Source organism: Apium graveolens, chromosome 2 (assembly GCF_009905375.1).
Source record: "Apium graveolens cultivar Ventura chromosome 2, ASM990537v1, whole genome shotgun sequence".
Lineage (NCBI taxonomy): Eukaryota > Viridiplantae > Streptophyta > Magnoliopsida > Apiales > Apiaceae > Apium > Apium graveolens.
The window spans coordinates 267,430,362-267,574,540 of NC_133648.1; the positions used below are offsets into that span (position 1 = coordinate 267,430,362).

The following is a 144,179-nucleotide window of genomic DNA, read 5'->3' on the forward strand; positions in this document are numbered from 1 at the left end:
CAGTTCTTCAAAATACTTCAGTGGAATGACATTTTCCCTTATATGATAAACCCTACCATCTGTCATGAAGTACAACAAGATGTGTTCTTTCAAGTAGGTATGGTAAACCATCTGTACAGATTCTAGTTGATTCAATCTTTCAGGAGTTGCTCCAATACCTGGTTCACTTAAGGAAGTTGGATCATTGGTTGTGTTCTGTATTCTTCTTTCATCAGCACTACCCAATCCAGATTTATCTCTTACTTCCTTTTCAGTAACCACTCTTGCTTCAGAACCACTTGTAGCAGTATTTAAAGGTTGAGTTTGTTTGGCTTTGGTGATTCCTGGTAGGAGTATCTTTGAAGGTTTAACATGAGCAATGTCAGAGGTTTCCTTTGATTTATCTTCTGATATCAAGTTAACTTAAGCTATGTCAGAGGTTACTTGCTTCTTTGAGATATCAGAACTAACCACATCTTTACTCTGAACAACTTGAGCCATGTCAGAGGTTGTCTTATAAATTTTTCTTGAAGTCAGAGCAAGATCAACATCTTCAATAGTAATTTCTTCATTCACAAGAGGCACATAAACCTTGATAGGTTCACCAACTTTCTCTTTGCCCTTGGCCTTGGATCTATCTGCAATTGTGATTTAGCCTTGGTTGCTTCAGGATTTGTTCTTTCCTTTATCACAATGCCTTTGGTCTTTGGAAGTTTCTTTTTACCAACAGAAGCTTCAGATTTAGATTTGACCTTTTCTGACTTAAGTCTAGCTTCTTCTTCCATCAGACTCTCAAAGTCCATTCCTGGATTCTCCTTAAGAAATAACTGTCTTGATAATTCTTCATCAAGATCCAAAAGTTCATCAGAACTTATCCTTTTACTAGTACCAGAAGTAATTCTTTTTCCAGCATCAGAACTTGTCCTGTGACTTGTAATTTCAGTCCTTCTTGATGAGAGACTTCTACCTTGACCATGACCTCCACCCATTCCAGAGTTTTCCTGGTCATCGTTGTCATCATCCTTCCCCTTCAGTGTCTGATCAATTTTGCATTTGGACTTAATTACTTTCTCCCCCTTTTTGGCAATAGCAGGTAAGAGAAGAGAGACAAGCAATTTCACTGAAGCTTGGATTTCATCGAGTTGAGATTGCTGAGAAGCTTGATTTTTCAAAATATCATTAATCTAAGACTGTTGCTTCTCTTGGGTCTTCTCAATGTAAGCAACTCTATCAAAGGTAGGTTGAAAGAATTTTTTCTTTTCAATTTTCTTAACTGTTTCTTGCTTGAGCAATTCTTCCTGAATTTTATGTAACTCTGCATGAGTTGTTGAATGGAGACCTTGCAGATGTCTAGTACTCAATGCAGTGACTCGAAGCTGTGTCTTGAAATCTTCATTATTTAACATTTCATCAGCTTTTGCCAAGTGCTCAGCAAGAGTCTTATCAGATGGAACAAAGGTAACTGAGTTCCATTCCTTAGTCCACTCCTGTCCTCTAGGAGTTTCACTCCAAGGAACTGGTGCTGCTCTTGTCACAAACTTCTCAACTAGTTCAGATTTGTGAACAGTGTGTGTAGGTGCATGTCCTGAAGGACCAGCTTCATCAGCACCTGCATTAATAGCAGCATCACCAGTAGTATCAGCATTAGAAGCATCAGAACTAACAGAATCAGCATCTTCTGATAAAACAACAGTATGAGAAGCAATTGAGGCTTCAGCATTATCCTCTAAGTGCTGATCTGGTTCCAAGTTCTGATCAACAGTCATATCCTGATGCTTACCTATATTCTGATCATCAACATCTAGATGTAGAGAAGGTGTTGTAGACAATTCTGGAGTTTGAGTAGCATCAGGAAAAGGTGTTGATGATGGAGTAATTGTTGTTGGAGCTTCTAAGTAAAGAACCTCAGGCACAACCAGGTTATGAATATCAACTTCAGCACTTGTGCCTGGGTCTACAGGAGATACAATTTCATGTACAGGAGATACAGATGGTGTGGTGGTCTTATCTGTAGCATCTTCGTTGGTTGGGGACAATTGAGAGGGAGATGCAGTAGCTTCAGCATTTTCTGGTTCTTTTGAGATCAGAGATTCCTGATCTCCTTCCTTAGCTGCTGCTTCCTCATCATCTGAAGCTGGCCTTTTTGCTCTCTATTTCTTGTATCTTTGCTTTGGGAGGTTCAGCAAAAGTCATTCTTCTAAGCCTTTTGAGAAGCTTAGATCCCCCAATTCTAGAATCCTTCTGAGAAGGGACCTTCTCAGCTTCTTTGATAACAGGTTCTGATGCAAAAACCTGTTGCTCACTATCAGACTCATCTCACAGAACAATCCTCCTTCTCTTCTGTGGTGTCTGAGGAACAGTCTTTGTCCACTTGGGCTTGGAAGATGAAGGCTTCACAGTAGGTGTTGAGGATGAAGGTTGAGCTGTCTGTGAAGGTGTGAGATATGATTTGAGATATGTTCTGAGGGAAGGCTGAGTTATAGATGTATGAGTGGTATGTTCTGAAGGTTGCTATGGTGTTTGGGATGTGGTGGTGGGTTGTACATCAGGATAAACTGATCTATAGGTTTCAGGATCAGCATTTACCAAGATCTGTTTTACAGACTGAGGAATCTGTAAAGGTTTAACCACCGTTTTCTTAAGGTCAGCATTTACCAAGTCATTAAAGGCTCGTTTTGCAAGTTTAAAAGGTGGATATAAGTCAGTAGTAGGTTGGGGTTCATCAGCACAATAAAAATTATATATAAGCTGACAGAATCTAGCAAAGTAGATAACATTCCTATCCTCTGTCATCCTATCCCCAATGAAACCTATCACCACACTTGCAAAATCAAAATGAGTTTGGTTAATAATAGCATACCCGATGTGCTGACTCATTACAGGAATGGCATCAAAGTTGGAACACTTATTCCCGAAGGCTTTAGTGATGCAGTCGAAGAAAAAGCTCCATTCCTTTCTGATATGTGCCCGTTTTAACTGTCCAAGCTTAGCCAAACTCCTTTCATACCCCAAACTGTCCATTAACTCTTGTAGAGCTGATTCCTCCGGTGTCGAAAAAATACAGCCTTCGGGTAAATGTAAGGCCTTGCGAATTGTACCAAGAGTTACCACATGTTCAGAATCATCCACTTCAAAAACAATACTAGGAGTACCAGTTGCACCACCATTATCAAAATGCCCAGTCCGCCAAAACGTCAGAACTTGTTGGCTTGAAAAGACTGAAGGCTGGGTCAATGCATACCCAATTTCACTGTGTGCAAGAAAAGATCTTGCACAAAATGCAACTCAGACGGAGCTTCATCATGATTGAGAATTGCAGCATAGTTATTTGGAACGAACTTAGCTCCATCAATGATCAAATCCTTAGGTGCCTTGAGAAAAGTTGAAAATTGAGAGTGCCTGTAAGGTGTTTGATAAAATGTCTGTATGAAAAACAACTTCAGGAGATGAGAGATAGTAAAAGTGAAGAAAGAGAGATAAAGTGTAAAAGTAAATAAAAGATTGTATAATCTTCTCTCTCTCTCTTACTTATACATGGTTAAAAAAACATAACCGTTGGACACCTGTCAGACATGCAGTAATAATGAATAGTTATTGGGCACGGGAAAATAGTAATTACTACTTAGCACATGCAGTTTTTCAAGGAAAAAACCGTTCCACCTACCATGTAGTTGACCATGTTTGTGTTGATATGAAGGAAAGGAGAGTGAGTAGTGAGAAAAGAAATGATGTGTAGGCTGGAGTGAAGTGTTGGTTTATATAGGCGATAGAATGCCAGGAGACGCAAGGAAATTTAATGCTGATAGGTAGAAATAATTCTACCTCGTCTCCCTAGACTGGGAAGAGGAAAAACAGTCATTGGAAGTGTAAAACGAGGTTTAATGCGCACAAGAAACAAGTAAAAATTACTGTGCATGTACGTGTGCCACTATCCCTAATTATATAGACTGTTAATATTCTACCCATATATATTCTGATTTAAAATGAGACTGTTTCATATTTTAACCACAAATAAGTCAAGTAAAGGATCAGAATTTAATATCAGAACTTAGACTTATATCAGAACTTAACAGTCATCAGAACATGATTTCTTAACTCGAAAAATGAATGCCTATCTCCGTAATTCTTCACCCAAATTCTGATATTGATTCTTCAGAACTTAATCATCAGTATGTTCAACAGAACCTGTCCTCAGAATTTATGCAATCTGACACATAAACTGTTCATCTACAATAACATGAATCACCACAGTAATTTTCATCATTCATATGGAGTGTTAGTGTGTGAATTAAGCTAAATATCAGATAAAGAGTAAAGTCTGATTCACTTCAGTACATCTTAGAAATAAGGCATAACTAAAACTTTACTTAAAATCTGTCATTATTCTGAAGCCTACTATTGAATGAGTTCATGCATGAGTTCACCTCAACTATCTTGTGCTAATTCTGTGCATCTTTTTAAATTCCATTTTGCAGTGGCTTCTCAGTGTAAGTGAGTCACGACTGCTTATCAGAATTTATGCTTTTATCAGAGTATTTCTCCAGTAATCATAGAGTGTGCAAAGTCACCAAGATAAATATTTTGCTTTTCTATGCATATTACTTAATACCAGCAATGCACTTGGGTCATCCTTTCCACATTTTTACTCTAGACCTCAAAGGAGTACCTGATTTTTATTTCTTTTTCTTTTCCTTTTTCTTTTAATGAGTGAGGTTTATCAGCACTTAGTACATCCATCAGATTTACTAACATCAGAACTTAATAGATGAGAAGCATTATTCTAGATTTTGACTTAGTAATAAGATAGACAAAGTAAACATGACTAAGCTCATTATCAGAATTTGCTTGTGTCAACAGATTTCCACATAAATAATTACTTCTAACATGGGATCTCTAGTATATTAAAGACTACTAGGTTAGCATCTAGCACAGTTATCCTCATAGGATCGAATAGTCATAAAAATAGTCAAATCACTATCAGAGTTTAGAAATTCACATCAGACAACAATCAGTACTTAAGCAATTTTCAATTAAGTACAGAATACACAAAGAGAGTAATTTCTGTAAATACTGATAAGAAAGTCTGATGCATCATAACAAAAACTAAGCAGATTTAGAGAAAGAACCTGAAACCATTCCAAGTTCATTTACCAATCTTGTAAAAGTAGCTTCACACAGTGGTTTTGTGAAGATATCTTCTAGTTGTTGATCTGTTGGAACAAAATGCAATTTCACTGTACCTTCATCCACATGTTCCCTTATGAAGTGGTACCTAATGCTGATGTGCTTTGTCATTGAGTGTTGAATTGGATTTCTTGTCATAGCAATAGCACTTTGATTATCACAGTAAATAGGGATTTTAAAATATGTTAACCCATAATCCAGTAACTGATTCTTCATCCAAAGAATCTGTGCACAACAGCTTCCTGCAGCAATGTATTCTGCTTCTGCAGTTGATGTGGAAATTGACTTTTGTTTCTTGCTAAACCAAGAAACCAATCTGCCTCCAAGAAATTGGTAGCTTCCACTTGTGCTTTTCCTGTCAATTTTGCAACCTGTAAAATCTGCATCTGAGTAACCTATTAGTTTAAAATCTGATTCTCTGGGATACCACAATCCCATATCAGCTCTTCCCTTAAGATATTTGAATATTCTTTTCACAGCTGTTAGGTGAGGTTCTCTTGGATCTGCTTGAAATCTTGCACAAAGACAGGTAGCATACATGATATCAGGTCTACTAGCAGTTAGACAGAGTAGAGAGATAATCATACCTCTGTAATCAGTAATACCTACTGATTTACCAGTATCCTTATCTAGTTTTGTTGCAGTGGCCATGGGAGTTGATGCACTTGAACAATCTTGCATTCCAAATTTTTTCAGCAAATTTCTGGTGTACTTGGTTTGACAAATAAAAGTGCATTCTTCATTCTGCTTGACTTGAAGGCCCAGAAAAAAACTAAGTTCCCCCATCATACTCATTTGATATCTTGACTGCATCAGTTTGGCAAACTTCTTGCAAAGTTTGTCATTTGTAGAACCAAAGATGATATCATCAACATATATCTGAACCAGAAGTAAGTCCTTTCCATGGTTGAGGTAGAACAGTGTTTTGTCTATAGTTCCTCTGTTAAATCCACTTTCCAGAAGAAACTGAGCTAAAGTCTCATACCATGCTCTTGGAGCTTACTTAAGGCCATAGAATGCTTTATCAAGCCTGTAGACTTAATCTGGATATTTGGAATCTACAAAGCCTGGAGGTTGTTCAACATATACTTCCTCCTCCAATTCTCCATTGAGAAAAGCATTTTTCACATCCATTTGAAAGACAACAAACTTTTTGTGAGCAGCATAAGCCAAAAATATCCTTATGGCTTCCAATCTAGCAACTGGTGCAAATGTTTCATCATAGTCAATTCCCTCCTGTTGAGAATATCCTTTTGCAACCAACCTTACCTTATTTCTTGTAATTATGCCATTACTATCAGTTTTGTTTCTGAATACCCACTTTGTACCAACAACAAATCTGTTCTTTGGTCTTGGCACTAGGGTCCAGACTTTGTTTCTTTCAAATTCATTTAACTCTTCCTGCATTGCTTGCACTCAATCAGCATCTTGAAGAGCTTCTTCCACTTTCTTTGGTTCAGTCTGAGAAAGAAAAGAATTGTGAAGACATTCACTTGAAGTAGCAGTTCTAGTTCTGACACCTGCATCAGGATTTCCAATTATTAAGTCAGGTGTATGTGATTTAGTCCACTTCCTTGTAGAAGGAAGGTTTTCTCTAGAACTAGATGCTCCCCCATAATCCGTGCTATCTTCATCAACATTTTCTGATGCTCCCCCTGAAACTATGCTCTCTGAGTTGGATTCTTCAGAATTTAAGTTTTCAGAAATATCAGAACTTGGCTTATCAAAACTTGACGAATCAGAACTTGAAGAGCCAGATGTATGTTCTGATGCTTCTTGAGATGTGGTTGTATCTTGAGTACGATCCCCCTGCATAGGTGCATCTTCCTTTAGCGTAGTCACCACAGTTTCAATAACATCAGAGTTTAATCCATCAGAGTTTGCATTATCAGGATTTAGACTGTCAGGATTTTCAGTATCAGAATTTAAGTCTTCATTTTCAAATCTCAGCTGATCATGATCAATAAAATCTTCAAGTCCAGTAATCTTCTTATCATCAAAAGAGACATTGATAGATTCCATGACCACTCTTGTTCTCAAGTTATAGACTCTGAAGGCTTTTGTGGAAAGTGGATATCCAACAAAGATTCCTTCATCAGCTTTTAGATCAAATTTGGATAGCTGTTCAGGATGAGTCTTAACAATAAAACACTTGCTCCAAATACGTGAAAATACTTCAGATTTGGCTTCTTTTTCTTCACCATCTCATATGGTGTCTTTCCATGCTTGTTAATTAGTGTTGCATTCTAAGTAAAACAAGCAGTCTGCACAGCTTCAGCCCAAAAATAGGTTGGAAGCTTTGCTTCATCAAGCATTGTACGTGCAGCTTCAATGAGAGTTCTGTTCTTTCTTTCAACAACTCCATTTTGCTGTGGAGTTCCAGGAGCAGAAAATTCCTGCTTGATTCCATGGTTTTTGCAGAACTCTTCCATTATCAAATTCTTGAACTCAGTACCATTATCACTTCTTATTATTTTCACAGAATCTTTGACCAATTTATCCAGTTGCCTGACATGATCAATCAAGATAGATGCAGTTTCACTTTTTGTGTGCAAGAAATACACCCATGTGTATCTGGTGAACTCATCCACTATGACCATAGCATATTTCTTCTTTGCAATAGACATGACATTTACTGGACCAAATAGATCAACATGCAGTAGGTGATAAGGCTCAAGAATTGATGATTCAGTCTTGCTCTTGAATAAAGATTTCCTTTGTTTAGCCTTCTCACAAGAATCACAAAGGCCATCAGGAGCAAATACTGACTTTGGCAGTCCTCTCACAAGATCTTTCTTGACTAGTTCATTTATATTGTTGAAATTTAAATGAGAGAGTTTCTTGTGCCAATTCCAACTTTCTTCAATTGATGCTCTACTCATCAGACAGATTGCAGAACCATCAGTACTTGTTGAAAGCTTGGCTTCATAAATGTTACCATGCCTGTATCCTTGCAGAACAACTTTGCCTGTAGATTTACTTACAACTTCACAGTGTTCCTCAAAGAAACCCACATGATAACCTCTGTCGCAAATTTAACTGAAACTCAGCAGATTGTGTTTAAGTCCTGAGACCAGAGCTACTTCCTTAATGATGACATTCCGAAGATTGATATTGCCATATCCCAATGTTTTTCCAATGTTGCCATCTCCATAAGAAACACTTGGGTCAGCCTTCTCCACAAAGTCTGATAGCAGGGCTTTATTTCCAGTCATATGTCCTGAACATCCACTGTCAAGAACTAGGATGTTTTTCCAGTTGCCCTGCAATCACAAAGACCACTAATGATTAGTTTTAAGGACCCAGACTTGCTTGGATCCTTTGGCCTTATTAAGTTTGTTAACATTTGCAGCGGATTTTGCATCAGAGTTTATGTTAACATTTTTCTTATCAGAATTTACACTATCAGACTTTGAATCAGAACTTACACTAGAAGGAACAATGCTAACTTTCTTTAAAGAAGGTTTTATTTGATAATAATCATAGTACAGACTATGATATTCCTTAAAAGTATAAATGGAATGCCATAAACTACCATAATGAAAACAAGGATTTTGTGGCTTATATCTAACAGACTGACTCTTAACTCCTGACTTTGAGGGTAAGGAGTTTATATTCTTATTCTTCCTGCAAAAAGAAGCCAGATGGTTAGAACTTCCACAGTTATGACATGTTTTTCTAGGAGCATCAGGAACAGACTTATAATCATTGCTTTTATTCACACCTTCCTTTCCATTCCTATTTCTCCTAGGTAATTTTACCTTGTTTGCATTTTTAACATCTTTCAGCTTATGCTTAAGCTGCTTCTTTCTCATTAAGCCTACGTTTACTTCAGTTGTCTTTTCCTGTTTTAGTTTGTCAGAAGTTAATTCCTTTTTAACTTCTGATTTCTCAGTATCAGACTTTACAGCTACAAACTTAACAGGTTTTAACTTTGGCTTTTGTTTAACAGCTATAGGCTTAATATCTACAGTTCCTTTATCATTTTTATCATCTCCATAACCTAAGCCCTCTTTCCAGTTTTCACTACTTAACAGATTCTGAGTTGTTCTGCCAGAGTTAGTCCAAGTCCTGATAATCTCTCTTTCCTTTTCTAACTCAGCTTTTAGAGATTCATTCATTTTAAGCACTTCATCCCTAACATAGAAAGCATCATCTCTATCTTTCTGAGTTTGATGAAACATGACTAACTCTTTTTCTAAGTAATCATTCCTCTTTTTACAAGCAAGATTTTCAGAAGTTAATCTTTCACATGTTAAAGTTTGATCTCTATAGCTAATGAACATGGTTTTAAGATATCTTCTCAACTCATTAATATCATCAGTATGAAAGGCATAAGTAGTTTGAGGTACCTTTAATTCAGCAGCTTCAGAACTGCTTTCAGCACTTGCCTTATCAGCATTTGCCATCAAGGAATAATTCTCCTCACTTTCAGAATCTGAGGTGTCTGTCCAGCTTTTGTTCTTTGTGACAAGAGCCTTGCCTTTGTCACTCTTCACTTTCTTGCAATTAGGAGATATGTGGCTTTTCTCACCACAGTTGTAGCATTTGACATTTACATAATCTCCTCTGTCAGACTTTCCTCCTTTCCCTTCAGATTTTCTGAAATTCTTCTTATCAGAACTTGTACCTCTCCTGGAAAACTTCTTTCACTTCCTGAACTTCCTGTATGCAATCTTCGTGATTCATTTCACCATAAGAGCACACAGCTTCATCATCTCTTCATCAGCATCCGTCTCAGGCAAGCTTTCAGATTCTGAGTCATCATCACTTTCAGAACTTGATGACTCAGTATCAGACTTTGTGAAGAGAGCTTTACCCTTGCCTTTCCTTGAGGTAGCTGACTTGGGGGATTCTTCTTCAGCCTTAAGAGAAACTGTCCTTGACTTTCCTCCTTTCCTCTTGCTTCTTTGTTCCATCTCAAGTTCATGAGTCTTGAGCATCCCATAAATTTCATCAAGAGTTCTTTCATCAAGATTATAGTTGTCTCTTATTGTTGTTGCCTTCAAATCCCAGCTTTCAGGAAGAGCCAACAAGAATTTAAGGTTTGAATCTTCAAGATTATACTCCTTATCAACCAGTGACAAATCATTCAAGAGTTTGACAAATCTATCATATAAATCAGTCAGTGACTCATTAGCCTTTGAGTCAAAGTGTTCATACTCTTGAGTGAGTATTGTCTTCCTGTTCTTCATAATCGTATCAGTTCCCTGACATCTTATTTCCAAGGCATCCCATATCTCCTTTGCAGTCTTGCAGTTTATTACCCTGTTTGACATTACATTATCAATGGCACTATGCAGTAAGTGTCGTACCTTAGCATCCTTAGCAATTGATGCGATATCTTCAGCAGTGTAGTCACTCTTTTCCTTTGGTACTGACTTTGTTGCTTCACCTGCAACTGCAATAACGAGCTTAGTTGGTTTGTGAGGCCCTTCCTTGATTCTATCAAGATATTCTGGATCTGTAGCTTCCAGAAACATGGTCATCCTCACCTTCCATATGGGATATTCAGATGGCTTCAGAATGGGAACTCTAATAGGCTCATATCGGCTATGTATTTGTGTCTTTGGAGGTTCTTCCGTTTTGGTGGGCTTAGTTGGAGTTTCTACTTCCGACATTTTTTTGGATCTTAAACTGTTTGTGTGTTCACAGATAGGCTCTGATACAACTTGTTAGGTCACACACACTGTAGAGGGGGGTGAATACAGTGTATAGTACAATCAAATCAAACTTTAATAACTCAAGTAATAGAAAACAAACTTTATTCAAAACAATAAACTCTGTTACAGTGTGGAACTGTCCTCTCTCAGTGATGAACAAATATCACGAGAGTTGCTAGGGTTACAATAAATAATCTTCTCGATAATGATAACACTTATAGTGTAAACCCTATATCTATGTTTATATACTACACAGTTATAAGATAATCGCTAATTGATATGGAATATAATTCTGCTTCCTAAAATATATCAATCAGATATCTTTTCTTCCAAGTATTCTATTCTTCATAGAATTCCTTCTTTATGCATATCTCTTCTTATGTTTGTCTCGATCTTCTCTTCCTGTAAATCAGCTGCCTTCCTTATCAGAACGTTTCCTTTAAATCCTGATATTATCTTCCAATAAATATCTCCTGAACCTTAAGTACTGATGACTTAAGTTCTGACTTCAGTATAAGTGCTGATTTCAGTTAAGTACTGATTTGTCCTGTTTAAACAAGATCTGAAAACTAAACATAAATCATATTAGTCATGACATTATCAAATATATCTAACATATATTAAACCCTGTACAGCTCAAACAGTTTTTCAAAAGCCCGTATTTCAAACAAAATCATTGACCTTATTTTGCGAAAAACAACCTATACTATATCCTTATTCTGAACCCCTAGACGTTTTACAAATTTACCTTTTTTGCGAAAAACAACTTTTCCGGACCCCTTTGGGTACCAAAAATCCCACGAAAACACATTTTTATTTTTTTATGATCATGAAAATATCATACATCATTTTTCTTTGTATTTTTGTAATATTCATAATTTTTGAGAATTTTTTAGCATTTATTTTATATTTATTGGATATTTAAAAATTCATTATTAATACCCAAAAATTATAAAAATTAGGGCCAAATATTTTTATTAGGAGTTTAATTAGCCCCTTAATTTTCTTTAGAGGTATTATTTTCATAAATATAATTAGTGCTGGTGAAGAACAATCAGAGAATTCAACTGCAGATTTCATAGTGATTCTGTTACCCGTTTTGATCATGTGAGTAACCAAAACGATCCTCTTGATCTCTACTTTCTATTCATACCATTAATTTTGTGTTTTGTTAATTTGATTTTCAATCCGATTTTTAGGGTTATACTCGAAATTAGAGGTTCATGATTTAGGAATCGTTTGATGTTTTGGTTGATTCAGATAGCTTTATCTCGAGTTTATGAGTGATTTCATATAGTTATTTTGATCGTATAACCCCGGGAAAGTAGTTCCCGAGTTCTTGAGTTTTTAGCAATTTTGAATTCGTTTTTCTGTGATTTTGGTGATGTGTCGATTGTTGTTGGGTATTGAGATTTATTGTAGAACTCATTAGCTTTAATTCCGTGTACAAATCATTGAGTATGGTTAACGATTTCGGGGAGAAGCGTTTTCCGATGAAGCTCATCGGAAAAGCTTCGGGTTTCGCCTGAGAAGGGGGAGGGGCGACAGCGGGACGGCGGTGGTGCGGTAGGAGTGTTGCTGCAGTCGTATGGGATCAAAAGTTACCAAAATCAGGAGGAGAGGATGGTCTGAGAGCTCGAAACGGGCTCGCCGTTGAATCACCGGAAATGGCTGCCGATAACGGCCGCCAGTGTCGGAGTATTCGTCAGATTCTTGGCAGCCTGGCATTGTTCTTGATCGACCCGAGGTCGACCCGGTTTCGACCCAGGAAACCACCCAGGTTTGATCCCCCAACCCCCAATTCTTGTCTCTGTTTTGTGTTTCTGAATTTTAGTTAATTATTTATATTTTATAAAAAAAATAAAAATCAGTTTTTAATAATTCTAAAAATTAAATAAAAATCAGTTTTAAATTCTGAAAAAAATTATTTATAATTTTAGAATTATTTTAATAAATTAAAAATTAGAAATTTAATTAATTATTTAATCATTTATTTAATTATTTATTAGTTATTTAATTAATTAATAATTAGGTAATTAATTAATAAATAAAGATTAAAAATAATCGAATAATATGAATAATAATTCGTTAATTACTTAATTATTGCGAATAACTCGTATTTATACGAGTAGTGTTGCGATAAGTTAGAATTAGTATTCGAGCGATAATTAATTCATTCGAAGAGTGTTGTAATGATTATTCTTATCAAATAATTAAATACAAATAATTAATTAATTAATCGTAAAAGTTATAATCATAATAATAATAGTTCGATAATTATACGAGAAATGCGAGTAGCTGGTATTTATACGAGTAGTTATTCGTTGAGATAGATCATGGTGCGAATAATAATTATTTATCCGATAAATAGCTATAAGTTAATTGTATCGATTGATTATTTGTAAATAATCGATCTAATCGAGTAAGTAATAATAATTTATAAATAATTGTAATAAATTGTAATTAATCCTAATAATTAGGGATTAATTATTTTAAAATACAATAATTATTAAATAATTATTTAAAAATATAATTAAGGATTATTTAATTATAATTAATTATTATAATTAATTATTAATTAATTAAATCTTGTTTAATTCGTAGTAATTAAACCGTTAGTCTGTTTTGAGCGAAACGAAGACCTCTAGACTCAGAAAACGAAACGAATCCAATAAAAATAATTGTAAATCATAATTTCTTCTGGAAGAGAGTCGTATTGTGTTAATTAATTGTTCATATGCCCCAATAGGGTTAGAATTGAGCCAAATAAATTCTAAAAAATTATAATAAAATCAAATAGGGTTAGTTAATACATGTATGAGTCTAGTATCGATTCTAAAAATATTTATAAGCCCTAAAATCCATCATGTGCTTTATGTGCTATGTGCCTTACGTGATTATATGAACTTTATGTGCTAGATAATTATATGTATATATATGCGAGTCAGTTAGAAACGCATGGGTAGATTGATAGGGTTAAGTGGTATCAATTCGAGATACGCGTATGTAGTAATTTATCTAACTGAATATCTTTCTATGATTGATTCGGTATCAGCAAGGCAGATCAAGCAGGAGACCGAAGGCGGTGAATTGAACCAGGTTAAGTACGCGTAAGGCAAGTTTTTCCCCTATTCTAAATTCAGAATAGTGAATTATACCCCATTTTCTATATCATTTACACTTTGATAAGTCTTGTTCATATACACTGTTACGCAATTATTGATTCTTGTTTCTATTTTATTTCGATTCTTGATTTCTCCCAATTTATTGAATCCCCTATTCATATTCCAATACTTTTACCCTTGTTATATATACTCCGATATATCCTGATGTTGGGATACATCAAAAGCATTGGGATTGTTCCGGATGCTAAACTTTGGACTGGATGGTTACGATACGGGTTGGGTTCTACCCAGACCTTTAATTAATAGGCTATAGTTGCCTAAGTACTCCTTATGTTGGTTGGGTCTATGCAGTTGGGTATAGATCTGCACTGTATCCTGACTGATCAGCAGGTTATAGTGCATATGTTGGTTCTTGTTTCCAGTCTTGTTCATTTGGTGGCAAATTATTATTCTATACAGAAATAGATGGTTGTTCAAACAAGCAGCTTATCGATTCATTTATTCTTCTCTTTTTATACTATATATTGTTGTAGGCTTGTTGAGCAATTTTGGCTCATCCTCTTTTATTGTTATTCCTATTTTTTTACAGTTAAGGTAGAGAATGAAACCCATCAGAACCCGCATAGTCAAGAAGCGAGTCAAGAAGCGGGACCCTCTTATACCAAGAGTATTCATCCCTATCCTAAAAGAGAGCTTTGAGTTACCAGATTAGGTGTAACAGGATAAGTAGTAATGTTGGTTTGAATAAAAGTTATGTGGTGAGAATGTAGATAGAATAAAGTTTTGTAATAAAGAGAGTTATTGAGATAGATTATTTTTAAACTGGTTTGTAATAAAGTTAGTATGTCGTTCTTGTTTTCAACTCTTAACCTTAAAAGATCCTGAGTAGCAGTAGTTCGGGGTAAATATTATATTTATATTCCACTTGTGCAGGTTTAGTTTGTAGTTAATGTTAATAATGCCCCAAATCTATACCCCGAATTTGGAGGGTGTTATAGTTGGCATCAGAGCATAGGTTTTGACCCTTGAAAAGAAGAACATTAGGGTTAAGATTCGATAGGAAGATCATATTGGATAGAAGTAAGAATGTTACAATTGTTTGTTTATGTGATTAGAAGTTATGAGATCTAGGATTGTGATTTGATTGTTCTTGTGTTATTATTGTTATGTATATTAGATGGCTTCTTCGTCGTCATCTACGGAGCGGACTGAGTCAGACCCAGTAGCAACACCAGTACTAGCCCCAGCATCAGTGCAGATTTTTCCTCCATTACCACCACCTCCATTATTTCCACCTGGACCAGCACAAGAGATACCCCCTCCACCAGAGGTACCAGACTTTATTGATTATTTCCCTTATTTTGAGCCGGAGATACCTGACTTTCCACCTTTGGATTTTCTGATATTTGATGTTCCTGATATGGTTGACATTCCACAGTGGGAGGACTTAGAGCCACAGGTTCCTGTGCCATAGTTTGAGATTCCAGAGATTCCACAGATGGAGCCAGAGTTAGAGCCACCTGTATATGCACCCATAGAGCAGCCTATTTTGTTTCCTGCACCGCTAGCTGTTTATGCCCCTGTGCCCAGAGTATACCAGTTCCCGCAGCCAGAGTTTATGGACGAGGTAGTGGTGGATCAGCCATTACCATTGCCTTCTCGAGGTTCCCGTATAGATCTTCGCGAGTATCGCACAGTTTCATATCAGCGGTACCAGTCAGATAGAGAGAGGAGAGGGTTAGATGGCAGGATCAGTGTAGAGAGATCCTTGGGTTGTTTGAGACACAGGAGGACGGTCTAGTTCAAGAACTTCACCCAGATCACATCTTGAGAGAGACTACGCCAGATTTACATGGATGGTTCTCAGGAGCTTACTGACTTGAGGCACCAGGACATTAGTATAGAGACAACGACGTTGGCTAGAGTTAATCAAGGATTACGACCTTTCAATCAATTATCATCCAGGCAAGGCCAATGTAGTAGCAGACGCGTTAAGTCGAAAGGAACGATTGAATCTGTTAACATCTTCAGAGGACTTAATCAAGGAATTCGATAAATTGGAGATTGAAGTTCGTGTTCCAGAAGATTCTACTGAAATGATTTACGCCATGACCTTTCAGCCAGAATTGTTGGAGAAGATAAGAAGGTGTCAAGAAGAAGTAATGGATCAGGAAATCGACAATTTGATAGGAGAAGAGATTACCAGTCAGAAGGATGCCAAAGGAATTTTTTGAGTTGCTTCGAGGATCTGGATACCTAACGTACCGGAACTAAAAGCGGAAATTTTACAAGACGCTCATAGTTTAAGATATTCGATTCATCCCGGAAGCACAAAGATGTACAGAGACCTAAAGGAAAACTTTTGGTGGCCAAATATGAAGAAAGAAATAGCGGAATGGGTCAGCAAATGTTATACGTGCTAAAGAGTCAAAGCTGAACATCAACGCCCGAGCGGACTATTACAACCACTAGATATTCCAGAATGGAAATGGGAGCATTTAGCTATGGATTTTGTAGTGGGACTTCCAAGGACGAAAGTAAATCATGATGCAATTTGGGTTATCATTGATCGATTAACGAAGTCAGCACATTTCCTTCCGATCAACGAAAGGTTTTAACTGAATAAGTTAGTGCACTTATATCTCAAGGAAATTGTAATGCGTCATGGAGTACCCGTATCTATTGTATCAAATCAAGATTCCTGTTTCAATTCAAGATTTTGGAGACAATTCCAAGAATGTCTAGGAACCAAGTTGAACATGAGTACTGCTTATCATCCACAAACGGACGGGCAAAGTGAAAGAACTATTCAGACAATTGAAGATATGTTACGAGTGTGTGCAATAGACTTTGAAGGCAATTGGGATGAACACTTACCGCTAGTGGAATTTTTTTACAATAACAGCTATCAAGCAAGTATTGGGATGCCACCTTATGAAGCTTTATATGGGAGAAAATGCAGATCACCTACATGTTGGGATGAAGTTTGAGAACGCAAGATTCTAGGTCCAGAACTGATTCAGCAGACCAAGGAAAAAGTAGAACTTATCCGAAAGTGACTTGAAGCAGCGCAGAATCGACAGCGTAAATATGCAGATCAATCCATAAAAGATGTGGACTATCAAGAAGGGGAACATGTATTTCTCAAGGTATCACCATGGAAGGGACTAACCAGGTTTGGCAACAAAGGCAAACTGAAACCTCGCTACGTTGGACCATTTAAAATTTTGAGAAAGTCGAAAAGGTTGCGTACGAGTTAGCTTTACCACCCCATATGCCGCATATTCATAACATATTTCATGTATCTATGCTTAAGAAGTACAATCCTGATACAAGGCATGTAATAGAATAAGAGCCAATAGAACTTCAGGCAGATTTGTTGTATGTAGAGCAGCCGGTAAGAATTCTAGATCGGCAAGAGAAGGTATTAAGGAATAAGTCTGTACCATTAGTGAGAGTTTTGTGGAGAAACCCAGTGGTTGAGGAATTAACTTGGGAGCTCGAGAGTGATATGTTAGAAAAGTATCCTCAATTATTTACATAGTGTGATTCTGAGGAAAAAATCCTGTTAAGGGGGGGAGAATGTAACTACCGAGAAATTACGCTTGTATTATATTATAATAAAGATAAATTATGTGTATTATTATGTGATTAAATGTGTGAAGTTGTAAAACCCTAATTGCTATGTGCTACGTGTTGTATGTTTTGATCTGAAGGTGTTTTGGATATTTATTGAGTGTTTTATCGTAAGTTATATATTTTATATTAAACCCCGTACAGCTCAAATAGTGTTTTAAAAGCCCGTATTTCAAACAAAATCATTGGCCCTATTTTGCCAAAAACAACCTATACCATATCGATATTCTGAACCACTAGACGTTTTACAAATTTACCTTTTTCGCGAAAAACGATTTTTCCGGACCCCTTTGGGTACCAAAAACCCCACAAAAATCATATTTTTATTTTTTTATGATCATGAAAATATCATACATCATTTTTTTTTTATAATATTCATAATTTTTGAGAATTTTAGCATTTATTTTGTATTTATTGGATATTTAAAAATTCATTATTAATACCCAAAAATTATATAGATTGGGGCCAAATATTTTTATTAGGACTGTAATTAGCCCCTTAATTTTATTTAGGGGTATTATTTTCATAAATATAAATAGCTCATTTATGGTTAATTAATTAGTTAATTATAACTAAAAATCAGAAAATCAAGAAATAATTAGTGTTGGTGAAGAACAATTAGAGAATTCAACTACAGATTTCATAGTGATTCTGTTACCCGTTTTGATCATGTGAGTAACCAAAACGATCCTCTTGATCTCTACTTTCTATTCAAACCAGTTTTTTGTTGATTTAATTTTCAATCCGATTTTTAGGGTTTATACTCGAAATTAGGGGTTCATGATTTAGGAATCGTTTGATGTTTTGGTTGATTCAGATAGCTTTATCTCGAGTTTAGGACTGATTTCATATATTTATTTTGATCGTATAACCCCGAGAAAGTAGTTCCCGAGTTCTTGAGTTTTTAGCAATTTTGAATTCGTTTTTCTGTGATTTTGGTGATGTTTCGATTGTTGTTGGGTATTGAGATTTATTGTAGAACTCAATAGCTTTAATTCCGTGTTCAAATCATTGAGTATGGTTAACAATTTCGGGGAGAAGCGTTTTCCGATGAAGCTCATCGGAAAAGCTTCGGGTTTCACCTGAGAAGGGGGAGGGGCGACAGCGGGACATCAGTGGTGCGGTAGGAGTGTTGCTGCAGTCGTGTGGGATCGAACAGTACCAAAATCGAGAGGAGAGGTTGGTCTGAGAGCTCGAAATGGGCTCGCCATCGAATCGCCGAAAACGGCCGCCGGTGTCGGAGTATTCGTCGGATTCTGGGCAGCCTGGCATTGTTCTTGATCGACCCGAGGTCGTCCCGGTTTCGACCCGGGGAACGACCCGGGTTTGATCCCCCAACCCCCAATTCTTGTCTCTGTTTTGTGTTTCTAAATTTTAGTTAAATATTTATGTTATGGATAAGAAATCAAGGTTATTACTTGCTGTATTTAATACTAAGATTCGGGAGCTCAAGGCCTTTAATGGCTGCTCTCGTGTTTCGTGACTCAATCTGCCCTTACGAGATGCCTACGTATCTCTGTGAATTAGAGAATCAAGCCAAAAAACGTAGTTCTGATTTGTGGGGTGAGGCCCCTTATATAGATGTGGGAGTCCTTGAATTGGACTTGGTATAGGAGACTTGGTGGACAAGCCTCTGAATTAGGATAGACTTAGGAGTCCTAGGAAGTAGGAAGCTGATCCCTTATCCTTTTAGGTCCCCTTGAGGCTAATCTATAAGGATTTATATCCTTATCGGGACTCTTCTCAATAGCTGATTTTTCCCTTATTAATTAATTACGAAATTAATTAATAATCAGGGCTTTTGGGCCTTTTTTATTCCACCAGGCCTGATCTGGTCCATCAGGCTTAACCTTTCTGGTCTGAATATTATACATCTTATTATTGGGTCCAGCAGCCCATTATTAATAAAATCAGGACTTATTTATCCCTATCATTTGCCCCCCAACTTTTGGGAAACATTGATTAGGTTTCACAGAAGTTAAATCTATTCGTTCCCTTACAGGGTTTCGTTTTTCCGTAAAGTGTGGAGCGACCTACACATTTACAGTGAATTTTCCTTTTATTCAGGAATTACCTTAATTTCCAGGAATTTTTCCCTTATTTCCGGGATTTTTCCCCAATTTTCTGGGATTTTTCCCTAATTTTCTAGGATTTTCCCTTAACTTCTGGGATTTATCCGTAATTTTCTGGATTTATCCGCAATTTTCTGGATTTATCCGCAATTTTCTGGATTTATCCGTAATTTTCTGGATTTATCCGCAATTTTCTGGATTTATCCGTAATTTCCTGGATTTATCCGTAATTTTCTGGATTTATCCGCAATTTTCTGGATTTATCCGTAATTTCTGGTTTAAAATGCATACAAAATTGATTAGGATGCAGAAGAAATTGATCAGGATTCAGCCAAATCGATCAGAATTCCTGCTCGATTTCGATCAGGATCCTGATCGAATTAACTCAGGATCTTACACTCTGGTCGACAGGATTCCTGATCGATTTCGATCAGGGCTCTGATCAAATTGATCTTCAAAGTGACACCCTAGTCGACTGTTACACGTGCTTAATCGATCAGGATTCCTGATCGATTTCGATCAGGACTCTGATCGAATTAAGTGATTTTCTATCATTCTGATCGAATGGAATATCGATCAGGATTTTCTTCTGTGTCGATCAGGACTCTGATCGATCTTAGGGGATTTCTTCCCTCCTGTTCGAATAATATATCGACCAGGATTCTCTTTGGTATCGATCAGGACTCTGATCGATCTTAGGGGATTTCTTCCCTTCTGTTCGAATAATATATCGACCAGGATTCTCTTTCGTATCGATCAGGACTCTGATCGATCTTAGGGGATTTCTTCCCTTCTGTTCGAATAATATATCGACCAGGATTCTCTTTTGTATCGATCAGGACTCTGATCGGATTTAGGGGATTTCTTCCCTTCTGTTCGAATAATATATCGACCAGGATTCTCTTTTGTATCGATCAGGACTCTGATCGATCTTAGGGGATTTCTTCCCTTCTGTTCGAATAATATATCGACCAGGATTCTCTTTGGTATCGATCAGGACTCTGATCGATCTTAGGGGATTTCTTCCCTTCTGTTCGAATAATATATCGACCAGGATTCTCTTTTGTATCGATCAGGACTCCGATCGATCCAGTTTAAAACTCTGGTCGATTTTTGACCATTCATTTTCCATATGAGCTTCTAGATTATTCCTGATATTTCTAGTAGACGGGCTTTTAGGTTGGGCCTGGCTAAATGGGCCTAGAAACGCCTCGTATTCCGAGCTTTTCGCCTATATAAGTGTAGTGTGAAGTGAGAATCCTCACTTCACTTCTCATTTCTCATTTTCTTCTACAAACTTCTCTAGAGCTCTCCCTTTGAGTAGGGGATTTCCGGCGAGCACACAGCCACCGTAGCTCCACCATTCTCAAGTATTTCTGGGTTTCAAGCTTTTAAACGAAGTATATCAATGGCGGACCGCGACTTGGCTCGTTTGCAGAAGATGAATGTCTCTAAGAGAGGTACAAACATTCAAATTCAATCTCCATATACTTCTCTCATTGACATGATTAACTCGAGAGGTGATGAATATCCTTCTCTATCTGAGTTAGATTCGTATAATCATGGTAACACTTTTCATGAGTTAGATGGTAGAATAGAGTCTATGAACACCCTGTACAGACTTCCACCCCACCTTAGGATCACTCCAGCCGCCCCTGGGGATAGGACTTGTAATTGGGAGGGGGATACCCTGTTCATTTATCGAGGAGCCCTGACCGCAGGTCTTAGGTTCCCATTCCACGAATTTATTCCTCGTTTATTAGCCGATGTACAAATCAACCCTTGTCAACTCCCTCCCAACGCCTGGAGGAATATTATCTGTTTTATGGTCCTTTGTCTCAGGAATAACTTCCCTCTTTCCGTAGCTGTCTTTAGGAAAGTTTTCCAATTCTATAATAGCTCCATGAGTCAACCGGGATGGGTTTTAATTCGCCAACGACCCAAAGTTCCCCATATCTTTGATAGTAACTCTATAGTCGAGAACAACCCTAAATGGAGGGATGAGTTTGTGAGGCTGACCTGGGCTGGGGGTGATTGGGCCACACTCTTCCGTAGGCCATTTTGCAAGGTATCAGATGGTAGTCCTGGTAGTATCAGATTGACTGATGAGGAGGAGGTGGCCTACCAGGCCTTAATTTCAGATGATGGGAAAACGGATACCTGGACCCTTTTAGAGGAGTTTTCCTTGAAGAAAGTTGGTCTCTCCCAGGCCAGTGATAAGGGTAAATTTATACCTGCGTAATTATTTTTCCTTCTCTTTAATCGCACTTTTTCTTTTTTTTTTTTTTTTGGATTTTAATGTTCCTTCTACTTTTCCTTTCAGCTTGCGAGGCCATCAATAATGTTAACAGGCCTAAGGAGGGGGAGTCAGGCCGTCAGAAAAGGGCCAAGCTAAACAGGGACCCTAGGAGCAAACCTGACGGTCCTTCTTTTCTTAAGCCCCACGTCCCGGTGGTCGAGCTGGGGGATGATGTGGATCCTCCACTTAAGGCACATTCCTTCAGGCCTAACTGGGGCTTCAGGAGGAGCGATACGGTGGTTGGATCCACCAAACACGCTAAAGATTGGTCTTATCACTCGTCACTCCCCATGACTTTACTAACATTGTTACGGGGAGTGATATTGAGACTATTGAGCTTCTGGGTTCTCAAGCCCAAGCTGCGGTAATTTTCTTTCTCTCCTTCTTTGAATCCCAACTTTCTTGTATTCCAACGAACTTGTGCTAACTCATACATATTTCTTTGCAGAGTAATACCTACTTCCAGGCGGCCCTCCATCAGGCTAGGTCCTGGAAGGGTAACTCAGATGGGTTTGAGAAAGAGATGAAGAAATGGGAGGAGAGAGCCAAGGTCCTGGAGAAGAAGCTGGACACGAAGAAAGAGGAGCTGGCTCAGGCTCATTCCGAGCTGGTGAAACTTAGGAGCGATAAGGATAAGCTCATCGATGACTACATGGATTCTGACAAGTTTAAGAATCTCATGGAGATTCATGATGAGGGTCTTTATTCCCTACAGTTTACTCAGGGATGGGACGCGGCCGTGAAGGCGGTTTCTGAGAAGTACCCGGGCTTAGTCGACCCTAAGGACTTTATAAGTCCTGAGCAGGCTGAGTCGGAGGACAGCATAGATGCCCTCTTTAACTCCCCTCAGCCAGATGATCGCATCTTGGATCCTAACACTGCTTCTCCTCCCGCTTCTCCTGCGAAGGACGCTGAAGGCGCTGATAAGGAGAAAGAGAATGAAGGCTCCCACATGGAGGAGTAGTTTTTCTATTCTGTAATTTGATCCTTAATTTATGTCTGGACTTTTGTTTGTATCAGATCTTATTACCCTCCGGGGTTATTTTATATGCTTCTTTCCTTATTCGCATTTTTCTCCTTTATCTTTCTGATACTTTAATATGCATTCAAGCTTGAACTAATTGGCCACACCAGTGTTATCACAACTCAAACATCCATAGGTTGAAATAATTTCGATTTCTTCAGTTTGAAGTCTGGTTTTTCAAAACCTTACATAGCATGGGTTCGACCCTAATCAATAATAACTAGACAATGTAAATTCTACTGGAATATAAAATCCTATGCAAGCAAAGCTTCCAGGTGCTTTTAAGCCTACTTGTCACAATGACAAGTGAGAATCGTACTTCGCCTATCTTACACGTAGTAAACCTTCAGGTTTTGTGCGTGCCAGGTCCTCGGGACTTCAAAACCATCCATAGTCTCGAGCTTGTAGGTTCCTCTACCTTGAACACTCTTGACTCTGTACGGCCCTTCCCAATTTGGGGCAAGCTTCCCTTTTTGTCCTACACCAGATGCTTCTATCTTCCTCAAGACTAGATCGCCTTGTTTAAAAAACCTTTCTTTAACCCTTAAGTTGTAGTAGAATGAAGCTTTTTTCTGATATTCTACTATCTTTGCATGTGCTTTATCTCGCACTTCATCAATTAAATCCAGGGCTAATCTCTGCCCTTCCTCATTTTCTTTCTCATCGAAAGCCTGAATCCTTGGAGAGGAATGTGATATCTCCACAGGAACTACTGCTTCCGCCCCATATGCCAACATGAAAGGAGTTGCATCTGTCGTGACTCTACAGGTAGTCCTATAAGCCCATAATATGGGAAGTATCTCATCTACCCAATTATTTCTCGACTTTTCGATCCTCTTCTTTAGTCCACCCAGGATTATCCGATTTGCTACTTCCGCTTGCCCATTGGCTTGCGGGTGAGCCACAGAGGTGAATCGTAACTCAATTTCATTTTCTTCACAATACTTCTTGAATTCCTCATTGTTGAATTGCGTTCCATTGTCAGTGACGAGGATACGGGGAATTCCATATCGGCACATAATGTTTTCCCACAGGAATTGTGCAACCTGCTTAGTTGTGATTTTGGCCAAAGGTTTGGCTTCGATCCACTTGGTGAAATAATCAATGGCTACAATCAGAAACTTCCTTTGTGCTGTGGCCATAGGAAAAGGCCCTAGAATATCCATCCCCCACATAGCAAAGGGAATAGGTGAGTTGATAGAGGTCAGCATCTCGGGGGGTTGTCTGGCGACTGGTGCATGCTTCTGACAACGATCACACTTCTTTACATATTCTTTGGCATCAGCCATCATTTCTGGCCAATAGAAGCCTAAACGAGTTATCTTATGAGCCAAGGCCCTGCCCCCCAAGTGTTGCCCACAAATGCCTTCATGCACTTCCTCAAGAGCCAAGCGTGCCTCATCGGGCCTGAGACACCTCAAGTAAGGAACCACGAAAGATCTTTTATATAGAATCCCATCTATCAAAGAGTACCTTAGTGCTCGAACAGTTAACTTCCGTGCCTCAATTGTATTGCTTGGCAACCAACCGGTCTGAATGTGAGCCTTGATGGGATCAATCCATGACGTCCCCAAGCCTACGGGAGCCACAAGCTTAACATCTATGCTTCGTGTCTTCAAAACACGGAAGTACACACTTCCTGAACTTTCTTCAATCTCAGATGAAGCAAACTTTGATAGCGCATCTGCTTTAGCATTTTCTTCCCTTGGAATGTGTTCAACATGGCATTCATTAAATTGGGTCATCACAGCCCTTACTAGGCGAACATACTTTGCCATTGTATCATCCCTTGCTTCAAATTCTCCCTTTACCTGGGATATGATCAACTTCGAGTCTCCACGGACCTTTAAGTTTTTGACTCTAAGTGTCCCAGCTAGACCAAGGCCAGCAATCAGGGCTTCATACTCTGCCTCATTGTTTGTGGTTGGGAAGTCTAGCTTCATGGCATACTCAATTAAGAATCCATCAGGGCTTTGCAAAACCAACCCTGCTCCACTGGAATTTGTTTTTGATGCTCCATCAAAATAGAGAACCCAATATTCTTTCTCCTTGTCCCCATTGTCGACTCCTTTGTCTTGAGGTGTGGTATCTTCCTGCCCCCCGACTTCTTGGTTGGGTATGGTACATTCCACCACGAAGTCAGCTAGTGCCTGGGCTTTTATGGCCATACGTGGCTTATACTTGAGATCGAACTCTCCCAACTCTATTGCCCACTTAATTAGTCTCCCACTTGCCTTGGGACTGTGAATGATATTTCTCAGTGGCTGATTTGTTAGCACTTCAATTTGGTGAGCTTGAAAATAAGGACGCAGCTTTCTTGAAGCCATCACCAAGGCTAAAGCGAATTTCTCAATGGCTGAATAATTCAACTCAGCACCATGCAAAATTTTGCTGACATAGTATACGGGTTTCTGGACTTTCAGTTCCTCCTTAACCAACACCGCGCTCAAGGCGCTTTCTGAAACAGCCAAGTACAAGAATAAAACTTCACCCAAAACTGGCTTGGCCAACAACGGGGCCTGGCCCATATACTTCTTTAACTCTTCAAATGCCTTCTGATTTTCCTCACTCCATACAAAGTCTTTAATGTTCTTTAATGACTTGAAGAATGACAAGCACTTGTCTCCTGACATGGAGATGAATCGTCCTAGCGCAGCAACCCTTCCTGTGAGTTTCTGAACATCCTTGACAGTTTTTGGGGGTTCCATGTCCAGGATTGCCTTTATTTTATCGGGGTTAGCCTCAATTCCCCTCTTTGAGACCATCAATCCCAAGAATTTTCCAGATCCTACTCCGAAAGCACACTTCGTGGGATTCAACATCATCTTGTGGTACCTCAGGACCTCAAAAGCTTCCCTCAAATGGGTTATATGATCAGTCTTTACTAGACTCTTGACTAGCATGTCATCAACATAGACTTCCATAGTCTTCCCAATAAGATCCTTAAAAATTTTATTCACCAACCTTTGATAGGTGGCTCCTGCATTCTTGAGACCAAACGCCATAACAAGATAACAATAAACACCAAAGTCAGTGATAAATGATACCTTTGGAATGTCATTCTTATGCATTTTGATCTGGTTGTATCCGCTAAACCCATCCATGAAACTCAGCATCTCATGTCCAGCGGTGGCATCAATCAAAGTATCAATTCTAGGCAGCGGAAAACAGTCTTTGGGGCATGCATCATTCAGATCGGTGAAGTCTATACACATCCTCCACTTTCCATTAGCCTTCTTCACCATTACAGGGTTTGCTAACCACTCCGGAAATTGAATCTCCTCAATGAAACCAGCCTCTAAGAGCTTTTCCACTTCCTGCTTTATAGCCTCTTGTCTTTCCGGGGCAAAATTTCTTTTCTTTTGTTTCACTGTCTTCCGACTTGGATCCACGTTTAGCTTGTGAGTAATTAACTCCGGGTCTATGCCTGGCATATCAGCTGCTGACCATGCAAACACATCACTATTTTCTTGCAAAAATTTCACTAACTTCCCTCTTTGGGGCTCCTCTAATGTGGCTCCAATGAAAGTCATCCTCTCAGGATTCTTGGGATCTAAAGGAACCGAAACCAATTCTTCTGCTGGCCTTCCTCTATTCTCATCATTTTCTCGAACATCCATATCTTCAATAGGGAGAACCTGCCCCCCGACTCCATCTGCCCTCAAAGAGGCCACATAACAGCTTCTAGCCATTTTTTGATCTCCTCTCTCTTCTCCAATCCCGTTTCGGGTGGGAAACTTCATGACTGAATGGTAGGAAGAGGGGACTGCCTTGAAGGCATGTATCCCTGTTCTCCCCATGATAGCATTATAAGTTGAACTAGCCTTTACCACTACGAAATCCAGCATCTGCGTTGCTTGCCTTGGCTCCGTACCTATGGTGGTTGGCAACTTGATTATCCCTTCCACAGGACATTCTACTCCAGCAAATCCATATATCGGCATGTCAGTTGGTGTTAACTGGGAGTCGTTATACCCCATCCTTAGAAAGGTGTCGTGGAACAAGATATCCACAGAAGCACCATTATCCACAAGGACCCTCTTAACCGGGCTATTTCCTATTATTGGTGTTATGACCAGCGGGTCGTCATGGGGAAACTTCACACCCTCTAGGTCGGAATCATCAAAAGCCAATGTTACTTCTGTCCTGGCCCTCTTCGGGGCTTCTCCAACAATATGCATAACCTCTCTAGTATATGCCTTTCTGGAATTTTTGGACAATCCAGCAGCAGTTGGACCTCCAAAGATCGTGTTTATCACAGGCCCTTGAGGTCTCGGCCCTCCATAAATGGTGTTTATAACTGGTCCTCTAGGTTGGGGATTCCGCCCCTGATCATCTTGGTCCCTCCTACGATCTTCAAAGTTCTTCCTTCCATTATTATTTATGTCCCCTCCATCTCCAGTATACTTATTCAATCTTCCTTTTCGAATCAAAAACTCAATTTCATCTTTCAATTGCCTACACTCATCGGTGTCATGGCCAACATCTTTGTGAAACCTGCAATACTTGCCCCTATCTAGCTTGGCGGGATCAGCCTTCAAGGGCTTAGGCCAGCGAATATCTCTGTCTTTCTCAATCTCCATCAAAATCTGACTTCTGGGAGCATTCAGCTTAGCGTATTCAGTGAACTTTTGCCCAGGTCCTCCCTTCTTGGGGGTTGAATCAGGGTTTTGTTCGGTTCTAGGATATTTGTCCTTAGCGATATACTCCAAATCAGTTTTTCGTTTCTTGCCTCCAGTGGGCTCATTACTTACTACGGTCTTCCTCATACTTTCTTCAACCTTGATATACTTCCCTGCCCTCTCTTGGAGCTGCAACATGCTCTCAGGGGGTCGTTTGGCCAAAGACATCTTAAAAAACTCATCCCTAGTTCCTTGTTGCAATGCTATCATGGCTACCTTATCATCAAGATCTGGGACTTTTAAAGCCTCCTTTGTAAAACGATTCAGGTAATCTCTTAAGGATTCCTTAGCTCCTTGCACAAGACTCATAAGAGATGCTGAACTTTTCTCATGGACTCTTCCACTGATGAATTGCTTAATAAAAGCCTGACTTAGTTCTCTGAATGATCCAATAGAATTTGGGGGTAGGCGACTATACCATCTTTGAGCCATACCCGACAGGGTTTGAGGGAAGGCCCGACATTTTATAGCATCATTCACGGGTTGCAGCAGCAGTGCATTAGAGAATGTCCTAACATGATTAGCGGGGTCTCCCGTGCCATCATAGGCTTTGATAGTGGGCATCTTGAATTTTCTCGAGATATGGGCATTCATTATCTCTTCTGTGAAGGGTGGAGTTGGATCATCAGGATCTCCAAGGGGAAGGAGATTGCTTGGATCAGTTCTTGGGACAGCAGCCCTTCTTCTTACCGGACCATCCAGGTCTATGATAGGAGGAGGATTTCTCCCCCTAGGAGGTATGTGGGATCTGGTGGCTTGGTGAGCCTCCAAATCACGTCTCAGCCTTTGGATTTCAGCCTCATGAGCCCTGATCTTTTCCTGCACTTCTTGGGGATTCGCCCCTGGGGTGCTTTGGGGGCGTTGCCTTCCATCGGCCATTGGCTCTTTTCCAGGACGCCTCCTTCTCGGGGCCACTTCATCATCCGAAGATTCGGAGTCTCTCTCAGTGTATGGACCAGAAAATTCCCGATCCTCAGGGATAGGATCCAAACCTCGTATATAGGGGGGCGACCGCCCTCGTGCTTCGCTTCGCCCAGCATATCCACTTCCTCCAACCTCAGGGTGAAGGGGCATCCCATAAGGGGGGTTAGTAGTAACAATAGTTGAATATTCATACCCGACGGGTCGAGAATTCACAGGTATATGTATTTGTTGAACTTGAGGATTCGTACCTTGAATAATCGGGGGAGTTGTCCCTTGTGGCTGAGGATGAGTTGCCCCTGTCTGGGCTTCCCCCTGAGTAGATGCATAAGTTGAATGGGGAGGAACCTCCACGGTTGATGAAATCACCTGGGTTGTCCCTGATGGTGTTCCCTCCTCCAGAGTGCTGGTTGTTCTCCGTGTTCTCGCCATGGTTGTTGTTGCGTTTTTCCCACAGACGGCGCCAAATGTTATGGATAAGAAATCAAGGTTATTACTTGCTGTATTTAATACTAAGATTCGGGAGCTCAAGGCCTTTAATGGTTGCTCTCGTGTTTCGTGACTCAATCTGCCCTTACGAGATGCCTACGTATCTCTGTGAATTAGAGAATCAAGCCAAAAAACGTAGTTCTGATTTGTGGGGTGAGGCCCCTTATATAGATGTGGGAGTCCTTGAATTGGACTTGGTATAGGAGACTTGGTGGACAAGCCTCTGAATTAGGATAGACTTAGGAGTCCTAGGAAGTAGGAAGCTGATCCCTTATCCTTTTAGGTCCCCTTGAGGCTAATCTATAAGGATTTATATCCTTATCGGGACTCTTCTCAATAGCTGATTTTTCCCTTATTAATTAATTACGAAATTAATTAATAATCAGGGCTTTTGGGCCTTTTTTATTCCACCAGGCCTGATCTGGTCCATCAGGCTTAACCTTTCTGGTCTGAATATTATACATCTTATTATTGGGTCCAGCAGCCCATTATTAATAAAATCAGGACTTATTTATCCCTATCAATTTATATTTTATAAAAAAATCAAAATCAGTTTTTAATAATTCTAAAAATTAAATAAAAATCAGTTTTAAATTCTGAAAAATATTATTAATAATTTTGGAATTATTTTAATAAATTAGAAATTAGAAATTAGTTATTTCATTAATTATTTAATCATTTATCTAATTATTTATTAGTTATTTAATTAATTAATAATTAGGTAATTAATTAATAAATAAGGATTAAAAATAATTTAATAATATGAATAATAATTCGTTAATTAGTTGATAATTGCGAATAACTCGTATTTATACGAGTAGTGTTTCGATAAGTTAGAATTAGTATTCGAGCGATAATTAATTCATTCGAAGAGTGTCGTAATAATTATTCGTATCGAATAAATAAATACAAATAATTAATTAATTAATTAATTGTATAAGTTATAATCATAAAAATAATAGTTCGATAATTATACGAGGAATGCGAGTAGCTCGTATTTATATGAGTAGTTAATCGTTGAGTTAGATTATGGTGCGAATAATAATTATTTATTCGATAAATAGCTATAAGTTATTGTATCCATTGATTATTTGTAAATAATCGATTTAATCGAGTAAGTAATAATAATTTATAAATAATTGTAATTAATCCTAATAATTAGGGATTAATTATTTTAAAATACAATAATTATTAAATAATTATTTAAAAATATAATTAAGGATTATTTAATTATAATTAATTTTTTATAATTAATTATTAATTAATTAAATATTGTTTAATTCGTAGTAATTAAATCGTTAGTCCGTTTTGAGCGAAACGAAGACCTCTAGACTCAAAAAAATGAAACGAATCCAATAAAAATAATTGTAAATCATAATTTCTTCCGGAAGAGAGTTGTATTGTGTTAGTTAATTGTTCATATGCCCTAATAGGGGTAGAATAAAATCAAATAGGGTTAGTTAATACAGGTATGAGTCTAGTATCGATTCTAAAAATATTTATAAGCCCAAAAATCCATTATGTGCTTTATGTGCTATGTGCCTTACATGATTATGTGAACCTTATGTGCTAGATAATTATATGTGTATATATGCGAGTGAGTTAGAAACGCATGGGTAGATTGATAGGGTTACGTGGTATCAATTCGAGATACACGTATGTAGTAAGTTATCTAAACGATTATCTTTCTATGATTGATTCAGTATCAGCAAGGCAGATCAAGCAGGAGACCGAAGGCGGTGAGTTGAACCAGGTTAAGTACGCACAAGGCAAGTTTTATACCCCATTTTCCATATCAATTACACTTTGATAATTCTTGTTCATATACACTGTTACCCAATTATTGATTCTTGTTTCTATTTCATTTCAATTCTTGATTTCTCCCAATTTATTGAATCCCCTATTCATATTTGAATACTTTTACCCTTGTTATATATACTCCGATATATCTTGATATTGGGATACAGCAAAAGCATTCCGATTGTTCCGGATGCTAAACTTTGGACTGAATGGTTACGATACGGGATGGGTTCTACCCAGACCTTTAATTAATAGGCTATAGTTGCCTAAGTACTCCTTATGTTGGTTGGGTCTATGCAGTTGGGTATAGATCCGCACTGTATCCTGACTGATCAGCAAGTTATAGTGCATATGTTGGTTCTTGTTTCCAGTCTTATTCATTTGGCACTCGCCAGTATTGGCAAATTATTATTCTATAGAAACAGATGGTTGTTCAAACCAGCAGCGTATCGATTCATTTATTCTTCTCTCTTTATACTATATATATTGTTGCAGGCTTGTTGAGCAATTTTAGCTCATCCCCTTTTATTGTTATTCCTATTGGTTTACAGTTAAGGTAAAGAATGAAACCCATCATAACCCGCATAGTCAAGAAGCGAGTCAAGCAGCGGGACCCTCTTATACCAAGAGTGTTCATCCCTTTCCCAAAAGAGAGCTTTGAGTTACTAGATCAGGTGTAACAGGATAAGTAGTAATGTTGGTTTGAATAAAAGTTGTGTGGTGAGAATGTAGATAGAATAAAGTTTTGTAATAAAGAGAGTTCTTGAGATAGATTGTTTTTAAACTGGTTTGTAATAAAGTTAATGTATCATTCTTGTTTTTAACTCTTAACCTTAAAAGATCCTGAGTAGCAGTAGTTCGGGGTAAATATTATATTTATATTCTTCTTGTGCAGGTTTAGTTTGTAGTTAATGTTAATAATGCCCCAAATCTATACCCCGGATTTGGAGGGTGTTATATTAAAGATGAGATATGGTTTCTTTCTGAACTATTGTCCAGTCTTATTACCCTAGGATGAGAAGAGTCTTCATTATAGAATAGACAATTCTCTTTCAGTATTACCTCAAGCTTAGCAGAATCCCTCTTCATAGGAATTTCACTTCCATCATCTTCAACAATACATGGAATGAGTTCTGTAAATCTTGAACCAGAAATTCTTGCTTTATCTCTGATGGTCTTCAGTATGAAGTTTGACCATCTCCTGGTAATATTAAACTTTACCTCTAAAAGGTAATGAAAGAATTGAAGTTCTTTCAGAGTTTTGTTCAGTACATCTGATTCTGACATCTGATATGTCCTTCCATCTTCAAGAACTAGAATCAAATTTTCTTTGATGGTGTGCTTATCATGAGCATCCAGTACCACTTGAACAGAGATAACCTTGTTAAGGTATTTCTGAGTAACATCTTCAAGAGGTTTTTCAGTTAGTATAAATGGATCTCTTGTAGCAACTTCAAATTCTGTTTTAATTTTAGCTTCATCAGAACTTAGTCCAGCCCTGTCTCTTGGTTCTCTAGAATTTAACCCAATAGACATGAAAGTAGACAGCAGTTGGCTTTGCTTTGGATCTGATGGTTTAACATTTTTCCACAGAACTTTTTTTTATTAGCTACTTCCATTTTGTCTAATTCAACTTGAGCACTATCAGAAGTTGACTTCTTGACTTTATCAGAACTTGTTGCTTTTACTTTTGTTTGTTGTTCTTTACTTTGAACAACTTGAGCTTTGTCAGAGGTTGTCTTTGATTCTTTAGAAATCTTCTTTTTTTCAGAGTTTGAACATCTTCTTCAGTTAGAGTATCATCATCATGAATTATAGTTTGATAGACAGGATCTATCACAACTGAAGGTATTTCCCTCTTTTGAAACTTTGTTGGTTCTTAAACCTTTTCCTTTCCTTTCCATTTAAGATCAATATCAGATTGTGATCTTGTTTTGTGCTTTGATGCCTGAGAAATTGTCTTCTCTTTGATCACAATGCCTTTCTCCTTAGGCCTTGGAGGTTTCTTTGCAACAGAAGCTTTTGACTTTAGATTTGTCTTTTCAGCTTTAAATCTAGTTTCTTCCTCCTTAAGATTATCTAAATCCATTCCTGGATTATGATTCAGAAACAATCTTCTAGCAATTTCTTCATCAAGTGTCTGAATCTTGGGATCCTTGTAGTAGACAGTAGTCTGCTTTCCCTTGAGCTTCAGAGTTTGCATAAACTTTTGAGAATCTTGACTTCCACCTTGTATCAGAACATCAGGCTTTGTCAGACTTTGCTCATCAGAACTTGATCTCAGATTTTGAATATCAGTACTTGCTATCAGATTTTCAGTTTGAGCAGCTTCAGAACTTGTCTTCTTTTGAGTAAAAGATTTGTTTGCATTAGAGTTTAGTTTCACTTTGCTGCTTTGTTTACTCTGAGCTTGACCTTTACCCTGACTAGGGTTTCCCTGGTCATCAGTTTCATCATCTGTCTTCTTCAGTATTTGATCATCTGAGCATTTGGACTTAACTATCTTCTCCCCCTTTTTGGCATCATCAGATAGTAGGAGTGAGAGAAGAAGTTCTACTGAAGTTTGAATTTCATTCAATTGAGCCTGTTGAGAAGCTTGATTTTCCGGAACCTCGGTAATTTGGGCCTGTTGCTTCTCTTGAGTTTTCTCAATTGCTTCTACTTTCTCAGAAATAGGTCTGATAAACCTTTTTTTATCAAGCTTGGCTTCCATATCTAGATTTTCAGCCTTTTCCAAAAGTTGGTCAACCTTTTCTTGAGTTGAACAGTGTAGACCTTGAAGATGCTTGTAGAGAGAGCAGTGATCTTGAGCTGTGTCTTGAAATCAGAATTTGACAATAACTCATCAGGTTTTGACATATGCTCTATCAGAATGTTAGAGCTTGGAATGAAATCAGAATCATTCCACTTCTTGATCCACTCAACTCCCCTGCGAGTATCCTCCCAAGGTATAGGTGCATCCTGCTCAATAAACCTCTTTACCAGTGCTTTCTTTCCCAGAATGGGAACTGGAGTCTCAACAGAAACATTATCTTCAGAACTTGAAGAAGATTCATTGTGTTCTGACAGAACAACAATGTGTGAGGCAACTGGAGATTCAGGAATAACCTCATCTATAGTAGGAATTTCAGCATGCTTTGGAGAAACAGGTGGAGTTGTATCTCAACATTTAAGATTGGAGATTGAACTGGAGATTACTGAGCTTCTGTAGGAGCTTCCAAATAAAGAACAGTTGGAATGTGCAGCCTAATGATATCAATTTCAGGACTTAATCCTGAATCTTCAACTGTAATATCTTCATGAAGAGGAGAGACTGGAGGTGTAACCACTGTATCAGAAATAGTGTCTTGGTCTTTAGCTGGAGGCGGCAGAAATTCAATTATAATTGGATCTTTTGAGATCAGAGATTCCTGATCTCCTTCCTTAGCTTCAGTTGTATCTTCAAATGGAGATTTAGCATTATACTTATTTGCCCTCATTTTCTTCAATCTCCTTGCCAATGAAGGAGTTGCTATTGCAGCATCAGATTTTACAGATTTCCTCTTCAAAGTATGAGAACTTTCAACTGCAGTTTCTTTCTGAGAAGTAACATTCTCAGCTTCAGTTGTCACAGGTTCTGAAGCATGAACCTGTGAAATGTAACTTAGGATATGTCGATTCAAATTCAACATTTATTTGTCAAATCAGCATAAATTAATAGTAACCACAATTTTAATCAAAACATTCATCAAGAAATACAGTTTAAGTGGATGAAGTAAAGATTAATAGGTTTCAATGATAACATTCACATTCACATTAGACGAGTTAAACAAAGACTAAATCTTGCAATCAAAAGAAATTTCATTAAAATAACCAAAGAGTACATTCATGAAATTTATAGATTACATGCAAAAGATTACAAGATATTCCTAGTCTAAGATAGTGAACATCAACAGCCTTAGTCTAAGAAGGAAAGCAATCGATTAGTTCCTCCTAATGCTGATAAAAAGCACTGCAAGACGGATGATCCGTTCTCGCTAAAGAAGAGCCTCTCTCCGTTCTTCTTCCAAGCGATTAAGATGGAGTTGATAGTCCATCTGGAAGAACAAGAGATTCGTCTGAACCTCTTGTGGAACCATGTTCCATATCTCAGCAGGAATGGCAGAGATGTGCCATTCGTGTTCCCAGCCACCAGAACCGAACTCTACGTTGAAGGTTCATAGTTCATGAACATGCTTACAAGAACCATTTTTATGAAGGAAGAAAATGGTGAAAATTAAAAGAGAGAGAGAATGATTTTGTGTGAGAAAAGAAGATGATTTGTCTGAGATGAGATGTTGGTTAAATAACCAAAGGAATATCAAGGGACTAGAGGACTGATTAATAGTTATGTGTAAAATTAATGATGCCTCGTCTCCCTAGACCGAAGTGTAATAATAACAGTCAGTAAAAAAAATGAAAGCAGGAGTTAATGGGCACGAGAAATGAGTAATAATTACTGTGCACATGCAATTTTTCAAGACAAACACATTTACCACTAACCCAAATGATTATGACTGTTTCAGTTTTTACCACAAATAAGTCAAGTAAAGAATAATGCCACGTAAGCATCAGAGATTCCATTAGGATTTAATATCAGAACTTGACTATTATCAGTTTTTAACAGTCAACAGAACATGGCTTATCAACTCAAAAGTGAATATCTTTTTCTGTGATTCTTCATACAAATACTGACTTGATTCTTCAGAGTTTAAACTTGTCCTCAGAATTTATGCAAATGACACTTAACTGTTTGTCAAAAATAACTTAATCACCACAGTAATTTTCATCATTCATATGGAGTGATAGTGTGTGCATTAGCAAAATATCAGATAAAGATTAAAGTCTGATAAACTTCAGTACATCTTAGATATAAGGCATAACTAAGAAAAATGCTTAAAATTTGTCATCAATCATGATGTCTACTACAGAACAAATTTATGCAAGAGTCCACCTCAACTGTTTGTGCTCATTTTATGCATCTTTTGAAATTCCTTTTTACAGTGGCTTCTCAGTGTAAGTGAGTCACGACTGCTTATCAGAATTTATGCTGTTATCAGAGTATTTCTCCAGTAATCAGAGAATGTGAAAAGTCACCAAGAAAAAATTATTTTCTTTTCTAATGCATATTACGTAATACCAGCAATGCACTTGGGTCTTCCCTTCCACATTATTTTCTCTAGATCTCAATGGGGTATCTGATTTTTTTTATTTTTTTCTTTTCTTTTCTTCAGATAAGTGAGGCTTATCAGCATTTAGGTTCATCCTTAAGATTTACTGACATCAGAATTTGACAGATAAGAAGCAAGAATCTAGTTTGTGACTTAGTAATAAGATACACAAAGTAAACTTGACTAAGCTCAAAATCAGAATTTGCTTGTGTTAATGAGTTTCCACATAAATAACTAATTCAAACATGGGATTTCTAGTATGTTAAAGACTACTATGTCAGCATCTAGCACATGTATCCTTATTGGATTGAATAGTCACACAACATTCAAATCACTATCAGAGTACAAAGATCCATATCAGATAACAATCAGCATTTAATGAATTTCAATTTAAGAACAAATTACATAAAGATAAGAGAATATGTAAACACTGATCATAAAGTCTGATGCATGAGAACAAAAACTAAGCAGAATTAGAGAAAGAACCTGAAACTATTCCAAGTTCATTTACCAGTCTTGTGAAAGTAGCTTCACATAGTGGTTTTGTGAAGATATCTGCTAGTTGTTGATCTGTTGAAACAAAATGCAATTCCACTGTACCTTCCATAGCATATTTCTTCTTTGCAATAGACATGACATTGACTAGACCAAATAGATCAACATGCAGTAGGTGATAAGGCTCAAGAATTGAGGATTCAGTTTTGCTCTTGAATGAAGATTTTTTTTGTTTTGCCTTTTGACATGAATCACAAAGGCCATCAGGAGCAAATACTGATTTTGGCAATCCTATCACAAGATCTTTCTTTATAAGCTCATTTATGTTGTTGAAATTTAAATGAAAGAGTCTTTTATGCCAATTCCAGCTTTCTTCAATTGATGCTCTACTCAACAGACAGATTGCAGAACCATCAGTACTTGTTGAAAGTCTGGCTTTATAAATGTTATCATGCCTATTACCTTTTAGAACTACTTTGATTGTAGAATTGCTTACAACTTCACAGTGTTCTTCAAAGAAGTCCACATGATAACCTCTGTCACAGATTTGACTCACACTTAGCAGATTATGTTTAAGTCCTGAGACAAGAGCTACTGTTTCAATAATGACATTTCCAAGATTGATATTGCCATATCCCAGAGTTTTTCCCATGTTGCCATCTCCATAAGAAACTCCTGGGCCAGCTTTCTTCACAAAGTCTGATAACAGGGCTTTATTTCCAGTCATATGTCCTGAACATCCACTGTCCAGCACTAGGATATCTTTCATGTTGCCCTACAATCACAAAGACCACTAATGATTAGTTTGAAGGACCCAGACCTGCTTGGATCCTTTGGTCTTTTTAAGTTTGTTAGCATTTGCAGCGGATTTAATATCAGAGTTTATGCTAACATGTTGTTCATTAGAACCTATATCAGACTTTGCATCAGACTTTACACTAGAAGGAATTAAAGTAACTTTCTTCAAAGAAGGTTTTATTTGATAATAATCATAGTACAAACTATGATATTCCTAACAAGTATAAATGGAATGCCATAACTACCACAATGAAAACAAGGATTTTGTGGCTTAAACCTAACAGACTGACTCTTAATTCCTGACTTAGGAGGTAAAGAGTTTATATTCTTATTCTTCCTGTAAAAAGAAGCAAGATGGTTAGAGTTTCTACAGTTATAAAATTTCTTTCTAGGAGCATTAGGAACAGGCATATAATTATTGCTTTTATTCATACCTTCCTTATCATTCCTATTTTTCCTAGCTGCCTTTACCTTGTTGACATTACTGATTTCTTTCAGCTTATGCTTAAGCTGCTTCTTTGTCATTAAGCCTATGTTAACTTCAGCTGGTTTATCCTGTTCTAATTTGTCAGAAATTGACTTTTCCTTAACTTCTGCTACAGACTCTTTCATCTTTTCAGAATCAGACTTCACAATTTTAGCTACAAACTTAACAGGATTCACCTTTGGCTTAGTAGTTTGTTTAACAACAATTGGCTTAATTTGTTCAGTTCCTTTTTCACTTTTATCATCTCCATAACCTAAGCCCTTTTTCCAGTTTCCACTACTTAATAAATTCTGAGTTGTTCTGCCAGAGTTAGTCCAAGTCCTGATAATATCTCTTTCTTTTTCAAACTCAATTTTTAGAGATTCATTCAATTTTAGCACTTCATCTCTAACATAAAAAGCACCATCTCTATCTTTCTCAGTTTGGTGGAACATGACTAACTCTTTTTCTAAACAGTCATTCCTTTTCTTATAAGCAAGATTTTCAGAAGTTAATCTTTCATATGTTAAAGTTTAATATCTGTAACCAATAAACATGGTTTTAAGATATAATCTCAACTCAGTAATATCATCAGTATGAAAAGTATAAGTTGTTTGAGGTACCTTCAATTCAGCAGTTTCAGGGTTGCCTTCAGCATTTACCATCAAGGCATAATTTACCTCATCTTCAAAATATGAAGAGTCAGTCCAGCTTTTCTTCTTTGTGACAAGTGCCATGCCTTTATCACTCTTTCCTTTCTTGCACTCAGGAGATATGTGGCCTCTTTTACCACAATTGTAGCATTTGATATTTGAGTTATGTCCTCTGTCAGACTTTGCACTTTTACCTTCAGACTTTCTGAACCCTTTCTTATCATCACTTACACCTTTCCTGGAAAACTTTTTTCCCTTTCTGAATTTCTTGTAGGCTATCTTTGTGATACCCTTCACCATAAGAGCACACAATTTCATCATCTCTGTATCAGCATCCAGTTCAGGTTAGCTTTCAGTTTCTGAATCATCATCATCAGAATATGATGACTCTGAATCAGACTTTATGATGCCCTTCTTTGAGACAACAACTTTAGGAGATTCCTCCTCAGCCTTAAGAGCAACCATCCTTGACTTTCTTCCATGTCTCTTGCTTATTTGATCCATCTTAAGTTCATAAGTCTTGAGCATACCATAAATTTCATTAAGAATAGTTTCATCAAGAGCATAGTTGTCTCTTATGGTAGTATGTAATAACCCCCAAAATTTTGAACTTTTTGTAACCCTTATGAATAGTGCTTTTGCTGAATGAGAAAACTTTTCATGCCACACTATGTAGGGGTTCTGTTATGGATATTCTGAGATTTTATTAGTACTCTATATGGTATATAAGTGTATGTAAAGATCGTCAGAATCCAATTTCCGAACACATTGATTTTTCCCGAAAATCCAGTAGATATGGAAAGAATTGAGTATAAGGTAACAGGATAAAAAGGATTTAAATTAAAAGATGATAAGAGAGGATCATAAAAGGATTATAATGTATTGAGAAAGGTTAAGGAAACCCAAGTAATAATATCCCGGGTATGATCCCTCAAACGAGAAACGAGAACGAAAGTTAAGCGAACCGTATAACAGATCAGTGGTCATTAGGCAAACAATTAGGAAGTTAATCAAGGAGGTTAGGGATGATGAGGTCATCCAACCAATAAGAAGAGGGAAAGTAAGGGATGATGACATCACAAAGTGACATAAGCATGACATAAGGGGAAGAAGGTGTGGTTGATTTAAAACCACACAAAGTTCAAGGTTAGAAAGGTAATTAACCAAAAACAAAACAAAAACAACCAAGCTAGCCAAAACAAATCACAAACACAAAAATCTCTCTTTCTTCCAAGCTTGCTCTTGGCTTTTCCCCATTTTCAAGAAGAACAATTTCAAAATTCAAGTTCCAAGCATCCTTAATTGGTAAGATAATTATCTAGTACTCCTTATGCATAGATATAGCTATTCCATGAGTTTAAGCTTCAAATTCCTTCACAATCTCTTCCAATAATTCAAGGAAGAAGATGGTGAATAGTAACTTTCAAAAAAATAACTTTAGTTTTCTTGAATTTTATGAAAGTTTAAGGTTATACAAGCAAGGATCAAGGTTCTTTAGGCATTCAAAGCTCTTGTGTTGTGTTAAGAAGCTTCAAGAAGGTATAAACTCCAAACCCTAGCTTTATTTTTGAGTATTTAAGAATGGTTATGATTGATATAGTATATGTGAAGCATGAAGCTTGTTTGTTTAGAGTTTGGGTTGGAGTGGTAGTGAAATGAATGTTGAATCTTGTTGATTTGTTAAAGGAATTAAGTATAGTTTAAATTCATGATGAAGAATAACATAAATTAGAAGAACTTGAGGTGTTGGGACTGTTTTAGTGTGTTTTGGATGGATGTTGGTTGTATGAATGAATTGGGATTGATTGGTGGTTGAATTGGAATGATGTAAAATTGGGAAATCGCGTAAACATAGCCGTCGTAATGTCCAATTTACTTTAGACTGCTTTTGTTCATAACATCAGAACCCTTGAACTCACTGGTAGGTTTTGACCATTGCCATGTTTAGATAGTTCATGTTACGAGCTTCGTTTTGATATGTAGTTCGTTTGATTCCGATGTACGGGTTAGGAGAAACGGCCGTTTTAAGTAACAACGTTTCGCGAACGAATCATTACCCCTCGCCTTATGTTGAAACCTTGGTTAAGGACTTTAAATGACTAATTGGGGTATGAATCAATTATGTAAAGTGGATTAGGCAGTTGGTAAAGTACTCGCGAAAGAATCGCCTTAAAACCCTTAATGGTTAATTTATTAAAAATGGTGGAGCCGAGGGTACTCGAGCGACTTAAGTAAATCGTTAAGCGCGAAAGCGAACGTTAGGACTCTAAATGGTTAAAGTCTAGTTTCTTAAGCGACCGGGGTTTAATTCCGACTTATGTTGTTGTTCATAAGTTATCGGACCCACTCTAAGCTTAAGTCTATCCGGGAGCACTTAGGCAAGTTTTCTACCCGTTATACTGTTGTTGTGATGTAAATATATCTATATGCATTATCTTGTGATAAGTGCATGATTGTTATTAGCAAATTTTGTGATATATTGGAGCATGTGATATGGTATATATGCATGCCTGTTTCATATTCTTGATTTATATATCTGTTGGTTCAAATGCTTATAGTTGCATAATACCTATGCTAGAAATAAGCAGTAGTTGCGTATACCCTTAGTATAGGGGACCCAAGGTGAACATATTTCCAAACCGAGAGTCGATGTTCCCGAGTATATTATATATATATATATTTTTATACATATATGGCTATATTTTTCAAAACTATTAATCGAATAAGGTTTATTCGATAACTTTAACTTTATTTTATTTAATGAATATTATTACGAATATTCTTTCAAGGACTTATGACTATTTTAATTTTATTTAATGAATATTATTACGAATATTCATTCGAGGGCTTATGACTCCTTTTATTTTATATAATGAATATTATTACGAATATTCATTCGAGGGCTTATGACTCCTTTTATTTTATTTAATGAATATTATTTGAATATTCATTCGAGGGCTTATGACTCCTTTATATTATTTATTGAATATTATTTGAATATTCATTCGAGGGCTTATGACTCAGTTTATATTATTTAATGAATATTATTTGAATATTCATTTGAGGATCTATGACTCCGATTATTTGTTGAAATATATTCTTTATTTTATTAAAGAATAAGGCGTCGATAATCAAACTTATCTTTGATTATTCAAATAAAGATAGTACTTTCGGATAAGTATATCTTTGGTTATTTAATACTCATTTCAAGTATAAGTTTTAAAACTTCTACTTCAATTATTTTTATAAATATTATTCTTTATGGGGATATTATTTCAATAATAATATTCAGATATTTTCTAATATATTGGGACTGATTTATTTCATTAAATCAGCCTTACTCCAAACACTCTTTAAAGTATTTTCGAGTCTTCAAAATGATTTTTAAAAGTTAGAGCGGATCCCAAAACTCATTTTTTTATATTTAAGATCTTCCTTTTAAAGGGGATTTAAATACTCGTTCAAAACTTGAGGGATCCGGCTCAGTGGTGTATTTTACATTCGCAACGAGGTTGCTGTTTTGAGAAAACATCTTGGTTACTTGCCCATCGTTCGGGAAGTAAGTTCATCTATTTGAGTCGGCATAAGCAACATGGGCTCAGTGGGCGTCGATGAAAGTGTAAGTGGCTCAGTGGGAGTCCATCAAATGCGTAAGTGGCTGAGTGGCAGTCCAGCATAAGGTCCTATTGCGGCCAGGGTGATGACCAGTGGGAATTCGTCCATCTACTAGTAGAAAATGTTACTTATTGGTATCTTTGCTGATCAGCAAGATATCAGGTTTATGCCAAGGTTTTCTCCTTTCCAAATTCATTGGATATTGCAACTCTGTTTATAATTTTCATAACAGAGGTTTTCAAGGAGTGTATGAAATGTATATATATAGGTGTATATATATATCGGGACTTAATGAAGTATCTCGTAACTTCATTATTTATAATGATATTCAAAGATTGAATCTATTCGAATCTTGTCTTGTAGTCTCATCTATGTGATGAACTTTTGAACTAATTCATAACTTGAACGGTGGTAGTTCAAGTAGTATTCGGAAAAGATATAAGTATATTGGAGTATCTTGTAACTTCATCTTTTAACTTATATCTAGTAAATGATTATCTTATGCATGTCAAAGATTTTCAGAAAAATGTTGAGACAAGGTTAGATATATGAGATCACCTTGCAACGATAGTTTTATACATTTATAAACTGGAACTCTGTGTATATTATGCATGGAAGAGGACTTCCAAGATTTTGAAAAGCATATATGTATATATACTGAATATTTTGCGACTACATCGCATTAAGATATCAAACTTGGTTCATTTCTTTTGACCAAAACTTTTATGAGTACTATGAGAAGGCTCATATATTGTTAATCATTATACATATTATTTTGGTGGGCTTGCTGCTCACCCTTGCTTTCTTCTTTCATCACACAACAACAGATAGAAAAGATGAACAGGACCAAGCTCCCGATTCGCAAGCGGTTAGAAAGCGTTCCGCAGTCTTCTGGAAGCGTTGATGCCGCCGTAGCTGAGGTAGGAGCTACCAATAGGCTATGTTTTCAACTATTGATGAACCAGACTTATGTATAATATGAATTGTAATAATGGCAAAGAAATATAAATTTATTCAGAAACCCTTTTAAGGTGTAGGAATCATTTGAGATTCTAAATGATGGACGAATCACAAAAGACTATTTTTGTCACTTACCCTCCTAAGAGAAGGGCCACCACTGGTGAAAGACCAAGAAAGGCACGGAGCCAGAGGTTAGAATAAACTGATTAAAGTTCAGTCAATTGTTTTCGGGAAAGTAATTCCCAAGGTTATGGAGATAGTGTAAAAGCTTTAGAGTCAGAACAAAGGCGGACGAGTATGATGAAATATGAAGCTAAGTTGTAAAAGTTGTCAAGATTCGTTCTGATGACAAGAATCCCAGAACGATGTGATGCTTGAAGTCAATGATTAGCGGGTTCATGAAATAATGATAAGAGAAAGGAAAATAAAAAGAAACTGAAGTGGAAAGGAATATAAAGGCAATAGAGTTTGAGGAATGATAAGGGAGTTGGGTATGAGGAAACACTAAAGACTCGTAGCAATAGAAATAGAAAAGTATGTAATCGTCAGGATGAGGGTGATTCACCATGAGTTAAAGTTGATGATTGAAGGAATAAGAGATACATATATTTTATCCCCTGTAAGTTGGGAGGATTTGAGGAAACCTTGAGATAGTTCGAAGGATAAATATTGAGACGCGGATAGACTGAGGAGACAAGGAAGTAAGAAATTAGGAAAATTGGATGAAGGAAGTGACCTTCAAGAATGTGAAGTGTAAGACCGGTAGCTTGATACCCAGGAAGGGAGACGCCGGGTATGAGAGATATCCCAATATTGAGATGATTGTTGAGATAAACAACAAAAGTAAATACGGAATTATTAAGAAGAAGTTCACGTTGAACACGACCAATATCTTCCAGAACATCCTTGTTATCGTTACCAAATCAAGCAAGAAAAGTAGATAACCGTAGTTATCTTTTGGAGGCCATATTGATTAACCTCATTTTGAATACAGATGTTATTGTGAAATTAGGCATATACTATCGAGGTGGGAATGATTGAATAAGACACCCTTATCAGGGATATATGACTTGATTTATCCATGGAAGGATGCATGTACCTTTTTAAAGGTGGAATTAAGGATAGAACATCGGTAATTTAAAATGAATCATAGGGGAATGCATGAAGGTTGACATTTCACCCTTAATAGGGACAGTATGAGTTTTGACAGTATGAATTGGAAAGGATTAAAGTAACAACAACCTTTAAGGATCAGTGGAGAAAATTTTTCAGAAGTGTATAGACAATGGTTCTAGTATTAGTAAATGATATTTTGGTATGCCCTGTGCCTAGGGTGTACCTGATGAAGGATTTAAGGATAACCTTAGAGGTTTTACAAGGAGAAAGGTAATATTCAAAGTTCTCAAGAATAGAAATTTTGATGAAGGAAATATGGCGTAATTATAATAATGCCCGGTGGGTACGTGTTAAACCACGAGAAAGTATGGATCGAACCAGTAAAGGTCGAAATTGTTCAGGGCAATTAGGGCCTAAGATAAAAGATGTTCTAAGTGTGATTGAGAGTCAGTCGTGACAGTGATTAACCTCTAAAGACTGAGGCAATAACTTATGGAAAAATGGTGATAATTTTTTTTTTATTTTTACTCATCAGATTTTAAGGAAAACATCTTCACCCAAGCAGTGATGGGAAATGAGGTAGAAAATTAGTGAAAGTGGTTAAGATGACATTGATTGTAAAGAAATTTTACTATCAGGAAAGGCCAAAGAGGTGGCCGACACTTTAAATATAAGAGGATAATTATAGGCGCTCGTGCGAGAGGAATACAGTGATGATGGTTGAAGCCGGGAAGGTTGTATTACGGTTCGGAAGATTGACATTCCTTCTGATGACAGTGCAATACTCAACCGTAATAGTAGTTGGGTAAAGGTTTAATTCGTGTAATCGCCATGAGCGGGCTATCTATCTTAGAAGGTACTATCTTGAGATAAGCCAGGACCATGTTTCAAGAAGGACTAAACGAACCTTTGAGTTAAGTCTTCTATTGAAGGCATATGATTAAGAATGGTATTAACCTGCTATCGTTACTTTGATTGAAACTCTTCTGCAATTTTATCTGCTTCATGTCATATATGTATGTCATGATCAGGAGTGTTCTTCATGAATTATGAATGGTGATTATGTTACCTCCTTAGAAGGATTTGATATGACATGTATGGACTCCGTATGGTTAGATATTAAGATTTCATGTAATGTGAATGACGACAGTAGGTCAGTAGTGGACCATAGTAATGCAGCAATGATTCTGCGAGTAATGAGCTGATTACAACCGTGAGAGTTGTATTGGAATGGATGTTGAGATTGAGTACCACTAATCGGGTCGTGGTAGTGTATAAGTTATCATTGATAGACTAATTAACTAGAGTATCTACCTATTGAATATTTATTCTCTCTTATGAAAAGAGAGTCGTACTACTATACGAGGAAGGTTGCGGTGCAAGCATAGAATTCTAGTAACGATGATGTATAAAATGAGATCCCAGATTCGATTTTCGATGTCGAGGGAGTTTCAAAGGTGATCGTGTATAAGCTCAAGGAAGAGCATGGGTCCATAGAATGATGGACGGAATAGCAAAAATATTTAGGCATGTGAAATGCGATGCGATAATACTTGATGTTGATATATATACGTATATGATTTGTTCTCCTATGACAAACCTCTAGAGTTCAGAGGTAGATTCCAAGCCAGATATTTTGTGGCAGTATATTTTATATATATACAATTCTCTTCAGTTCGTTCTTTTCTCTCCTTTTCATTTCATATAAGCTGAGAAGAACAACCCTTCCAGAAGGGGAGGTATTGCCGAATGACTATCTATCTGTGTGATAGAAGCCTAGTAGGATACCATCTATTGTTTAATTGCTTGTCAAGTACTAAAGGCTGGCCACCTTCTGTACTAACTATGCGATATAACAAGTGTTCATGATCATAGTGATCTCTCAATAAATTCTGAGTTGTTCTGCTAGAGTTAGTCCAAGTCCTGATAATATCTCTTTCTTTTTCAAACTCAATTTTTAGAGATTCATTCAATTTTAGCACTTCATCTCTAACATAAAAAGCATCATCTCTATCTTTCTCAGTTTGGTGGAACATGACTAACTCTTTTTCTAAACAGTCATTCCTTTTTTTATAAGCAAGATTTTCAGAAGTTAATCTTTCATATGTTGAAGTTTGATCTCTGTAACCAATAAACATGGTTTTAAGATATAATCTCAACTCAGTAATATCATCAGTATGAAAAGCATAAGTTGTTTGAGGTACCTTCAATTCAGCAGTTTCAGGGTTGCCTTCAGCATTTGCCATCAAGGCATAATTCACCTCATCTTCAAAATCTGAAGAGTCAGTCCAGCTTTTCTTCTTTGTGACAAGTGCCATGCCTTTATCACTCTTTCCTTTCTTGCACTCAGGAGATATGTGGCCTCTTTTACCACAATTGTAGCATTTGATATTTGAGTTATGTCCTCTGTCAGACTTTGCACTTTTGCCTTCAGACTTTCTGAACCCTTTCTTATCATCACTTACACCTTTCCTGGAAAGCTTCTTTCCCTTTCTGAATTTGTTGTAGGCTATCTTTGTGATACCCATCACCATAAGAGCACACAATTTCATCATCTCTGTATCAGCATCCAGTTCAGGTTAGCTGTCAGTTTCTGAATCATCATCATCAGAATATGATGACTCTGAATCAGAATTTATGATGAGAGCCTTTTCTTTACCCTTCTTTGAGACAACAGCTTTAGGAGATTCCTCTTCAGCCTTAAGAATAACTATCCTTGACTTTCTTCCATGTCTCTTGCTTATTTGATCCATCTTAAGTTCATAAGTCTTGAGCATACCATAAATTTCATCAAGAATTGTTTCATCAAGAGCAGTTTCATCAAGAGCATAGTTGTCTCTTATGGTAGTATGTAATAACTCCCAAAATTTTGAACTTTTTGTAACCCTTATGAATAGTGCTTTTGCTGAATGAAAAAACTTTTCATGCCGCACTATGTAGGGGTTCTGTTATGGATATTCTGAGATTTTATTAGTACTCTATATGGTATATAAGTGTACGTAAAGATCGTCAGAATCCAATTTCCGAACACTTTGATTTTTCCCGGAAATTCACTGGATAAGGAAAGAATTGAGTATAAGGTAACAGGATAAAAAGGATTTAAATTAAAGGATTATAAGAGAGGATCATAAAAGGATTATAATGTATTGAGAAAGGTTAAGGAAACCCAAGTAATAAGATCCCGGGTATGATCCCTCAAACGAGAAACGAGAACGAAAGTTAAGCAAACCGTATAACAGATCAGCGGTCATTAGGCAAACAATTAGGAAGTTAATCAAGGAGGTTAGGGATGATGAGGTCATCCAACCAATAAGAAGAGGGCAAGTAAGGGATGATGACATCACAAAGTGACATAAGCATGACATAAGGGGAAGGAGGTGTGGTTGATTTAAAACCACACAAAGTTCAAGGTTAGAAAGGTAATTAACCAAAAACAAAACAAAAACAACCAAGCTAGCCAAAACAAATCAGAAACACAAAAATCTCTCTTTCTTCCAAGCTTGCTCTCGGCTTTTCCCCATTTTCAAGAAGAAGAATTTCAAAATTCAAGTTTCAAGCTTCCTTAATTGGTAAGATAATTATCTAGTACTCCTTATGCATAGATATAGCTATTCCATGAGTTTAAGCTTCAAATTCCTTCACAATCTCTTCCAATAATTCAAGGAAGAAGATGGTGAATAGTAACTTTCAAAAAAATAACTTTAGTTTTCTTGAATTTTATGAAAGTTTAAGGTTATACAAGCAAGGATCAAGGTTCTTTAGGCATTCAAAGCTCTTGTGTTGTGTTAAGAAGCTTCAAGAAGGTATAAACTCCAAACCCTAGCTTTAGTTTTGAGTATTTAGGAATGGTTATGATTGATATAGTATATGTGAAGCATGAAGCTTGTTTTTTTAGAGTTTGGGTTGGAGTGGTAGTGAAATGAATGTTGAATCTTGTTGATTTGTTAAAGGAATTAAGTATAGTTTAAATTCATGATGAAGAATAACATAAATTAGAAGAACTTGAGGTGTTAAGACTGCTTTAGTGTGTTTTGGATGGATGTTGGTTGTATGAATGAATTGGGATTGATTGGTGGTTGAATTGGAATGATATAAAATTGGGAAATCGCGTAAACATAGCCGTCGTAATGTCCAATTTACTTTAGACTGCTTTTGTTCATAACATCAGAACCCTTGGACTCACTGTTAGGTTTTGACCATTGCCATGTTTAGATAGTTCATGTTACGAGCTTCATTTTGATATGTAGTTCGTTTGATTCCGATGTACGGGTTAGGAGAAACGGCTGTTTTAAGTAACGACGTTTCGCGAACGAATCATTACCCCTCGCCTTACGTTGAAACCTTGGTTAAGGACTTTAAATGACTAATTGGGGTATGAATCAATTATTTAAAGTGGATTAGGCAGCTGGTAAGGTACTCGCGAAAGAATCGCCTTAAAACCCTTAATGGTTAATTTATTTAAAATGGTGGAGCCGAGGGTACTCGAGCGACTTAAGTAAATCGTTAAGCGTGAAAGCGAACGTTAGGACTCTAAATGGTTAAAGTCTAGTTTCTTAAGCGACCGGGGTTTAATTCCGACTTATGTTGTTGTTCATAGGTTATCGGACCCACTCTAAGCTTAAGTCTATCCGGGAGCACTCAGGAAAGTTTTCTACCCGTTATACTGTTGTTGTGATGTAAATATATCTATATGCATTATCTTGTGATAAGTGCATGATTGTTATTAGCAAATTTTGCGATATATTGGAGCATGTGATATGGTATATATGCATGCCTGTTTCATATTCTTGATTTATATATCTGTTGGTTCAAATGCTTATAGTTGCATAATACCTATGCTAGAAATAAGCAGTAGTTGTGTATATCCTTAGTATAGGGGACCCAGGGTTAACATATTTCTAAACCGGGAGTCGATGTTCCCGAGTATATTATATATATATATATATATTTATTTATTTATATATATATGATTATAGTTTTCAAAACTATTAATCGAATAAGGTTTATTCGATAACTTTAACTTTATTTTATTTAATGAATATTATTACGAATATTCATTCGAGGACTTATTACTCCTTTTATTTTATTTAATGAATATTATTACGAATATTCATTCGAGGGCTTATGACTCCTTTTATTTTATTTACTGAATATTATTACGAATATTCATTCGAGGGCTTATGACTCCTTTTATTTTATTTAATGAATATTATTTGAATATTCATTCGAGGGCTTATGACTCCTTTATATTATTTATTGAATATTATTTGAATATTCATTCGAGGGCTTATGACTCAGTTTATATTATTTAATGAATATTATTTGAATATTCATTTGAGGATCTATGACTCCGATTATTTGTTGAAATATATTCTTTATTTTATTAAAGAATAAGGCGTCCATAATCAAACTTATCTTTGATTATTCAAATAAAGATAGTACTTTCGGATAAGTATATCTTTGGTTATTTAATACTCATTTCAAGTATAAGTTTTAAAACTTCTACTTCAATTATTTTTATAAAGATTATTCTTTATGGGGATATTATTTAAATAATAATATTCAGATATTTTCTAATATATTGGGACTGATTTATTTCATTAAATCAGCAATACTCCAAACACTCTTTAAAGTGTTTTCGAGTCTTCAAAATGATTTTTAAAAGTTAGAGCGGATCCCAAAACTCATTTTTTATATTTAAGATCTTCCTTTTAAAGGGGATTTAAATACTCGTTCAAAACTTGAGGGATCCGGCTCAGTTGTGTATTTTACATTCGCAACGAGGTTGCTGTTTTGAGAAAACATCTTGATTACTTGCCCATCGTTCGGTAAGTAAGTTCATCTATTTGAGTCGGCATAAGCAACATGGGCTCAGTGGGCGTCAATGAAAGTGTAAGTGTCTCAGTGGGAGTCCATCAAATGCGTAAGTGGCTGAGTGGCAGTCCAGCATAAGGTCCTATTGCGGCCAGGGTGATGACCAGTGGGGAATTCGTCCATCTACTAGTAGAAAAGGTTACTTATTGGTATCTTTGCCTGATCAGCAAGATATCAGGTTTATGCCAAGGTTTTCTCCTTTCCAAATTCATTGGATGTTGCAACTCTGTTTATAATTTTCATAACAGAGGTTTTCAAGGAGTGTATGAAATATAGATATATAGGTGTATATATATATCGGGACTTAATGAAGTATCTCGTAACTTCATTATTAATAATGATATTCAAAGATTGAATCTATTCAAATCTTGTCTTGTAGTCTCATCTATGTGATGAACTTTTGAACTAATTTATAACTTGAACGGTGGTAGTTCAAGTAGTATTCGGAAAAGATATAAGTATATTGGAGTATCTTGTAACTTCATCTTTTAACTTATATCTAGTAAATGATTATCTTATGCATGTCAAAGATTTTCAGAAAAATGTTGAGACAAGGTTAGATATATGAGATCACCTTGCAACGATAGTTTTATACAGTTATAAACTGGAACTCTGTGTATATTATGCATGAAAGAGGACTTCCAAGATTTTGAAAAGTATATATGTATATATTCTGAATATTTTGCGACTACATCGCATTAAGATATCAAACTTGGTTCATTTATTTTGACCAAAACTTTCATGAGTACTATGAGAAGGCTCATATATTATTAATCATTATACATATTATTTTGGTGGGCTTGCTGCTCACCCTTGCTTTCTTCTTTCATCACACAACAACAGATAGAAAAGATAAACAGGACCAAGCTCCCGATTCGCAAGCGGTTAGAAAGCGTTCCGCAGTCTTCTGGAAGCGTTGATGCCGCCGTAGCTGAGGTAGGAGCTTCCAATAGGCTAGGTTTTCAACTATTGATGAACCAGACTTATGTATAATATGAATTGTAGTAATGGCAAAGAAATGTAAATTTATTCAGAAACCTTTTTAAGGTGTATTAGCATATAATTGTGGAATAAAACGACTTATGATTATTTTTGGATATTCATCTCTGAGACTATAACTTGTGGTGTGTGTGTTTATGGTGGGGTCACAGTACAGAATAGTTGATTATTTATTAAGATTGGGTGTTATTAAGGGAAATGGAACTCGTGACAACCCGGATCCCCGACCCCGGATTTGGGGGTGTTACATAGTAGACTTCAAATCCCAATTTTCAGGAAGAGCTAATAGGAATTTCATATTTGAATCTTCAAGATCATATTCCTTGTCCACTAGTGACAGATCATTCAAGAGTTTGACAAACCTGTCATATAATTCAGTTAATGACTCACCAGCTTTTGAGTCAAAGTGCTCATACTCTTGAGTGAGTATAGTCCTCCAGTTCTTTTTGATTGCATCAGTTCCCTGGTATCTTGTCTCCAAAGCATACCATATCTCTTTTTCAGTCTTGCAATTAATTACCCTGTTTGACATGGCATTATCAATGGCACTATGCAGCAAATGCCTTACCCTGGCATCCTTGGCAATAGATGAGATGTCTTCAGCTGTGTAATCACCTTTCTCCTTTGGTATAGACTTTGTTGGTTGATCTGCAACTGCAACAGAGAGCTTGGTTGGCTTATATAGTCCTTCATTAATCCTATCAAGGTATTCCGGATCTGTAACTTCCAGAAATATAGCCATCTTCACTTTCCATATGGGATACCCAGAAGGTCTCAGTATGGGAACCCTAATAGTCTCATATCGACTGTGGATTTGAGTGTTTTTAGTTTCTTCAGTATTGGTGGGCTTGGTTGAAGTTTCTGCTTCTTCAGACATGATTGTTTGGATCTTTACTGTATGTGTGTTAACAGATAAGCTCTGATACCAATTGTTAGGTCACGCAACACTGTAGAAGGGGGTTGAATACAGTGTTATTACAATCAAATTGATCTTGAACACAAGTAACAGTAAACAGATATATTCAATATAATAAATTCTGTTACAATGGAACTATTTTCTCTTAGTGATTCTCTTAGTGATGAACAAATATCACTAAGAGCTGCTAGGTTACAATGAATAATGTATCTCGATAATGATAACACATATAGTGTAAACCTATGTCTGTGTTTATATACTACACAGTTACAAGATAACTTCTAATTGATATGGAATATAATTCTGTCTCCTAAAATATATCAATCAGATATCTTATACAAGTCTTCCCGTCTTCTAATTCTTTCCATGCATATCTTCTTTTGTTTTAGTATCGATCTTCTATTGTAAATCAGCTTCCTTTCTTAACTATAAGTCCTCCCGTACTTAAGTTCTGATATGACCTTAAGTTCTGATATGAAGTTCTGACTTCCAGTAAGTACTGATTCTAATAAGTCCTGATATTTCCTGTTTGTTAAGATCTGAAAACTAAAAATGAAACATATTAGACATGACATTTCAAATATATCTAACATGATACTCTCAGATCAGACTATGCAGGTTATTTTCTGAAGGGTGAAGCGAATTATTGGTGGGAATCCACTCGTGCCTTGGAAGGAGAAGGTCCTGTTCCATGGGCCAGGTTTACAGAATTGCTTTTGGAAAATTATTTTCCGGATTGTTTTTAAAACCAGTTAGAGGTGGAGTTTATGGAATTGAAGCCAGGATGAAAAGATTGTGGCCGAGTACGAGGCCAAGTTTATGGAATTGGCCTGGTTGGTACCCGTGTATGTGAGTACTGAAGCTTAGAAAGTGAAAAGGTTCCAGCAGGGATTGAAGCCATAAATCCGTAGTGGGGTTGTAGCCTTGCAGCTCAAGTCATATCCCTATTTAATTCAGGCCTCCCTAGTAATCGAAAGTAATCAAAAATTGGCTGCAGCAACAACAATTTCTGCAACAACAATTTCTGCAACAGCAGCAGCAGCAACAACAACAACAGTTCATACAGTAGTAGCAACAAAAAATTCAACAGCAACAGCTGCAACTTCAGTAGCAACCTCAGCAAAGAGAAGTGAATCAAACTGTGAGTTTTAAATATTTTCAGCCGGTAAAGCCCCTAGAGTTTAAGGGCGAGGTGGACCCAGTTGCTGCCAGAACTTGGCTAAAGGAAATGGAGAAAACTTTCACCCTCATGCAAGTAAGTGATACTCTCAGATCAGACTATGCAAGTTATTTTCTGAAGGGTGAAGCGAATTATTGGTGGGAATCCACTCATGCCTTGGAAGGAGAAGGTCCTGTTCCATGGACCAGGTTTACATAATTGTTTTTGGAAAAGTATTTTCTGGATTATTTACAAAACTAGTTAGAGGTGGAGTTTTTGGAATTAAAGTGGATGAAAAGAGTGTGGCCGAGTACGAGGCCAAGTTTATGGAATTGGCCCGGTTGGTACCAGTGTATGTGAGTATTGAAGTTCAGAAAGCAAAAAGGTTCCAACAGGGATTGAAGCCAGAAATCCGTAGTGGGGTTGTAGCCTTGCATCTCAAGACATACCCCCCTGTGGTTCAGGCCGCCCTAGTAATCGAAAGTGATCAGAAATTGGCTACCAAGGAAAAGGGTGATAAGAAGAGGAAGTCTGAAGGTATTACTGGTGAAACAAATCTAGGAGGGTCTAGTCAGAGGTTTCAGAAGCGGTTTGGCCAAAACAGGAATAAAATATTCAAAAGACAGAATTTTCCTCAGGCTAGGCCTACTAACACTTCAGTTGCCTCCACTCCAACCCAGACAACAAACCCAACAGTAGTATAGGAAATGTGGAAAGAGGAATACTGGCTCATGTAAAAGGGATGTTCAGTGTTTAAAATGTCATCAAAAGGGTCATTATGCATCAGAATGCAATTTAGAGAAACCCGCAGTTACTTGATACAACTGTGGAAAAGTGGGACATCTTGCTCGGAATTGTAAGATAGCTATTCAAGGTACTGCCTCAAGGACCGGCATCCAGCACTGCCAAAGCCAGAACTTTCAAGATGATTAAAAGGTCCAATGCTCAGGACTCGGATATAGTGGCAGGTACGCTCTCTCTCAATTATGTACCTGTTAAAGTTTTGTTTGATTCAGGAGCATCTAAGTCTTTTATATCAAAAGATTGTGTGGTTAAAATGGATTTAATGTTAGAAGACTTGGCTGAACCTTTGACTATAGAAGTAGCCAATCAGGATAGAGTTTCAGTGAGTCAGTTTTGCCCTAAGTGTCAATTGAAAATCCACGGGCATTCTTTTTCGGCTGACCTAATACCCTTCAAGCTAGGAGAGTTCGACGTTATTTTAGGAATGGATTGGTTGTCCCAGTATAAGGCAAATATTGACTGTAAAAAGAAGAAGATTATGATTATTACCAAGGATAACATTAAGGTGACTTATCAAGGACAAAGGCAAGAAAAAAAATTCCTCTAGATATTATAGGCAAAGAAATTGTTAAGGCAAGGATGCGAGGCTTACTTAGCACATGTGGTGGACGTTGAGAAAGAAGTACCTAATCTGGACGAGATTCCAATAGTACGAGAATTTCTAGACATTTTTCCAGATGAGTTTCCCGGATTGCCACCAGATCGTGAGATCGAGTTTTCTATTGATGTAGTTCCCGGAGCAGAACCAGTTTCAAAGGCTCCATATCGCATGGCTCCAGTAAAAATGAAAGAACTCGCCAAACAACTTTAGGAATTATTGGATAAATGTATGATCAGGCCAAGTGTGTCCCTGTGGGCTGTACCAGTGCTATTTTTGGAAAAGAAGGATGGAAGTATGAGGTTGTGTATTGATTACCAGGAGTTAAATAAGTTGACCATTAAGAATAAGAATCCCCTACCAAGAATAGACGACTTGTTTGACCAGCTTAAATGAGCGTGCTATTTCTCGAAGATTGACTTGAGATCGGGCTACCATCAGTTGAAGATTAAGCCAGAAGACATATCAAAGACTACATTCAGAACCAGATATGGACATTATGAGTTCTTAGTGATGTCGTTTGGACTGACCAATGCACCAGCTGCTTTCATGGATTTGATGAACCGGGTGTATAAAGAGTACTTGGATAAGTTTGTGATCGTATTTATTGATGACATCCTCATCTATTCAAAGACTGGAGAAGATCATGTTGACCATTTGAGGATTGCCCTGCAAAGGCTAAGAGAGAAGTAGTTCTATGCTAAGTTTTCAAAGTGCGAATTTTGGATAGGTGAAGTCCAATTCTTAGGTCATGTAGTAGGAAATGATGGAATTAAGGTGGATCCTGTAAAGATTAAGGCTGTATCCAGGTGGGAACAACCAAAGTCCCCGATGAAAGTTAGAAGTTTTCTTGGATTAGCAGGTTATTATCGAAGATTTTTGAAGGACTTTGCTAAGATTGCGAATCCATTAACTAAGATGACCAAGAAGAACGAGAAGTTTATATGGACAGAGAAATGTGAGGAAAGTTTCTAAGAATTGAATAGGAGATTAGTAACAGCTCCAGTGCTAGCATTGCCAGATGAGACAGGAAATTGTGTAATGTACAGTGATGCATCTTTGAAAGGTTTGGGTTGCATGTTGATGCAACATGATAAAGTTATTGCCTACGTCTCTAGACAGTTAAAACCTTATGAACAAAAGTATCCAGTGCATGATTTGGAGTTAGCAGCGATCGTGTTCGCGTTGAAGCTGTGGAGACATTACTTGTAAGGACAAAAATGCAAAATTTACTCAAAATATAAAAGCTTAAATATATATTCACCCAGAAGGATCTAAACATGAGACAACGGAGATGGCTAGAACTGATTAAGGATTATGATTGTTCCATTAACTACCACCCAGGAAAAGCAAATGTAGTGGCAGATGCCCTGAGTAGGAAAGAACGATTGAATGCGATCAGAGTTTCCGAGGAACTCACAAAAGAGTTGGAAAATATGGAAATGGAAGTTCGAGTGCCAGAGGAAAATAATGAACAATTGTATGAGATCACTTTTCATTCGGAATTGATGGACAAGATTAAGAAGTGTCAGGAAGAAATAATGAATCAAGAACTAGATAGCTTGATTGGAGAAAAAACTTTGTACTCAAAAGAATAACAAAGGAATGTTTAGGTTTTCCTCAAGTATATGAATCCCTAATGTGACTGAAGTAAAGAATGAGATTTTGCGGGAAGCTCATAATTCTAAGTTTTCCATTCACCCGGGAAGCACTAAGATGTATCAAGATTTGAAGAAGAACTTCTGGTGGCCAGGAATGAAAAAGGAAATAGCCAATTGGGTTAGCAAATGTCATGTATGCCAGAGGGTAAAAATAGAACATCAAAGACCAAGTGGATTTTTATAACCTTTGTACATTCCACAGTGGAAATGGGAAGAAATCGCGATGGATTTTGTAGTAGGATTACCAAAGATGAAGTCGAGCCATGATGCTATTTGGGTAATTATTGATAGATTTACGAAGTCTGCACATTTCCTCCTGATCAATAAAAAGTATTCCTTGGACAGGCTACTCAAGTTGTATTTGGATGAAATTGTGACCAAACATGAAGTCCCTGTTTCAATTGTGTCTGATCGAGATCCATGATTTAATTCAAGATTTTGAACGAAATTCCAGGAATGTTTAGGAAAAAAATTGAAAATGAGTACCTCCTACCATCCCCGGACAGATGGACAAAGTAAAAGAACCATTCAGACAATAGAATATATGTTAAGTGTTTGTGCTTTGGATTTTAAAGGAAATTCGGATGAATACTTGCCGTTTATAGAATTTTCCTACAGTAACAGTTATCATGCCAGTATAGGGATGCCTCCCTACAAAGCTTTGTATGGATGTAAGTGTAGGACCCCACTCTATTAGGATGAAGTAGGAAAAAAGAAGTTATTAGGCCCTGAGTTGGTTCAACAGACCAAGGATGCACTTATATTGATTCAAAAGATATTGGAAGCAGCTCAAGATGGACAGAAAGAGAATGCAGACCTCCATCAAAAGGACATGGATATGGAAATAGGGTTGTTGGTATTGTTAAGAGTGTCGCCCTAGAAAGGATTGGTTAGATTTGGCCAAAAAAGCAAATTGAGTCCTAGATATATCAGACCGTTTGAAGTATTGAGAAAAGTTGGTAAAGTGGCCTACGAGTTAGCCCTGCCGCTGCAATTGTAGCATATCCGTAACATGTTCAACGTATTTATGTTAAAGCGTTATATCCTTGATTCAAATCAAGTTATTGAGTATGAACCAGTCGATCTTCAACCAGATTTGTCCTACGTGGAACGTCAGATCCAAATCCTAGATCGTAAAGAGCGAGTCCTTAGAAATAATTCTATTCCCATAGACAAAGTACTGTGGAGGTATCCTCGAGTGGAAGAGTCCACTTGAGAGTTAGAGTCAGATATGCTTGATATAACGACTCGCGTATTTTCGTATTATTTAAATGTGTGTTTATGAAATTATTAAATAACTAAATTATTTGTATAGCTTCTGTTAGCTATATGTTGTTTTATTATTATCTATGGGTGATTTGTGGTGTACAGGGTTGTTCTCGTAATTAACTATTGAGTTGTATTGCATTTGTTTTACTTTTAAAAGTGGGTTTAATGCAAATTTGTTGGTATAAATATTTAAAATGTCTCTAAAATTGTTTTTATGGTTTTATAATTACAAAAATTATTTTTGGGATTTTATAAAATTTAGAAATCGATATTTCATCAATTATTCAGCCCTGCATGATTTTAAGATTGTATTTATTTGTAAAATCCGTATTTAATTCCATAATTCTTTAAAAATTATGAAACTCATATTTATTGAAGTTTAGAAAATTCTGAGAATTTTAAAATTATTTTGGGAATTTTTGGGATTAATTTTACCCACGCGTTGATTCGTTTAATTGTTAAAAGCGGGTATAAATTGTGTTTCAGAAATTGCTTTAAAATCATGAAAATTACGTTTTTACTTACTTCGGGATATTTCTAACATTTTAAGAATATTTTGATAATTTTCTGAGACTATTTTTGTGCAACTTGGTTCGTTAAAATGCGAGTGCGGGACAAAAAAAACCAAGCTTGTAATAGATTTGATTGATTTAGTTTTGAAATTGTTTAACAAATCAACTTGGTTGAGACAGATGATTTGAAAATGAAATAGCATGCTAAGATTTAATTCTTGTATTTATACATAGCACATGACTGATATTGTTGTTTTATTTCAGAGCATGCTAGTTTTGAATATCCAGTTTAATTATGAATGTTTATCTCACTTTTGTAAATAAGCTATGATTCCTGTTCCTATCACTTTTTTATCATAAATTGCTTTGCTTGTTATTCATATAGTGGTACTACTGAGCAATTGATTGCTCGTCCTTGCTAAATGTTTATATATGTATTGCAGATGCCTAGGAGATTCTTCCACGGTAGTCAGGGCAGAGTTCCAGTGCTTTCCGTGTCAGGCTCCTCTGAGGTAGTTGTGTTGGACCAAAAATGGTCTGTTGAGTTGCTATACTAAGATAGTATTGTTCAGATTGTTTGGAGTAAATTAGTTTTGTAATAGATATAACCTAAGTCATACTAAAACCTGGAAAATATCTTGGTAAAGGGGTCATGGTTACGTATAATTAATGATTTGGATTATGTTATTTTTATTATTATTGTTGTTGATGACGTCAACTCCTAATCCCGGGGTTGAGGCCGTCATAGTTGGTATCAGAGCTACAGGTTTGAGACCCTGATTTAGGTTAGGAATAGAGTCATAAGAGTCTAGGAAGGTTTATATGAAGTTGTGAGTCAACAACTTAATCAAATGAGCCAGTCTATGAGTTCGGTCAAGGGTTCCAGAGGTGCAACCCTGACACCTGTTGAGGATTGGCTGGAACTGCCTAACTTTTAATATGTCTCCCTCGTATATATGTATCATTGGAAATGCCGATAGAGGTTTAGATCTCCCTCTAGAGGAAATGAGTCTGATCGGGAGAGTTCTGTGTTTGAGTGGGCCTTTGATGTGTTAGCTGAAGAGACGCCAACGTTATTCCTAAATATCGCATATTCTCAAGAAATATTTTTGGACCGAGTATGTGACCTCGGTGAGTTCGGATAGTATGATAATAGTCGGTGGCTGCTATGACAGCCAAGTTTCGTAAAGTATGGGGATCAGTACCGCTGTATAATCCAGAACCTTTCACGCCTTTCTTGAAATGCATTGTATTTCCAAAGTAATTGTTTACCTTTCTTATAATTTGCTTGTTCTCCTGTACGGAAGTCAAAGCCGAAGTAAGCAACTTAGGATTCTGTTGATCCCGTTATGAATTAGATTTTCTTTCTCCCTACTTCTGAATTTCCATTTAAACATTGTTTCTTTCCTCGGTGATTCTTTCGGTTGATTGGGGAAAACAATGCATATGATTTGACTATTTGTTTGTGTGACAAAGAGTCTGGTGGGACGCCACCGAGTTAGGTGTTGTGAACTGTGCAGTACTAAGATTGGCCATCTTATGTACTTGTATGGTTGCTCTTAGTCATACCTATATCTTTTTCACTATTCTTTCTTATTCGATTTCCTTGATTTTGAAATTTTGTTTGGTATTCCATGATAATAAATTCCTCCAGTGACCTCTGTGATTAGACAGTCTTGATTATTGGGAGAAAATGAAAGTTGACTGTCAGGAAGAATGAAAGTCCTATATCAGGATATTACTTAAAAATAATGCTAACCGCGAGAGTTCAGGACCTAATGATGGAGTTATAGCCTCAGGAAGTTAGTCACTTGCTGTTGTAATAAGGAGCCACGCAATGGTGATTAGTTTCTTTATATTACAGCTTTTCTGTATTGTTGTTGATTTTGATACTCTCATTGCTGCTATTGTTGCTAGTGCTGCTAATCTAGATATCTTTTGTAAATGGACCCCGATATTAAAGACATGGGTACTGTGATTGGGCAGCATTTTCCTGATACAGGTGCATCGTTTAAACGGTGATATCTTTTGTCAAATATTTTTGTTATGTTTTGAATAAATTCATTTATGTATTTCAGGAAAATGCCACCCAAGAAAGCTACCCAGTCTAAAGAAAATAGTAGTAATTTTGTAGAGGGTCCAGCTATAAATGAAATTCTAGACTTGTTGCGCCAGCAGCAGCATCAACAGTTGCAGCTAATCCAACAGGTTCAATAGCAGTAACTACTATTGTAGCAGCAACAACAGGGAATGAACCAAAGTGCAAATTTCAAATCCTTCCAGAATGTTAACCTTCCTGAGTTTAAAGGTGAACCAAATCCAGTAGCTGCTGGAGCATGATTAAAAGAGATGGAGAAAGCTTTCAATCTTGTCCAAGTAAGTGAGAATCGTAAGACTGATTATGCAAGTTACTTCTTAAAGGATGAAGCGAATTACTGGTGGGAGTCAACCAGCGCATTAGAAGAGGAAGGCCCTGTTCCATGGGCTAGGTTTACCGAATTGTTTTTGGAAAAGTATTTTCCTGACTATGTGCGGAGTCAAATGGAGATTGAGTTTCTAGAATTGAAGCAAGGCGATAGAAATGTAGCTAAGTATGAGGCTAAGTTCACAAAGTTGGCTAGGTTTGTACCAGATTATATACACTCTGAAGCTCAGAAGGCAAGAAGGTTTCAACAAGGATTGAAGCCCGAGATTCACAGCGGAGTTGTGGCATTGCAACTCAAGATATATCCTTTCGTAGTTCAGGCCGCCTTGGTAATCGAATTTGATCAGAAGTTAGCTGCTAGAGAAAAAGAAGATAAGAAGTGAAAGATAGATGATGTGGAAGGAGCATCAGGTCAAGAAGGATCTAGTCAGAAGTTTCAGAAAAAGGTTGGGAGGAATAAGAATAAAGAATTTAAAGGGCAAAGTTTTTCTTTAAACATGATTGGTAACACCTCAGTCAGCTCCAACCAAGCCAGATCGGTCAAGTTACTTAAAATGGAGTGTAAGCAATATGGTAAAAGCATGGTGGAGTGTGTAAGGCAAATACTGAATGTTTCAGGTGTGGACAGAAAAGACACTACGCGTCAGAATATAAGGTGGAAAATCCAGGAGTCACCTGTTACAACTGTGGCAAGGTGGGGCATGTTGCCAAGAACTATAGAAGTGCTTCCCGAGATAACATGGGAGGTTGTGCATTAAAGGGTCAGACATCCAGTACACCGAAGGCTAAGACTTGTAATATGATTAAAAGTTCAGCTGCTCAAGACCCTGATAAGGAACCAGGGTAATATTTGATTACCAGAAGAAGCAAATAATAATATCTACGGACGCTAATATTAGGATAAGTATCCAAGGGCATAAGCAAGAAGATAAGGTGTAACTAGCGCATGTAAGAGATATTAAGAAGGAAGCACCTAAGTTGGAAGAAATCCAGATAACAAGTGAAGTCCCAAGGGTTTTACCGGATGACTTACCAGGATTATGTCAAAGCATGAGATATAATCTCATTGGCTACTGTACAGAGTCGAGCTGATGTCAAAAGCCCGTATCGTATGATCCAGTAGGAATCAAATAATTAGTTAAGGATAATCTAAAGATTGTGGGCTGGTGGAATAATGAGACAAGGTATATTCAATGTTGTGCACTAATGTGGTTTATAGAAAATAAGAATAGGTATATGAAGTTATGTGTTGACTATCGAAAGTTTAAAAAGTTGATAAACAGGAATAAATAACCCCAGATGAAATTGATTATTTATAGGACTCAATTAAAAGAGCGTGTTGGTTCTTGAAGGGTGACCCGGAGCAGGTTATAGTTAGTTAAAGGTTAGGCCAGAACTCATACTAAAGACCTTGTTTAGAATAAAATATAGATATTACAAGTTTTTGGTGATGTTATTTGAATTAATAGGTGTACCAGTCATCTCTAAGGATTTAAAGAACATGGTGTATAAGGAGTACTGGAATAAGCAAACTGTATTTATTGATAACACTTTCAGCTATTTAAGGATTCAGAAAATTTGTGTGGAACGGACAAGGATTTCCCCACGAAGATTAGATGGGAGGTAATTATATGTCAAGTTTTCAAGTATGAATTTTAGATGAGATTAATAAAGAATTTCGATTACTCCAGTAACCACCACCTAAATAAAGCCGGTGTAGTAACAAATGTCTTGCACAGAAGGAAAGGGTTGAATGTGATTAAGATCACTAAGGAGTTAATAAAAGAATGGGAAAAGAGTTGAAGCAGCTCGGGATAGACAAAGAAAGAAGGCGGACTTGCATTGAAAGAGTTGGATATAGAAATAAGATCAGTAGTGTTGACAAAAGTTTCATCTTGAAAGAGATATGGCTAAGATTTAATAGAGGGGGCAAGTTGAGTCCTAAATTTAGTGAACCGCTCGAGGTAGTGATAAATATAGGTAAAGTTGCCCATGAATTTTTGCCGTCGCAGTTGCAGCAAATTTATAAGGTATTCCACGTGTCAATGTTAAAGTGATAGGTTTCTGATTCAAACCTAGTCGTTGATTCTTATCCAAATTTGCTATGCATAAAGTGATTGATCCAAATCCTAGATCGTTGAGAGCGAGTCCTTAGGAATGACTTTATGTCTATAGTGAGTATGCTTTAAATAAACGCTCGAGTGGAAGACTTGGGAGTTAGAATCAGTTATGCTTGACAATTATCCTCACTTGTTTAGTTAATTCAGATTCTGACATAATCTTTTTAAGGGGGAATGATATAACGACTCGCGTATTTTCGTATTATTTAAATGATTTTATGATTGCATTTATTTGTAAAATCCGTATTTAATTCCAGAATTCTTCAAAAATTATGAAACTCATATTTATTGAAGTTTGGAATATTCTGAGAATTTTAAAATTATTTTGGGAATTTTTGGGATTAAATATTACTCGCGCGTTTATTCATTTAATTGTTAAAAGCGGGTATAAATTGTGTTTCAGAAATTGCTTTAAAATCATGAAAATTACATTTTTACTTACTTCGGGATATTTCTAACATTTTAAGAATATTTTGATAATTTTCTGAGACTATTTTTGTGCAACTTGGTTCGTTAAAATGCGAGTGCGGGACAAAAAAAACCAAGCTTGTAATAGATTTGATTAATTTAGTTTTGAAATTGTTTAACAAATCAACTTGGTTGAGACAGATGATTTGAAAATGAAATAGCATGCTAAGATTTAATTCTGGTATTTATACATAGCACATGACTGATATTGTTGTTTTATTTCAGAGCATGCTAGTTTTGAATATCCAGTTTAATTATGAATGTTTATCTCGCTTTTGTAAACAAGCTATGATTCCTGTTCCTATCATTTTTTTATCATAAATTGCTTTGCTTGTTATTCATATAGTGGTACTGCTGAGCAATTGATTGCTCGTCCTTGTAGAATGTTTATATATGTATTGCAGATGCCTAGGAGATTCTTCCACGGTAGTCAGGGCAGAGTTCCAGTGCTTTCCGTGTCAGGCTCCTCTGAGGTAGTTGTGTTGGACCAAAAATGGTCTGTTGAGTTGCTATACTAAGATAGTATTGTTCAGATTATTTGGAGTAAATTAGTTTTGTAATAGATATAACCTAAGTCATACTTAAACCTGGAAAATATCTTGGTAAAGGGGTCATGGTTACGTATAATTAATGATTTGGATTATGTTATTTTTATTATTATTGTTGTTGGTGACTTCAACTCCTAATCCCGGGGTTGAGGCCGTCATAGTTGGTATCAGAGCTACAGGTTTGAGACCCTGATTTAGGTTAGGAATAGAGTCATAAGAGTCTAGGAAGGTTTATATGAAGTTGTGAGTCAACAACTTAATCAAATGAGCCAGTCTATGAGTTCGGTCAAGGGTTCCAGAGGTGCAACCCTGACACCTGTTGAGGATTGGCTGGAACTGCCTAACATTTAATATGTCTCCCTCATATATATGTATCGTTGGAAATGCCGATAGAGGTTTAGATCTCCCTCTTGAGAAAATGAGTCTGATCGGGAGAGTTCTGTGTTTGAGTGGACCTTTGATGTGTTAGCTGAAGAGACGCCAACGTTATTCCTAAATATCGCATATTCTCTGTCAAGAAATATTTTTGGACCGAGTATGTGACCTCGGTGAGTTCGGATAGTATGATAATAGTCGGTGGCTGCTATGACAGCCAAGTTTCGTAAAGTATGGGGATCAGTACCGCTGTATAATCCAGAACCTTTCACGCCTTTCTTGAAATGCATTGTATTTCCAAAGTAATTGTTTACCTTTCATATAATTTGCTTGTTCTCCTGTACGGAAGTCAAAGCCGAAGTAAGCAACTTAGGATTCTGTTGATCCCGTTATGAATTAGATTTTCTTTCTCCCTACTTCTGAATTTCCATTTAAACATTGTTTCTTTCCTCGGTGATTCTTTCGGTTGATTGGGGAAAACAATGCATATGATTTGACTATTTGTTTGTGTGACAAAGAGTCTGGTGGGACGCCACCGAGTTAGGTGTTGTGAACTGTGCAGTACTAAGACTGGCCATCTTATGTACTTGTATGGTTGCTCTCAGTCATACCTATATCTTTTTCACTATTCTTTCTTATTCGATTTCCTTGATTTTGAAATTTTGTTTAGTATTCCATGATAATAAATTCCTTCAGTGACCTCTGTGATTAGACAGTCTTGATTATTGGGAGAAAATGAAAGTTGACTGTCAGGAAGAATGAAAGTCCTATATCAGGATATTACTTAAAAATAATGATAACCGCGAGAGTTCAGGACCTAATGATGGAGTTATAGCCTCAGGAAGTTAGTCACTTGCTATTGTAATAAGGAGCCACGCAATGGTGATTAGTTTCTTTATATTACAGCTTTTCTGTATTGTTGTTGATTTTGATACTCTCATTGCTGCTATTGTTGCTAGTGCTGCTAATCTAGATATCTTTTGTAAATGGACCCCGATATTAAAGACATGGGTACTGTGATTGGGCAGTATTTTCCTGATACAGGTGCATCGTTTAAACGGTGATATCTTTTGTCAAATATTTTTGTTATGTTTTAAATAAATTCATTTATGTATTTCAGGGAAATGCCACCCAAGAAAGCTACCCAGTCTAAAGAAAATAGTAGTAATTTTGTAGAGGGTCCAGCTATAAATGAAATTCTAGACTTTTTGCGCCAGCAGCAGCATCAACAGTTGCAGCTAATCCAACAGGTTCAATAGCAGTAACTACTATTACAGCAGCAACAACAAGGAATGAACCAAAGTGCAAATTTCAAATCCTTCCAGAATGTTAACCTTCCTGAGTTTAAAGGTGAACCAAATCCAGTAGCTGCTGGAGCATGATTAAAAGAGATGGAGAAAGCTTTCAATCTTGTCCAAGTAAGTGAGAATCGTAAGACTGATTATGCAAGTTACTTCTTAAAGGATGAAGCGAATTACTGGTGGGAGTCAACCAGAGCATTAGAAGGGGAAGGCCCTGTTCCATGGGCTAGGTTTACCGAATTGTTTTTGGAAAAGTATTTTCCTGACTGTGTGCGGAGTTAAATGGAGATTGAGTTTCTAGAATTGAAGCAAGGCGATAGAAGTGTAGCTGAGTATGAGGCTAAGTTCACAAAGTTGGCTAGGTTTGTACCAGATTATATACACTCTGAAGCTCAGAAGGCAAGAAGGTTTCAACAAGGATTGAAGCCCGAGATTCACAGCGGAGTTGTGGCATTGCAACTCAAGATATATCCTTTCGTAGTTCAGGCCGCCTTGGTAATCGAATTTGATCAGAAGTTAGCTGCTAGAGAAAAAGAAGATAAGAAGCGAAAGATAGATGATGTGGAAGGAGCATCAGGTCAAGAAGGATCTAGTCAGAAGTCTCAGAAAAAGGTTGGGAGGAATAAGAATAAAGAATTTAAAGGGCAAAGTTTTTCTTTAAACATGATTGGTAACACCTCAGTCAGCTCCAACCAAGCCAGATCGGTCAAGTTACTTAAAATGGAGTATAAGCAATATGGTAAAAGCATGGTGGAGTGTGTAAGGCAAATACTGAATGTTTCAGGTGTGGACAGAAAAGACACTACGCGTCAGAATATAAGGTGGAAAATCCAGGAGTCACCTGTTACAACTGTGGCAAGGTGGGGCATGTTGCCAAGAACTATAGAAGTGCTTCCCGAGATAACATGGGAGGTTGTGCATTAAAGGGTCAGACATCCAGTACACCGAAGGCTAAGACTTGTAATATGATTAAAAGTTCAGCTGCCCAAGACGCTGATAAGGAACCAGGGTAATAATTGATTACCAGAAGAAGCAAATAATAATATCTACGGACGCTAATATTAGGATAAGTATCCAAGGGCATAAGCAAGACGATAAGGTGTAACTAGCGCATGTAAGAGATATTAAGAAGGAAGCACCTAAGTTGGAAGAAATCCAGATAACAAGTGAAGTCCCAAGGGTTTTACCGGATGACTTACCAGGATTACGTCAAAGCATGAGATATAATCTCATTGGCTACTGTACAGAGTCGAGCTGATGTCAAAAGCCCGTATCGTATGATCCAGTAGGAATCAAATAATTAGTTAAGGATAATCTAAGATTGTGGGCTGGTGGAATAATGAGACAAGGTATATTCAATATTGTGCACTAATGTGGTTTATAGAAAATAAGAATAGGTATATGAAGTTATGTGTTGACTATCGAAAGTTTAAAAAGTTGATAAACATGAATAAATAACCCCAGATGAAATTGATTATTTATAGGACTCAATTAAAAGAGCGTGTTGGTTCTTGAAGGGTGACCCAGAGCAGGTTACAGTTAGTTAAAGGTTAGCCCTGAAGTCATACTAAAGACCTTGTTTAGAATAAAATATAGATATTACAAGTTTTTGGTGATGTTATTTGAATTAATAGGTGTACCAGTCATCTCTAAGGATTTAAAGAACATGGTATATAAGGAGTACTGGAATAAGCAAACTGTATTTATTGATAACACCCTCAGCTATTTAAGGATTCAGAAAATTTGTGTGGAACGGACAAGGATTTCCCCACGAAGATTAGATGGGAGGTAATTATATGTCAAGTTTTCAAGTATGAATTTTAGATGAGATTAATAAAGAATTTCGATTACTCCAGTAACCACCACCTAAATAAAGCTGGTGTAGTAACAAATGTCTTGCACAGAAGGAAAGGGTTGAATGTGATTAAGATCACTAAGGAGTTAATAAAAGAATGGGAAAAGAGTTGAAGCAGCTCGGGATAGACAAAGAAAGAAGGCGGACTTGCATTGAAAGAGTTGGATATAGAAATAGGATCAGTAGTGTAGACAAAAGTTTCATCTTGAAAGAGATATGGCTAAGATTGAATAGAGGGGGCAAGTTGAGTCCTAAATTTAGTGAACCGCTCGAGGTAGTGATAAATATAGGTAAAGTTGCCCATGAGTTTTTGCCGTCGCAGTTGCAGCAAATTTATAAGGTATTCTACGTGTCAATGTTAAAGTGATAGGTTTCTGATTCAAACCGAGTCGTTGATTAGGAGCCAATGGGCTCTTATCCAAATTTGCTCTGCGTAAAGTGATTGATCCAAATCCTAGATCGTTGAGAGCGAGTCCTTAGGAATGAGTTTATGTCTATAGTGAGTATGCTTTAAACAAACGCTCGAGTGGAAGACTCGGGAGTTAGAATCAGTTATGCTTGACAATTATCCTCACTTGTTTAGTTAATACAGATTCTGAGGACATAATCTTTTTAAGGGGGAATGATATAACGACTCGCGTATTTTCGTATTATTTAAATGATTTTATGATTGCATTTATTTGTAAAATCCGTATTTAATTCTAGAATTCTTCAAAAATTATGAAACTCATATTTATTGAAGTTTGGAATATTCTGAGAATTTTAAAATTATTTTGGGAATTTTTGGGATTAAATATTACTCGCGCGTTTATTCATTTAATTGTTAAAAGTGGGTATAAATTGTGTTTCATAAATTGCTTTAAAATCATAAAAATTATGTTTTTACTTACTTCGGGATATTTCTAACATTTTAAGAATATTTTGATAATTTTACGAGACTATTTTTGTGCAACTTGGTTCGTTAAAATGCGAGTGCGGGACAAAAAAAACGAGCTTGTAATTACAGAAATGGACACGTGGCACGCCATAAACTTAGTGTGGAAATACTTTGAGACGTGTTGACTGCTGATTGGTAAAAAATAATAAAATAATAATAATAATAATAATAAATAAATACATTTATACAATCCCCCTTGTTTCACAGTTCTTCCCCTCGATCCCCTTAATCTATCATTTCGGTTCTTCATTTTTCTTTCCCAGATCTCTCTCTCTCTCTCTATTCTTCCACACAATCTCTCCCCATATCCCTATTGTCATACTCCCGTTTTCCCCTTTTTCCCGGCATTTTTCCATTTCTTTCTTCCTTCTGCGGTGGCGTGGTTACCGGCGATTGTCCGGCCGCCGTACTCCGCTTGTTGTCGGACTCCCTGTTTTTGCTCGTGTTCTGTGACCGTGGTATTGGGTGCGTATGTGCGTAAGTGTGTGTTTGTATGTATGTGAGTTCTGTGTGTGCTATGCACGTATGCGTGTGTGTGATTGTGTGTGCTCATGTGTATGTTTAGTGTGTGTGTGTATCTTGGTTGTGTTGCTGTTATTCGAACTGTGTAGTGTTTGGGTTGTAGTTTCGGTTGAATTCCGGCTATTTTCTTTCTTGGCTGTATGCGTGTTTTTGCTAAGCATTTTTGGATTAATTTCTGCAACAATTTTGATTTTTTTTCCGTTTTATGAAATAGTTTATTATGCCGAAAGTTCCGTTTTAAAAATTCATCGGTGGAATTCGTGACGGGAACCTGAATTAAGCGGGCGCCTCCGAATTTTGCCGCCGTCGACGATGACTATTAACCAGTCGACGGTGGACTGTGATGACGCGATTCTGAGTCCTACTATAAAAAAATAACAATCAGTTCATAAAATTATTATTCGGTATAACGATTAGTTATTTTAAATTAAAGTCGGGCATAATTTGGATTGCCTGATTGCTGGATTGTTGAGACGTCGATTAAGTTTCGTCGGGTAGGCCGGTAAATAGAGGAGGTGCTGCTCGAGTTTTGGGAAAATTAAATTCGAAAATATGGGGACACATCCTATATTATCGGGATTACGAGTCGAACGTACCTACGTATATAATTATAAACAAAACATTTGATAAATATTCGACAACCCTATTTTCTGAAATGACAGTGTTTGTATTTTTCGAATATGATCATCAGACTGAGTTCCAATTTTGTGTGAACCCTAGTTGTTTCGTGTATTATGATAATATGTACAAATATGAGTCGGAAGGTATTATCATATGGGTAGGTTTGTTATTGAGGATATGTCAAGCATACCCAGATGTCTAACATAAAGTATTTCAACCCTGTAGGTTCTAGCCGGGAAACCGAAAGTTGACGTCGAACCAAAAATAGCCTAGTGATTAGTTGACAAGCTCAGCAAGGTTCCAAGTGAAGGACCTGAGTGTCAAAGTCGGATCCAGGATATTCTGATAGTAAGGCGATAAAGCCGAGCATTCAAGTCAGTACAGGGTCAATCAGTAATAGTTGTAAAGCTCTGCAAGGCAAGTACCCCCGACCATTCTTTTATGGTTCAGTACATATGAATAGCTAATGTTTAATCTCGTAATGGAACATAAACGTTTTAAGTTATGTATCCCCTGTATTTGGAAATGTTGTTTAAAAATATGTTTTGGGGAAAGTAACTTCTGAAAGCACCTATCTCTAAATGTGATTAAAATGAAAAGAAGTTTTGAATAGTGTGCTGTGACAAAATGATTTTAAAAAGAGGTAGGTGATAGTGATTTTGGAAACTGGATAAAGAGAAAGTTTTGATCCATCTATGTCATGGAATGATTTGATCCACCTATGTCATGGAATGTTTTGATCCACCTATGTCATGGAACTTTGGAAGAGGCAAAAAGGGAATTCAATTGATCTATTGGAATTGAGTAGGTGTAAGTGGCTAGTTCGGTTGGGCACTCTCTTTAACCAATTAGTCCAGCGTTGGGGGAAAGACCTAGCTAGTCTTTTCCTAAGTTCCGGAACACATTCTTTATTCTGGATGGCCGTTAGTCGCTGTCCGGTGAGGGTAGACTGATCAACTATTTTCACCCGTTGAACGTCCAATAGATTTGATTGATTTAGTTTTGAAATTGTTTAACAAATCAACTTGGTTGAGACAGATGATTTGAAAATGAAATAGCATGCTACGATTTCATTCTGGTATTTATACACAGCACATGACTGATATTGTTGTTTTATTTCAGAGCATGCTAGTTTTGAATATCCAGTTTATGAATGTTTATCTCGCTTTTGTAAACAAGCTATGATTCCTGTTCCTATCACTATTTTATCATAAATTTCTTTGCTTATTATTCATATATGTATTGCAGATGCCTAGGAGATTCTTCCGCGGTAGTCAGGACATAGTTCCGGTGCTTTCCGTGTCAGGCTCCTCTGAGGTAGTTGTGTTGGACCAAATATGGTCAGTTGAGTTTCTGTACTAAGATAGTATTATTCAGATTGTTTGGAGTAAGTTAGTTTTGTAATAGATATAACCTAAGTCATACTTAAACCTGGAAAAGGTCTTGGTAAAGGGGTTGTGGTTATGTATAATTAATGATTTGGATTATGTTATGTTTATTATTATTATTGTTTGTGATGTTAACTCCTGACCCCGGGGTTGAGGCCGTCACACTTGACAAATATCCTCATTTATTTAGTTAGATCAGATTCTGAGGACATAATTTTTTAAGGGGGGAAGGATATAACGACTCGTACATTTTTTTATTATTTAAATGGATAATTATTAAATAAATAAATAAATAAAATATGTGTGTGGGTCCTGTCAGCTGGATATTCCTTTGTGATGAGTCATAAGTGATTTTTGGTTTTCAAGATTCATTTGAGTAATTATTTGTGAAATGTGTTATTTTGTTCTTATATTTAAAGGTGATTTTATTCAAGATTTATTTTTCATAAATACTTGGATTATCTCTAAAATAATTTTTATTGCTTTATAATTTCATTTATTATTTTTAGGAGTTTATAAATTTAGAAATCAATATTTTATTGATTATTTATCTTTAAATGGTTTTCTGATTTTATTTAATTGTAAAACTAATATTTAATTCCAAAATTTTTTAAAAAAAATTATGAAATTCATATTTTATTAGGTTTAGAATATTTCGAGATTTATAAAATTTATTCGGAGATTTTTGGGATTAAATTCACCCGCACGATTATTCGTTAAATCTGGTATAAGTCGCGTTTCATAAATGATTTAAAAATTTAAAGAATTTTATATTACTAGCTTGAAACTATTTCGGGATTTTTAAAACTACTTTTGTGGATTTTCAGATTTTTTTTCGTAAACTATACGTTAAATCGTTATACGCCGGTACAAATTTAGTTTTTCAGAGTAAATAAACATAGAACTAATCCCTTCCTTATCCTATCTCCTATGTTGCTCTCTCTTCTCTCGATCTTACCGTCTCTCTCATCCCTGTATCTCTCTCTCGTTAATTCTCTCCGCGATTCTCCCTCTCAATCGGTTGTTTCAGTCTTTCTCCCTCTGTGTGCATACAATCGTATGTATACGTATCGGTTGTGAAGTTATTGTTATTGTTGTTATTTTGATCCTTGGTTACCTGATCTTTTATGATTGTCCGGTTGCCGATCGGGCCTTTTCCGGTGTGGTGACCAGAGCTCTGTCCCGCGCATACGCACGTGTGTTCTGCGTTTGGGTGCCTTTTTAACTATTCTGTGAAAAATTCCTATTTTATTAATTTATTTTATTAATTTTCTGCAAAAATTAATTGATGGCAATTCGTGAAATAAAATGATTTTTGTGCGGGAATTGTTAGTTAATTGGTGAAATACGCGTTAGAAACCCGAAATTAATCGGGTATCCGTGAATTTTATTGCCGTCGGCGATGGGCTTCGGCGAGCCGACGGTGGACTATGATGATACGATCTGAGTCCTACGATTTAAAATATAAAATACGAATTAAAAATATAAAACATAAATAATAATTAATAACTGTATTTAAGTGGTTTTTGAGAATTTGTGGATTGATATTGTTGGTTGAATCGGTGGATGGGGCTTGTAAATTGGATGTTTGGTGATTGTGTTGTTGATTTGACGTCGAGTTGTTCGACGGGTTAGTCCGATAAATAAAGGAGGTGCAGCCCGATTTCCGAGAAATCAAATTACGGAAATATGGGAGCGTATCCAATAATTATCGGGACACCAAGCGAATATATATATATAAATACTTTATACAAAACCTGTTTATATATTTTGATGAAATGTTTTGTCAAACCAATAACCCTAATTTCGTAAAAGGACAAATATACATATTTTTTAAAAATGGACACCGAACCGACTTTCGAAGACATGAACCCTAATTGATACGTGTATTATAATATTGAGTTTGTTACGAGTCGGGTTTGTTAACGTATGGGTAGACTGTTAGCGAGGATAGTCAAGCTTATTCGGACGTCTAATTTAGGGTATTTCAGTTCTGTAGGTTCCAATAGAAATCCCAAGCATCCCGGTTGGTGCCAAAGCTAGCTAGTAATAGTTGTTAAAGCGCATCGAGGCAAGTACCCCTGACCATATCTTTATGGTTCAGTAATATATGAATAATTGTTGATTTAAATTTACGTACAGGAACAGAATGGTTTAAGTTACGTATTCCCTGTGTTCAAATTATTTTGTTAACTTGTGTTTTGGGGGAAAAATAACTTCTGAAAGTACCTATCTCTAAACTTTGAATAAAATGAAAATGTTTTGGAAAGTGTGTTGTGATAGAATTGTGTTTAAAAGAGACAGGTAAGTGGTTTGGAAAACTGGATAAAAGTTGATCAGATAATTGGATGAGCATGCGCAAGGGCCCGTAACGGCCAGGAAGATAGTGTAAGAGGCGAAGTGGTTGCACACAATATTATAACCACCAGCCCAGCGTGACAGAGACCTAGCTAGTCTCTGAGTTCCGGAACAAGTTTCATGGGATGGCCAAGAGAGTCATCCTTTGGAGATAGCCTGATCATCTGTCTCATCAGGGATCATCTAATACTTTTATATTTGAGCGAGATTTTATGGTTCCCGTAACGGAATAAATGGTTTTGGGTCCCTATAACGGGACAAATGGTTTTATGGTTCCTGTAATGGAACGGAAGATTTGAAAATGAAAGTAGCATGCTAAAATTGAACTCTGGTACTTACATAACACAATTAATGAGATGTTTTATAGAGCATGCTAGCTAGTGATATCCAGTTTTCATCTGTTTTCAACTGTTTTACTTGTTTTTATAAACGAGTTGTGAATTCTGTTCCTACAATTGTTTATCATAAACTGTTTTGATTATTATTCATGTAGTAGGACTGCTGAGTGATTGGCCACTCACTCTTGTAAATATTCTGTATATTTTCCCATTGTAGATGCCTAGGAGATTGTGTTGTCTTGGTAAGGGCCAGTTTCCAGTTCTTCCTGTGTTGAGTTCCTCTGAGTGTGTTGTGTCAGACCAGGTGTGGTCTGTGAGTTGTTGTAGAAAGTTAGAAACGCCAGGTTATTTAAATAAGTTGGTTTGTAACAAGTATGTAACCTCAATTATACTTGAACCTGGAAAAGAGCTTGTGAAGGAGTTGTTTATATTAAAATAAAATGAGTTGATTGTATTATATTTGTAGTTTGACCTTATTAGTGACGTCAACTCTTGACCCCGGGGTTGAGGCCGTCACAAAAAGTCCTCATCTAGCTTATCCCGCTCAACCCGGAATCCTAGATCTCGCACTAGGTTGGGGATCTTCTCTACCAATAGGCTCCTTCTTAACTGGAAAGGAACATAAACAGAATCGCATAAATGAGCTAACTAGCTCAGCAAGTCACAATGATAATACTGAGATTAAACAATGATCAAGTGAAATGAATAAGTTTATCAAGTTTCTTTATAAGTAATGATTAGAATTGGATATTCAATTTTTATTTTAAAAACCAAGGTTAGGTTGCTGATCAGTCACGCAATAAACCCGAGAAAGGCACACAGCTTTGCTCTAATTACTAGATCCAAGGCATACATTGGCCTAACATGACCACCAATCTGGTCTGACCACGAATCTGGTCCATATTTTATAAAACAATCCAATTTTATAACAATAACAGAATAAACAATATAAATCAATAAATAGAATCATAAACAACATTTGTCTCTAAGCATAAGGTGATTTGCAATCACCCAAAAGGGGTATAACAAGGTAAGCACAAGGATTGGCTATCAGTCGGTTACAGAATCAGATAACAAAAGAATAAAGGTCTCATGGTTATAAGGATTAGTCTTCTGATGTATAAGGTATAAAGGTTTGTATATTAAACAATTCTGGTTTAGTGATTGGTATTTAGTATTTATGTATTTGTGGAGTAGTATCGTATGTCTGTGGTTTGTATCTGGTATTAAACAATTAATGGTTTACAAAGAATAAATCTTACAGCTCAAAGATCAATAACTGGAATCAGGGTTTAGGGTTAAATACTTCAAAACACTTGCAATATAAAACAAAACTATTCCAAACACGTATCAAGATAGTTTAGGAATCACTTGCCTCGTCTCGATTCGCTAACGCTTCTCTTGCTTTCGTTCACCGACTCCAAATCACTGACTATCTGTTTCCGCTTTCTATGCTTTGCTTCCTCTGTTCAGACATTACAAGTATCTATCAATACTCTTTCTTACTTTATTCTATTTGTTATAAGCTTCTGTCTACCCTTCGTTTCACCTAAATCCGATTTACGGATTGAAAGATAAGATTGAAACAGTCAAACAATACACATATACATATATTGTACATCAATCGGATCATATATAGCACATAACATGTAGGATATTCGATAAAAATATTTTTTCAAAGAAGATTCGGGGTTAAAATGATTTTTCAGATATTTAATACGAATTTTTAAACATAAAACGGGTCGTTCAATCAATTATAAACAATTAACAGGGTTCAGATACCCGAATCTGACTTGAAAATCATTTTATAATATTTATCGAGCCTTGAAAATTATTTAAAATAATATTTTAAAACTGGAAACTATTTTTTGGAATTTTTAAATTAAAATATATAATTAAATCTAATTAAATAATCAATTAAAATTAATTACTAATTAATTAAATCAATTAATCAATTAATATTCAAATTAACTGACCAATTAACCAATTAATTATCAACTAAAATTAATTAACTAAATAATTCAGATTTATTTTTGAATAAAAATAATAATTTTTGGAATTAAAATAATGATTTTTGGAATTTTTAATAATTGAAATCGAATTTCTGAAACTAAAATAAATAGAAAATATAATTTTTATAAATTTTCAAAACAGGAATCCTATTTCTGTAAATTTTACAAACTACAGGGACCTAACTGTTTCTTCTTTGGAACTACAGGGACAAAATGCAATTTTGCAATTTTGACACAGCTCGTCGGAAAAACGTCGGGGATCGCCGGAGAATACGTTCCCAGAATCCTCACATCACCAGAAGATCCAGATCACATCTCCTAATCACCGGGAATCTATTCATGCAATCTAAACAACCTAATAAACCTTGAGTTGGCCACAATAACTTGAAGAAAACTCGCCGGATGACGAGTTCTTCTTTTCTCCGGCCAGATCGATTCCGATATCGTCTGTTCATGAAACCACCACCAATCGATTCCTCTTTTCATGCTCTACACATCCATACCAACCAATCAATATAATAACCCCTAGATCAAAAAGCCCTAATTTCAATCAAGAACATTCATAATTTCGTAATTCAAAATTAAAACACAAATTTAAGCATGTTATTGAACTCCAAATGACTATTATGATATAACAAAATGATCGGAATCAAATTATCTACAACATGCAATCATCAAATCATACAAACAACATCAAAATCAAAAATTCATAATTTAAATCAAAATAATTCAAAAATAAATAAAATACAGAAAAATACCAGATGATTCTGCACTACTATGGATCACAAGACTGGATTATATTCCTTAATACCTTCATTTTGGTTACTAAGCTCCAAAATCGGATATCGCTAACGCCTTGAAATTTTGGTTTGATTCTCAGGAACTATTACGAATATATGGATTTTCTCTTAAAATTATATATTTAACTGACTACAAATGATTTTCTGTACACAATAAAATACGATAAAGGCTATTTATAGTTACGAAATATTGGTACCCCTTTGGATCGTATCAGATATAAAATATAATGTTTATTTGATAAAACCAATCCAAACTGGTACCGGTTTTAGGATAATTATCCAAAACTACACATTTTGTAAATACAGACTTGGTCTCAGCGCTTTGATTACACGACATTAGAAAAGATAATATAATAGTTTAAGCAAAATATCCCGTTTCTCGAAAGTACGGGTTTTATCGATTTACCGAAATGAATATTGTATCGAAAATTTTGCGTCGGGACCCGCATAGGGAAAACGTACTCCGGATCGAAAAAGTCAAAACATGAAAAATGCTCGGAATATTGCAACTAGGTTAGGAAGGAGTTTTCCCGAGACTTCCGGGTTGTAAAAACGTAAAAATGATTGAAGTCGGTTGGTTCCCGATTATACAAAATAGTTTATAAATACCCAAAAAAATAATTTATTAAATCCATAAATTATTTATAAAATCATATAACAACATAAAAATTAATAGAAAAATATCACAATTATCTACACTTTATTTTGGATATATAACAATTAAAATACTCAAATTTTATCATATTTAAACATCCAAACACAAATACCACTTAACAGATAATTCACCAAAATTCATATAATAAACACAGAATATTTATTTATTGATAAAAAAATTACATGATATATCCCGGATATTACAGTCTGCTCGGAAATCTATAATTATAAATAATTTCATTTCGTTAGGTCCCGTTTGTATTTATAACTTGTTGGACATATGTGATACTTTACTAATCATCCACGTACCTCGCTTTCTTTTCTAAATCCCTTATGTCCGTTAAGGCCTCTTATGTTTCGATCCTCGGCTCCATTCACGATTCTTAAGGGTTTCTATTCACGGGTCTCGGCTCCAAATTTTTTATAAAAATGAACAATCCATATTTTCACTTGAAATTTTTATAGCAGTTAGTAAACTCTAATTATTACTCTCTGTAAAAATTTAATGATTTTTGAATATTATTAAGTCGATCATTTCTATTTCCAAAGTTCGTAATTTGTAGTAGTTTTTATCGCGTAAATCACTTTTACTAAAACAGTTATAACTTTTGATCCGAATCGAAATTGAGAGATTCAAGCGCCTAAACGATCCTCATAACATTATCTATCATAATTAAGTCTTACTTTTCAAGAAACTACAGTTTATACCTTCGGTAACTTCTGCAGAAAACTTATGTTGTGTTTTGTTCATTTTAACGAGGTTACGATTACGATCCGAATTTCGTTTACATTCTAAATTAATATTCAACCATCAACAACCACCATATCATCATCTAAACACTAACTCCTCTCAAGAACATCATGTTTTTGAGGCAAAAAACATCAACCTTAATACTAACTAACTAATCATCAAGAAAATAGCAAAACAATTACTAAAACTAGGTTTATAGCTAAGATCCGTTTCTTGAAACTTAAACCTTAAACAAAGTTTGGTCAAGGATTTATACCTTTCTTGAAAGCTTGTGATGTGTTCCTCTTAATGGTGGAGTCTTGGGGATGCTTAGTTGAGTTTAAGGAACCTAGATCATGCCATAAAAATTCAAGAAACCAAGAAGAGTTACTATTCATCACTATTCATCACTATTCATCATCACTTTCTTGATTTTATTTCACCAATCAAACCTTAATAGAATGCTCTCAAAAATTTATCTTACCTTAGTTTAGGATGTAGGAAGCTTATGATTTAATTGTGGAATTTTTCCATAGCTAGAAGTTGATGTTTTGAAATTGATTTCTTGCTTCTTGATAAAATAGCCAAATGGGACTTTGGGAGAGAGAAGAGAGAGTTTTTATTGGCTACTTGAATGCTTCTTGTGAAAGATTTGTGATATAATATTGTATATATCTCCTAGTAAAATAAAATCTATCATAATCTTGCTAGTTATCGTAATTTTCAAGCTATAATACTAGCTTAGTACCTTGGTCACTATTACACTACTATTTACTAGCTAAGTCATCAAATGTTATTAGCTAGGTTACTATTTGGTTATTAACCATGGTTAGTTTCTTACTCTAGTTAGCTTGTATGGTTAGCTTGGCTTGATACGTTTATTTATTCGCTTAATCGTTCGCTCGGTCGCTTATTCATTTTCGTTATAAACCTTTGTAAATGGTTCGCGGGGTAAAACCTTTCTTATACGTCCTTTACGTTTTGAAGTCTCGAAATCCTTGACATTTCGTAGATACGGTTGTTTTTCAAAGTTTGTTTTTTTGAAAACTAATAGCATTTACATACACTTATTTGCTGCGTATAATCATGTTATCGACTCGAAAACTAAATTTCTCATGCACAACATAGTGTGGGCTAAAAAGTTTCCCCGATTGTCAGGGTTACTATTTATCAAGCATTTTATAAAGTCTAAAAAATTCGAGTTATTATAGCCCTCCACCTCAAAACACCCAAGAAAAGTTACGAACCCGACTTCATATACTAGTGTGTTGTGAAGATTGTGTTACTCTCTTTTGTAGAAATTCCAGATAGTAAAAGTTGAGCTTCAACGTATCGATAATGATTGAGTTTACGATAAATGTATCGTAGATTATATTAACGCTATTAAATAAGCGTGATGTTTAAGTTATAAGACCGAGAGTCGGTCAGCTTTTATAAAGTATAAAACCGGAGAATCATCACGTAGTTGTTTTGGACAATTCAAAAGTCCGTAGCTATTTATTCCAAGGGACTCGATGTCTGCGAAATATTAATTACCTCAAATTTATTTAAAATGATTTCTAAAGATTGTATTCCTTTAACTATATTTAATTACTCGATCAATGAAAAGATTATTTTATTTTATTTAAAATGCAATTATTTAATATTATTAAAAATCAATTTAAATTCTTAAACATAAATTATTTGAGGAATATTATATCAAATAAGCTTTTAAAATATAAATATCTGAGGTTTAATTATTTAATAATTATTATTTACTTATTAAATATTTATTAAATGATTTAATATGATTTAAAATCATAAAACTTATTTCAAAATATTTTCTGAGTTTCAGAAAATCATTCTAATCGTTTCGGATCGTCAAAAATGTTATCTCGACATACTTTAAACATTTTGACTATAATGTCAAAGGAAATTTCCCTTAATTATTTATCTGTTAACAACGGTCAACTCACATTATCATAATACTTCCTTCGAAAATTCTCGAAAGTATTTATATATATCGGTGTGTACCTATCAACAAGCAGAATGCTTAGGGAACAATATAAGTTCCAGATATATGATAGGATTCTTAAAGGACAAGGAGGGGTAGACTCCAGTACTTTATGGACTGGGGAGACTACAAATTTACTATTGCATGAGAATGTACCATATATACCAATGAACATGTGGAGTATGCGTACCTGAGAGGGATGGACGCAAAACCGTGTCTTGACAGGGATAGACACGAAGTGTGTACCTGAGATGGATGGACACATAAAAGGCCCGAATGCGACTAGGGTGATAACCTATAACAAAAGGAATCATCCTTGTACATGTAGAGAAAACCAATAACATTCTGTTGCACGACTGATCATCGTATAGTAGGGGTTCCGTTGAATGTCCTATTCTTCTAATTCGAATTGAGATGCGATACCATAACTCAAGCCTAGGCGCTGGGTTTACCATTAAGGTACTTGCAGACTAATAAGTCAACCAAATAATTATTTTGAAAAGAGGTGTGTATCATCAAGAAAAAATATTTCAAACAAACATATATCCATATACGAAATTAAATATGAATTTCTTAAACAGTCTTTCCATACTACACATTATTATGGTGAGCATTATAGCTCACACTTATTTTCTTAAAATGACACAACACAACAGTGAACCAAGATGCTGGTCAGAAAGCTCACAGCTCGGAAGTGAGTAGGAAATGGCCAACTTTTTTGTAGATTGTTTGGTGTAGTGCCACAGGTAGACCGTATAAGCTGGATTGGGTTTCAATTGTTTTTGGTCCGACTTATAAATAAGTATGACTTATGTAAGATAGTAATGAATAAACGTATATTTGGCCGCCGTTCTAACCTTAAATAAAGGTTACACCCGTGGTAAGACTTAATTACTTTTGATATGTAATAACTATCACTTTGCAGATTTAATAACTCTAGTAATGTATTGTTCGTTTTCAAGACAATAACCTATAAGTGTGTGTGTGTGTGTGTGTGTTTATGTTGATAAGTGTGGGGTTGTAGATATGTGAGTATATATAATGATTGTACAAAGATAAGTGTTTAAACAAAATTTAAGATGACGTGGCCTCCTAGATCCCTGACCCCGGATTTAGGGTGTCCTAGAAATGGTATCACAACCTTAGGTTATAAAATGTTGGAAATGATTGGAGATAAAATACGTAGACGTAAGAATAATAAAAATCGATTAGAACTCAAATCGAGTTCGTTATCAGATTGTATGGTGTAGTCTTGATAGTTTTACCCTCAAGGGAAACCCGACTCTAAGTTAATAACACCTTGCCTATTGTGTCGAGTACCAGTGGAACCTATGGGGGAGGTTGACTCTATCGAGGATGTTATGCCATTTGAGCGTGACCCTAATCCCGAGCCAGAGGACCTACCTATTGATGACTCAGAGGATGACCCTACCGAGGAGCCCTCAGAGGATGAGACTTACATCCCTACCCCTATAGCAGATGATGCCGAGGAGTCCCAGGCCGATGGCTGTTGAGTGGCATTTATGACACTTTATTATGCTCCGTAAAGCTTTGAATTGGTGTATTTGTACTCAAGTTATTGGTGTTTTAATGTGTTTTCTAGTGTTTTTGCATTTTCAGGCATTATCCAGGTAATCAGGTAAATTAGCATTGTTTTGGTGCTAATATGGTGTCAGGATGGTGTCCAAGGAATAAAGCTCGTGAAGACCGGCTCCAATCTGCAAGAAAAAGAAGAAAGATGATTTTTGGCAGAAGCCCAGCGCGCCCGCGCTGATCAAGCGGGCGGCCGCGCCCAAACTGCTAAGAGCCAGTGCGCCTGCGCTAATCAAGCACGCGGCCGCGCCAGGTCAGGTTTCAAGAATCCTGTTTTGAATAGAAATTGATTTTCTGGACTTCTCTGCTGATCAGGGCTGCTATATAATCATAACTTTAGGTCATTTTTCAGAACATATCACGAGGAGAGCTGTAAGAAGACCGTGTTAGCACGATTCAATAAAGACGAGGAAGATCTTGTTTTTACTTGTGAATCTTTGTTCTTAGTTGTAACTTGGATGCCAGTTTTCTTATTTTTGTACCTTACTCTTATGTTAACTTTTTTTTATTATTCGTTATAAAGACTACTTTTATTATACCATGCTTTCATCGGAACCCACGTTGATGATAAGTCTGATTATGGGCTAATCATTATCGTGGGGTTCTAGCAGATTTATTTATGGATTTCTTTAGTTGATTTGTTTCGATGCCTTAGTGTGTGGTGATTGTATGATAACCTAGTATCGGTTGTGCTTATTCATCTTATGAGTATCACGAACTTATAAGATTGTGTGTTAATTCTTAATGAAGCGAAAGTGAATTTAAGGGTTTAGAACTTGCCATGCTAGCATAGGTTCATGTATTTGTTATGCATGATTCTTGGGAAATTTTAACCATCTTACTTTCCCTATGTAATCAAGATAGATAACTTGTACTTAAACCATTATGTTATCAAATTCTATAGAGATATAGGGTCTCAATATAATTGGTGTCTATTTAGCTTCTATCTCCTTTGTGGATGTCTAGTAGTATGGTATTCGTGTAACGAAAGTTGGCGTTTATCAGTGTCGTGTTGTCTGATTAGTTTCATCACCATTACATGCTAAGGTTAAGAACAGAAAGGCTATTGAATGAAGTATTTAATGAAGTTAGAATCCCATGTTTGTTATATATATTAATTCAATCATTCTTATTCTCTTAGTTATAATTGTTAGTTTAATTCTTAGTTATAAACAACCTCAATTTGTTTTTCGTCTTAGCAATGAATAATAACCATACATTGTTGCTTAAGTGCATAAATTATAAAGTTAACCTAAACCAGTCCCTGCGGGAACGAATCTGATTTATATCTTATACTACTTGCGAACGCGTATACTTGCGTGTGATTTTAGTGCGTGTTTAGCGACTAACAACTTTTTGGCGCCGCTGCCGGGGACTGCAGTGTTAATTTTTAGTTTATGTGTTTTCCATCAATGGTCGTTAAAGTTCATTGACTCGGGCATTGTTACTTATTTGTTTCCTTGTCTTCCTTCAGGTACTCTAGCGAGGGTGTATGCATACGCGTTCGCGGTCTCGTAAGAGAACTCTGGATAAAGCCGAGAAAGAAGTTGTGGTGGTTCGAAGGGAAGTTTTTGAAGAAGAAAAGAAGTTAGAAGAAGAAGAGAAAGTCGAAGAACCAGTTTTAGTAGTGATGAGAGATCAAGCAGAAAAGCCTAAGGCTTTGATGGACTATTCTCAGCCTAAGATCAATGACATTCAGTCAGGCATCATCAGGCCAACCATCAGGGCTAACCCTTTTGAAATCAAGTCAAGCACGATTCAGATGATACATAACTCAGTTCAGTTTGGGGGTTCTCCTACTGAAGACCCCAACATGCACATCAGGGATTTCATCGAGATCTGCGACACTTTCATGTTCAATGATGTAACTGAAGATGCTATCAAGCTACGACTCTTCCCATTGTCTCTGAGGGATAAAGCTAAGTGATGGTTACATTCTCTACCAGCAGAGTCTATCACCACTTGGGAAGATCTTGCTCAAAAGTTTCTCACTAAATTCTTCTCTATGGCGAAGACTGCTGAAATTAGGAATGCTCTTACTCGGTTTGCTCAACAAACTGAAGAATCTCTGTGTGAGGCTTTGGATCGATATAAGGAGATGCTAAGGAAATGCTCACACCATGGCATGCCTGATTAGATGATTATAAACTATTTCTACAATGGATTGGGTGCCACTTCTAGAGCCATGCTCGATGCAGCATCAGGAGGAGCCTTGTGGGCTAAGAGCTACGATGAAGCCTATGAATTGATCAAACTGATGGCTGCTAATGAATAACAGGATCCATCTCAGAGACTGACTTATGAGAAAGTAGCTGGAATTCTGGAGTTGGATGCAGCAACTGCTATAGCTACCCAACTTAAGGCTTTGATGATGAAGGTGGACACTCTGGTTAATTTTGGAGTTAATCAAATCGCTAGTGTCTGTGAGCTTTGTGCTGGTGCCCATGAGATTGATCAGTGCGCAATTTCTAATGAATCAGCTCAGTTCGTGAGCAACTTTCAGCGTTCGCAGCAACCTGTGCCAGCCACTTATCATCCCAAAAACCGCAATCATCCTAATTTTCATTGGAGCAATGCTCAGAATGCGGTTCAACAGCCTTATCACCAGTATCCAGCTAAACAGTACAACCCCCTGGTTTTCAGCAACCGCAATATGCACCAAAATAGCAACTTCAGCTGCAACAAGCTAATGAAAAATTTAAATTAGAGGAGTTGAAGTTTATGTACAAGAGTCAAGCTATTTCTATCAAGACCTTGGAAAATCAAATCGGTCAAATTGCCAATGTCTTGCTAAATCGTTAGCCTGGTACATTACTTAGTGACACTGAAGTGCCAGGAAAGAGGGAGGCTAAGGAGCCGGTAAAGGCAATCACTTTGAGGTCTGGAAAGGTGGCGAATCCCGAACAAACTCAAGTGTTGACTGAAGAAGTTGGGGCTGAGAAAGAAGTAGAGTAGCCGGAAGTAGAAGTGGAACCAAAGAAGACTACTATTGAGCACACTCCTCCTGAGGGTAATACATGGGAGACACAGATCTATCCTCCACCGTCTTTTCCTAAGCGGTTGCAGAAGAAAATGCTGGAGAAGCAATTTGAGTAGTTCCCGGAGCTGTTCAAGAAACTTCATATTAACATACCTTTCACTGAGGCTCTTGAGCAGATGCCTAGTTACGCAAAGTTTATGAAAGGTATTCTCTCTCGGAAAGTGAAGCTAGATGATATAGAGACTGTCGCTCTCACGGAGGAATGCAGTGCTGTACTGCAACAGAAGTTGTCTCTGAAACTTAAAGATCCGGGAAGCTTCACTATTCCGTGTACTATTGGAAAAGTTTCTTTTGACAGATGCTTATGTGACTTGGGAGCTAGCATCAATCTGATGCCTTTGTCAGTCTTCAAGCAGTTGGATTTACCTGATCCAAAACTAAATTATATGACTTTACAGTTGGCCGACCGTTCTATTATATATCCGCGAGGTATTGTGGAGGATGTCTTGGTCAAGGTTGATAAACTCATCTTCCCTGCTGATTTCATAATTCATGATTTTAAGGAGGATAAGAAGATTTCCATAAGCTTGGTAAGACCTTTCTTGGCAACTGGCCGAACCTTGATAGATGTGAAGAAGGGTGAGCTTACAATGTGAGTGTTGGATCAGGATGTAGCTTTTAATATGTTCAATGTAATGAAATTTCCTACGGAAAATGAGGAGTGCTTAAAGGTAGAGTTGGTCGATTCTGCGGTGACTTCGGAACTTGATCAATTGCTGAGGTTTGATGCCTTAGAAAAGGCCTTATTGGGGAATTTAGATAGTGAAGATAACAAAGGTGAAGAACAATTATAATATTTGAATGCTTCTCCCTACAAGAAGAAGATTGATATGCCTTTTGAATCTCTTGGAATGGAGGAATTGAACAAAGCTCCCTAAATGCCTCAAGCCATCTATTGAGGAAGCTCCCACTCTCGAGCTTAAGCCTTTACCTGAGCATTTGAGGTATCCATTTTTAGGTAATGCATCTACTCTTCCTGTGATTATTGCATCTGACCTTTCAGGTAGTGATGAGGAAAAGCTTCTGAGGATTCTGAGAGAGTTCAAATCGGCAATTGGTTGGACTATAGCAGATATCAAGGGAATCATCCTTTCTTACTGCATGCATAAAATTCTGCTAGAGGAAGGTAGCAAGACTATGGTCGAGCAGTAAAGAAGACTTAATCCAATCATGAAGGAAGTGGTGAAGAAGGAAATTCTTAAGTGGCTAGATGCAAGGATCATCTATCCTATTTCCGACAGTTCATGGGTGAGCCCAGTTCAATGTTTGCCAAAGAAAAGTGGAATAACTGTGGTAGCAAATGAGAAGAATGAGCTTATTCCTACACGAACAGTCACAGGGTGGAGAGTTTGTATGGACTATAGGAAGCTCAACAAGGCCACTAGGAAAGATCACTTCTCTTTTCCCTTCATTGATCAGATGCTTGACAGATTTGCTGGTCATGAGTACTACTGTCTTCTGGATGGCTATTCAGGTTACAATCAGATTTTTATCACTCCTGAAGATCTAGGAGAAGACTACCTTCACTTGTCCATTTAGTACTTTTGTCTTCAAACGAGTTTCTTTTGGTCTATGTGGTGTACCAGCCATATTTCAAAGATGTATGATGGCCATCTTTTCTGATATGATTGGCCAAAATGTGGAGGTGTTCATGGACGACTTCTCTATAGTTAGAGATTCTTTTGATGAATGCTTGCAAAATCTTGGACACCTTCTCAAGAGGTGTGTTGAGACCAATTTGGTTTTCAATTGGGAGAAATGTCACTTTATGGTGCGACAGGGCATTATTCTTGGGCACAAGTTTTCTAGTAAGGATCTTGAGGAGGACAAAACCAATGTGGGGGTCATTAAGAATCTTCCTCCACCTATTTCTGTTAAGGGAATTCGCAGTTTTTTTGGGCATGCGGGTTTTTATAGGCGTTTCATCAAGGACTTTTCTAAGATTTCGAAGCAATTGTATAGTTTGCTTGAGAAAGATGTCTCTTTCAAGTTTGATGACGAGTGCCTTGCAGCGTTTGAGATATTGAAGAAGGGTTTAATCACGGCACCTGTCATAACTACATCTGATTGGAATGAACCTTTTGAGATGATGTGCGATGCAAGTGACTATGCAGTTGGAGCAGTTCTTGGGCAGAGGAAGAACAATATATTTCATGTGGTCTACTACGCTAGCAAGACCCTAAATGGTGCTCAACTGAATTATACTACTACGGAGAAAGAACTTTTGGCTATTGTCAATGGTTTTAAGAAATTTTGATCTTATCTACTTGGGACTAAAGTGACAGTTTTTACTGATCACGTTGTAATTCGTTATCTCGTCTCAAAGAAGGACTCGAAGCCTAGATTGATTAGATGGGTTCTTTTGCTTTAAGAATTTGAACTAGAGATCAAGGACATAAAGGGGACTGAAAATCAAGTCGCTGATCATCTCTCACGTTTAGAGAACCATCATGCTACTTCATTGGATAAGACATCGATAAATGATTCTTTTCCCGACCAGCAGTTGTTTAGAGTGCAAGAAGAAGAACCATGGTTTGCAGACATTGTGAACTACCTTGTGAGTAATATCATGCATCCCGACTTATCACATGCTCAGAGGAAGAAGTTTCTACATGAAGTGAAGTGGTATATGTGGGATGAGCCATTTTTTTTTGACAAGGAGCTGACCAAATCATCCGGAGATGTATTCCTTATAGAAAAATGGGGGAAATCTTGCGAGATTGCCACTCAACGACTTATGGAGGACATTATGGTGGAGAAAAGACAGCAGCTCGTATTCTTCAAGCAAGGTTCTTTTGGCCAACCTTGTTTAAAGATGCTCACCAATTCGTTTTGAAATGTGATCGATGTCAACGTGTGGGTAATATGTCTAAAAGGGATGAGATGCCTCTTAATGTGCTTCTCGAGGTTGAGGTCTTCGATGTTTGGGTAATTGACTTCATGGGGCCATTTTTCTCATCTTATAATAATCAGTCCATCTTGTTGGCGGTTGATTATATGTCAAAATGGGTGGAAGTTAAGGCGTTGCCAACGAACGATGTAAATGTGGTGCTTAATTTTCTTCACAAGCAGATATTCACAAGGTTTGGAACTCCATGAGTCATAATCAGTGATGAGAGGTCGCATTTTTGCAATCGCAAGTTCACTGCTATGATGCAAAGGTATAATGTGAATCATCGCATTGCTACGGCTTATCATCCTCAGAAAAATGGTCAGGATGAGGTGTCTAACAGAGAGATCAAGTGCATTTTAGAGAAAGTTGTGTGTCCATCGAGGAAAGATGGGTCTTTGAAGCTTGATAAAGCTGTTTGGGCGTATAGAAATAGCATACAAGACTCCATTAGGAATGTCGCCATTCCAGTTGGTTTATGGTAAGGGGTGTCATTTGTCGGTGGAGCTAGAGCATATGGCGTATTGGGCTTTGAAGAAATTGAATCTTGACTTGGATGCGGCTGGAAAGAAGAGGATGCTTCAATTGAATGAACTCGACGAGTTTCGACTTTAAGCTTATGAGAATAACAAAATGTACAAGGAAAAAGTCAAGAGGTGGCATGATAGGGGTCTAGTGCTCAAATCATTTGTTCCGGGATAACAAGTTCTTTTGTTTAACTCTCGTCTCCGTCTTTTTCCTGGAAAGTTGAAGTTTAAGATGGTCAGGCCCTTCATAATCAAAACTGTGTTTCCGCATGGAGCGGTGGAAATATTTGAAAGTGATCCGGGCCAAGCATTCAAGGTAAATGGTCAGAGATTGAAGCATCACTATGGTGACACGGCAAACCACGAGGTGGTTAGTGCCGTTATATTGTCCATTTGAGCTCAAGGTTCTACGTCGAGCTAGCGATGTAAAAGAAGTGCTTCTTGGGAGGAAACCCACGTTTGTTGTGCATTAGTAGGTAGAGGAAGCAAAAAAAAAGGAGAAAAACACAAAAAAATAGAAAAAGAAAAAAATTCAAGGCCAACTTCAGTAGCCAAGCGCGCCCGCGCTGATCTAGCACGTGGTCGCGCTGTTTTTCCAGAAAGTAAGTGCGGCCGCGCTGATTTAGCGCGCGGCTGCACTAGTTTTCTAGAAGGTGAGCACGCCCGCACTGTCCAAGCGCGTGCCCGTGCCGGGGACCTGACTTAGAAAAAACAAAAACAACAGTTTGAAGAGTAAAAAATGGGATTTTTCACGCAAAATCAATTCCAACCCGAATTTTACTCTTCCATATCCCAAATATCCCTCTCCAAATTAACCCCATTATTCCCACGATTCCCATAATCAATTTCCACTTCTATTCCATATCTAATTCTCATCCCTCCACCTATAAATATACACACTTATACATAAATTTCTCATCCAATTACCAAATTCTCAAACACAAATCTCTCTCAACACTTAGTTTTTATTCTCTCTTATTCAATTCCAATGGCACCAAAGAGAAAAAGAATGCAATTAGGCAGCAGCACCACCAATTCTTCATCCGCGGGTGGTGTGAGGCCAAGGTTTTTACTCCTGAGGCTGAAGAGGAGTACATGAGGCTTCTCTCAAAGCCTATTGCGAAGGAGCGAGGTTTTCTGCCATCAGGGAAGGATGGTAAGCTGTTGGAGATGATTCTTGAGATGGGCTGGGTTCCTTTTTGTGAGGCTCCCGCTGCTGTGCCCATGAGTGTTGTGCGGGAGTTCTATACTAACGCTATGGCGGAGAAGAATGGCTTCATGGTGGTTAGGGGGTGACTGTAGAGTACAGTGCTGATGCCATTAGAAGGGTGATTGAGCAGCCCGCGAGGAAGCCCAGTCAGGACACTTGGAACGATAAGACTCCTGAGGAATTCAACTTGGATCTGATCGTTGTGACTCTGTGTGTGCCTAAGACTCACTGGAAGTTTAAGAGGGGCACTACTGATTACTCCACATTCCATGCATCGTACATGAACAGGTTTGCACGGGCTTGGAATTCATTTATTTGTGCTAACATCATGCCATATTCTCATGTGCATGAGATTACCGTGGAGCGTGCTCGTCTGCTGTGGGGTATTCTTCAGGGCGATTACATTAATTTGGGGATGGTGATTTATCAGGGGATTTTGAGATTCTTGAGAGGAGGTACCACAGGTGCTATACCCTATGCGTCCATTGTGACGAAGTTGTGCGTAGTAGTTGGTGTTCATTGGGCCGCACATGAGCAGCTATAGCTTTTCAGTGGTCCTATTGACAGTTATACACTGTTGAGTATATATGAGTGGTATGGAGGGAAGCCCGATCCTAAGGGGCTTGGTTATTCATATGATCAAATGTTATGAGGTGTACCAGCAGATCAGACTTTTACGGGAGGTTATTCGCATGCCCGTCGAGCAGCTTGGAGAGCTCAGTTAGGAGATGAGGCTGGTTCGTCGCAGCAACAGCAGGAGGCGGCAGGAGCAGAGGTTGGAGCTTGTTTGAGTTCGACGCAGTATAGGCGTCTAGAGAGGATGATGGATGTGATGCACGACATCCATAGTCGGTTTACACATGATCTCACCCAGGTACTTGGGACTGCGTTTAGAGCCACCGGTGTTGACATCTAGTGGCCAGTATTTTGTGAGGACTGTAATATCCCATATTTTAAGATATTATTGTTAAAATTATTTGGAATTGTTTATGTGATTTTTTTGGTGAATTATCTGATAATTGGAATTGATGTTTGGGTATTTATATGTGATATTATTTGAGTATTTGAATTTTTATATGTGCATAATAAAATATAGATAATTGTGATATTTTTCTGGTAATTTTTGGAGTGTTATATAATTTTATAATGATTTATGGATTTATTAATTATTTTCTGAGTAATTATAAAATTATTTTATAAAGCCGGGAATCGTCCAACTTCCATCGGTTTTGCATTTTTACAACCCGAAATTCTTCCGAAAACTCCTTTCTAACCTAATCTGGTAATTCCAGACATTTTCCGTGTTTTGACTTTTTCGATCCGAATTACGGTTTGACCCGTGCGCGCCCCGGCGCAATATTTTCGAAACGATAATTATTTTGGTAAATCAATAAAACCCATATTCTTGAGAGACGGGATATTTTACTTTACTTCCGTATAAAGTGTTTTATAAAAAAACTCGGTTTTGATGATTATCCAATTCTGGTATTAAATTGTATCATTTTTATAGTTACTTAGCGGCTAAGTAATCTTTGAATCATTTTATAGTTACTTAGCGGCTAAGCAACTAATTTAACGATCCAAAACGATCCAGAACGAACCAATATTCCATAAATATAAATAGCCTATTTCTTATTTTCATTTATTTCGTTTAATCATTTGCAACCAGTAAAAATTCAGTAAATACAGAGAAAATTCTAGAAACCGATACATTCCTGAAAATGAATCGCGCGAACGAAGGCGTTATCGAACTCCTTTCTGATTCAACCAACCATTTCAGTGCAGAAATCAAGGTATTTTCTTATTTAATTATTTAAATTCGAATTATTTAGTGAATAAAATATGATTTTTTGCGGACGTGATTATTTGAGTGTTTTGATGATTCCATGTTGTAGAGCATGTTTTTCTAGTCAATTTCATATATTATACTTCAAAAATAGTGTTCAATATCATGTAGTAATTAAGGTTTGATTTTCTGAAAATTTCGTGAATATGTGTTCTTGGTGTTCTTGAAGAATTCTGAGAATCAAACCCAAATTTGAGGGTGATGCAGATCTCAGTTTTGGAAGTATGAGTAGCCGAAATGTTGAGATTTTCATGCTCTTTCTGTTTATGCCATCAAATCATTCAAACGATAGGTAATTTGTTAATTTCTTAAATTAGGGTTTATGTCGAAATTTGGGGGTTTATGATTTAGTGATTTTTGATTATTTTTGATGGTATGGGTAGCTTTATCATGTTCAACACAGTCGATTTATGCATAAATTTGTATTGTTTTAGTTCGGGAAGTATTTATACGAGTTCTTAAAATTTTAGTTTTTTTGAGTCGATTTTTTTCAATTTGAATCCGTGTTTTTGATTGTTCTTGAGGCCAGGAATAGATTATAATTGTTGTGAGGATTATTTTGGTACCAAAATCGTGGATTTTGGTTTAGTATTGAGTAATTTCGAAGGTTCGCCGGAAAATTCAAGAAAGTGGCCGGGTTTCGATCGGAAATAGTTGTTTGGGGACGATTAGCGATTGATAGCTGGAGTTCTAAATTGTTATGTTAATTCGGATCGATTTGGTATCAAAACCAGTGTAATTGGGCAAGTTTTTGGGCTCGTCGGAGATCACCGGACTCGGCCGGAATCTGGAGAAATTCCAGAAACCGGCGAGTTGCCGGTCATCTTCTCCGCAAGTCCGGCGACTACGCCGCCTGTTGCAACTGCCGTTCGATCTTCTTTTTTTTCCTGGTTCAGCCACTCTGATTCTGTTTCTGGTTTCTTTTATTTAAAAAAATTATTCTAAAATTCTATTTTTATTTCCAAAAATTCATTTTTTATTTTGAAAATCATTAATTTAATTCTGAAAATTTCTTTTTAATTCAAAAATAAATCCAAATTATTTAGTTAATTAATTTTAGTTGATAATTAATTATTTAATTAATCAATTAATTTAAATATTAATTGATTAATTAATTTAATTAGTTATTAATTAATTTTAATTAATTTTAATTGATTAATTAATTAGATTTAATTATTTATTTTGATTTAAAAATTCCGAAAAATAGTTTCAAGTTTTAAAATATTATTTTCAATTATTTTCCAGGCTCAATAATTATTATAAAATTATTTTCGAGTGTTCGAGCCCTATTATTTAATAATTAAATGATTTAGAGACCCGTTTTTATTCCGAAAAATGTTCAATAATTCATAATAAATAAACCGTTCGTCCGTTTAATACGAAACGAACGCCTCTAGACTCAGAAAAATATTCCGCTTTCATTAAAAATACTTTCGAGACCTAAATTCTTTTGTTTCGAAAGGTCGCTTATTTTATAAGTCATTCTGAGTCAATTATTGATCGATAAATCATATTTTTGACCCGATTTCAGTTTTAAACATACCAAGTCGAACCTTTTGATGAACTGAGTCACATGTGATATGAATTATGTGATACATGAGTTATGTGCTTATGTGCTATGTGAATTATGTGTGTATGTGGATCAAGAGTCCTGTGATTGTCTGTTATAATTATGTGTGGGGTATCGTATGGGTAGACGAAAGGGTTTGACGTGTAGTTCGTCGAGTTATTATCGTTTAGACGATTAAAGCTATATATTTTAATTATAGTTGCGAGTCTTTCAAGACGACCAGGACCAGATGGTATGGATGAAGACTGAAATTGATTATAATGGAATATTGTGTTGCAACACTGCATGGGCAGCAGGCCAAAGAATTAGTAGAATAAAGACGGTGATGCCTTGAGACCGAATGTCAGAATAGATGCATCATTGGGAGTGTGACTAACTACTAAATCCCAAAGGCAAGTATCCCTATCATCACTTCTTGTTCAAGTGATATTTATTATAATTCTTCTTATGCAAGGATTGTTCTCCCTATTCTCAGTTCTTAATAGATAAATATTTTATATATCGCTGAAATAAATGATTCTGTTTATGCAAGTACTTATATGCTATTCTATGTTCAGAATAGTCAAATGTTTTACTTATCCAACTATCGGATTTATAAATGTTTTGGATTTGAGAAAGATGACGTTGTTTTGGTTTTTTCGCCCAAGTAAATGGGCGAATAAAAGTTTATAAGGGTGTCGAGTACTATGACCCCTTTCAATAAAATGTTCTAAGATTGGATGGTTGCGTAAGAGGCCATGGCGGTGGTCCAGCGGAGATTTAGGTATTATACATGATATAATACCATTAGGCCGATATGTGCCTTGGGTGCCCCATTTGTTTAGTTGGATATGCTTCGGCATACAAGTGTTGCTCCGCGGCTGATCACCGGCGGCAACACACCGTCATTCGAGGATTCCAATCTAAATTATAATATTGCTTTTGATAATCTTATAAGGAATGATTTATCAACTGTTTTGGTTTTGAATAAAGGTGGAATACAGTTTTAATTCGGTTGCTGATTGATGTTGATATTTAAGTTGTTGTTAAATATCAAAAGTGGTATTAATGCAGATGATTGATGTTGACTTTCCTATTTTAGCGCGGGTAGGTTGTGAACATCAAAGTTCATATTAATATCTAATTTGATATGACAACAAAATAAGTATTAATATTAAGAGTTCAATTTTGAATAAAGTTTGTGATTCAATCCATAATCATTATTTCATGTTATTGTTGTTTACGATATTTCCGTAAACACTATTTTACGAGTTTTATTCTCGTCAAGATTCAAAGTATTGCTGAAGCATTTCGCTCAAAAATATCAAAATGGTTTTGAATACAATTAAGGAACCAATTTTGGGGTTCCTTAACTAAAATTTTATGATTCAGCAATTATGATTTTAAATGTTCTGCGTTATTGCAGATGTCGGTTTTATATTAAAAAGACCCTATATATGTCATAATGACCTTGCTGAGCATTTCTTTCGGTCATACTTGCCCGTTTTTAAATTTAACCTCTAGTAAGGATTAGCTTGCCCTACTTAGCTGCGTAATTTGAGGAAGCAAAGAAGAAGTTTTTGGAAGGTGGTTGGTCCAGGGTTTGCAGGCTAGTGTAAGTTTTATTCTGTAAAGTTGTTTATATTATATTATATTATAGTTGTGTATTATATTTGGGCCTAGTATACTTCATTTTGAAGTTATACTGGTAGGTTTAGTTTTGAGTTGGAATTTATTGAAAAGAGTTTTAAAAGAAAGTGAAAAATTTATTTGTGGAATTTAGATTCTTGTTTCTAGAACTGTAACCTTAAAAGATCTTGGATTAGTTTGGGGTCATTTATGATAAATATCTTCCGCTGGCATTTGTTTATTAATTAAACAGGTTAATTTGGATTGAAGTTTTATAGTGACGATCAAATCCTCTGACCCCGGATTTGGGGGCGTTGTAACACCCCCAAATCCGGGGTCGGGGATTCGGGTTGTCACGAGTTTCATTTCCCTTATCAATACTTAATCTTAACAGTCAACCAACTACTGAGTACTGTGACCCCATAATATACACACATACATACCACAAGTTATAGTCTCAGAGATAAATACCAAAAATAACACAAGTCATTTTATTCCACAATTATACACCGTTAAACCTTAAAAGGGTTTCTGAATAATTTACATATTCCTTGCCATTATTACAATTCATATTATACATAAGTCTGGTTCATCAATAGTTGAAAACCTAGACTAGTGGTAGCTCCTACCTCAGCTACGGCGGCATCAACGCTTCCAGAAAACTGTGGAACATTTCCTAACCGCTTGCGAATTGGAAGCTTGGTCCTGTTCATCTTTTATATCTGTTGTTGTATGATGAAAGAAGAAAGCAAGGGTGAGCAACAAGCCCACCGAAATAATATGTATAATCATTAACAATATATGAGCATTCTCATAGTACTCATGAAAGTCTTGGTCAAGAAGAAATGAACCAAGTTGATATCTTAACGCGACCAAGTCGCAAAATATTCAGTATATAAGTATATATACTTTTCATAATCTTTGAAATCCTCTGACATGTATAATATACACAGAATTCCAGTTTATAACTGTATAAAAATATCGTTGCAAGGTGATCTCATATATCTAACCTTGTCTCAACGTTTTTTTCTAAAAATCTTTGTCATGCATAAGATAATCAATAACCAGATATAAGTTGAAAAGATGAAGTTACAAGATACTCCAATATACTTATATCTTTTCCGAATACTACTTGAACTACCACCGTTCAAGTTATAATTAATTTCAAAAGTTCATCACATAGATGAGACTGCAAGACAAGATTTGAATAGATTCAATCTTTGAATATCATTATAAATAATGAAGTTACGAGATACTTCATTACGTCCCGATATATATATACACCCATATATATACATTTCATACACTCCTTGAAAACCTCTATTATGAAAATTATAAACAGAGTTGCAATATCCAATGAATTTGGAAAGGAGAAAACCTTGGCATAAACCTGATATCTTGTTGATCAGGCAAAGATACCAATAAGTAACCTTTTCTACTAGTAGATGAACGAATTCCCCACTGGTCATCACCCTGGTCGCAATAGGACCTTATGCTGAACTGCCACTCAGCCACCTACGCATTTGATGGACTCCCACTGAGCCACTTGCACTTTCATGGACGCCCACTGAGCCCATGTTGCTTATGCCAACTCAATAGATGGACTTACTTCCCAAAAGTTGGGTAAGTAATCAATTCATTTATTAAAACAGCAACCTCGTTGCGAATATAAAATACACCACAGAGCCGGACCCCTCAGGTTTTGAGCGAGTATTTAAATCCCCTTTGAAAGGAAGATCTTAAATATAAAAATGAGTTTAGGGATCCGCTCTAACTTTTAAAATCATTTTGAAGACTCGAAAACATTTTTAAGAATGTTTGGAGTAATGCTGATTTAATGAAATAAATCACTCCCGATATATTAGAAAATATCTGAATATTATTATTTAAATAATATTCCCATAAGGATAATCTCTATATAAATAACATGAAGTAGAAGTTTTAAACTCATACTTGAAATGAATATTAAATAACCAAAGATATACTTATATGAAAGTACTATCTTTATTTGAATAATCGAAAATAAGTTTGATTATCGAAACATTATTCTTTAATAAAATAAAGAATATTATTTAGTAAATAATCGGAGTCATAAGTCCTTGAATGAATATTCGAAATAATACTCATTACATAGAATAATCAGAGTCATAAGTCCTCGAATGAATATTCAAATAATATTCATTAAATAGAATGAACAGAGTCATAAGTCCTCGAATGAATATTCAAATAATATTCATTATTTAAAATAAAGTTATCGAATAAACCTTATTCGATTAATAGTTTTGAAAACTATATCAATATATATATATAAATATATATATATATATAATATACTCGGGAACATCGACTCCCGGTTTTAGAAAATGTTCACATTTGGGTCCCCTATACTAAGGGTATACGCAACTACTGCTTATCTCTAGCATAGGTATTATGCAACTAATAAGCATTTGAATCAACAGATATATATCAAGATTATGAAACAGACATGCATATATATACCATATCAGCATGCTTCAATATATCGCAAAATTTTCTAATTAACCAACATGCATCTATCACAAGATAATGCATATATATATACATCACAACAACAATATAACGGGTAGAAAACTTGGCTGAGCGACTGGGGGTGGTAAAAGTCCTGGGATGAGCCTGGTAACCTATAAACCACATATAAGTTGGAATTAAACCAAAGTCGCTTAAGAATCTATACTTTAACCAATTAGACTCTAACGCTCGCTTTGCGCTTAATGATTCTCTTAAGTCGCTCGAGTACCCTCGGCTCCACCATTTTTAATAAATTAACCATTAAGAGTTTCAAGGCGATTCTTTCGCGAGTGCCTTACCAACTGCCTAATACACTTTACATAAATGTTTCATACCCCAATTAGTCATTTAAAGTCCTTAAACAAGGTTTCAAAGTAAGGCGAGGGGTAATAGTTCGGTCGCGAAATGCCGTTACTTAAAACGGTCGTTTCTCCTAAACCGTACATCGGATTCAAGCGAACCACATATCAAAACGAAGCTCGTAACATGAACTATGTAATCATGGAAATGGTCAAAACCTAACAGTGAGTTCACGGGTCCTAATGTTAAGAACAAAAACAGTCTAGGGTAATCGGACATTACGACGGCTATGTTTACGCGATTACCAATTTCGTACAACTCCAATTCAATTCACAAACAACCCACAATCATCACCATTCCACCATCATTCAACCACAATACAATATCTTTCAACCATAACTCAATATCTCAACTTATTCATCTAAACCAAGTCAAAAATGTGGCCAAGAAATTTAAATCCAACAAGTATCACTCCTAACTCCAAAATCAACAAAAGCACTTACTAAACAAAGCTCTAAACATGATTACACACCCATTACACTAACCCATCATCTAAACATTAGGAAATCCAAACAACAAACTTAAGACTAAGATCATGAAGAGTTATACCTTCCTTGAAGCTTTTAATCCATGAAAGATCCTTGGAATGCCCATGGAAGCCTTAATCTAACCTCCTACAAGCTTGATCTTTCAAAGAAATCAAGAACACAAAAATTTATTTCAAGAAATTACTATTCACCATCTTCTTGAATGATTTATAGGAAATGCTAGGAAAGGATTTTGAAGCTAAGATTCCTAGGAAGTATGTAACTTAACTAGGAGAAGCTAGGATAATTACCTTGTAAATTAGCAAGTGGAGGAGCTTGGACTTCCCTTTTGCTAAGAAAGAAGCCGAGAGCTTCATGAAGAAAAGAGAGAAAATGAATTTTTTTGCTTGCTTGGTGTATTTGTGTGGTGTTTTGTTAGCTTGGTTAGTTTAGAATTTACCATGGTAAATAATGATTGGCTACAAATCAACCAACAAAACAATCTCACTTGTCATGCTTATGTCACCTTTCTTATGTCATCCATTTGCCACATGTCTTTATCTTGTGGTTTGATGATGTCACAATCCTTGGCTTCTTGTACAAGCTTGTCTCTTGGTCGCTTAACTTTCGTTCGCGTTTATCGTTCGAGGGATCATATCCGGGATCTTATTACTTGGGCTTCTCCTAAACATTTCTCAATATTTTATATTCCATTTATGATTCTCTCTTAAAATCCTTGAATTTAAATCCTTTTTATAATGTTACCTTATACTCAATTTTTTCTGTATCTGGTAGATTTCCGGGAAAAATCAAAGTGTTCGAATTTGGATTCTGACGATCTTTACATACACTTATATATCATATAGATTACTAATAAGATCTCAGAATAACAATAAAAGAACCCCTACATAGTGTGGCATGAAAAGTTTTTCTTATTCAGCATAATCAGCAAAATCACTTTCATAAGGGTTTATAAAAATTCCAAAAATTGGGGTTATTACAGGTGTTACAAGGACTCTGTGTATCCGCCTCCAGACACGCCTGGCACTCCACCCGTTGAGGGTGATGCTTCTGATTCGGAGTAGGTATGCCTAATTCCTTACTATTACCTTCGCTGAGGATAGTGAATATTTTAAGTTTGGGGGTAGTAGTTAAAGGAATATGTTTTGTGTGAGTCGCATATAGTTGCATATTTATGATAGTTTAGTGCATATAGTTTGCATATTTTTGCCATGTAGTTTTTTTTTGTTTTTTATAGTTTTTATGATATTTTGTTCATGTAGTTTCATGCATTTGCATAATAACATGATCCCTTAGATGATTTTTCCGATTAATTTATGATAATAATGCTAGTGTAGTGATGTCGTATTTAGTGATGTAAAGTCTTATGGAATTGATTTGCATGCTAGAGACAATTGTATTTCACTAAGTCTTATAGCTTGCTAGAGTGCTAGATCATGGTCATGGTTTGTTTGTTTGTCGAGGTTTAATTGCTTGTTTATATTTAGAATTTTGGATATTCTCGTAATAATAAATTAACATGGATATTTAAAGATTGGAGAAAATTGGATTTCATTGCTAGTTGTGTGGCTAGGTGTCAAATGGCTAGTAGCCGGCTCATATTTATATGAGTAGTCTAGGGTTGAGCGAGATGGAGCAAAACACACTCGTTCAAAAATTTGAAAGAGAAAAAAAAAGAAAAAAAAGTGTTATGTATAATTGATCACGAGTGGGCTCTTTAATACCCGAGTTATTAAGTTCTTAGGGGACTTTGTGCCTAGTAACCTAAGGCTTTTATAGTCTGGGATCCATTAACCTAACGCTCGCTACATGGGTACTATTGTATAAAACTTTTGTGGACCTCACTCATTGCATGATCAAATAAGCATAGATGTTTTGTTTTGTTATTAATAAAAGCGTGAATCCATGTAAAACTCCGATATAAGAATTGAAGTGTTATAAGTTATTATGAGTCTAGCTTTTATTCTATTTATAAAGTTGCGATTGCTTTAATAAGTAGTGAGTCATGATTGTTGATCTAGTTGCGATAGTATATTTGTAAGCAGTTGTACACACGCACGTCTTTGGTTTGTAGATTGATTTTTGAGGTTTGATTGATCTTTATGCGAATAACTACATTTGCTGAGGTGTTGCTTGTTGATTGGTTAGTTATTATATGGGGATCGTTGCATTCATTTAGTTGCATTCATGCATTTTTATTTCTTGTTCTTTGAATCTTTTTATGCTTGAGGACAAGCATCGGTTCAAGTTTGGGGGTATGTTGAGTGGCATTTATGAAACTTTATTACACTCTATAAATATTTGAATTGGTGTATTTGTACTCAAGTTATTGGTGTTTTAATGTGTTTTCTAGTGCTTTTGCATTTTCAGTCTTTATCCAGGTAATCAGGTAAATTAACATTGTTTTGGTGCTATTATGGTGTCAGGATGGTATCCAAGAAATAAAGCTCGCGAAGACCGGCTTAAATCTGCAAGAAAAAGAAGAAAGGTGATTTTTGGCAGAAGCTCAGCGCGTCCGCGCTGAACAAGCACGCAGCCGGGCCCAAACTGCAGAGAGCCAGCGCGCCCGCGCTGATCAAGCGCGCGCCCGCGCCAGGTCGGGTTTCAAGAATCCTGTTTTGAATAGGTCATTTTTCAGAACATATCACAAGGAGAGCTGTAAGAAGACCGTGTTAGCACGAATCAACGAAGACGAAGAAGATCTTGTTTTTACTTGTGAATCTTTGTTCTAAGTTGTAACTTGGATGCTAGTTTTCTAATTTTTGAACCCTACTCTTGTGTTAACTTTGTTTTATTATTCGTTATAAAGACTACATTTATTATACCATGCTTTCATCGGAACCCACGTTGATGATGAGTCTGATTATGGGCTAATCGTTATCATGGGGTTCTAGCGGATTTATTTATGGATTTCTTTAGTTGATTTATTTTGATGCCTAAGTGTGTGGTGATTGTATGATAACCTAGTATTGGTTTTGCTTATTCATCTTATGAGTGTCGCGAACTTATAAGATAGTGTGTTAATTCTTAATGAAGAGAAAGTTAATTTAAGGGTTTAGAACTTGCCATGCTAGCATAGGTTCATATATTTGTTATGCATGATTCATGGGTAATTTTAACCATCTTACTTGCCCTATGTAATCATGATAGATAACTTGAGCTTAAACCGTTATGTTGTCAAATTCTATAAGCATATAGGGTCTCCATATAATTGGTGTATATTCAGCTTCTTTCTCTTTTGTGGATGTCTGTTAATATGGTATTCGTGCAATGAAAATTAGCGGTTATCAGTGTCGTGTTGTCTGATTAATGTCATCACCATTACATGCTAAGGTTAAGAACGGAAAGTGTAATATCCGGGACATGACGTGTAATTATTTTTATCAATATATGATTTTTATGTGATTTTATGTAATATTTGGTGAATTATCTGATGATTGGTGTTGTTATGTGAATGTTCATATGTGGTAAAATCTAGGTATGTTAATTTTATTATGTTCAGAATAAAATATGGAGAATTAATGTATTTTTCTGGTAATTTTTGGAGTATTATATGATTTTATATTGATTTATGAATTTTTTAATTATTTTCTGAATAATTACAAAATTATTTTATAAAGCCGGGAATCATCCAACCTCAACCGTTTTTACGTTTTTATAACCCGAAACTCTTCTGAAAACTCCTTCATAACCTAATCTGGTAATTCCAGACATTTTCCATGTTTTGACTTTTTCAATCTGGATTACGGTTTGACCCGTGCCCGGCCCAGTGCAATATTTTCGATACGCTAACTCTTTTCGATAACATTATCTTCGTATAAATCATTTTATAAAAGACCGGTTTTGATAATTATCCAAAATAGGAGAATGCTTATCCAAAACAGGATAGTGCTTATCCAATACAGGATAATGCTTATCCAAAACGATCGTATTTATAGTTACTTAGCGGCAAAGCAACATATTTATCGATCCAACACGATCCAGAACGTATTAATATTCTGTAAATATATATTGCCCTTTTCTTATTTCATTTCACTTGTATAATCATATTCAGACAGTACAAACCACTGAAAACTAGAGAAAACCCTAATACAAGAACATCAATCCCACAAACGAAGGTATTCGGGCGTGCAATATATCAAAGCGAAGCTCTCGAAAACCTCTTTCTGAATCCACCATCTGTTTTTGTGCAAGAAACAAGGTATTTTCTTATTTTCTTATTTTATTTCAAATTTATTAAAGATTAAATTATGAATTTTTGTTCTTGATATTTTTGATATGATTTGATGGCATAATCATGTAGAACTTTTCTTCCTAGTCATTCTGGTATATTATATGTCGAAAACCGAGTTCAATAACATGTACAAAAGTTGGTTTGATCTTTGAGTTTGAATGTTCTTCGTGTTCTTGAATAATTTCGCCAGAAAATTTATCTTTTTGGCTGGATTTTTGACCTGTTAAACCCGGGAGCATAAAAATTACATCATTAAACAGATCGTGTGAAAGGGAATTAATTGGTAGTGTCCGTTTTAACCAGGGAAGCCGGAATCGATCAACGGATTCCGGGGAAGCTTCGTCGGCAGCAAAGTTTGACTAGAATTTCTGGTCGATTCTTTGAGCTTCTAGTAATCTTGTTGGCATATTTGAGTTTATCTCATTACGTTCTCCTGATCTGCACCTTTCTGTCAGCTTCGGGATTTGTATGCGGTTTGCCAGCGAGCTCGGGGCGGCGTTAATGGCTGCCGCCGCCGCCGGAGTTGTGGGTGGGGAAGGTGACGGTAGAAAATTGCCATTTAGCCCCCTGAACTTTCCCTATCTTGCAAAATTAGTATTTATGTTCTAAACCTTTACAAAAACTTGATTTTAGTTTTTATTATTTGCAAAAATGATATTCTGTTTATAGTTTATTTTCAAAAATTGTTTTTAATTATTTTAAATTCCGAAAAATCAATATTTTTAATTCTAAAAATTATTTTTATTCGAAATTAAATCTAAATTATTTAATTAATTTATTTTAGTTACTAACTAATTATTTAATTAGTCAATTAATTTAAATAATAATTGATTTAATTAATTATAAATATTCTTAATTGATTATATAATTTAATTTAATTATTTTTTTTTGATTTACAAATTCCGAAAAATAGTTTCGAGATTTAAAATATTATTTAAAATTATTCTCAAGGCTCGATAATTATTATAAAATTATTTTAAAGCCAGATTCGGGTGTTCGAACCCTATTATTTAATAATAAAATGATTTGGAGTCCCGTTTTAATTCCGAAAAATGTTCAAAAATTTGTATTAAATACTTGGAAAATTATTTTAACCCCGAATCTTCTTTGAAAATTATTTCGATCAAATATCTTATGTGCTATGTGCCATATGTGATCTGATTGCTGTAGAATATGATTGCATGTGCATTGTTTGACTGTTTTTGCTGTAAGTTTCAATCTGTACGTCGGATTTGGGTGAAACGAAGGGTAGATAGAAGCTTGTATCGAATAGAATGAGATGAGAAGTAGTGTTGATGAGTGTATATGATGTCTAACAGAGGAAGCGAGATGTAGAAAAGGAAAGCAAGTGGTCAGTGAGTAGGAATCAATTGTCAAGTGTTAGTAAAGTGAAAGCGAATTGATAAGGCAAGTGTCCCTGAACTTTCTTGTAGTATACTTGCGAATACTTTTAAACTCTTTTCATTATGTTGTAATTATTCCCAGTAGATCTTATTCTATATTGCAAGTACTTTACAGTACTTAACCCTTAACCCTGATTCTTATTGATCTTGAGCCGCGAGCCTGATTTCTTATAAACTATTGATTGTTGAATTCTTGGATATGAACCATACATATCTGAAACTACTCCACAGATACATATCTTCCACATACTGATCCTTTATATGAGATCGCTTAACAGCCGAACATTTATACCTTGTATAGCAGAAGACTATTGCTTGTAACCTTTGCACCCTTGGTCCTCTACACTCTAATTCTTTCCCTGGATTGAAAGTCAATCTTCTTGTTTATTATACCTTCATGGTGTTGTGAATCACCTTATGCCTTAAGGTAAATGTTGTTTCTGATTCAGTTTATTGAAATATATTGTTTATCATGTTATTATTATAGAATTTGATTGTTTTTAAATATGGACCAGATTCGTGGTTAGATCAGATTCATGGTCAGACCAGATTCATGGTCATAATAGGCTAATATGTGCCTTGGATCCAGTATATAGAGCAAAGCTGGGAGCCTTGCTCGGGGTTAGTGCGTGACTGATCAGCCGCCTAACCTTGGTTTTTAAAATAAAAGTTAATATCCAATTCTAATCATTGCTTATCAGGAAACTTGATTCCCTATATCATTTCAATTGTTCATTATTTAATCTCAGTGTTGTTATTGTGACTTGCTGAGCTAGTTAGCTCACTTTTGCGAATCTGTTTATGTTCTTTTCCAGTTAAGAAGGAAACTGGTAATGGCGAGGATCTCCAGTCGAGTGTGCCAGTTAACTATGGTGTGTGCTAGTTAGCGGAAGTTGTGTGACTTGGTGTGTGCTAAAAAGTTTGTAATAAAGTTTGACTTCAGATGTAAGATAAATAAATTTGGGATTTGGTACATTTGTAATAAATAAGATTGTGGCTTGTGGAAATAATTTAAACTATTGTGATCCGTGGATATGGTAAGTAGGGTCATTGCATATATTATTATATTCGTAAACATGTTTAAATATGGTATGTGTGTTTTGTGGACCCCAAATTTATGATCGGGTTTGGAGGGCGCTACAGAAAGGCTATTGAATGAAGTATTTAATGAAAATAGAATCCCATGTTTGTTATATATATTAATTTAATTATTCTTATTCTCTTAGTTATAATTGTTAGTTTAATTCTTAGTTATAAACAACCTCAATTTGTTATTGGTCTTAGCATTGAATAATAACCATACATTGCTGCTTAAGTGCATAAATTATAAAGTTAACCTAAACCAGTCCATGTAGGAATGAATCTGATTTATATCTTATACTACTTGCGAACGTGTATATTTGCGTGTAATTTTAAGTCGTGTTTAGCGACTAACAATGGCGTAGACTGGAAAGATATAGAGATGTACCCTCTCCTAATCATTCATCCTCCCACTCCTTACCCAGGGATACTAAGCCTCTTACCTTTCGCTGATAAGGACGAGGATGACGAGATGGAGACATAGACTTACAAGATCCATGACATATCCTCCAGTGGCCCGGACTCGCCCCTGCCACCCCCAGCGACCATCCATGTGGAAGTTCGTGACTGGATTGTGGCTCAGCTGAACACTAAGATCACTACAGCGTCGGCCTGCATTGTTGAGTTACATCAGGCATTATCCGCCGAGAGGGATACTAGACTTGGGTATGTCGGGGACTTTAGGGCTGCTTCCCTGACCATAGCTAGCCGAGAGATTGATGGGATTGAGCTCCACACCCGGGTACAGATGAGGATGAGTGTCATAGAATGATAAGTTCTGGTAGTCGATGCTGAGTTGATGCTGGCTGGAGCGATAAGGAGGGTCTGAGACCTCACGCGCAGTGACACATATTGAGGGGAGCAGTAGCTGTATATGGACCTTGTAAGGGCTGGGTGACTTGTCACCAATTTTTTTAGGATAGCTGATAGTAGATAGCATCCCTAGCCCTCCAGGGTGCCCGGTTTATGTATTTGATATTCAGTATTCAGGAATTATGTATTTGGAAATTTGTATTCAGGACATATGTATATCTCCCTGAGACATAGTCTTTGAGACCTTGTTATATATTATCTGTCAGTTGCTAAGAAATTCTTTTACTTTATTATTATCTCCTTGATGAAAGCAGGCAAATAGTTATATGCATGCATACATACAAATGAACAAACCAAAATATAAATATGTGCAACTGTACTAACACCATTTTCATTATCAGAACGATGCCACCCCGTAAAAGAGGAACAAGGGCTCAGCCCGCAGAATCTGTTAATCAAAGGCAGGACGAACCTGACCATGTTACTAATGAAGAAAGTGAAGAAGACTTAAACTTTAATGAATTTGATGAAGAAGAATATATGGAAGAAGAGGCGGAGGATACCCACCAAGGGGGAACCCCCATGAATGAATTTATGGATCTTTTAAGGGAAAATTTGAGCCAAAAGCCCCTTCCACCACAGCCACATGTTGCTCAACAAACTGGTTCTACCGCCTTCAGGGCGTTTAAGTCCCTCAAACCCCTAGAGTTTCTAGGACCTGCCGACCCCGTTGAGGCACAGGCTTGGATTAAGGAGATAGAGAAACCTTTCAAAATACTAGATGTCGAAGAGTGACACAAGACCATCTTTGCCTCCTACATGCTGAAGGGGGAAGCTAACTATTGGTGGAAGTCCAAGCGTAACCTCGAGACTGATGTTGTTTCTTCAATGGGATAGATTCACGCGGTTCTTCTTAGACAAATACTTCCCTAGGTTTATGGAGACTCAGATGAAGATCAAGTTTCTAGAGTTGAAACATGATAGAATGACAGTGGCGGAGTACGAGGCCAAGTTTACTAAGTTGTCACAGTTTGTACCAAAATTTGTGAATATGGAAGAGAAGAAGGCATGGATGTTTCATCTTGGTTTGAAATAATGGATTCAGAACCGAGTGGCAATGACAGATTATGCCACCACAGTGTAGAACGCCTCGATTGTTGAAGCAGGAAGTGAGCAGAGTTTGAAAGAGAAGGAAAGCAGAAAAATGAAGAGAAGAAGTCAAGTAGGAGGAGGAACTGAAAATAGGAGCCTTCCAAGCAGGTTTGTCAGGGGAGTAGTATCCCAACCTGCGAGAGGCCCCAGGATTAGAAAGACCCCTAGTGAGAGTGTCGGCCTGCGCGGCGAACCATCTAGAGTGACATTTCATAGTCAACCTCGCGCCCATATACCAGATTGTCTTACATATGGGAAGAGACATCACAAAGTGTGTATCCAGGCAAGAGCCCCTCTGAAGTGTTACAAATGCAACCAACCAGGGCATATTTCCCAAATTGTCCACAACTAGGAGTGATATGCTTCCAGTACGGAAGGATAGGGCACATAAAGAAGGATTACACCACATTAGGCCTCGGGCTTCAGGAATGAGCAGAGCTGCTTCCAACCGGCCTCCAGCTACTAGGACCTTCAACATGACCGTTCAGGATGGTGTTCCGAACACAAATGTGATAGTAGGTACCCTTTTGTTAAATTCAGAATGTGTGAATGTCTTATTTGATTTCGGAGTGACCAAGTCATTTATATTTCAAAATATTTCTAAGAAAATAAAATTTAATTTTGTACCTTTATGTGAGGTATTATAAGTAGAAATAGTGAACTGAGAGATCATTCCTATTAATCAAGTACATCCTAGTACGAGTTGGAACTAGAAGGGAAAGTCTTTGAGATCCTGAGGAGGATAGGACCTCTAGCTTAAGAGCTCGCCTTGCCTCCTAACTTGCAACAAGTATACAATGTGTTCCATCTGTAAATGCTAAGGAAATACCATGCCGAGGCGTGACACGTGATAGAATATGAACAAGTAGACTTGCAACCGGACCTGACCTACATTGAGCAACTGGTGAGCGTGATGGACAAGAAGGATATTTATTCTTGATAGTTAATTTGTTCAGCTCATGATAATCAATACACAGTCACATGCTACCGTCCTTCTTTTCCACGAACTCTGTACTGCTTCCTTCATTGACATGTTGAAAGTCCTTGCCCTGGGCTGATTTTGTGGTGGTAGTGGAGGTGGAGGTAATGTTAAAACCCTTGGAATGCTAGCGGCCATTGCAACTCTTCTGCAGTCTTTGGCGATATGTCCCTTTCTTCCGCACTGGAAAAAAGTGATCTCTGTCTTTCCCATCGGACATTCTCCAGAATAGTTTCCCTTTTGCTTGCACTTGAAACACATGATATTTGGCTTGTTGCAAATCCCAGTATGCTTCTTACCACATATTCTGCAATTAGGTATGAAAGGTCGAATAAGTTTCTGCTGATTCGGGGCTGGAAGTCGATTACCCGCCCTCTGATTGTTTTGTTCTGGTTTCTTGAAGTTTGCCTTTCCCCGGGCTTGAAATCCCGGCCTTTTGTTGAAATGATTTGGAGAATTTCCCGGTCATTTCTCTTTCTGGGCTGCTTCACTCTCACCTTCAATGATCATGGCCTTCTGAACAATAGCCGTATAAGTCGTCAGCTCAAATATAGCTACTCTGCTACGAATCCATGGTTTCAGTCCCTGCTGGAATCTCTTGGCCCGCTTTTCATCCGTATCCACTTGCTCAGGAATAAATCTGGCCAATTCAGTGAACTTGGTCTCATAATCAGCGGCCGATAAGTTATCTTGCTTCAGCTTCAAGAATTTGATTTCCATCTGGTTCTTCATAAAGCGAGGAAAATATTTCTCCAGGAAAAGATCAGTGAATCTATCCTAGGTCACCACACCTTCTCCTTCCAATGTTTTCTTCGATTCCCACCAGTAATTGGCTTCGCCTTTCAGAAAGTAGCTAGCGAACTCTGTCTTCTGTTCTTCCTCAACTTTCACCAACATAAAAGCCTTTTCTATCTCCTTCAGCCAAGCTCTCGCCTTTGTAGGATCTGTGGAACCGGTAAATTCCGGAGGCTTGAACGATTGGAATTGCTTGAAAGTAACTACAGGTGCTGCTGGAAGTACTTGATGTCCTAGATGAGCGGTTTTGTCACGCCCCCAAATCCGGGGTCAGGGGATTTGGTCGTCACTATAAAACTTCAATCTAAATCAACCTGTTTAATCAATAAACAAATGCCAGCGGAAGATATTTAGCATAAATGACCCCAAACTAATCCAAGATCTTTTAAGGTTACAGTTCTAGAAACAAGAATTCCAAATTCCATAAATAAATTTTTCACTTTCTTTTGAAACTCTTTTCAATAAATTCCAACTCAAAACTAAACCCACTAGTATAACTTCGAAATGAAGTATACTAGGCCCAAATAAAATATACAACTATAATATAATATAATATAAACAACTTTATACAATAAGACTTACACTAGTCCGCAAACCCTGGACCAACCATCTTCCAAAAGCTTCTTCTTTGCTTCCTCGAATTACGCAGCTAAATAGCGCAAGCTAATCCTCACTGGAGGTTAAATTTAAAAACAGACAAGTATGAGCGGAAGAAATGCTCAGCAAGTTCATTATAACATATATAGGGTCGTTTTGATATAAAACCGACATCTGCATCAGCGCAGAACATTTAAAAATCAAAATTGCTGAATCATAAAATTTTAGTAGTGGAACCCCAGAATTGATTCCTTAATTGTATTCAAAAACCCTTTTTATATTTTCCAGCGACGTGCTTCAGCAATACTTTGAATCATAACGAGAATAAAACTCATAAAACAGTGTTTACGGAAATATCGTAAACCACAATAACATGAAACAATGATCATCGAATGAATCATAAACTTTACTCAAAACCGAACTCTTGAAATTAATACTTATTTTGTTGTTATATCAAATTAGATATAAATACGAACTTTGATGCTCACAACATTCCATACTGAAGTCAACATCAATCATCTATACTAATACCACCTTTGATATTTAACAACAACGTAAGTATCAGCAAAAATAAGAAACTGAATCAAAACCACAATTCACTTTAATCCAAAACAGAATCAATATTTTTAATCCAAAACAGAATCAGTACTTTTATTCCAAAACAGAATCAGTCAATAAATCATTTAGTCTATGAATATCAAAACAATATCATAATTTAGATTGGAATCCTCGAACGACGGTGTGTTGCCGCCGGTGATCAGCCGCGGAGCAACACCGGTATGCCTAAGCATATCCAACTAAACAAAGGGGTACCCAAGGCACATATCGGCCTAGCAAGGTGTTATATCCTGTATAACACATAGCTCACGCTGGACCGCCGCCACGGCCTCTTACGCAACCATCCAATCTTAAAAACATTTTATTGAGAGGGGTCATAATACTCGACACCCTTATAAATTTTATTCGCCCATTCACTTGGGCAGAAAACCAAAACAACGTCATCTTTCTCAAAATCCACAACATTTATAAATCCGATAATTGGATAAGTAAAATCACTTAGCTACTCTGAACATAGAATAGCGGAAAAATACTTGCATAAACAGAATTATTTAATTCAGCGATATGTAAAACATTTATTGATTCTAAACTGAGAATAGGGAAAGCAATACTTGCATGATATGATTCAAAATAAATATCACTTGAACAATAAGTGATGATAGAAATACTTGCATAATATGAATCGAATTAAACGTCACTTGAATGATAAGTGAGGTTAGGGTACTTGCCTTTGAGATTTTTAGCAGTTAGTCACACTCGTAACATCGCATCTATTCTGACATTCTGTCTCAAGACATCACCATCTTTATTCTACTAATTCTTGGGCCTGCTGCTCATGCAGTGCTGCAACCCACTATTCCATATTATTCAACTCTAGCTTTTATCCACTTCATCTGGTCCTGATCGTCTTGAAAGACTCGTATCTATAATTAAAACATAATACTTTAATCGTCTAATCGATAACCACTCGACGAACTACGCGTCAAAAGCCTAATGTCTACCCATACGATAGCCCACACATAAACGAAACAGTCAAACACAAGACTCTTGACCCACATACGCACATAATTCACATAGCACGTAAGCACATAACTCATGTATCACATAATTTATAACACACATCCCTCGATTCGTCAAAAGGTTCGACTCGGTATGTTTAAAACTGAAATCAGGTCAAAAATATGATTTTCAGTCACTACGCGACTCAGAATCGATTTATAAAACAAGCGACCTTTCAAAACAAAAAGGATTTTGGTTTCGAAAGTATTTTTATTGAAAGCGGAATATTTTTCTGAGTCTGTACGCGTTCGTTTCATATTAAACAGACGAACGGTTGATTTATTATGAATTTTTAAACATTTTTCGGAATAAAAACGATCTCCGAATCATTTAATAATTAAATAATAGGGTTCGAACACCCTAAAATAATTTTATAAGAATTAACGAGATTGGAAAATAATTTAAAATAATATTTTAAAGCTCGAAACTATTTTTCAGAATTTTAAATCAATTTTAAATAATTAAATCTAATTAAATAATCAATTAAAATTAATTAATAACTAATTAAATTAATTAATCAATTAATATTTAAATTAATTGACTAATTAAATAATTAATTATCAACTAAAATTAATTAACTAAATAAATCGGATTTATTTTTGAATAAAAATAAAATTCTCAAAATAATTAAATAATAAATTTTGGAAATTAAAAATAACTAAAAAAACAATTTTTAAAATTAAAAATAATGAATTTTGAAATACTTTTAAATCAGAAAAGGCAGAAACAAAATTGGAAATGGGGGTTAGGGTTTTGAAGAATCAAAACCGGGTCGGGTTTTAAAATGAAATCGGGTTGGGCAATCGGGTCGTCCAAGAACAGGCAAGAACTCGCCGGAGTTCTGCCCAGATTCCAGCCGGCCACCACCACTCCGGCCAGTTCCGATCGGGGCAAAACAGGATCGTTCCAATCGATTCCTGCACCAAAATCATCCTATGCACTTCCAGGAATACAAATCAATCAACAGTAGCTTTAAACGAACCGCAGTTCGTCTTCTCCGGCGATATTCGCCATTAAAACCGGTGAAAACCGGCGAACTTCCGGTGAAGTTCGATTCTGCTCAAAACTCAATGAAAAATTACGATTTTGCTACCAAAACGAAGATAAATTCACACCTAAGCTATTCACGATCTTACAAACAACAGATAACCGAAATCAATCCCAGAAACTCAAATTAAAAAATCTGACACAACTTAAAGTTCGGTTTTAACTAAAATCGAATCAAAACTACACAAACTATACATCAAAATGATCCTATTGATCCCAAGAACAACAATCAACAATCATAATCCTCAAACAGTCCTTCAAGAATCAAAATCGAATTTGAACAATAATCTTGAAAAAATTGAAATAGTTGAATAATCAACCTTTGTTGATGATGTTTGTATCAACAGATAGAGCATGAAAAGGGCTTCAATTCGGCTATTCGAGCATCAAGAACTGATCACCATAGCCTCCAGAATCATCCACCAAAGTTTATGCATAAAATTTCACCCCCAAACTCAAGTTCTTGAATTTCTATTTTGTTTTTAATAAAAATAAAAATAAAAACAGTATTTAGGTTATTTATATTTATGGAATATTGGATCGTTCTGGATCGTTTTGGATCGTTTTGGATCATTAAATTAGTTGCTTAGCCGCTAAGTAACTGCAATAACGATCTGATTCAATACCAAAATTGGATAATTATCAAAACCGAGCTTTTTATAAAATATTATATACGAGAATAATATAAAAATATCCCGTCTCTCGAAAATACGGGTTTTATTGATAACCGAAATAACTATCGTATCGAAAATATTGCGCCGGGCCGCGCACGGGTTAAACCGTAATCCGGATTGAAAAAGTCAAAACACGGAAAATGTCCGGAATTACCAGATTAGGTTAGGAAGGAGTTTTCGGAAGAGTTTCGGGTTGTAAAAACGCAAAAATGGTTGAAGTCGGACGATTCCCGGCTTTATAAAATAATTTTGGTAATTATTCAGAAAATAATTAATAATTCATAAATCAATATAAAATCATCTAACAGTCCAAAAATTACCAGAAAAATATCATAATTATCTATATTTTATTCTGAGCACATAAAAATTAAAATACTCAAATAATATCACATATAAACACCCAAACACCAATTCCACTTATCAGATAATTCACCAAAATTCACATAAAATCACATAAATAATTCCAAATAATTATAATAATAATATTTGAAAATATGGGATATTACAATCTACCCCCCTTATAAGGATTCCGTCCTCGGAATCAGCAGAAGAAAGCACTAAGGATCTTATCACAAATTTTCCATTTCCAAATAAACTCAATTTTCCATAATCTCAAATAAATCTTGTATTCCTTGTATAATAAAACTTTTACAGGAGCTTTACTGTGCACCACTGTTCCATTCACACCCTTTGACCGATTCTTCAATATAATCACTTTTTACCGATCGCGAGAAAGAAGAACAGAATGAAAGATAGAGAGAAGAAAATAAAGATAGATAAAGAGAGAAATAAAGAAACAGATTGACTTCGGTATATGCCACTAATATTTTAATCGCATTGCAGTCCACTGTCGTCCTTCGTAATTTCATCACATCGCCTTACTTTGACTTGAACAGGATACTCAACTTAACTTGATTGGCATACCTTCGAATATTTGGAATGATAAAATCATAGAATTTCAAAAAGAAGAGACTTTGACACCATGACGGAACCAAAATCTGAATTTGAGAAAAAAAAGTATTGTTGAAATAAAAGAATAACTGAGAGATCAATATAATCAAACGAACTTGGTATTGCGTGTCCAAATTAAGACACTACTAAAGGTTATTAACCTTCATGTATTCACAACACACACAAGTGATGGCGTCCCATCCAACTCCTATCACACAGACAGGGATACCTTGTGTCCCCTATACTTAGGGTTGTTCATCTCAGTCAGAATAAAAGAATATCAAAGGAATTGAAAATCAAATGAATAAAGCTGACAAGATTTCAAAGCTGATATTTCTGAAGGAAATGAAATCCAGAGAACAAAATTTTGGCACCAGATGAGCAAGTGGTGTCACATTACCAAGAAACTATCCACCAAATAAGAAAAGTGGAAGTTAAATTATAATAACTTGACAGAGCTATCAAAACCTGAAAAATAGGCTTCATGACAGCCTCTGGCACATTTAAAACACAGATAGGATTGAAAATGAGTGTTAGGGAATATATCCTCTAATAATTACTTCTTTTGAGAGATGTCAAAAGAAATTATAGAACGAAAAGGTATTGCCAAAGTCTTAATATTTATCTTCAATTTGAACTCTCCAGTTGACTCGCCATCTGATTCTAGACACTTCTTCATGTTCCAAGGATATCGATAATCTTCATCGTCGTCAGAACGTAGTAGCCTCGAAAGATTCCACAATAGAAGTTTGCAACTGCCAGGAGTTCCATCCAGCTCAGCACAACCATCTCAAACGAATACGCCTTATCTTAACTTATTCGTTGGTACTATATCTGATAGTCCAACAGGAACTCGATATGAGCTCAAACGTCCTCACATAGCTATACACACTCCTACACACTCTCGTTTCTAGTTTACTATAACCTCAGCTCTGATACCAACCTGTCACGCCCCCAAATCCGGGGTCAGGGGATTTGGTCGTCACTATAAAACTTCAATCTAAATCAACCTGTTTAATCAATAAACAAATGCCAGCGGAAGATATTTAGCATAAATGACCCCAAACTAATCCAAGATCTTTTAAGGTTACAGTTCTAGAAACAAGAATTCCAAATTCCATAAATAAATTTTTCACTTTCTTTTGAAACTCTTTTCAATAAATTCCAACTCAAAACTAAACCCACTAGTATAACTTCGAAATGAAGTATACTAGGCCCAAATAAAATATACAACTATAATATAATATAATATAAACAACTTTATACAATAAGACTTACACTAGTCCGCAAACCCTGGACCAACCATCTTCCAAAAGCTTCTTCTTTGCTTCCTCGAATTACGCAGCTAAATAGCGCAAGCTAATCCTCACTGGAGGTTAAATTTAAAAACAGACAAGTATGAGCGGAAGAAATGCTCAGCAAGTTCATTATAACATATATAGGGTCGTTTTGATATAAAACCGACATCTGCATCAGCGCAGAACATTTAAAAATCAAAATTGCTGAATCATAAAATTTTAGTAGTGGAACCCCAGAATTGATTCCTTAATTGTATTCAAAAACCCTTTTTATATTTTCCAGCGACGTGCTTCAGCAATACTTTGAATCATAACGAGAATAAAACTCATAAAACAGTGTTTACGGAAATATCGTAAACCACAATAACATGAAACAATGATCATCGAATGAATCATAAACTTTACTCAAAACCGAACTCTTGAAATTAATACTTATTTTGTTGTTATATCAAATTAGATATAAATACGAACTTTGATGCTCACAACATTCCATACTGAAGTCAACATCAATCATCTATACTAATACCACCTTTGATATTTAACAACAACGTAAGTATCAGCAAAAATAAGAAACTGAATCAAAACCACAATTCACTTTAATCCAAAACAGAATCAATATTTTTAATCCAAAACAGAATCAGTACTTTTATTCCAAAACAGAATCAGTCAATAAATCATTTAGTCTATGAATATCAAAACAATATCATAATTTAGATTGGAATCCTCGAACGACGGTGTGTTGCCGCCGGTGATCAGCCGCGGAGCAACACCGGTATGCCTAAGCATATCCAACTAAACAAAGGGGTACCCAAGGCACATATCGGCCTAGCAAGGTGTTATATCCTGTATAACACATAGCTCACGCTGGACCGCCGCCACGGCCTCTTACGCAACCATCCAATCTTAAAAACATTTTATTGAGAGGGGTCATAATACTCGACACCCTTATAAATTTTATTCGCCCATTCACTTGGGCAGAAAACCAAAACAACGTCATCTTTCTCAAAATCCACAACATTTATAAATCCGATAATTGGATAAGTAAAATCACTTAGCTACTCTGAACATAGAATAGCGGAAAAATACTTGCATAAACAGAATTATTTAATTCAGCGATATGTAAAACATTTATTGATTCTAAACTGAGAATAGGGAAAGCAATACTTGCATGATATGATTCAAAATAAATATCACTTGAACAATAAGTGATGATAGAAATACTTGCATAATATGAATCGAATTAAACGTCACTTGAATGATAAGTGAGGTTAGGGTACTTGCCTTTGAGATTTTTAGCAGTTAGTCACACTCGTAACATCGCATCTATTCTGACATTCTGTCTCAAGACATCACCATCTTTATTCTACTAATTCTTGGGCCTGCTGCTCATGCAGTGCTGCAACCCACTATTCCATATTATTCAACTCTAGCTTTTATCCACTTCATCTGGTCCTGATCGTCTTGAAAGACTCGTATCTATAATTAAAACATAATACTTTAATCGTCTAATCGATAACCACTCGACGAACTACGCGTCAAAAGCCTAATGTCTACCCATACGATAGCCCACACATAAACGAAACAGTCAAACACAAGACTCTTGACCCACATACGCACATAATTCACATAGCACGTAAGCACATAACTCATGTATCACATAATTTATAACACACATCCCTCGATTCGTCAAAAGGTTCGACTCGGTATGTTTAAAACTGAAATCAGGTCAAAAATATGATTTTCAGTCACTACGCGACTCAGAATCGATTTATAAAACAAGCGACCTTTCAAAACAAAAAGGATTTTGGTTTCGAAAGTATTTTTATTGAAAGCGGAATATTTTTCTGAGTCTGTACGCGTTCGTTTCATATTAAACAGACGAACGGTTGATTTATTATGAATTTTTAAACATTTTTCGGAATAAAAACGATCTCCGAATCATTTAATAATTAAATAATAGGGTTCGAACACCCTAAAATAATTTTATAAGAATTAACGAGATTGGAAAATAATTTAAAATAATATTTTAAAGCTCGAAACTATTTTTCAGAATTTTAAATCAATTTTAAATAATTAAATCTAATTAAATAATCAATTAAAATTAATTAATAACTAATTAAATTAATTAATCAATTAATATTTAAATTAATTGACTAATTAAATAATTAATTATCAACTAAAATTAATTAACTAAATAAATCGGATTTATTTTTGAATAAAAATAAAATTCTCAAAATAATTAAATAATAAATTTTGGAAATTAAAAATAACTAAAAAAACAATTTTTAAAATTAAAAATAATGAATTTTGAAATACTTTTAAATCAGAAAAGGCAGAAACAAAATTGGAAATGGGGGTTAGGGTTTTGAAGAATCAAAACCGGGTCGGGTTTTAAAATGAAATCGGGTTGGGCAATCGGGTCGTCCAAGAACAGGCAAGAACTCGCCGGAGTTCTGCCCAGATTCCAGCCGGCCACCACCACTCCGGCCAGTTCCGATCGGGGCAAAACAGGATCGTTCCAATCGATTCCTGCACCAAAATCATCCTATGCACTTCCAGGAATACAAATCAATCAACAGTAGCTTTAAACGAACCGCAGTTCGTCTTCTCCGGCGATATTCGCCATTAAAACCGGTGAAAACCGGCGAACTTCCGGTGAAGTTCGATTCTGCTCAAAACTCAATGAAAAATTACGATTTTGCTACCAAAACGAAGATAAATTCACACCTAAGCTATTCACGATCTTACAAACAACAGATAACCGAAATCAATCCCAGAAACTCAAATTAAAAAATCTGACACAACTTAAAGTTCGGTTTTAACTAAAATCGAATCAAAACTACACAAACTATACATCAAAATGATCCTATTGATCCCAAGAACAACAATCAACAATCATAATCCTCAAACAGTCCTTCAAGAATCAAAATCGAATTTGAACAATAATCTTGAAAAAATTGAAATAGTTGAATAATCAACCTTTGTTGATGATGTTTGTATCAACAGATAGAGCATGAAAAGGGCTTCAATTCGGCTATTCGAGCATCAAGAACTGATCACCATAGCCTCCAGAATCATCCACCAAAGTTTATGCATAAAATTTCACCCCCAAACTCAAGTTCTTGAATTTCTATTTTGTTTTTAATAAAAATAAAAATAAAAACAGTATTTAGGTTATTTATATTTATGGAATATTGGATCGTTCTGGATCGTTTTGGATCGTTTTGGATCATTAAATTAGTTGCTTAGCCGCTAAGTAACTGCAATAACGATCCGATTCAATACCAAAATTGGATAATTATCAAAACCGAGCTTTTTATAAAATATTATATACGAGAATAATATAAAAATATCCCGTCTCTCGAAAATACGGGTTTTATTGATAACCGAAATAACTATCGTATCGAAAATATTGCGCCGGGCCGCGCACGGGTTAAACCGTAATCCGGATTGAAAAAGTCAAAACACGGAAAATGTCCGGAATTACCAGATTAGGTTAGGAAGGAGTTTTCGGAAGAGTTTCGGGTTGTAAAAACGCAAAAATGGTTGAAGTCGGACGATTCCCGGCTTTATAAAATAATTTTGGTAATTATTCAGAAAATAATTAATAATTCATAAATCAATATAAAATCATCTAACAGTCCAAAAATTACCAGAAAAATATCATAATTATCTATATTTTATTCTGAGCACATAAAAATTAAAATACTCAAATAATATCACATATAAACACCCAAACACCAATTCCACTTATCAGATAATTCACCAAAATTCACATAAAATCACATAAATAATTCCAAATAATTATAATAATAATATTTGAAAATATGGGATATTACAGGTTTGCTATAGCATTTATTGTTGAAACTGCTGCTGTTACTGCTATTTTTGTTGTTGCATCATCAACATCTGCTGTTGCATGAGATGAAACATCTGATCCATCTGATTATTATCAGTTTGGCCCTCGGTATTTCCGTTAGACGAGTCGGGTCATCCTTTTCTTTTAGGTGCCATCTTTCTAATAATATAACAACGGGTTCTTTTAATAACAGTATACTAAACAGGTGTTATATAATGGAAACAGTCTTTATAATTTTAAAACAGTATTAAAACAGTTGATATGGGGAAATCAAACAATTTATTAAATATCTAAATAAATAAAACAATGCGATGTTTAAATAAATCCTCTTTTAAAATATTTTTAAAATTGGAAAACATAAATGGTACAACATGATTGTAAATAAAACAACATTTTTAAAATATGCAACGGTAAAACAATGAAATAAATGTAAATACTTAAATAACTGGAAAAATAAAATAAAGAAAACGTGAAAAAGTCCATCTCATATATATATGGGGAGGACACCAGCTGCAGGTGTCAATGCTTGATATAAAAGTCTATGATATGTCAGTCATACTGCTACTGCTATCAGTCAAAACTAGTAAATATCCTCATACAAACTAGTCATACAATATTATGTTGCCTCTATCTACAAAAATACATACAAAACACAACACTCCTCCATCTGCTAAGATTAGAATCCTGGTGGCACATGGCTCAACTCCTCCTGCAAAGCTTCTAACACTACCTCTATAAGTCTCATCGCCCTGTGGTATGCTGCCTCTGCACTAATGTCCTGCTGCCTCAGATCAGTAAGCTCCTGAGAACCAACTCTGTGAATCTGACGTAGCCTCTCTTTCAATATGTAATCTGGGTGAAGTGCTCGAACTAGACCATCCGTCTGTGTCTCAAACAACCCAAGGATCTCTCTACAGTGATCCTGCCATCTGACCCTCTCCTCTCTCTCTGCCTGGAAATGCTGATATGTGACTGTATAATGCTCACAAAGATCTGTGCGGGAACCTCGAGAAGGTAATGGCTCATCTACTACTACCTCGTCCATGAACTCCGGTTGTGGAAACTGATATACCCCGGGAACAGGGGCATAGATAGCTAGCGGGGCAGGAAACATAACAGGCTGCTCCATAGGTGCATATACTGGTGGCTCTGCCTCAGGCTCCATCGGTGGAATCTCTAGAATCTCGACTGGTGGCATAGGAATCTGGGGCTCCAAATCCTCCCACTACGGAATATCAACCATGTCAGGAACATCGAACACCGGGAACTCTAACGGTGGAAAATCAGGTATCTCCGGCTCAAAATATGGAAAATAATCATCAAAATCTGGTACCTCTGATGGAAGGGGTATCTCTGGTGCTGGTCCAAGTGGCAATGGTGGAGGTGGTGGAAATGGAGGAAAGATCTGCTCTGAAACTGGAGCTACTACTGGTGCAACCACTGGATCTGTCTCGGTCCGCTCCGTAGATGATGATAAAGAAGCCATCTAATATATATAATAATAATAACACAAGAATAATCAAATCACAATCCTAAAACTCATAACTTTTAATCACATAAACAAACAATCCTAACACTCTTACTTCTCTCCTATATGATCTTCCTATCTTATCTTAATCCTAATGTTCTTATTTTCAAGGGTCAAAACCTAAGCTCTGATACCAACTATAACACCCTCCAAATCCGGGGTATAGATTTGGGGCATTATTAACATTAACTACACACTAAACCTGCACAAGCGGAATATAAATATGATATTTACCCCGAACTACTGCTACTCAGGATCTTTTAAAGTTAAGAGTTGAAAACAAGAACCACACACTAACTTTATTACAAACCCAAATAAAACAATCTGTCTCAAGAACTCTCTTTGTTACAAAACTTTATTCTATCTACATTCTCACCACACAACTTTTATTCAAACCACACAAAACTTTTATTCAACCCAACATTACTACTTATCCTGTTACACCTGGTCAGGTAACTCAAAGCTCTGTTCTGGAATAGGGAGGAACACCCTTGGTATAAGAGGGTCCCGCTGCTTGACTCGCTTCTTGACTACGCGGGTCCTGATGGGTTTCATTTTCTACCTTAACTGTAAAACAATAGGAATAACAATAAAAGAGGATGAGCCAAAATTGCTCAACAAGCCTGTAACAATATATATATAGTATAAAGAGAGAAGAATAAATGAACCGATAATCTGGTGGTTTGAACAACCATCTGTTTCTGAGTAGGATAATAATTTGCCATTGCTGGCGAGTGCTAAATGAACAAGACTGGAAACAAGAACTAAATATGCACTATAACCTGCTGATCAGTCAGGATATAGTACGGATCTATACCCAACTGCATAGACCCGACCAACATAAAGAGTATTCAGGCAACCATGGCCTATTAATTAATGGTTTGGGTAAAACCCAGCCCGTACAGTAACCATCCAGTCCAAAGCGTAGCATCCGGAACAATTGGAATGCTTTTGATGTATCCCAACACCAGGATATATCAGAGTATATATAACAAGGGTAAAAGTATTGGAATATGATTAGGTATTCAATAAATTGGGAGAAATCAAGAATCAAAATGAAATAGAAACAAGAACCAATAATTGGATACAGTGTATATGAACAAGAATTATAAAAGTGTAACTGATATGGAAAATGGGGAATAATTCACTATTCTGGATTTAGAATAGGGGAAAAATCTGCCTTGCGCGTACTTAACCTGGTTCAACTCACCGCCTTCGGTCTCTAGCTTGATCGGCCTTGCTAACACTGAACCAATCATAGAAAAATAGTCGTTTAGATAACTTACTACATACACGTATCTCGAATTGATACTACATAACCCTATCAATCCACCCATGCGTTTCTACTTGACTCGCATATACACATATATAATTATATAGCACATAAGATTCACATAACCACGTAAAGCACATAGCACATAATTGATTTTTGGACTTATAAATATTTTTAGAATCGATACTAGACTTATATCTATAATCACTAACCCTATCTGATTTTATTATATTTTTTTGAGATTTATTTGACTCGATTTTATCCCTATTAGGGCATATAAACAATTAACTAACACAAGACCACTCTCTTCCGGAAGAAATTATGACTTACAATTATTTTTATTGGATTCGTTTCATTTTTCTGAGTCTAGGGGTCTTCGTTTCGCTCAAATCGGACTAACGGTTTAATTATTATGAATTAAACAAGATTTAATTAATTAATATTTAATTATAAATAAATAATTAATTATAATTAATAATCCTTAATTATATTTTTAAATAATTAATTAATAATTATTGTATTTTAAAATAATTAATCCCTAATTATTAGGAATAATTACAATTTATTACAATTATTTACAAATTATTATTACTTACTCGATTAGATCGATTATTTATAAATAAATAACCGATACAACTAATAGATACACTATTTATCGAATAAATACGTATTACTCGAATTATAATCTGATTCAGGATCACTTACTCGTATAAATACGAGCTACTAGTGATTCTCGAATAACTATCGAACTGTCTATACGATTAATTAATCAATTAATTATCTATATTTAATTATTCGATACGAATAATTATTACGATATTCTTCGAATAAATTATCGCTCGAATAATAATTCTAATTATCGAATCACTACTCGTATAGATACGAGTTACTCGTAATATTCAACTAATTATCGAGTTATTAATCATATTATTCAATCCTTATTTATTAATTAATTACCTAATTATTAATTAATTACCTAATTATTAATTAATTAGATAACTAATATATAATTAGATAATTAATTAAATAATTAATTAACTAATTAAATTAGAATTTCAAAATTAATAAAATAATTTAGAAATTAATAATACTATTTTTCATAATTTAAAACTAATTTTTATTTACTTTTTAGAATTACTAAAATAATTTTCTGATTTTAGAAAAATAAAATAAATACTAAAAAATCAGAAACACAAAAACAGGAAGAGTTTTCAGGTTTGGGGGATCAAACCCGGGTCGATTTCCGGGTTGGAACCGGGTCGAGCCCGGGTCGCGAAGAACACCGCCCTGGCTGCCCAGAATCTGGCGCCGGCGGGGTTTCTCCGACCAAAGTCCGACGACCCAAATACGCCTCAATCCTTCTCCGTTTCGATCTTTCCTTGGCTAAAAACGATTCAAAACATCTCCAAGAACTCGTTCAACACTCCAGCAACAACCGTCCTTCATCCCTTCGATTTCTCCGGCCACACGAACTCAAAACCCGGCCAATACCGCCGAGTTCCGGCGATGAATCGCACCCCCCATACTTCAACAAAAATCAACGTTTAATACAAGAAAACAAAGCTTAAGTCTCCTACAATCAAATTCCTTTAATCATTCTAACAACTAATCAACAACAAAAACATAAAATCAAATCAAAAATTTTGAAAACTCAAGAACTCGGTTAATCACTACAGGGGTTATAAAATCGAAATAAAAATATCCAATCACTCCTAAGACTACAACAAAACTAACTGAATTAACCAAACAATCAAACGATTCTTCAAAATCAAAAACCGAAATTCATGCCAAGAACATAAAAATCGATTTTGAGATTAAACGAACCTCAGTTGTTGATATTAGTATCAATAGATCTGTCTCTTCACAAGGATTGTATCGGTTACTCGAGCTTTCTCAGTGGATTAGTAAATCTCCCAAAATCATGGATTGATCTTCTCCCTCTTCCAAGAACACAAAAGTCACCAACACTTTCTAATTTCTATTAATCTGATTTTTAATAATTAATTAACTAAAAATTAATAATAATCCAGCTATTTATACTATGGAAATTAATACCACTACATAAAATTAAGGGGCTAATTATACTCCTAATAAAAATATTTGGTCCCAATTTTTATAATTTTTGGGTATTAATAATGAATTTTTAAAAATTCAATAAATACAAAATAAATGTCAAAAATTCCCAAAAATTATGAATATTACAAAAATGCAAAGAAAAATGATATATGATAATTTCATGATCATATAAAAACAAAAATGTGATTTTTGTGGGGTTTTTGGTACCCGAAGGGGTCCGGAAAAGTCGTTTTTCGCGAAAAAGGTAAATTTGTAAAATGTCTAGGGGTTTAGAATAACGATATGGTATAAGTTGTTTTTGGAAAAATAGGGGCAATGATTTTGTTTGAAATAAGGGCTTTTAAAACATGGTTTGAGTTGTACGGGTTTTGATATAAGATATATAACTTACGATAAAACACTCAGTAAATATCCAAAACACGTTTGGATCAAAACAGACAACACGTAGCACATAGCAGTTAGGGTTTAAGAACACAACACATTTAATCACATAATAATACACATAATTTATCTTTATTATGATATAATACAAGCGTAATTTCTCGGTCGTTACAACCCGGGTCAAATCCCGAGCCTTTTTTGAAAACCGGGTCATGTCCCGATTCTGAGTCCGATATAAGCGGAAGTCTACCATCCAAAATGCAGCCAACTTGGTTAACGACTAGCCCACCACTGGCCCCCAAAAGATCATGATTTGTTGTTGCAAATAGTAGTGGTACTTTGCCTTATAAACTAAACGGAAGTTCTTGACTTGTCAACAGGTGAAGATTGAGCACCAGAGGCCAAGTGGCTTATTACAACCATTGGAGTTACCTACTTGGAAGTGGGAGAATATTTGCATGGATTTTTTCATAGGACTGCCTAAGACTTTTAAGAAACATGATGCGATATGGGTGATTGTAGACAGACTCACTAAATCTACTCACTTTTTGGTAATCCGTGAGAACATGAACTTGGAGAGCTTAGCGCTATTATACAGGAATGAGATTGTCAGACTACACGGGATTCCAGTTTCGATCGTGTCCTACAGAGATCCCAGATTTACTTCAAGGTTTTGGAAAGGATTTCAAAAGGCATGGGGTACCAAGTTGAACTATAGCACAGCCTTTCATACACAGTCTGATGGGCAGTCAGAGAGGACAATTCAGACCTTGGAGGACATATTGCGAGCATGTGCATTAGAGTGTTATGGAAATTGGGATGACTATTTGCCCTTGTTTGAATTTGCTTATAATAATAGTTGGCAGAGTAGCATTGGTATGGCTCCTTTTGAGGCACTCTATGGGCGCAAGTGCAGAACACCAATATGTTGGAATGAAGTAGGAGAGAAGCTTTTCGGGGGTCCCGATCTAGTCCAAGTCACTACAGATAAGGTAGCAGTTGCTTGAGAAAGACTTGAACAAGCTCGATTTAGACAGAAGAGTTATGCTGATAAGGGTAAACGAGAATATAAATTTAAAGCAGGAGACAAGCTCTTCCTTAAGGTATCTCCTCAGAGAGGCATTCAACGATTCGGTCAAAAGGGTAATCTAAGTCCGAGGTATATAGGACCTTTTGAGATTCTTGAGCGGGTTGGAGCTGTGGCATATAGAGTTGCTTTACCACCACAATTATCACCGGTGCACAATGTGTTTCATGCATCGATTCTGAGGAAGTATGTATATCATCCTAATCATGTTGTTAGTATCCCTTAGACGCATTTCGTGAAGATTTGTCATGTGAAGAAGAAGCTGAAGCTATATTGGCAAGGGAGGAGAGAGTATTGCACAGGAACACGATCCCTTTTGTTAAAATTTAATGGAAAAATCATGATGTTTGAGAAGCTACTTAGGAAACTGAGGATTCAGTTCATGCAAGATATCCATACCTCTTCGAATCAGGTACATCACTAGAATTTTGAGGATGAAATTATTTTAAGGGGGGAAGAATATAATACCCCATATTTTATTTGGTGCATTATTTGGTGGATTAATTAGTAGATATTTTATTAGTAAAGTTTAGAATTTTAAGTTATGGATATTATTTTACTTAGATAATTGTTTATCTAAAATTTGAATTTATAAGATATCCATTAGTTTTTAAAATTTAAAAGTTTATATGTAACACTTAGTCAACCCATGTTTACATGATAAGAGATGGATAAAAAGTTATTTTACCTCAACGTGGAGAAAATGTGGAGAAACTAGTGGGCATTAGTTACAAGTCGTTGAATCACTTGTTATATAAATAGATTTACACTCTAGTGTCATGTACACAACTTATGTCATATAACTCCACAAATAAAAATGATATATATTAGCTGTAGAACAACATACACTTATACATAACTTACGGCGGGTTGAAAATCAAGAGTGGATACCAAGAGGTTGTGGTCTAGCATAGCAGGATAATCTATTATCTTGTATGTGGGAGATTAATCGAGTCACTTTATCTCTGGGATTCTTATCAAAGGTGTTGGGTTTGGCATCTTAGTGGTGCATGTTATTCAATATCCAGTCCATACATTTAGTCCTGACTATATAAAAAGGTGTGCAACTACTCTTTGTTTTTATTTATATTTAGATATGTATAAATAGTTAACTTTTCATATTTATTATTATATTAATTTTAGCGTGTACCAGATTACTTAGTTGTTATCATTCTCATGTTTATAATTTATGTGTAGTTTTAGTGTATTTTATTTAGTTTTGAATGTTTTATAAATACATAATATAATTATGGGGAGAAGGTGTATTGATCACATGTGTTGCTAATAAATTGATAACATGATCTATTTTTATAAAATTGGTCATTAGTTCCTTATTCAGATTAACTGGTATATTTGATTTGATGCATGTGTATATTGTTACTAAGTTATCATTTGTTTACGTGTAACATAGATTTTGAATGTAAAAATAAAAATAAAAATAAAATTTTAAGTTTCTATTTTAAATGTACAAAGTAAGTCATAATTTAATCATTTGGATTAATACTTATGATTTCATCAAATTTGTAACAATATGAATATGAACTTCTTTTTATAAATTATTTATTCATATTAAGTAGGTGGGTTTTAATAGTATAAATTTTGGTAAATTCATGATATCATGATTAATTGAGTCTCATTATAGTATATGATTAGTTATAATTTTATTTTATCTCTTAAGTATAAGGAAACTGTGTAAAAATAAATTGGTGTTAAATAATTATATTAAATGATGAAGTATGAGGCATTAGTTTAATTATAATTATGCATGTGTTAAAGTACATGAGAATCTCATTTATTAATTAAGATTTATAGACTTTTATTATTAAATAATTAGTTTAGTCATATAATTATTGTTGTTATAGTAAATATTATTATGTTGCATTTTCCCTTAAAAGGTAATAAGTGTATTTTAGTGTTATGTTAAAATTCTTATACTTTATTGTCATTGTTATAAAATTTATAAATATATGAAACTGTCTTTATAAACTATTTAGTTATTACTTTACATATTTAATTAAGTATTATTAATATGTAGTCACTGTCACAACAGTGGGCATGCATATATAATTATATTTTTATCTTGTTAAGCATTTAGAAAGATAGTAAGTATCTATTTATAAAATGTATCTTTTTTATATTATAGATTGATTTGGAGGTTAAATTGGAGTTGTGTCAGCATTATTGAAATTCTAGATTCATTCCAGGTACGTATATCTATTCCCTTTATTTTTTTAAATCCTATACATTTTCCATTATACTCTTCAGTTATATTTCTATAAACTGTGACTTTTTTCTACACCTTGTATACCCCTCCGTCATATATTTTTTTTGAGATTATAGTTGACTCTTTATATATTTATTGGATCCATCTCATTCTGACTACTTGGCAAATAACTTTGTAACCTATCTGTTTGGGCTCTTAAACTTATCTGTGTGGGTAAATCACAGACGAGACACATGGAGTTTTTGCAGTCTTTGGTGCTCTCGGCACTAACTAGTATCGGTGCTGTGAGTATACGAGCATGTCTCTGGGGTATGAGGCATTATTAAGATTATGATCATTTTTTTTATTTGGGGAAATGTTTTATACATTTCATTTTATCCTTCTTATGGATAACCAGAGAAGGAACTGTTTGCACTGTGCTTTGCTTGGTGTTTACTAGCGAGCAGAGGTTTTATAAGATGCCCTTATTAGTACCCACCTTACTTGTTCTCAACCATTTATCATTTTATCCTTCTTATGGATAACCAGAGAAGGAACTGTTTGCACTGTGCTTTGCTTGGTGTTTACTAGCGAGCAGAGGTTTTATAAGATGCCCTTATTAGTACCCACCTTACTTGTTCTCAGCCATTTATTTGATTTGTCTGATTAGTTTGCTTCGTTGACTGTCATATTTCCATTCTTCTTGGCTAATTATTTATATGAAAGGTACCCATTTGTTTTACATTTTAAATATATATTCGTACTTGGTATTTGGCTCACCCGTATTTATTTCTTTCCACCAGGTAGTCAGGGGTAAAGCGGGGGTGTGATGTGTGCTGCCCAGATTTTAGCTTGTTTATCTAGTTGAAAATAAAGTCAAGGACATGTTTTATTCCATATTATTTTGGATCTTGTTAGAGAACTTTATTTTGAAGATTTTAAACTTTTATTAGTTTAATATATTATGTTTAGTTTGTTTTGCTTTCATTAATAAATAAGACTTAGCTTGTGTCGCATCTACTTGTTTAAGTGGGGTGTTACAGTTGTGCTACTACATCTTCAGCTACAACAAGGATTTCCTCCGATGATGGTAAAGTAGAATAAACGGACTATTTTTCAACAAAAATAGGGATTTTACTATAGGGTGGAATATTAGAATGTATGGACTGCAAGAAAGTATCAGTACTTTGACTTGCAGGGAGATTAATAGCCTTTGGTACATCATAGTTTTCTTGATGTTCAACATATTGATGTTCAACATCTTTGTTTTTAGGACTCTGAGCACCTGCAAACATATAGCAAATAAACCTTAATCTTTCTATTCTTTTAAAGTAGTCTCACTACTCCTCACACCACATATCTCATGACTTTTAATAGTAAGAGCTTTTTCACAAGGATTACTAAATCTTATCTCTCATCTACCTCTCCTTTTTCCAGGATGGATCCCGCCTTTCTTAAATTCTATTTTTCTCTAAATCTTTTCACACATCTCACACAAAAAGGCTCAGAAAGATTGTCCAACAGAAATAAAAGGTGGCTAAAGAAGGGTAATCTTTGGTCATACAACTAGTGGTAGTCAATAAATAAGGTCTAGATGTAATCATACCAACTGGATTTTTTTTAAAAAAATGTAATAAATGCTGAAAGAACTAGATCAGTATTTAGAATAAATACTAATAATTCTAAATACTGATAAAGTAATAACAGTATTTATACCTTGTGAATCCACAATTTAGCTCAAAGTTGATACTGTGGTTATGACCGTTGTTGTTCATCAATAATGAGAACCTCCATTTGAATTGGAGAGAATTTGATCAGGTTACTGTCATGTACCATGATCTCAAACCTTTGTTCTTCTTACAAAGAACTAACACCTGAATGTGCTTATTGAAAGCTATCACAGAATTTTCAGTAAAAACTGATGAAACTTATGTGTCTCTGTTAGTATCATTAATGTAACGCCTGAGAAATATTATGTAATTATTTTTATCAATAAATAATTATTATGTGATTTTTAAGTGAATTTTGGTGAATTATTTGATGATGGATAATAATATTTGGATGTTTATTTCTAATAAAATTTAGATATTTTAATTTCCAATTATCCATAATTAGATCTAGATAATTTTGGTATTTTTCTGGTAATTTTTGGATTATTATATGATTTTATGAGAATTTATAGGATTAATAATGATTATTCTTACATAATTATAAAATTTATTTTTAGAATCAGAAATCGTTCCACTTCAATCATTTTTGCGTTTTTACAACCCGAAACTCTTCCGAAAACTCCTTCCTAACCTAATCTAATAATTTTGAACATTTTTCATGTTTTGACTTTTTCGATCCGGAGCACGGTTTGACCTGTACGAATCCCGGCGTGAAATTTTCAATACGCAAATCATTTTATATATCGATAAAAATCCATATTCTCAAAACGCGAGACATTATTACCTTATTTTTATATAAATTGTTTTATAAGAGACTCTGTTTTGATAATTATCCAAATCGGGTATTAAAATTATATCGTTATGTAGTTACTTAGCAGCTAAGTAACCTATTTTCGGATCCGATATGTAAATGTAATTATCGAATTATTACATAAATAAAATATGCAATGATTCTGTTAGCGATATGTTGCTATATTGTTAATTGGGTTTGATTGGTTGGACGCGAATATTACTTTTATAATTAATTATCGAGCTGTATGCATTTAATTCATTTTAAAGTAATTTTATTGAATATTTATTCTCATAAATGCTAAAATTGTTCTAAAAATTATTTTTGTTGTTCTATAATTTTATTACTATTTTTAAGAGTTTATAAAATTTAGAAATCAATATTTTATTGATTATTTATCTTTAAATGATTTTCTGATTTCATTTAATGGTAAAATCAATATTTAATTCCAGAATGCTTCAAAACTTATGAAAATTTTATTTTATTAAGTTTGGAATATTTCAAGAATTTTAAAATTATTTAGGAAATTTTCTGGCTTTCATTTAACCGCACGTGTATTTGTTAAAATCGTAAAATACGGGTCGAATGCGCATTTCAAAAATGATTTTAAAATTATAAATTTTTTATGATAATTAGTTTTACTTATCTCAGGAATTTTAAATTTGTTCTGATAAATTATCGAATGGATGTTCCCATAAATTATTTGTTGAAGTCGAAAATTACGGTGCAAATCAGGATATTAACGAAGAAGAAAAAGAAAGAAAGAAAAATAAAATAAAATATGATAAACTCCCTAAAGCTACCCTGCAGCCCCGCCCCCCACCGCCTCTCTCCCTCGCTTCCCTTCTCTCCTCTCGTTTCTCTACAATCTCTTCTCTCTCGGCTCAATCAATCTCTCTCTCTCTCTATACTCTCTTTCTCTCTCTCAGTCCTTATCTCCCCATCTCTATTTTCCTTCCCCTATTCTCTTCTTGTCTGCGACCGTTTTCCCCTGTTCTTGACTTTTCCGCCGCGTTTCTGATTTTTCCGGCGAGTTGTCGCCCCCTGCCTCCTGCTTCCTCGATATATATATGAACGTATGTATATGTTTGGGTGCGGTATTCTTATTTTACTTCCTGTTGTCGCCGCCCCTCACCATTTCCGGTGAGGACGGTGGCGCGTGACTGTTACTTACTACGGTTTTCAGTTGCCCTAATTCGGTTGTTTTGCTGATGCTTATTATTATTATTATTATTAGTATTATTATTATATTTGTTGTTTCTGCAGAAATTGAATTGAATGAATTCGTGAAATAAAAAGATTTATGCGGGAATAAATATGAAATTATTGATGAAATTTACGTAGGATGCCCGATATAACGGGAACCCGTAAATTTTATCGCCGTCGGCGATGAGCCTCGGCAAGCCGACGGTGGACTGTGACGACGCGGTTCTGAGTCCTACGAATAAAAACATAAAAATATGAATAAAAATATGAATAAAAAAATAATTAATAAAGTAAATTCATATTGGTGGATGGGATTGATGAAGTGGATTGTTAATTGTATTGTATTGTGTTTGTTGTTGTGATTGATAGGCCGATAAACAAAGGAGACGCTGCCCGATTTTCGGGAAAATTAATTTCGAAAATACGGAAACATAACCTGTAATTGTCGGAAACGTCGAACGAGGATATAATTGAACTTTATGAAACCGATTTGCGTGACGTGACAAGATATTTTGTGAATAATCGATTACCCTATTTTTCAAAATGACAAATATACGTATTTTCCGAAATTAAATACCGAACCGATTTTCGAAGATGTGAACCATAATTGCTATGTGTATTTCGATAATACATATAAATATGAATTCGGTTATGAATTCGTATGGGTAGAATAGGATAACGATTTGATGTTAAGCTTAAGCGGTTATCTGAATTAGGGTATTTTAACCTTGTAGGTTTTAGACGGAAGACCCGAGATTTGACATCGGACTAGAAATGATCTAGTGATTAGACGTTGAGATCAACGAAGTTCCAACTGAAGGGTCTGAATGTTGGGATCGTATCCAGGATAGGATAGTAATTTGACGAGAAAGCCGAACGATCAAAGTCGAACCAAAGTCAATAGCTGTTAAAGCTTATTGAGGCAAGTATTCTGGATTTTTCTTTTAAATACTACAAGTATTCTTGATTTTCTCTTAAACACTGCAAGCGTTACTGATTTTCTTTTAAATTACTGCAAATATTTATTCGTTCCTATTCTAAGTTCAGAATAGTTAAATGTTTTACATTTCTCTACAATTACTCATAGTATGCATGTTCCTTTTATTCTTGTTCCTATAATTCGATTGCTCTCTTGAGCAAATACCCATTCTTTCGGGTTATTTGCGAACCCTGAATTGGGATGTTTTGAATTCAAAAAGATTTGATATCAAAATACTCCACGGGCTGGATACTGATATTTTGGGGATTAAGTTTTACTTAATCCTAAGGACCGAAACATAACCGGTGCCTTGAGATGGGCCGTAGTGCCTGGGGACCCGACTGGATCTATACAGGTAGGTATAGATCTGCACTGTATCCTGACTGATCAGCAGGATATAGATGCGAACTAGTGTCCAGTCTAATTTATTGTTGATCGCCATTAACGGCATTCTCTCTTAAAAGGGTTTATGATTCCAAAACCGGACAAAACCCTGATTTAGGAGATGAATCGGGGATCGCTTGTCATTTTTGGATTTTAGTTAAAGGCTGGTGACAGCCAACGTTTATTTGCTCACTCACTCAAAATAAATAGAATGGTTTAAAATTGTTTTAAGATTTTGTCCGGAAGTTTTCTTTGATATTAATATTTGAAACTCAAATTATATACTTGCTGGGCCTTTTTGGCTCACTCTTGCTTTGTCAATTCTTATTTCTGCCAGAAACAGATAAGGATAAAAATGAATAGCTTAGATAGACAACAGAAGTTCAAGAAATCTCCGTTACGAGAGGTTGAAGAAGTTAGAAGAATATGACACGAGCATTAGTTCAAAGGTATTTATATTTGTATTTTAGTTGTTGGAAGTTGTAGAAAATTAGATTCTTGTTTCATACCATAACCTGTAAACGATCCGGATAAAAGGGGGTTAATTGAATATTCTTTTATGTAAAGATTGTTTCGTGACACCAAATCTTGACCCTGGATTTGGGTTGTTACAAGTTGGTATCAGAGCTGCAGGTTATTGGTCACTGAAATAAGAATAGGTGAGAGTAAGATAGGAATGATAGGTCGTACAGGATAGGAAAGACCCTAGGTATATTCAGGATAAATTGAGTTGAGTGCGAATTAGGGTTAGTAGATCCGAGATGGAGTTGCTAAGATAGAATTGCTGAGAAAGTGTAAAAAGAATATCACAACATTATAGGTATATTGAGTTCTCAGATCATATAATAATGAGGAATCGATGGAGACTGGATATGTTACCCTACTTTTCATGTGATTTGAAGGAAATGCGGTTGATTTCATGAGCACTTGTGTAAGGGAAGCGAGGTGAGTGTTGGTATGATTTAACTTAGAATTAGGTAATAGGACGAGCTCCACGCCGGAGGCAATAAGTTGAAGGAAACTGATGAAGGGCCAACGTTGCACGATTCGAAGGCACCACCGTTGCGAGATGATTCTTATCATTTATCGAGAGCTGCGCGAGGAATGATATCTACCTCACTAGGTATAGGTAAGACTAGCAAGAATGTGCGCCTTTATCTACAGACGGAACATCGAATCACATGCATGGTTGTGAGCATAACGTCAAGGACGACGACAAGAATGTTAAAAATAGTATTAAATGTTAGTGTTGCGATAGAATTGTGAATAAAATGATTGATGACGGTGAATGAAGTTTCGTCAAGCAATAAGTGCGAGCAGAATCCAAGGAAAAATGGAAGAGGTACCAAAGTGAAGAGACCCTTATATGGGTATTCTTTTAATTAGATATTTCATTGGTAAATCATGAAAATAGCAAGTAACTTATATAGTAATGATGACCAAATATTTGATTTCCAAAATTTTAAAATGAGATTTCGGAAAAGATTTTCTTAATCAACTTTCAGAAGATTTTTGCATGAAATGAGTTTTACAAAGTGGTTGTCAATTACTATTTATGTTCTTGTTATTATAAACAGAAAATGATCTAAAAAGACGAATGGAATTAGACTTAGTGTTGTTAATTCGAAGGGCCAAGTAGACCCACCAGCAGGGAGAAGGTTTAAGGTTTGCTGTGAAAAATGAAAGTAAACGTTATTTAATAAAATCAATAATTGAATCAACATATTAAAATATTATTTACCCCAATTTATGAAATTATTAAAATTTAACGATATTCGTGATTCGAATGGTCGGAGGATGATTGAAGGAAATGGCAGAATCTTCCAGATGATTGGAGAAGAATCATATTTTTATCGACGAAATTGAGGCATTGCGTGATCGATGGGTATTTTACACGACATAGATGAAATCTGAAGTCGTGATTTTAAATTTCGGAATGACGCGATTAAGATCAAATTATTGAAGCATTTGGTGTGAAGGTATTTCCAGGCATCATTTCGAAGCAATGAGGTAACCTAAATCGTAAACCTGTATCCGAACGATCCTGAAGGCAGATGTAGGCAAAGCATGGAAGGTGATCGACACTGACATCCTTTCTTCTAATACGATAGTATACATTTTTCTTGATTCTTGAATGCGACTGGAAGCAATGATTGTAAATTTTATAAGGACGTGATATGATCGAATTGTTAAAGCTTTGGATATGGAGGCATTCCCAGAAGACATTCTGAAGTTATAATGTGATCTAAACGGTGAATCTCTCATCCGAATGGTCCCTGGAGGCATACGTAAATTGAGCGTGGACGGTGACCAATGGTGATCTACAATGTTATTCTTTTTCAAATACGATAGTATATGTTCTTCTCGAGTTTTGAATACGTATGAGCTTCCTCTGTTGATAAATTATATGAGGCGAAAACGAAAAAAATTTATTGTATTCCTTCTGAATTGTTTCTTTTCTCAAATCCTTGATTGAGACAACAGTATTGTGATATGACGCTTTGTCGAAATGACGAAGAGTCGGGTGGGACGCCACCTAATCATGTGATGTATGCCATATAATATGAAAGACTGGCCATCTTGAGTACGAATATGGTTGTCTTAATCTTCACTCATTCTTCTTCCTTCAATTTATTAACTTACAGATTCTTCAAACTGTTTGTTGCATTGTTATTCCCTATCCTTCTTTTCATTCAAAATCATATTAATAAACTCTCTTCTTCCATCGAGTCTGTTCTCTGATGATTACAAAAGAAATGGAATAGTCCTGTGCGACAGGTAAAATTACGTGTCGAAGGAGAATAGGATTGCAAGCCGATAAATGATGGAAATTTGTGAGCAAGGAAGAATGGATATAATGACAACGTGGTCGTGGTGAAGATATCAAGTCAGACAGTTGTTCTTGCTATAGGGATCTCATCAGTACGGTAGATTACGTTAACGCGATGCACTTCAAATTTGAAGATTTTGATGAGAAACGAATCGTTAGTGAACCATAATAATTAGATCAATTACGAAATAAGGAAGTAAAGCTGTGTGCTTCAAACGGAGCAAACGAGTATCGGGACGATGATCCAAGATCAAGGAAATTCTTAACAATGACTCAGACATGCAATTACTACGTGAAACATCCCTTCGTCGCGGGAAGATATTTGTCGTGAAAATTCAAGATGGAAGAAATCTTAAATGTAGTCGAACTTCGAACGTGTTCTTCAAGAAATTGTGAAGTTCTCTAACTTGCGTAAATAAGTGATTGTGAATTCAATGCTCATACCCGGGTCAGTGACGAAAGTTTGATGTGAAGCCATAAGTGGAGATGAAGCAATGGTGACTCGACTGTGAAACCTTTTAAGAAATAACGATATAACGATTAAGTTTCTACCAGATTGCGATGATAGTAATGAAAACTGTGCGTGGTTATTAAAAGATGAATAGATTAGTTAATAAAATTGAATATGTTGTCCAAGATAGATGATTGTTGTGATTGGTTGGCGCATGCGGCATAATTCTTAAAAGTAACTGTACCCAATTGGTAATGACAAGAAATAAGTTAAAAGAATCGCGAAGTAAACTCCTTGAAAAACAACAAGATAAATTTTAAAGTTCACTAATAACATTTGGTACCATCCTGAAAGAACTGATAAAGGTATGGTTATAATAATCATTGTTAATGTAAGACCCAATTATAATTAAAAAGATATATGTTATGCCAATTAATAATACATATGTTGATCAAAACGATATTATCTGAATTGTGTTGAATGGATGGATTTGGTTGATGGAATTGGGTGGATATGATTGTGGATGATTTGGTTGATTGATGTGTCAGCTTCAGTCCGACTGGTAGTCAATGGTGCAGGGGAAGTGCTGCCCAAATTTTCAGAAATGTCCTACGTTCAAGAACAAAGAAGTATATGGCCGTTCTCGTCAGTACTCCAAATAATTGTGATCTCGGTTCTTGAGAAAGTTGTTATGACCAAACCGACTTTATATAATTGGTCTTTGATTCCAGTTAGCTAGTCAGCACTTGGTATAAGTGATCAGTTAAAGGAGTTAATTGATCAACTTTACCAACTAATGGTTAGTTAAATGGAGATCGATTCCAATTAGATTGAGTCAAGCTCTAACATGATTTCCAGATCCGAAATCAAAGCGATAAGAAATTTGGAAAAAGTGATGGCGTTAACGTAAATTGAAGGCTTAGTTCAATTAGCTTGTTGTTACTGTAATCAGGTGCAAGGTGTGATCCAAAAGAATGTGCTCTTTTCGATGAATAAGAGGAACAGGAAGTTACTGGTACACGCTAGTAAGAAGAATATTTTTAAGAACTGAAGGTTCAAAATAAAGTAAAAGGATTATATCATCTGCAATAGCGTTCCAGGAAGAACCTGGACGTATACCCATATCGAATGATGAATTAATGGAAGATTTGAATGTACACTTCTTTTGAACGGCGATTGAATGGAAGTTGCTGTAAAATAACGGAAAGTTCGCAAATTCAAGCACCCAATGAAAGACGGAGACTGATCAAGTCCGCATGTGAGCTCGAAAAAAAAAAGAGAAACGTTGATCAGTTGGAGAAAGCCAAATATGCGATCAGTGATGATTTAAACGGGTTAAGAAAATCGCTATCGTTGAATTTTAATAATTTTGTTAATAAGAATTTAAATATTATAAATAAAATCCTTCATTTCAGTGTAAACTGCAGAAATGGCTTATCTAATACTGAATAGATTAATATTGTCAATACAAAGAGATCCCTTATGTTTAAAAGAAATAATGAATAATGAAAATGGAGAAACAAGGAAGAAAGAAAGTGGAATGAAAAGGATGATAAAGAAATTTTATAAAATAATACAGGAAATATGCAAGTTAGGAACGTCGGTTGTGCCAGAACTGTTGGAGAACGAGGTGAAACGCCGATAGTTGGAGATAGGAATTTTTTTTCAAGAATGCGTGTAAACAGGGAAAGTTACGCAATGGCATTGGTGGTAAACTGCTAGAGAAGAACATTGCAATGAATCTGATGTCAGAATTCTTTAAAAGTAAAATAAAGTCCCGGAAGTTTGAACGAATGATTTACCAAAATTACCTCAAGGAATGAAGTGAGAATTTCTCGTCGGTTACTGCACATAGTCAAGCTGGTGTCAAAAGCCCTGTATCGTACAACTCAATAGGAATAAAATAAAGAGTGAAGGAAAACTTTAGAAATGTGGAATGAAAGAATAAAGAAATAAAGAGTATTTTGCGCTGTGTATAAAAGTGGTAATGGGAAAAAAATAGAGGTATGAGGTTACGCGTCGATTATCAGAAATTGTAAGTTTGAAGATTAAGTGAACACAAGGTACCAGGAGTATTGGGATAGTGTGATTGTATTTATTGATAACATCCTCGTTAATTCAAGGACTAAGGAAGACTAAGTTGAACGACTGAAGATATGCTTGCGAAGAGCTGGAAAATAGCAGCTGCATTCTCAGCTTCAAAAATATGAATTCTGGGTATAATTGATTATGAGCTCCAGTGTGTGGGTAACTACAAACCAGGAAAGATCCATTTAGGAACAAATGTTTCAAATAGAAAGAAAAGAGTAAATACCATTAAGATTGTGGGAAAATGGCTAAAAGAATTGAAAAAGTTGGAAATTGAAGAATATGTTTAGATCCGTCTTCTGGGTTATGCTGATACTTACTTTGTTGTTGAATATCAAAGGCGGTATTAATGCAGATGATTGATGTTGACTTCAGTATGGGACATTGTGAGCATCAAAGTTCGTGTTGATATCTAATTTGGTATGACAACAAAATGAGTATTAGTACCAAGAGACCGGGTTTTGAATAAAGTTATAATTCATTCCGTTCCGAATTAATGTACTTTCTTTCAGATAGTAAGAGATTCTCGCTCGATGAATCTACTTGATAATGATTGAAAAGAAATAGAAGTATGCTACCAAGTGGTGAGTAGATGCAATTGCCGAGATTTTTCCTTTTTAGTTTTTGAATAGATGTAGAACATTCAGAAGTATCAAACGTCATGAGCTCAGGATATCGGGCGCAGACGGATAGAATATGCGAACAAAAGGAGACATGAACAGTAGAGTAGAACAGTTAGTAAAAAAAATAGAAGGTTCATGAACACGAATTATTGGAATTAGACAGAAAAGAAGTTTAGTGTAAATTAAGTTAGTCCTTTAAAACAGTGAGATAGATAGAACGACTGTGAATAAGTTGGTCTTGTTGTCACAGGTGTAATGAGTCCATAAGGCAGTCATGTGTGTATGACTACGAAGATTAATTTAGCTCCAAATGTATGAAATAGAGATTGAGTTAGGGGTTGCATGAGCAACTAATAGAGTTGATGACGGTAACAGGCCGTTGAGTTGTGATTAAGGTGATTTGAACTGAGAAATTATAAGAGAGATACTTGGAAATCATCATGGTCTGTTCCTTAGAATGATTCTGAGGACAGAATCCTTTTAAGAGGGGAAGGATGTAATGCCTGAGAAATATTATGTAATTATTTTTATCAATAAATAATTATTATGTGATTTTTATGTGAATTTTGGTGAATTATTTGATGATGGATAATAATATTTGGATGTTTATTTCTGATAAAATTTAGATATTTTAATTTCCAATTATCCACAATTAGATCTAGATAATTTTGGTATTTTTTTGGTATTTTTTGGATTATTATATGATTTTATGAGAATTTATAGGATTAATAATGATTATTCTTACATAATTATAAAATTTATTTTTAGAATCAGAAATCGTTCCACTTCAATGTTTTTGCGTTTTTACAACCCGAAACTCTTCCGAAAACTCCTTCCTAACCTAATCTGATAATTCTGAACATTTTTCATGTTTTGACTTTTTCGATCCGGGGCACGGTTTGACCTGTACGAGTCCCGGCGTGAAATTTTCGATACGCAAATCATTTTATATATCGATAAAAATTCATATTCTCAAAAGGTGAGACATTATTACCTTATTTTTGTATAAAGTGTTTTATAAGAGACTCTGTTTTGATAATTATCCAAATCGGGTATTAAAATTATATCGTTATGTAGTTACTTAGCGGCTAAATAACCTATTTTCGGATCCGATATGTAAATATAATTATCGAATTATTACATAAATAAAATATGCAATGATTCTGTTAGCGATATGTTGCTATATTGTTAATTAGGTTTGATTGGTTGGACGCGAAGATTACTTTTATAGTTAATTATCGAGCTGTATGCATTTAATTCATTTTAAAGTAATTTTATTGAATATTTATTCTCATAAATGCTAAAATTGTTCTAAAAATTATTTTTGTTGTTCTATAATTTTATTTATTATTTTAAAGAGTTTATAAAATTTAGAAATCAATATTTTATTGATTATTTATCTTTAAATGATTTTCTGATTTGATTTAATGGTAAAATTAATATTTAATTCCAGAATGCTTCAAAACTTATGAAAATTTTATTTTATTAAGTTTGGAATATTTCAAGAATTTTAAAATTATTTCAAAAATTTTCTTGCTTTCATTTAACCGCACTTGTATTCGTTAAAATCGTAAAATACCGGTCGAATGCGCGTTTCAAAAATAATTTTAAAATTATAAAATTTTTATGATATTTTTACTTATCTCGGGAATTTTAAATTTGTTCTGATAAATTTTCGGATGGATGTTACCCATAAATTATTTGTTGAAGTCGAAAATTACGGTGCAAATCAGGATATTAACGAAGAAGAAAGAAAAATAAATAAAAATAAATAAAATATGATAAAATCCCTAAAGCTACCCTGCAGCCCCCCCCCCCCCCCCGCCTCTCTCCCTCGCTTCTCTTATCTCCTCTCGTTTCTCTCCAATCTATTCTCTCTCGGCTCAATCAATCTCTCTCTCTCTATACTCTCTTTCTCTCTCTCAGTCCTTATCTCCCCATCTCTATTTTCCTTCCCCTGTTCTCTTCTTGTCTGCGACCGTTTTCCCCTGTTCTCGACTTTTCCGCCACGTTTCTGATTTTTCCGGTGAGTTGTCGCCGCCTGCCTCCTACTTCCTCAATATATATATGAACGTATGTATATGTTTGGGTGCGGTATTCTTGTTTTACTTCCTGTTGTCGCCGCCCCTCACCGTTTCCGGTGAGGACGGTGGCGCGTGTCTGTTACTTACTGCGGTTTTCAGTTGCCTTAATTCAGTTATTTTGCTGATGCTCATTTTTATTTTTATTATTATTATTATTATTATTATTATTATTATTATTATTATTATTATTATGTTTGTTGTTTCTGCAAAAATTGAATTGAATGAATTCATGAAATAAAAAGATTTATGCGGGAATAAATATGAAATTATCGGTGAAATTTACATAGGATGCCCGATATAATGGGAACCCGTAAATTTTATCGCCGTCGGCGATGAGCCTCGGCGAGCCGACGGTGGACTGTGATGACGCGGTTCTGAGTCCTACGAATAAAAACATAAAAATATGAATAAAAATATGAATAAAAAAATAATTAATAAAGTAAATTCATATTGGTGGATGGGATTGATGAAGTGGATTGTGAATTGTATTGTATTGTGTTTGTTGTTGTGATTGACGTCGAATTGCTCGACGGGTAGGCCGATAAACAAAGGAGACGCTGCCCGATTTTCGGGAAAATTAATTCTGAAAATACGGAAACGTAACCTGTAATTGTCAGAAACGTCGAACGAGGATATAATTGAACTTTATGAAACCGATTTGCGTGACGTGACAAGATATTTTGTGAATAATCGATTACCCTATTTTTCAAAATGACAAATATACGTATTTTCCGAAATTAAATACCGAACCGATTTTCGAAGATGTGAACCATAATTGCTATGTGTATTTCGATAATACATATAAATATGAATTCGGTTATGAAATCGTATGGGTAGAATATGATAACGATTTGATGTTAAGCTTAAGCGGATATCTGAATTAGGGTATTTTAACCTTGTAGGTTTTAGACGGAAGACCCGAGATTTGACATCAGACTAGAAATGATCTAGTGATTAGACGTCGAGATCAACGAAGTTCCAACTGAAGGGTCTGAATGTTGGGATCGTATCCAGAATAGGATAGTAATTTGACGATAAAGCCGAATGATCAAAGTCGAACCAAAGTCAATAGCAGTTAAAGCTTATTGAGGCAATTATTCAGGATTTTTCTTTTAAATACTGCAAGTATTCTTGATTTTCTCTTAAACACTGCAAGCGTTACTGATTTTCTTTTCAATTACTACAAATATTTATTCATTCCTATTTTAAGTTCAGAATAGTTAAATGTTTTACATTTCGCTGCAATTACTCGTATGCATGTTCCTTTTATTCTTGTTCCTATAATTCGATTGCTCTCTTGAGCAAATACCCATTCTTTCGGGTTATTTGCGAACCCTGAATTGGGATGTTTTGAATTCAAAAAGATTTGATATCAAAATACTCCACGGGCTGGATAATGATATTTTGGGGATTAAGTTTTACTTAATCCTAAGGACCAAAATATAACCGGTGCCTTGAGATGGGCCGTAGTGCCTGGGACCCGACTGGATCTATACATGTAGGTATAGATCTGCACTGTATCCTGACTGATCAGCAGGATATAGATGCGAACTAGTGTCCAGTCTAATTTATTGTTGATCGCCATTAACGGCATTCTCTCTTAAAAGGTTTTATGATTCCAAAACCGAATAATACCCTAATTCAGGAGATGAATCGGGGAATCGCTTGTCATTTTTGGATTTTAGTTAAAGGCTGGTGACAGCCAACGTTTATTTGTTCACTCACTCAAAATAAATAGAATGGTTTAAAATTGTTTTAAGATTTTGTCTGGTAATTTTCTTTGATATTAATATTTGAAACTCAAACTATAAACTTGCTGGGCATTTTTGGCTCACTCTTGCTTTGTCAATTCTTATTTCTGCCAGAAACAGATAAGGATAAAAATGAATAGCTTAGATAGACAGCAAAAGTTTGAGAAATCTCCGTTGCGAGAGGTTGAAGAAGTTAGAAGAATATGACACGAGCATTAGTTCAAAGGTATTTACATTTGTATTTTAGTTGTTGGAAGTTGTAGAAAATTAGATTCTTGTTTCATACCATAACCTGTAAACGATCCGGATAAAAGGGGGTTAATTGAATATCCTTTTATGTAAAGATTGTTTCGTGACACCAAATCTTGACCCCGGATTTGGGTTGTTACAATTAAGATCTACCTCAGCAAGTATTCTCTAACCAACTTAATGTTGTTTCTGAGTGGTGAACGTAATTCAAGAATTATGTCACTTGATTTTTGGAAACATTTGATAAAAGAATTCAAGTGTTTCAGTTGTGAGAAGAAATTTAAGATTTAAGATATATAACTTTAAGAAATGGGTGTGTGCAACTTTCTTGAATAAAAAAAGAAAGTCTCAAAAGTTTGTCTTGAAAAGACATGTTTGGATAGTTAAGTGCACTCAAAGATGATAATTCTTTTTGACTAAGAATTAAATCTTTCATAAATTTCTTCTTTAACAATAGTTACTTCCTGTAGTGCTCAATCTTTACTAAAGTGGTTACATGAACTTAAACAAAGATTAGTTTATCACATGCACTTATTAAAATATTCGAAGTTAAGCGTGCAGTACTGGTTTGGATATATCATGTATAACATTTAAGCACACACAAGAAAGTAATCAAGAATTCATTTAATGAAGCAAAAGAAGATAATATATTCATTCATTCATGAAAAAGAAAAGTATAAGGAAGAAACAAGAAAATAGTCCTAACAAGAATTGTATTCCTAGGAACTATCCTAACTTTCTTTTCTTCATCTCTTCTTGCTTCTTGAGAGCTCGGCGGTGATTAATCCTACTCCGTGTGCTTGCAAGAGAGATGATATTCTCTTATATTTCAAGAGCTGCTTGACGAGCACGTTCCGCCAGTTCACCACAAAGTTCTTCTTTAAGAAGAACTTCTGCAGTAAAGAAAAGTAATTCTAACTGATCATCCCAAGAGAGATGATCATAGACTGAATTTGGAACTTCAGTTGGGTGACAAACTTCACCACCAATATGAACCTTATGTCTGTATGGATCAAAGTACATCTTTTCATCACTAGGATTAAAGATCGGTAGATAACATCCACCACTGCGTGTGTAAAACTGGAATTGAGCCATTTTTGATAAGTAAGGTTGTGAATAAGATTTTGAGAAGATGATAAGTTGAGTATCAAAAAGGCAGTGAGTAGTTTTGAGAGTGGAGGGTTGTATTTATACCAGTAAGGTTTAGAAACTGAAGAGACTCTTTGATTTACCAAGTAATAATTGACCACAATGCAAATACACGATTACACATATCTAGGTAAGCAAAAAATAATCTCTCTATTCAAATTCCTATTCCCAATGTAAATACTCAAGTATTACAAGATACTTGCATCAGAACTAACCCATTTAAGAAACTAAAAGATATTCTACTATCTCATTGTATAATTAAAAATACTGCTTAATAATTTATTTCGAACAAGTTCAAAATAATCAATAAAGTATAACAATCAAATCTTGATTATTATCAGCATTTTAATTATAATTATCAGGACTTATCAACTACTGACATAAACTATTACTCAAAGCAAGTTTAACTAATAATGGAATATGTAAACAAACTCAGTAGTTCAACATGCAATTTTCACATAAAATCATTTAGCACAATTTGCATGTTATCATGGCATCAACATTTAGCATAAAATCAGTATCTAACAAGTACTGACAAATAATAGGATACCATGCTTCAATAAAATCAGCAGACTTTATTATTAGAGTTTGAGAACTGTCCTGAAATCATTCCCAATTCATTCACCAATCTTGTGAATATAGCTTCACAGAGAGGCTTGGTGAATATCTGCTACTTGCTGATCTATTGGAACAAAGACCAACTCCATTGTACCAGCTTCCACATGTTCCCTTATGAAATGGTATCTAATACTGATGTGCTTAGTCATTGAATGCTTCACTGGATTTCCTGTCATTGCAATAGCACTTTGATTATCACAATATATAGGACTAGAAGAATAGTCTAAACCATAATCCAGTAATTGATTCTTCATCCATAGAATCTGAGCACAACAGCTTCCTGCAGCAATGTATTCAACTTCTGCAGTTGATGTGGAAATTGACTTTTGTTTTTTTGATGTACCAAGAAACCAATCTGCCACCAAGAAATTGGCAGCTTCCTGAAGTGTTTTTCCTGTCTATTTTGCATCCGGTAAAATCAGCATCTGAATATCCAATTAACCTAAAATATAAATCTCTAGGATATCATAATCCCAGATTCATGGTGCCTTTGAGATACTTAAAAATTCTTTTCACAACTAATAGATGAGGTTCTCTAGGATCAGCTTGGAACCTTGCACAGAGACAGGTAGCATACATGATATCAGGTCTACTAGCAGTCAGATATAAGAGTGAGCCAATCATACCTCTGTAGTTAGTTATATCTATTGAAGAACCAGTATTTAAATCTAACTGGGTTGCAGTGGCCATAGGAGTTGATGCAGTTGAGCAGTCTTGCATTCCAAATTTTTTGAGTAGATTCCTGGTGTGTTTTTATTGATTTATGAAGATTTCTTCATCTGTCTATTTAACTTGTAACCCCATAAAATAACTCAATTCTCCCATCATACTCATTTGATACCTGGACTGCATTAGCTTTGCAAATCTCTCACAAAGTTTATCATTAGTAGATCTAAAAATGATATCATCAACATATATCTGTACTAATAACAAGTCCTTACCATGGTATTTATAAAAGAGAGTTTTATCAGTTATACCTCTTGTGAAACCACTTTCTAGCAAAAATAGAGCAAGTGTTTCATACCAACCCCTTGGAGCTTGCTTCAGTCCATAGAGTGCTTTATCCAGTCAGTAGATATGATCTGGATACCTTTGATCATGAACCATGGAGGTTGTTCAACATAAACTTCCTCTTCGAGTTCTCCATTTAAGAATGCACTCTTTACATCCAATATGAA

General features: G+C 35.7%; 1 non-coding gene across 1 annotated transcript; it reads right to left on the bottom strand.

Annotated features, from left to right (window-relative positions):
* Positions 1-83,016: 83,016 nt before the first annotated feature.
* Positions 83,017-83,123, bottom strand: LOC141710347 (small nucleolar RNA R71). Its single transcript, XR_012570873.1, has one exon. It is a non-coding gene; the product is annotated as a small nucleolar RNA R71 (small nucleolar RNA).
* Positions 83,124-144,179: the final 61,056 nt, after the last annotated feature.